This window comes from Vigna umbellata, chromosome 1 (genome assembly GCF_029865625.1).
Source record: "Vigna umbellata cultivar VRB3 chromosome 1, Vumbellata_1.0, whole genome shotgun sequence".
Lineage (NCBI taxonomy): Eukaryota > Viridiplantae > Streptophyta > Magnoliopsida > Fabales > Fabaceae > Vigna > Vigna umbellata.
This window is the reverse complement of record NC_142165.1, coordinates 43,082,371-43,196,693: the sequence shown is the minus strand read 5'-3', so window position 1 is coordinate 43,196,693 and position 114,323 is coordinate 43,082,371. Positions and strand designations below refer to the sequence as shown.

The 114,323-nt window shown below is 31.9% G+C and overlaps 9 protein-coding genes, 1 non-coding gene and 1 pseudogene across 21 annotated transcripts; 4 read left to right on the top strand and 7 right to left on the bottom strand.

The window, feature by feature from the left end:
* Positions 1–14,047: 14,047 nt before the first annotated feature.
* Positions 14,048–16,051, bottom strand: LOC124821566 (BTB/POZ domain-containing protein At5g41330). Its single transcript, XM_047293473.2, has one exon. The coding sequence runs from the start codon at positions 15,715–15,717 to the stop codon at positions 14,341–14,343; it is 1,377 nt and encodes a 458-aa protein (XP_047149429.1). The 5' UTR covers positions 15,718–16,051; the 3' UTR covers positions 14,048–14,340.
* A 4,997-nt stretch (positions 16,052–21,048) lies between these two features.
* LOC148205439 (uncharacterized) lies at positions 21,049–23,712 on the bottom strand. Its single transcript, XM_088103237.1, has 2 exons — positions 23,367–23,712; positions 21,049–22,606 (listed from the first exon to the last, which is right to left on the bottom strand). Exons 1-2 carry the CDS (start codon positions 23,475–23,477, stop codon positions 21,350–21,352), a joined length of 1,368 nt encoding a protein of 455 aa, XP_087959363.1. The 5' UTR covers positions 23,478–23,712; the 3' UTR covers positions 21,049–21,349.
* Positions 23,713–29,286: 5,574 nt separating this feature from the next.
* LOC124821564 (puromycin-sensitive aminopeptidase) lies at positions 29,287–38,834 on the bottom strand. The gene is made up of 32 exons (XM_088103236.1): positions 38,653–38,834; positions 37,830–37,910; positions 37,671–37,715; positions 37,366–37,506; positions 37,201–37,276; positions 36,997–37,073; positions 36,572–36,685; positions 36,370–36,444; positions 36,164–36,271; positions 35,865–36,077; positions 35,689–35,750; positions 35,525–35,552; positions 35,352–35,438; positions 34,975–35,000; positions 34,692–34,755; positions 34,507–34,587; positions 34,291–34,338; positions 34,150–34,168; positions 33,983–33,987; positions 33,873–33,884; positions 33,736–33,792; positions 33,536–33,645; positions 33,379–33,459; positions 33,075–33,258; positions 31,341–31,489; positions 31,116–31,254; positions 30,872–31,018; positions 30,692–30,773; positions 30,441–30,616; positions 29,960–30,187; positions 29,777–29,848; positions 29,287–29,679 (listed from the first exon to the last, which is right to left on the bottom strand). The coding sequence occupies exons 1-32, from the start codon at positions 38,728–38,730 to the stop codon at positions 29,599–29,601; spliced, it is 2,946 nt and encodes a 981-aa protein (XP_087959362.1). The 5' UTR covers positions 38,731–38,834; the 3' UTR covers positions 29,287–29,598.
* Positions 38,835–50,904: 12,070 nt separating this feature from the next.
* LOC124823447 (uncharacterized) lies at positions 50,905–55,354 on the top strand. 4 transcript variants are annotated; one of them, XM_047295648.2, is made up of 3 exons: positions 50,905–51,130; positions 51,436–51,505; positions 52,143–55,354. In XM_047295648.2, exon 3 carries the CDS (start codon positions 52,228–52,230, stop codon positions 55,210–55,212), a length of 2,985 nt encoding a protein of 994 aa, XP_047151604.2. In that variant the 5' UTR covers positions 50,905–51,130; positions 51,436–51,505; positions 52,143–52,227; the 3' UTR covers positions 55,213–55,354. The 4 variants fall into 4 exon arrangements, with proteins under 4 accessions (XP_047151604.2, XP_047151603.2, XP_047151601.2 ...); XM_047295647.2 differs by having other exon boundaries at positions 50,905–51,337; XM_047295645.2 differs by having other exon boundaries at positions 50,905–51,353.
* A 4,162-nt stretch (positions 55,355–59,516) lies between these two features.
* LOC148205438 (uncharacterized) lies at positions 59,517–62,021 on the top strand. Its single transcript, XM_088104514.1, has 2 exons — positions 59,517–60,730; positions 60,947–62,021. Exons 1-2 carry the CDS (start codon positions 59,517–59,519, stop codon positions 62,019–62,021), a joined length of 2,289 nt encoding a protein of 762 aa, XP_087960640.1.
* Positions 62,022–66,682: 4,661 nt separating this feature from the next.
* TRNAT-UGU (transfer RNA threonine (anticodon UGU)) lies at positions 66,683–66,754 on the bottom strand. Its single transcript has one exon. It is a non-coding gene; the product is annotated as a tRNA-Thr (tRNA).
* Positions 66,755–68,814: 2,060 nt separating this feature from the next.
* LOC148205436 (ubiquitin-conjugating enzyme E2 5-like) lies at positions 68,815–71,725 on the bottom strand. The gene is made up of 6 exons (XM_088103234.1): positions 71,529–71,725; positions 71,327–71,406; positions 70,875–70,989; positions 70,669–70,721; positions 70,427–70,555; positions 68,815–69,202 (listed from the first exon to the last, which is right to left on the bottom strand). Exons 1-6 carry the CDS (start codon positions 71,570–71,572, stop codon positions 69,069–69,071), a joined length of 555 nt encoding a protein of 184 aa, XP_087959360.1. The 5' UTR covers positions 71,573–71,725; the 3' UTR covers positions 68,815–69,068.
* A 3,805-nt stretch (positions 71,726–75,530) lies between these two features.
* LOC148205435 (AT-rich interactive domain-containing protein 2-like) lies at positions 75,531–81,743 on the bottom strand. 3 transcript variants are annotated; one of them, XM_088103233.1, is made up of 3 exons: positions 81,470–81,743; positions 80,259–81,340; positions 75,531–76,884 (listed from the first exon to the last, which is right to left on the bottom strand). In XM_088103233.1, exons 2-3 carry the CDS (start codon positions 81,222–81,224, stop codon positions 76,003–76,005), a joined length of 1,848 nt encoding a protein of 615 aa, XP_087959359.1. In that variant the 5' UTR covers positions 81,225–81,340; positions 81,470–81,743; the 3' UTR covers positions 75,531–76,002. The 3 variants fall into 3 exon arrangements, with proteins under 3 accessions (XP_087959359.1, XP_087959357.1, XP_087959358.1); XM_088103231.1 differs by having other exon boundaries at positions 75,531–76,890; positions 81,470–81,742; XM_088103232.1 differs by having other exon boundaries at positions 75,531–76,890; positions 80,259–81,742.
* Positions 81,744–82,999: 1,256 nt separating this feature from the next.
* LOC148205434 (uncharacterized) lies at positions 83,000–86,058 on the top strand (annotated as a pseudogene).
* Positions 86,059–92,295: 6,237 nt separating this feature from the next.
* LOC148205433 (putative E3 ubiquitin-protein ligase RHB1A) lies at positions 92,296–95,224 on the bottom strand. Of its 6 annotated transcripts, XR_015783262.1 has the most exons (6): positions 95,067–95,224; positions 94,301–94,425; positions 93,124–93,556; positions 92,893–93,002; positions 92,690–92,790; positions 92,296–92,595 (listed from the first exon to the last, which is right to left on the bottom strand). XR_015783262.1 is itself a non-coding variant. In XM_088103227.1 (5 exons), exons 2-5 carry the CDS (start codon positions 94,367–94,369, stop codon positions 92,761–92,763), a joined length of 642 nt encoding a protein of 213 aa, XP_087959353.1. In that variant the 5' UTR covers positions 94,370–94,425; positions 95,067–95,224; the 3' UTR covers positions 92,296–92,760. The 6 variants fall into 6 exon arrangements, 5 of the variants coding, with proteins under 5 accessions (XP_087959353.1, XP_087959356.1, XP_087959354.1 ...); XM_088103227.1 differs by having other exon boundaries at positions 92,296–92,790; XM_088103230.1 differs by having other exon boundaries at positions 92,296–92,790; positions 93,124–93,553.
* A 5,414-nt stretch (positions 95,225–100,638) lies between these two features.
* On the top strand, positions 100,639–107,808 carry LOC124839905 (general transcription and DNA repair factor IIH helicase/translocase subunit XPB1-like). Of its 2 annotated transcripts, none has more exons than XM_088103224.1 (20): positions 100,639–100,799; positions 100,887–100,939; positions 101,009–101,078; positions 101,186–101,345; positions 101,453–101,675; positions 101,772–101,828; positions 102,322–102,462; positions 103,423–103,503; positions 103,663–103,750; positions 104,292–104,629; positions 104,712–104,787; positions 104,877–105,070; positions 105,307–105,470; positions 105,558–105,630; positions 105,929–106,042; positions 106,273–106,353; positions 106,480–106,539; positions 107,128–107,211; positions 107,284–107,426; positions 107,551–107,808. In XM_088103224.1, the coding sequence occupies exons 1-20, from the start codon at positions 100,790–100,792 to the stop codon at positions 107,645–107,647; spliced, it is 2,307 nt and encodes a 768-aa protein (XP_087959350.1). In that variant the 5' UTR covers positions 100,639–100,789; the 3' UTR covers positions 107,648–107,808. The 2 variants fall into 2 exon arrangements, with proteins under 2 accessions (XP_087959350.1, XP_047171795.1); XM_047315839.2 differs by having other exon boundaries at positions 101,006–101,078.
* The last annotated feature ends 6,515 nt before the right edge of the window (positions 107,809–114,323 follow it).

Here is a 114,323-nt window from a genome sequence, read left to right as displayed (position 1 = left end):
ATTCATGCTATTAGCTAAAAGCACCATAATTTTAAATAATAATAATAATAATAATAATATCACCTAATAATCCATAAATATAACACATCGCGACATTTACATGTATTAACAAACTTAATTAATTTAACCAATAACGATATATTTATTTGTAATTGTAATAATTTTTAAATTACCTTTAAATAATTAATGCACGGATAGATAATAATAGTGATGAGGGTTTTAATTTTGAAAATTAAATTCGTCAATTTTCATTTTCTATAAGAGAGAAAAAGAGAGAATTTGTAACATTTATTATTTTTTACTGAAATAATTTAAATTATTTTAGTAAAACATATAGTTAGTACAGAGATAATTACAAATAAGTTTTATAAAAAAGGAATACTCTTTAAAAAAAATCCTACTAGTTAAGGACAAAGGAAAATTTATATTTTAATTTGAAAAATAAATCAACATCACACTTGCATAGACATCAAAACATGTAGTCCACATATTAGATTCAAACAATGTGTTACTATTGTTATACCAAAATAAATTAATAAATTGATAGTCTTTCTTGAAGGAAAGTTCTCACCCACTAATTCTATAAAGTGTTGCTTAGCCTTTAATTCTAGCATTTAATGAAGGAAATAAAAGTGAATAATATTGGTTGAGAAAACTATTAATGCATTATTTTGGGTTAACAAAAATGTGGAAGATTGTACCAGTTGTCATGAAGTATATGTGGGCTTTTTTTTTTGTTAAGAAAAATTATGGATACTGAATTAGTGTGGTTAAATGATTGAATTTTTATTTTATTTTTTAAAGATATTAAAAGGATGATATTTTTTACTTAAAAAAATTAAATATTTCATGTGACATAATCCATTATTTTTCGCCTTTACAGAGTCTAAAATTTTAGTTTCCTTGGTCTCACGTGATTGTGTTGAAATTAAGATAACCGACAGAAACATTTATTTGCCCCAAAAAGCACATCTATTACCATGGAATGCTATATTCCGTTAACTCTGGGCACGTGTCTTTTGAACTTTGATTTTTAAAAGAGTGCTTGTTATATTTAAATTTAGTTGAACAAATAAACGCTTTATGCATTATAGATATCTACTTTTTTTAATATAAGTGAAATTTAAACTTCTTGTTGTAAATAATATATTTTTAACTAAATTAATTATAATCACACAAATTTAATATATAATATCTCATTTAAGTAACATAAAATTAATAAAATAAGTTATTTCATAATAATATTAAAAATAGATAATCTAAATTATAAATAATATTAATACAATTATCTAAGGACACAAGAAATATGATATTTATATAATTACATTAAACTAACAAAAGCCTATATAGAAAGTAACCATTTATATTTCTAAAACATCCATAACTCCGATAACTCCAATAGTTGGTTTCTTATTCTTTAGAGATTTTTCTAACCTTCATCATCCTTTGCTTATACCAAATAAGATAATGATGATAAAAGAAAAAAACAAAACCACATAGAAGAATAAATTAATTTGTAAAAAAAAATTATATATATATATATATATATATATATATATATATATATATATATATTTGTTAACTTATATAATGTTTTAAAGTGTATCAAATTTTAGTTAAAAAAAATACTCTAGTATATTATGAATTTTAAGTTATAAGGTGTAACATCCCAAAAATACAGATAAACTATATGATAGAATGATTACATTTAATAATAATCCAGATCAGTCTTAAAATTAAAAAGGGCGCACGGTTATGGCTGAACGACCTTACATAAAGAGTTATAATTAAACTATACAGCAGTACAAGTCTGACCGAACGGTTTACAAAAGGAACTACCAAACGGTCAAATATAATCAAAAGAGAGGGTGATCGAACGACCACCTTACTACGAAAACTAAACTACTAATCGAACATTCTATTGATCGGTCTTAACTTCTACTTCTACCAAATTTTCTTCTTCCAACAGCTCGTCTCCTTCTGCTCACATCCACACGGATGATCATTGCAACGACAAGGACGGACGTACAAAACCAGACAACACAGGAAATACAGGGTAAGCTTATGTAATTTAATTCAAGTATACACATACATTTCGCATATTCAAACACATCAAATACATTTCAACATACGTTTCAAGCAAGGCCTATTAGTAGACTGACTGTCCGAACAATATGAAATCTGTGTAGCTACGACGTTCGTGCACCCGGGTGATGTAGTAACTGGAATGTCCTCATCAGCTGCCACCCCGAGGTTAGTCCTATCTGTCCAAAGTACCCCTAAGGACTAGGATCTCCTGCCGTTCCCACACATGACCTACCCTCCTCTACGTGAGGACAAGTACTCACGGAACATCAGGATGAACCGCCAGCTTAGCATAACCACATTCATACTTTACAAATTCCAATATTCATTCATGAGTCGTTCCTCCCCGGAACGCTCGTTCATAATCCAACACATTTCATTCATATCATATTCTCTTCATCTTTCATTATCAATCATCTTAGTTTCATCTTTGTTTAAAGATTTTCAAGGACACCAGATACCGAACGTTCAATCCTCACTCAGAATGAGGACGAACACTGGGAACGAGACAATGAAGTCTCTAGTTCTAGAATAGGATAAGACCAAGAGGTCACTGTCAGTTTGAGAAAGAAACCGACTACAACTATATATCACAAGAACGACTAGAACGAACGTTATATACCAAGTGAGCCAATTAGATGAACTGACTCTTGAGAGTTCCAACTGAACACCGAAAAGGACCGTGTCAAGTACTAAGGCTCTAAGCCGGAATCAATGGGTGTTGACACTTCAAGACATTCAGAGAATAATACTTAGAAGGATTCACCTTAAGGACCCGAACGCTTATGAAAAATTAGCTTATTTAAGTTTAGCATCACGAAAACTGAATGTCAGTCAATGACTGAGCACGGTGGAGAGAAAAATCTATGGAAGTTGGACGAACGTTATTTTCATCGAAATATATTATAAAAGAAAATAGTACGAGCGCTTGGTGTAAGACCGAGCAATACTCAGTACGAGCGTTTGGTGTAAGATCGAGTACTACTAAACTTATAATAGAAAGATTAATAAATATAATAAGATATTATTCGAATAGTGTTTAAGAATAACTAAAATATACAAATACATATATTTACAAAATTTAAGTTTATCACAGAATACTCAGATACAACTACGCTTGGATGAACACTCAAGCATAGTATCACCACACGAAGACGCTCGTCCTCAACTAGGATTCTTTCCAAATGAAAGGATCCAATTTTAACCAAGGTTACTAGTATTACCGAACGGTCAATGACCGTTCAATGACGAACGTACACTATCAAAGGAAATTTCATATCCAGGACTCATTTATCTTCAACTTATGTCTTAATACATAATTTCATAACTTTATAAATTCATATCATAATCAATTTTCATACTTCATACAATCCATATCATAGTAAATAATCATATTCCATATAAGCAAGCATATCAGCATTCATACATTCAACCACTTAGCAACATGCATTCATTATCAACGAACGTACAAACGAACATACAATTAAATTAGATAAGCTTCCCTTACCTTTAGCGTGAACGATCGTCCTAGAGGCAGAAGTATGGTTTGCCTGACTACAATTTCTTCTACCCTCAACGCTCAACCAACTCTTCAAACTAAAACAAATAACAGAAACCAGGATTGGTTCAAGCAAGATGACAGCATGCAACCAGAACTTAAGTTGCATGTTCTAGAGAACGGACGGCTAAAGACAAGAAAACTTACCAGTTTTAGAACTCGAAACTGTTCGGTTCAATTTGAAGCTTGGGACGCCGGGAGTATTCCTACGGTGCCTGAACGGAGATCAAAGTAAAGAATTGATGAGTTTTAGTAGAGAGAAGGAAGAACTTTTAGAGAGAAGGAGGAGAAATTGAGAAGTTCAGAGTCTGGGAAGAAGGGTGCATGCAGAAGAGAGTGGGACGGAAGTTTCAGAAAATCATTTTCTTCCCACGTCAAAACGAGCGTCCGCTCTTCTGCTGACACCTGCATCCCACTATCTGATTTCTGATCCTCGTTGCTTGACACCTGACGTCCGTTCAGAGGGGTTTTTAGTGCGTTTTAATGATTCTGACCGGAGGATTTTGGGTGCGTTTAACGAGGTCTGACATAAGGTTAAAAAAAATTAAATAATTTCAGATTTTTTTTATTTTTTTATTTTAAATTAAAATAAAAATTATTAAAATACCTCTGTGTTTAAAATATGTCTTTTTTTATAAATAGAAATTTTATTGTTAACTAAAATTTAGTACACTTTAAGAAGTTACATAAATTAGCAAACCATATATATATATATATATATATATATATATATATATATATATATATATATATATATATATCATGGTTCTTATTTGGTAAACTACTTGTCTAATTTTCATCATATTAGAGATCTTACTTTCTCCTGATTGGTCACCGGAGACTCACATTCGACGCTAGCACATATGACTAGTCACAACGTACTCGACCAGGCCAGGACTGCTCTATGATCAAGGATGTGCCAACTCTGGTTTTTAAGTCCCCTCTATCCTACCAACAAAGAAAGGCTTTTAACAAGTTATGATTTAATTATCTAAGTTATTAAAATTGTCCTATTCTAGACATCAAATGCCCAATTATATATATCACCCTTCCCCTCACACTAGCCTTAAACAATAACTGCCCATATATATTGTATCACAGAGCCTTTACTCCAAACCCTCCAACCAGAACAATTTCAACCAAAACAGATTAATTTCAACAGAGACACTTACAAACATAATTGCCACATGTACCAGTTCAACACCAAAGCATAAATTATTTAAGCACAATTCCACATTTTCAGTTATAATTATCCAATAAAAATTACCATCGCAGAACAGCTTCACAAGAACATACTAGTTCAACATTCAACCTGCATATATTTTGTATAAAATAAATTCATACAAAAATAATTAGCTCCCCTTACCTCGAAAGCTTCACAGTTTACTTGACAGGGATGATCTAAATAGTGCTCCTCACAGCAAAATTCAAAGACATCCTATAAATCACCCAATGGTGATAGAATTAGCTTTTTAGGCTAGAAATTACCACAAATTTGAAGTAGAACACTCTTAGTGACATGCATTTAGTAAAATAGCAATGCCCTAGGTGCTAGAAACGGTGGAGAAAAAGAGAATGTGACTTACCTTGGAACAAGAACTCGTTTGATCCGTTACGGAGCCATTGACGCGGTGAACATTTGAGCACCACTTATTCAAAAATTGAACGAGGGTGGTATTTTAGAGAGAAAGCAGAACAATATTTAGAAGATGAGTTTTTTTAGAGAGAAAAGGAAAAAGTTGGCAGAGGGAAAAGCTGACTTAGGAGAAAGATTCTTGCTGAAGTCATGTACCTTTGATCTGATGAGTCTGACTGCCCCACATAAGACCCAAAGACCCCTTTATTAATTTTACAAACCCTTACATTATTAATAAAAATTAAACGTGTTTATATATATAAGTATTGATATATTATTTTTATTCTCGAACATTATTAATTATAAATGCGAATTGAAAATTGAATGAAATCTAATCGAAATAATGAAATCAAAATTATGGGTTTAAATTTCATTTAAATACACAGGTCAAACTAAGTTGTTACTTTTTTTTACTCCACTAAAAATGCTTGACATATATATTTTTTCCAACGTCATTTAAAATCTAAAATAATAGGGATTTATATTTGCCACCTAGAAATGTATAAATATATAAAGCTAACAAGTAAGGAAAATAATAGTGAGAGATTTAACATATTCCTATGTCCTCATCCATCTCAACCCATTATTTATATTCATTTTCAGCTAACACTTCTTATGCATTTTTGTCATATCAAAGGTATTTAGTCTCCCACAATTACTTTCTACAAATATATATATATATATATATATATATATATATATATATATATATATATATATATATATATATCCATGTTTTTTTTCATAATGCATATTCAGTAAACCGTGGTGGGAATGAGAAGATAAGAAAAGGAGGGAGAAAGAGAGCGAGAAGTGATATTCTTTATATTAAGGGAAATTAACTACAAAGAATGAAAAATTTTATAATAGATTTTATTGATGTAATAGGGAATTCTTTAAATTAATTACAAAATGTAATAAGTTACAAATCAAAAATATTATTGAGTTAATTGTTATAAAACTAAATATTAATTAAAATTTAAGATTAATTAATTATAAAGTGATTAATATATAAAACTCAAAATAATATTTAAATTTCATTTGTTGATAACATTTCATAAAGATACATGTATTTAAAGAATAAATATATTTTTAAAATAATTTAATTTGTCTACAGTTCTAATTTATTTTATTAACATTCATTTTACAAGAAAAAAAATACTACTATTAAATTAAGTCCAGTGATTAAAAAAATTAAGATCAATTTAAATTAATAATGAAATATAATACTTTTCCATCATTTTAATTATGTTTGTTCTTATTGTAAGAAAGCTAAAGGTGGAGTGGATAGTGTATTTAAAATATACTTTGGATTATCTTGTTTGGATTATTAGATATGAAATGTCTTATCTTAAAAGTATAATGTTATTGAAATCAAATTATACACTTACACTAGTACAAGAATAAAGGGTTTTGAGCGTATGTTATTTTTGAACGTTTAGAAAAATACTAATGTCATAGCGGGAGACATTAATTGACATTAAAAAGCAAAACAAATTGTTGAATAATGTCGAATATGTTTCGACGTCATTCAATGTCTTTTTGTTGTCATTTTGCGACATTAATCAACTTTGTTTTTTTTAATAAACTGTTATCCATTTTTACAATTTTATCAAACTTGAAAAGAAAAAACTAGTGAATGTAGGACAATTTTAGCATTTTATATATCCAAAACATTCACAATTTATATGAACTATAAATAAAAGTTATCACAAGTTAATGATATAGTTAATAATAGTGTGTATTGATTATTAGCTTGTGATTTTTGGTTTTGATAGGTATAGTGAAATTTTTTGGTTGTAATTTCTTTTTATGATTCCTTAGAACCCTTATTTCAGGGGGAAAAGATCGAGGAGTCCTAATTTTGGGTTTGTGTGAAGTTTAAAACTTATTTGAAAAATCAATTGCGACAGTTTTTTAAATGACCATAATTTTTGCTTTGGTTGATCGATTTGGTAGTATTATAGATGTATTTGGGGTAGAAAAAAATTTTCAATTATGTAGAGCCAATTGTTCCTTCTAGATTTTCAAAAAAGACTATTTTTTATTTTTCGTTAATTTATTTTATTTTTTCCAAACTTTGCAAAAATATTTTACATATTTAGACTTTGAATTTTGGTCTAAAACTTTTTTGTGGGGGCTTTTAATGATATTTTGGTGCTTTGAACATATTTCAAGTTATTTGGAGTTGTTTTAAATATACTCTCAATTTATCCTAAGTTTGGATGTATACTTCGTATGAACAACAAACAAGTTCAACAAAATCAATATCAATTATACCAACAAGTTCAACCTTCTTAAAATTGAAAATTAACCTTGTTGAAGGTGGATTCACCGAAATAAAGTGTTGTCATCAGTGAGGAAGAAAGGAGAACACGCCTATGCTTCAAAGAGTACTTGTGCACGAAACCAATTAGTCAAAAGGAAAGAAAATCATACCTAAAGTAGTTAATCAACGTGCATTTACATTTGTATAAATGAAAGAAAGATTACATACGTTGGTCGTCAAAAGCTTCGTCCAAGAAGGGTTTGAGCACAGAAGAGGGTTTAGAGCAAAGATAAAATGAATGAATTTTTAAGCTCCTGCCCAAATTTTTTATGAATTCACTAATATATAACGTCTAAAAAGTAATATTCTAACGTCTTATAACTTTTTGATGTATGAAACTAAGATATTTGACGTCATACATGAATACATTTTCACCTTAGCGCCAAAGCTTTTTGTGAAAATTATCCAATATGACGTCGAAATTTGAGAATTTTGACGTCTAATGAGCATGAGTCGAAAAAGAATAAATTTTGATGTCTAAATCGAACACCTATTTATAAGAGTGTTACCAGTCATTTTTAACGTTTATATTCTAATATTGAATGTGAGACGTTGAAACCTTATTTTACACTGGTGTTATAATATATAATTAATTTACATGTGATTATCAAACATAATTTCTAATAATAAAAAATAGGTTACAATCTTTAAATTGGTATAATGAAAAAAAGAAATTGCAAATGGAATAGATGAAGCTATGAGCTTATTTGTAAGCTTAAAAGTGAATAAAATAAAGTTAACAAGTTATTTTGGTTGTTGTATGGGGTTAAATCAGAAGTTCATTGTACTAGGAAGACGTAGACAGGGATTATGGAGTTTTGTGAGAATTAAGAAGCTGGAAAAATTAAATATACAGCAACGGTTGCCGATAAAATGGTCATAAGTGGCTATGCAGTGAATGCCCTGTTTGTGATTGTGAATAAAAATCACTACATTTAGTAATAAATTCTTTGCGCTGAATAGCAATGTAGCATTAATGGGAAGGCCAAAATAATGGTGTTTAGGTTGTTATGGACAAGATTGAGAGTTTTCACAGTCTGGGCCCACCCAACCAAACTACTACCTTGTATTTTAGGACGGTGTTTGCTGCATGCCCACATTATTTTCTCAGACACAAAAACTTTGTATATTAGGTTTTAAAATTTTTCATAATACAGTAACCAAACCTAACCATTTAAGTTTGACAATGGATAATGCATTAAAGTACAGTGATGGGAGCAGTTAGAGGGTGAGAGATGCCCAGAAATTGTCGTTTCAGTTTTGAAGAGCGTTTGAATTTTGTTTAGTTGTTTTTTACCTCTCTTTAAAAGTCCACGACATTTGACAATGAAAGAATAAGGAACAATCATGTTACATTATTCTTGTTATACTTAATGTTTTCACTACTCATACAGTAATTCTCAACAACTTCGGATTTATTATTATTATTATTATTGGATAGTTGGACCCAGAAATTACAAGAGCACAATTAGATTAATGTCTTACGGACCCATACACGACTTTGGTGGAGGCTTTAGACAGCAAAGAAAAGCAGAGATGAAAGCCACATGCATTGGTCTCCACTCTCCATAGCTACTACACTCTATGCACTTTACCATTCTTTTTAATCAAATTAATGCTCCCAGATTTTTAATTATTAAAAAACGACTCAAAATAAACACATGCATTTTAAACAAATGCTTAATTTTTCTATTTATAATTCTACTTTTTAAATAAAATAATTGAGATACTTTATAGAATTCTACTTCTACTTTTTAACTATTTTTATTTTAGAGGTCTCCTTCTTTCAATATCTCAGTTAAGTTCAAGGCCGTATCATTTTTGCATGTGCACACCCTTTTCAAAGAAGGATTGAAAAATGTTTTAATTTTATGTAAGTAAATTTAAGACAATGGCAAAGTTCACCTTTAATTAGTCCATATTTTAACGGATAATGATACTTATGTTGCGTACAAACAAAGTCTTACATCGGATAAAATAAGAGATGAATATGAGTTTATATACACATAATATAATATACCTCCATTGATAAGAGGTATTCTGGAGTGATACCATAAGTAAATCCGGGAGGGTTTGGCTCAAAGCAGACAATATTTTATCAGTGTGGGGATATCTATGTGACATGTGTCATTCTGTGATTGATTTATGTTGATGTTGATGATTATTATTATTAATTGTGGAATAATTTTAGACCAATCACAAAATGACACATAAACAATGTTAAAATGTTGTCAAAAAAATGTTATCAAAATATCATTATTCTATTTTAACTATCATCCTCTATTGCACAAGCACTATGTACCATGCTAGCAAGACATAGACCTCGTAAAAGATGCTTCACCTAAATTGAGATTGATTATTCATTCTTTCTATGCCACACAGCTACAAGTGAACACATGAGGATAGATGTTTTCCTAACTCATTAATTTCAACTTACCTTTTTTTAGTTCATTTGTTTCTTTATGTAGCGTATAGCCAAATTAACATTCCAAATTAAATAAAAAAAATTATCCACTAACTTTTTATAAAGAGTTAGTTAAAAATTATATTGAGATGATTGTCAAATCCACAAGAATAAATTTTACCTTATCCTCAAATTCCTAAAAAGAATGAAAGTTAATGTCGTTTTAAATATATAATATTTTTATCTTTTAGTTTAAATGTATTATGGGTTATTACAAGTAACAAAACTCAATTATCATGAAATCAACAAAATACCTTTCCTAAAAGGATATAATTTATGATTACGGTAGAGATATTAGAATAATCAAATTTAATTTTTATGAATAAAATAGGAAATGTTATTAATAATAAAGGTGATAAAAATAGATTTTCTTCTATCGTTTCATCTCTATTAAATAAAGAAGGTTTTTATTTTTGTTTGATCAACAAATGTTAGTTATTAGTATTTTTCTTCTATCGTCTGCAAACATCATATTTGATATCTTAAGATATACATACAAAACATCATAATTGACACATAACCAATATTTAACGTACATAGTCCTTTTAAATATTTTAAACACTGAAATAAAGTGTTTTACATTAAAAATAAAAATAAAATAAACCCAAACTAATCATCAATACTCCCGATGACCCCAATTCATAAAAACTCCAATCAAACTTATAATATTTCACGTATGTAACCAATTCACTATATTGAATTTCCTTACTTTAAAATGATTTGTTAAAAAATAACACTTGTAAACTTTAAAGTATAAACTTTAATCTATACAATTAACACTTCCACTTATTCAAATTACTAAAAAGTTTTTTTTAATTAATTGATATAATATACAGGATAAAACTCCACAAACTAAAAGAAAACGATATAACCAATTATAGGAAAGTGAAAATTTACCTTATCGAACAATCTTAATCTTAATCTATACACAATTTCTCCTGAATCTTGAATTCTAACAGTGAAAAAAGCAATAAACAATTAGTTTTAAAACTTCAAAAATATATAAAAATAATTTAGATTACAAAAATTCACTCTAATAATATCTTAAAAAGTAACATCTTTTACTACTTACTATCGTTTAATGATTTTTTGAACCAATATTATTTTAAGATGATTTATAGAAATCTAAACATGGGTTCACCAAGTGGTTGTGATCATTTTAATAACTCAATTAATAGGCTCTATTTAACATATCCTTAATTTTTGTTTTGAATTTCCTAATTAATATTTTAATTGATCTTAGTTAATAAAGTTCTGATCCGTCAACATTTGTAGCTTTTCAACATCAATTAATAATATTATTTATCACGTCAGTAAAGAATTTCATTACAGTGTCATTTTTTAGTACAACACAATTAGTCTTTTATCTATTTTATGAGTTATAGAAATAAATTTTATAAAAAGAAATAGAATGATTGTTCCGTCATCCCTTAAATGACATGACAATTGCCACTAATCCTTGGTGCAGTGACACAGATATATTAATACACAAAATATCAAGACAAATCAAAATATTCAATATTAAAAATAAAAAAAATAAAAACTTTACTGCGGTTGTTTTAGGAATGACAATAGCCTAACAATTTAACACATTCTCTGTTTGTTGGATATTTTAGAAAACATACGAAAAATCATTATGTAAGAAAGGTAAAAAATTCTCAATGATTACTCAAAATATAATATATTTCTTATGAATCCCTTTTCAGATTATTACACATTTTGTCCCAAAAAATAATTAAAATCATTATATAAGAAAGGTAAAAAATAAAATTGTTTCGTCAAATCTAAAAGTGTAGTATTTAATGTCAATCTCGTACAACCATTTAACAATTCATTTCGGTTTAAAAAAAAATTATTAAGCATGCAAAAATTTACATACAAATATTATCTGTTGTTTCACCTACACTTTTAATTATTTCATCGTATCACTTTCAATTTTCAAAAATAACTTCACATCTCTTATTAAATTTCAAAAGATATTTTTAAATATTTTATCGAATTTCAAAATACGATAAACAAAATGAAAAATCTTATCAAATTTTAAAATTTGATAAAAAAATAAAAAAGTATTTATTGGATTTTTGAAATTTAACGAAGAAAAAGTTTTTTAAAAATCAGTAAAACACAAAAGATGAGGTGTAGGGATTTTTGAATTGCAGGAAGAGTTTGAAAATTAAAAAGAAAAATTGGAAGTGCATTCATCATGGAGGTGAAGAGTAAAACAATCAACATTATCTTATTCTTACCCTTTCTATTGGCACCCTTATTTTATTAAACCTACTCCCATTCTCGGGTTTTGTTTCATCATTCAGAGCCCAAAATTCAATAAAATAAAAGCCCAAATCACTTTTGATAAATAACGCCTAACCATCCCTCTTTAACCTATTTCTCATAAAAAATATATTTCTACATCCTTAAAACTTTTCCATATAATTTTAATATGCACTTTTTTTTGCATCATTTACTGTTCTCTAATTTTGAATATATTAGAAATAAATAATACGAAAGAAATAAAAAGTATTTTTTTTTCTGATGTATACTACAATCAAGAAAAAGTTTTAAACCAATAAGTTTAAATAATTGAGCGCCTGAATAAAGTAATATAAAATTATGTATTTTATTAAAAGTTTTGAAATTAATCCATAATGTGTAGATGCATTAAATGTTAAAAATATTTTTACTTCATATATTACATTGTTTACTACTTAGTATATTCAAACGTGTGCATTCGGACGCGAAATTACTTTGTAGATAGGATAATAGTTTTCGTTAAATACATTTTTTTAGTATGCCTGTTTTTAATATTCTTTCTTTATAATTTTCCATTGTAATTTTAGAAGTCACACATGATAATATTTATGAAGAAATCAGTTTATTTATTTTCTTTATAATTAATTTGTAACCAAAAGTTATTTATCAATCTTTCTCAACGAGACAAAACTTAAACACTATATAAAAGATTGAGATTTTTAAACATTATGATACATACCAACCAGTATTCATTTTCTGTTGTTCCCGTGTTTTTTTTTTTATAGTTTTGATCTTTTTTTTTATCTTATTTCCATTTTTTTCTGGTTTTTATAGGTTTCAGTTATTTCTAGATTATTATTAATTACCGTTTACCAAAAAATATTACATGACATAACTTATTTTATTTTGGCAGAGTTCTAAGACAGTATATATCATTTTTTTGTAAAATTAAGAAAGCTCTTAGTAACATGCAAAATTGATAGGTCATATAAGTAAATTCTAAATTTAAGAAGAGACACTTATTTTATTTTGAATTCAATTATATATTGTTTTACATAATACATGTCTATAAATATTTAAAACAAAATTGAATACTAGATAGTGTTTCAACGAACTTCAATTTTTATGTTTGCTCCTTAAACTTCTATAATGTTTCATCTCTAAAGACTTAATTTCGCGACAAGGATTTTATACCTTCTCTTTTTGCTTATATTTTTTTTCTCCGAAAATATAATAATACACAAAACAATGAACTAATTATTAGTGTTTTTTTGGTGCAAGATTTGAAGTCATATAACTATACACAATTTTTTTCAGCATATATTTTATAGTTCACGTAAATTCCACGAAAAGATATAATTTCAGTCTATTCGATAAAAATCAATTACTATTTCTAATATATATACATATTTCTGTAAATATATCCAATTTTCGTTTTTATAGAATAGTATTAACCAATATTTGGACATGGGTCTTGAAGTGAAAAGACCCAATTCCCTCATTTTATGTTTACAAGGCCATTTCTTTCTGTAGTTCCATAATTTTAGTTTGCATTTCATAAAAGATTATACATTCTAAAATATATATACATTCTAAACTAAAAATATAATATTTTATATTTTGAAATACACACTCTAAAATGTATGACCAAACTATCTTGGAATTGATAGTTTCCTAAACAAAAACTGACCACAGAGAATTAGAGAATATCAAAAGTAAGGCACATGAATCAATCATCGTAGACGGCTCTATTGATATATGTCGCTCACTAAACCAATCTTGAATACTTTACAAAATAGAAATGTCAAACAAACATAGAAATAATTGACACAATTTGTCAAATTGGTAGGTGGTAGGCATCTCACCAAACATGAAGAATGTACAAGGCAGGGTTTATTTACAATATTTTTTCACCAATAAATTAAAAAAAAAAAAAATCTTTCTCTTCTCTTTTGAATGTAACTAGACTAAATTGAATATCGAAGAAAGAAAAGAATAGAAAGAAAGTGGATTGAGCATCAAAATTCCCTGGAAGAACTCTGCCAGACCTCAACACATTGTTGATCCTTTCTGGTCAAGAACATGGTGCTTCCTCCAAAGGCCAAATTTGTGATCTTTGCACCACCCATGTCCCTCATTCTACCCATCAAGTTCTTCTTGAATATCCTTCCACCATTGCCACCACCCATGATAACCTCAGACCAGAGCTCCACGTCACCACCCTTGGTGCAAAACACTTGATTCCCCTGCGTTTCGATTTTCGACCCAATCCCTTCCTTTTTCCCACTGTTCGTAACCTTTCTTTTATCCCCAAGACAAACCCACGCGCTCTCGGTGCTCAAATTCCGCATGTCCACGTAAGAAGCTTCGCCCGAATTCACCCCAACCTTAAAAATTACCGACAACGGATCGCAAACCGCCACGTCAGCGAAACAATCCACCTTCTCAGAAATTTCCCACACAACGTTTCCGGATCGAACATCCCACAACCGTATGTTACCGGAAACGCCGGAGGGACCGCTGTGGGACCCAGAGGCCATCAACAGATTGTAACCCTCAATCCACTGCAACTTCGTCGCGGGAATTGCCGAATCGATGTCTGCGCCGAAGATTTCGTTGTGACCGATCTCGGTGACGGGGGTTAGAGAATGCAAATCGTAAACCATTATGGAATTGGAGTTTCGGCGCGAGGATTCGAAGCTGACGAACATGTTTTCCGAGGAGGATCCGATGGCTTGGACGGTGGACCCGGATTTGGTGACGTTTTCCCAGTTTAGGGTTTCCTTGACGCGGCCGTTCTCGAGGTCCAGGATCTGGAGGCCGGAGAAGTCGTTGGCGCCGGCGGCAACCAGTGTTGGTGAGAGCGCCAGGAGGGAGTCGACGGCTGTGAAGTGGGTGAGGACGGTGGCCTTGCGGCGGAGGGACCAGTCGAAGGAGGTGATCTTGCTGCCGTGCGCGACGTGGAGGGCACCGCAGGCTGCGTCGGCGGCGAGGGCGGAGGGGGAGTCGCGGCCGTTGAGGGGCAATAGGAGGGATTTTTGGAGGTTGAAGGGTTCCAATTGAGAAGGGTTAGAGAGGGAATTGATGAGGAGGCTTTCGATGCCGTAGAATTTGGACTCAATAATTAGGTCTTGGAGATCGAAAGCTTTGGCCTTTGAGGGAAGGTTTCCGGTGCGGAGGAGAGAGAGAAGGAGCGAAAAGATTTCCGGGTCTCTGTCTATGAAGGGCGCGTAGATTCCTGAAGACTCCGCAATTCTGGAGAAGAAGGTTTTGGGACCAGCCGAGGTTAGTGTCTGTTTGGTGGTTTGGAAGAGTTGGCCTCCGACGTCGATGGAAACTATGTTGGAATCGGGCTTGGGGAAGCCAGCTGGTTCAGAACCTGCAAAAGGTGGCATTTTTGTTGCTGTTGTTTTGATGCGAATATCGTAGAATGAAAGAGAGAAGAGGAGTTTGTGGTGTTATTGGAGTTAGGAAATGGAACGAGGATGTTTGGTAGATGGAGAAAAATGAGGGGTTATATATATATATATTATGATGGTTGACACAAGAGAAATGGTGGCTTTTGGTGTGGCTTAAGTATAGGATCGGGTGGGACTCTAGAAGGAGAAATGCCCAAAAGTCTCGGGGTGGGTCAATCAAAGATTGTCCACTCTTCTAGATTTGCATAATTGCATTGCATCATTGCCAACGTGTTTTTCTTACACTTTCTTTTTAGATGAAAACATTATATTATTGCTATCTTTCGCCGCCCAACATGGACCGTTTGGATTTTGACGAGAGACTATAATAAAGGTAATATATTCAGAGAACTGCGGCCAGGATCTTTCTACTCTACTACTGGCCGTTGTTGCACGTTTTTTTAAATTTCAACGGCTGGGTCAAATTTGGTGCCCTTAGGATTTCGACTATTTTTAAGTTTGTTTTACGAAGGAGAGTTTGTTTGACTATTTGACCACCTAACATTATTGATAAACTAATAAATATAATGTTTAAAGATTTTCCATCAAACTAGTTTTAGTCAGCAGATCGAATTTTTACGACCTTATGGCTCGGAGATTAGTAAGAAGATACAGAAACAAAAGATCAACCTTGTTTCCAATATTGGTTAGTCAGTTTAATTTCTAGATATGTTATTTATGTTTGAAAGCAACTGGGTCCTTAGTGAAGAAATGTTTTTTTAATGTATACAAAACTAATAAAAAGACACGTTTAATATAATGTTATGTTTTGATACCTTGCTTCTGTAAAAAAAAGTATCGATACTTTGCTCAGTCTAGGATTGACCTTTTAAATATAAAAATGTATTTGTGATTTTCAAAAAGATAAAAGATGTGATGGTCAGGCGTGCACACCAGAACTAGAAGATGGAAACATCTAGGAAAAAGGTAAGTTTTGTCTGAACTGGACCTGAAGTTGCTCACTTAGGCCTGTGAGGAAGAATGTGCTGGGCCTTTTACTGTTCCTCGTTATACTCCCTTCACAATTCAAATGAACCTAAGTGGTAGTGTATTTGATTTTAATTTTGTGTACAATCAAACCAAATCCAGTTTAAAACAAGGCATATACAACTTTAAATTCAAATTAATATAACTCTTATTATGATGTAAAGTTAGTTGAGTGATATTATTAGAATCAATTAATATATATATATATATATATATATATATATATATATGAGATGTTGTTCGATTTAGAGATTGAAATTTCAATTATGGTTTTATCCTTAAAAGGTATTTCAGAAAGTAAAAAAGTATTATCGGTAGAGGCATAAGAATGATTGGTCATCCTTAGTGGAAGACTTATCTATATATCCAAGTATTGTCTATTTTGGAGTATTGTTTGTCACAGTTTTATTTTTAAAAGACGTCTCGAAAGATGGATAGAGAAAAAAGTATTTAAACTATGCTTGACCTCGATTCTAAACGATGTGAGACTACTGGGTATGGTACAAACAATTTTTTTTAACACCAATCTCATTATAATTTTGGTATTTCAATTAAAAACATCTTAAACTTAGTTTTAAAATCCATTATCCCAATAGTTTGTTAGAAGTTATTTATGTCACATGGTTCACCTAGACTCACTTTGACTTAATTGAAAAAAAAAATAGTATATTTAATTATGGGTTGCCATCCCATTATATAATTTAAAATTAGGCAACTTTTTCATAAGATTTTTAGGATGGGACAAAGTAGGAGACATAGAAATAAAAGTTGTGAGTGTCTTTGATGAGAAAAGAAAAAAAGTCATCAAGGAGTGAAGAAGAAGAGAGAAATAATCATATTTCTTTCTAAAATGTTTTACATAATCATATTCTTAATTTCTTAACTTTGCATCGGATTTCTTTTTGTAACATCCCAAAAATACAGTTTAAAACTATATAATAGAATAATCACATTTAATAATAATACAAATCAGTCTTACACTAAAGAGAACGTACGGTTATGGCCAAATGGCCTTACAAAGAGCTACAAACTTAAACTGTGCAAGATAAGAAATTTTGACCGAACGATTTACAAAAAAAAACATCGGACGATCATACAAAACGAAAGGGAGAAGGTGATCGATCGACCACCTTACAATTAAACTAAACTACTGACCGAACGTCCTACTGTTCGGTCTTCACTTCTACTTCTACCAAATTTTCTTCTTCCAGTGCCTCTTCCAGCAGCTCGTCTCCTTCTGCTCACATCCACACGGATGATCATTGCAACGACAAGGACGGACGTACAAAACCAGACAACATAGGAAAAACACATGGTAAGCTTATGTAATTTAATTCAAGTAAAAACATACATTTCTCACATTCAAACACATAAGATACATTTCAACATACGTTTCAAGCAAGGCCTACTACTAGACTGACTGTCCGGACTGTATGAAATCTGTGTAGCTACGACGTTCGTGCACCCAGGTGATGTAGTAACTGGGATGCCCTCAACAGCTGCCACCCGAGGTTAGTCTTATCTGTCCAAAGTACCCCTAAGGACTAGGACCTTCTGCCGTTCCCACACATGACCTACCCTCCTCTACGTGAGGACGAGTACTCACGCAACATCAGGATGAACCGCTAGCTTAGCATTACCACATTCATACTTTACAAATTCCAATATTCATTCATGAGTCGTTTCTCTCCGGAACGCTCGTTCAAAATCCACAATATTTCATCTATCTCATATTCTCTTCATCTTTCATTATCCATCATTTTAATTTCATCTTTGTTCACCGATTTTAAGAACATCAAATATCGAACGTTCAGTCCTCACTCAGAACGAGGATGAACACTAGGAACGAAATAGAGAAGTCTTCCGTTCCAGAATAGAATAAGACCGAGAGGGTTACTGTCAGATTGAGGAAGAAACCGAGTATAATTATATAATATATGACGAACGTTACTTACAACATGAATCAGTTAAATGAACTGACTCTAGTGAGCTCAAACCAACACTCAAAGAACATATCAAGTACTGAGGCTCTAGGCCGGAACCAATGAATGTAGACACGTCAAGACGTTTAAAGAACCACACTTTAGAAGAATTCACATACATAAACCTAATGCCAGTCAATGACCGAACACGGTAAAGGGAAATTCTACTGAAGTTGGACGAACGCTATTTCATCAAGATAGATAAAACCATAAACGAGTACAAGCGCTTGGTATAAGACCGAGCACTACTCATTTCGAGAGTTGGTGAGACCGAGCACTACTAAACTTATAATAGAAAGATTAATAAATAAACTAAGATACTATTGGAATTGTGTTTAAAATAACTAAAATATACAAATACATATATTTACAAAATTTAAGTTTATCACCAAATACTCAGATGCAACTACGCTTGGCCGAACGCTCAAGCATAGTATTACCACACGAAGGCGCTCGTCCTCAATTAGGATTCTTTCCAAATGAAAGAATCCAATTTTAACCAAGGTTACTAATATTACCGAACGGTCAATGACCGTTCAATGACGAACGTACACTATCATAGGGAAATTCATATCCAGAACTCATTTATCTTCAACTCATTTCTCAATACATAATTTCATAACTTTATAAATTCATATCATAATCAATTTGCATACTTCGTACAATCCATATCATATTAATTAATCATATTCCACATAAACAATCATATCAGCATTCATACTTCATATACATTCAACCACTCAGCAACATACATTCATTATCAACGAACGAGCAACGAACATACAATTAAATTAGATAAGCTTCCCTTACCTCTGAGCGTGAACGAACGTCCTAAAGACAGAATACGTTTTGCGTGACTGAAATTCCTTCTACCCTTACGTTCCACCACTTTTTAAACTAACCAAACAGCCAAAAACCAAAAGTGGTTCAGCCAGGATAACAACATGCAACCGGTACTTCGTTTGCATGTACCAGAGAACGAATGGCTAAGGACAAGGAAACTTACCAGTTTCAGAACTCGAAACTGTTCGGTTCAAATTGAAGCTTGGGTCGCCGAGAGTGCTCCTACAGTGCCTGAACGGAGATCGGAGTAGAGAAATGGTGAGTTTCGGTAGGAAGAAGGAAGAACTTTTTAGAGAGAAGGAGGAGAATTTGAAAGATCAGGGTTTTGGAGAAGAATGTGCATGCAGAGAGTGTGACGCAACTTTCCAAAAACTCAGTTTTGTTTAAAACGGACATCCGCTCAACTACTGACACCTGCATTCCACTATCTGATTTTTGAATCTCATTGCTTGACATCTGGCGTCCGTTCAGAGGGGTTTTGGGTGCGTTTTTAATGGTTATGACACTTTTCAAATAATTTCACCTACAATCATATCATTATTTAATTTTATTTTTCTAATTTATTTGACCAAATTTTTTAGATAAATTATTTTAATCAAATAAATATACATCTCTCAAATTTAATTTTACAAAAAAAACACCCATAATTTCAGTAATATTATTATCATAATTTTCCGATTACCAGAATTAAAATATATTCAAATTATCTTATTTATTATTTTTATTCTTCGAATCTTTTATTCCTAACATATTTATAAATATTAAATTAAATATATTTTTTAATTTCAATGTTACATCGAAATTTCAAATTTATAATAAATTATTTTTAATAAATCAATATACAATTAAAAAAATTTAATAAAGAAACATTTTCTTAAAATTATTTAATTTCTTAAAAGAAAACAGCTACTTAGAATTGGTCTCCCATGAAGCCGAGTTCTAGTTGCAGCAAAATGCACAACACAGATAAATTTCTTCATCAGAATTCGTCTCTCAGAAAAGGAATTCCCTACATGAACAGAGTGAAGTGATCTATTGTGGGAAATAAATTCTCTTGAGGTCCAATGAAGTTAATAAATTTAACAATTAGTCCATTCGAGAGAGTAATATACAAGTCTCAGTTTTGAAGGAAACCAAACAAAGATTCTGTTTATTTTAGGAAACGTGTCTTTTACTCAAGAACATCATAGTCCAAATGAGGGAATCCATCTTCCAATTTTTAATCAGTTCGATCAGAGTTAATCCTGTATTTAACTATGCTGAATTTTTACAATCTGTCTGAAATCTAATAACAATACAAATGTTACCAACATTTGATGACGTTGGAAAGTGAAAGGTCTCTCATGAACATCCACTTTTCAAGGTTCCAGTTAACTAGAAGGTTGAATTCCCACGCACGAATTTTAACCTTGGACCAATGTTTCAAGTTTGGTGTATTCATACAATCCAACAATCATGATCATTAGTCAACTATATTACATATATATAATCGTAGAGGGTACATATGCTAAAAATGTACAGCTATTTCTAACACAAACTTGGTAAAAACTACAACATATATTAAGCAAACTACCATTATTTTTTTCGGGGCCATTAGATTCAAAAAAGAACCCCATCACTGTGTTAGACTTGCAAATCTTAATTTACTATGATTCAATCTAGCATGTGTGTGTGCTGTTGGGTTCTGTCAAGCATATCATGGCACAAAATAAAAAACCAATGCCAAATTCGTGAATCATTGTGTGAGTCTTTAATGGTTAGCTGACACCAGGTTGAATCATTGGGAAAAAGGTCCAATCTTTGGTGGCCCCTCTCTCCTTCCCTGCAACTTTCTCATTAGCCCACCAGTCAGCAACTATATTGGGAGCAAGAGAATCCCCTCCATCTGCTTTATCAAAATTGAATTCTTTAGCACAAGTTAAAGACTGATCCTTCTCGTGAACTCTTGCATCATCTCCACTCAAATTAGTTTCCAGCGGTTGATCACTGTGAGTTTCAGCAAGGACTTGTTTCTCGTTGGACCCGGTTTCTCCAAAATTATCTTCTTTTTCTGCTGCTGTTGGAGAATCGTTTTTCAATTTCGACACGACCTTAGTCCACGCCGATGCTGCTGGGTTGTTTTCCAGAGATTCCAAGACTTTCTGGGCAGATATATCAAATGAAACTCTATGATTTATACTGATCTCATTAACCCGATTGTTGCTTGGACGTGGGGACATTTTGATCTCAGAAACCCAATGATTTGAAAGAAAACCGGGTTGAGCTGTGGACCTTGCAGCATCAGGGGTGAGCGAGCCGGAACCTTGGTTTGACTTCCTGTTTTCATAAGCAGAAAGTTTATCAATGCCGAGAAGCTTGGGAGGGTCTGGTCTTTGGAAATCAAGAATATGGGAGAGAGTGGCATTAATTTCAGAGTCAGGGAGCGGCGATGAGGCGCCGGAGGCAGAGATGGCGGATCTGGGTGATATGAGTTGACCAACTGGACTTCCGGGGTGAAACTGATAGGACTGGAAGTCGTAGTGAGATATTTGGAAGCGGTGAAAGGTGTCGGAATTCCTGTTGTTGGGGTCAAGAAGCTGAGCAAATGGAACCTCCGGCGAAGAAGGGGTGGTCAAGTGGACAGATTCGGGAGGTGGGGTGAAAGGAGCGGTGGATGAAGCCGAGAAAACAGGTGGTGATACTAATTGGGTTTCATGAGCAAAAGGGCCAATGGCAAAGATCGAAGCAGGACCACCAGGAGAGTACATGCTGGCAGAGATACAAGTGTGGGAGATTTTACCAACCGGTGAGTGTGCGGTTGAGGGAGGTTCTGATTGAAAGAAAGATACCGGAGATGACGGAGGGGCGGCGAAGGGGAGTGTTATGCTTGCTGCTTGTGTTGAACTGACAGCTCCGGCAGGATCAGCTCCATTGGTGGCTGTTTCTGGAACAAGGATCGCATGTCCAATGCGCTTTCTGTTTCTTTGATATCCAAAACACCCAATTTTGCTCAACCAGCTTCCCCATCCTTTCTTCTGCAACCAAAAATACCTCAATTAAACGTAAGGAATCAAACAACTCTCATACGTATAAATCAGGGCAAACACCATCAATTGGAAATTCATTCAGTAAATAAAAGTGACAGGATTTCGATCCTCCCAAATAATTTCGGTGTTCATTAATCCCGTTATTGAAAAATACCAAAAGAAAACGAGAAAGCCAAACAATCATACTGAATTTTCAATTCATAACTTATTTTGTTATTTTTATTTTTTTCATTTCTCTAAACTGTGCAAGTAAAAAACTCCGCTTCCAGATAGAAGACTTCCACAATTAAAAACAAAACAAAAACTATTCCAAAGTATCAGTACTAACTCGTCAAGAAAACGACTGATATCAACCAAAAGCATTCACAGTGAGAAAAACCGAGGAGTTCCAACTTCACACGCTTTGGTATTACAGAAGGCAAAGACCAAGCACAGGAAAATCCTAACATTGTTCAATTATTATTATTTTTTCTTCTGCACGACCTTACTCTCTCGAAAACGAAAAGTTTGCTACTTTATTTGCTCGTGCACAAGGGGAAAGGAAAAAAAAAAAGATCTCTTCTTTCGGAAAAAAGATCAATCAATTATAAAATACACTCATCCAAACAGCTTGCCGTTCAACAAAAAACCGAAGCCATAGCAAACCTGAAGAAAAAGGAGCCCAGAGAAGCAGAAGGGTATGGCAAAAAGAATGAAAATGATCGAAAGCGAAAGAAGTGTGAAAAAAAAAAGAGAAAGATGGGAATACCTGGGTAGGAGGTTGAGAAAGGCGGTCGTGGGAAGCAGAGGCTATGGCAAAAGCAGCAGCGTTAATAGTGTCGAAAGTGTTGTCAGCATCAGTCGCACGAATCCCTCTCATGTCTGTCTGTGAGCGATGAGAAAAATGTTGGGGTGAGAAAAGAAGGGCGTTGGAAGCATGAGAGACGAAGGGGTTATGATATGATAGTGGAGAATCAAATCTGAGTTTATGTGTTGTGGTGTGGTGTTGTGTTGAGGCGTGAGTTGCGTTGGCGTGTATTTGTGTCGTGTATGAGTACAACGCTGTTATGAGTTGAGGTCAAACACGGCAATGACTTACTCCTCATGTGATTAACGAAGACCCAGTTCTTGCTTTTTTATTTATGCTTTTTTTTTCCTTTTTTACCAAACTACCCTTCACATTTTCTTATATAATTTTATACATGCAAATAAATTCAATAAGTAATTCAAAAGTATCACCTAATATGGGTTAATTGTAGAAACTGATTTTATTATTTGTTAAATATAAATAAATAATTGGTGTTGTTGATGGAGAGAGAGAGAGAGAGAGAGAGGAGTGGTTGTTTACGTTAGCGGGAGTGCACGTGTGCACACCCATTTTCTGGATGACTTTGGTTTCGTGCGCAGCACCATCCCACTCACCTCTGTGGGCCCAGCTTACCAATGTGGGACCACCATAGCTCGTGTGGGCCCAATCTTCTTCTCCCTTTTCCCTCTTTTACCAGCCCCGCCACCACTTTCAAATTACTTGCACGAATGCTCAATCTCCATTTTTTTATTTATTTATTTATCACTCATTTCACGATGGGATAATATTATTAATTATTCTCCCTCAAATTCAGGCCCTAAACATCTTTATGATCCTAACTCAAATCTTTTCATTCTCTTTTTCTTCGTTAAGCCTTTTTTATATCATCATTAGCGTACCCTTTTAGTCTTTCTTTAATTCTCTCATCAGAAATATGGGGTCAAGTTTTCGGTGGCTATTTTGATACCGATACAAGAGTATTTTTCATCAAAAATAGTTGGGTTGAAGTTAGATAGAGTAGAGCATAATAAATTAGTTTATCTAGGAGACAAATTCTTTAATTTTCTTAAGTTAATATGGGTTATACAAGTGTTAAGAAAAGTTGATATTTTGAAATGATAAGAAATATTTTAGCTGTGAATATGTTGGTGTTTTGTCCTTAGGAAATGCATGAAAAAAAGGTATTTTATGTGAATTTGAGTTGTCTACGAGGTTGAAATTTGGGTGTGTGGTTGAACTAACATGCTTGGAAAATACAAAGCATGAAACAACTCCCCCGTTTTGGAAACTGGGTTTTTAGCTAAAAGGATAATTTCTAGAACTGTAGTCTTTTCACTCCACTCTTGTGTTGCCACGAGTAATGATTTTTTATTTATTTTCTTTTTAATTTTCATCTTTATGTTTGACAAAACCAACGGGAAGAAAAATCAGATCTCTAACGTGTCATGTTTATGAATATTAAATATTAAACTCACATGGATAACAGAAAACTTAAATAATCAATTTATTTGATGTATAAAAAGAAAAAATTAGAGCTTATCCAAAAGAAAAATGCTCGAATTATATAAGTAAATAAAGTGAAATGGTTTGAGAAACAGTGTGGTCACTACTAGGTTTGTAACGAAAAGGCAAAGCTTTGACATGTGATTGCTTTTGTTTTTTGCCTCCCAAAAGTAATCCTAAGCTTTTTAATTATTACCCTATGTCTACATGTTCTGCACTTCGTTTTAGATTTTTTCTTTTTCAAAATAAACTTCATCAAGAGCAAAAAATAAGTAAAATAAACACTTACTTCAAATAGCTAATAATAATGACATATATCTTATCATAAATAATAACAATAATATCAAATTGACAAAATTAGTTACGATTATAGTTAATATAGTAATATTTCTCTAATAAATATATTTTGGGACTAACCTAAGATAATGAGAGTTATTGAATCTTGTTCGATCTCATTCTTTAGCATGTTTATTGGATCTTATTGGATCAGATAGGTACAATTTATTTTTAACAAGACAATATATTTTTTTAATTAGGGAATTGATTAGAGGATAGATATTGTTTTGAAAACAAAAAATCCTACATTTTCAGTACTTTAACACATAAGATCTATAAAATACAAAAATAATTTATCTATACAACAAATATTCACTAACATACAATCAATAATCTTTCATTGTTTCACGTCCCTTCTATCTACACTATCTTCTACTCATATATAACACACAATCATTGTAGATAGATAAACCACAATCAAACACTAAAAAAAGATAAATTAGCGTGATTATAACCAAGTATATAATTTATAAATTATCTCACAGTGAAGATCTCATCAAATTTTAATTTAACCATTTTAATATTTCTCCATTGATTATATTTGTATTTGATTCATGTACATATTTGTTATCTACATTTAAGTAAAAACTCTTTTAATATCTTTGGAAAATTAGTATGATGGGTGAGTTTATATTAGTTAGGAAATAGGCTTATTAAAGATATAATTAATTTATTTTGCATCTTAATTATTTTAGTGAAAATAAAGTCTTTGTTAGCACTTGTATTAGTTAAAAGGGATCGGGTATGCCCTATGTTAAAAAGTTGTTTAAATTATGTAAATATAAATATATATTTAATCATAAACATTATAAAAAATTTATTTACATTTTAATTTTTGCAGTAGGTATGCCCTATATTTAAACTGTTTAAATATTTAATTTATTTGTTTGTTAAATTATATAAGTTAATATTATAATTTTTAATTACTAAATTTATAATAGTATTTAGTAAAATAAATAAACAATTTGATTATATTGTTGTAAAAGAAAAGTAGGTCAAGTCTATTTAGTTTGATGGTAGTCCAATAAATATATAAAATATAAAGAAATAATAAAATATATTTAAGTGAGTCAACTTATTAAATCACCAAGGTGTAATGAATTTAGCTTGATCATAAAAATTTTGATTCATAAAAAGAAATTAGTTAAACAGACTCATTTTTAGTTTAATTAGTTGTAAGTCAACTTATATGAATCAGATTAAACCACTTCAACACTTCTACCATTCTCATGTCAATACTAGTTTTTGTTTTTATATTTTTATTTTAAATTACTAAATTATTTATGATTTATTAAGTAATTTAGCAAACTTATATTAATTTTTTATTATTATTAGTTTGTGTAAATTATTTTAAGACACAATTTTAATCATTTTTATTTATTTTTTATAATTATATGATCTTTATATCACACTAATATTTGATACTCTCATTAGATATTATATAATTATATTTTTCTTCATATAATTTTGATAATAAACATTTATAATATTATATTTTATTTCTTGTAATTTTTATTTTATAAAAGAAAAGTATTTAATTAATATTTGAAATATTGAATAGACGACTATGAACATGGATACAAATATACTCATTCTCAATTCTCAATTATAATAGGGATAAGACAAAAATAACATATTCCATCACTATTAAAACAAAAATGAGAATAAATATTTATTTTAAGAATGAGAATAAAATACTCCTACATTTATCCATCACTACTCTTTTTCTTTTCTTTTGTCTTTTCTTGAAGAAAAAGAAATAGTTAAAGGAAATGAAAGTATTTTACCTTCCTTTTTCATCCTATTACGGGTAAATTATCAGTTCCTATAATTGGATTATAAGACAATACACTATAAGAAGAAAATTGTGAAGGGCTATGTTGCCTAGGTTGTCATGTTTTGATGCCATGAAACATGGTGATTGTCATCTTGCCAGCATGTGATTATAGTCTAAATGTAATTAATTAATTAATTTTTTTTATTGCTTGAATTGGTGTTGGTAGTAGTTGTTGGTATGATATGAGGAAGAAAGGTTGAAAAGAGTGGGGTAGGAATAATAATAAAAGTCATAGATAGATTCTTTTCCCTTTTGCTTGTGTCGTAGGGCAACTGAAATAACAATTAAACTGAAGACTTTTTGAGGCTATAATTAATCTAAGTTTAGATAGCAATCTTGTTAGATAAATGGGGACACCTTTTTCATCATTGGACAGATATCAATTTTATCATTGTGCTACTTAATTTTCTTTATGACCCCACCTTTTTTCTTTGACTTATACAAATCCAAACAATTACAAATACCATTTTCATACAATACAACCATAAACCTTTCCTAGCTAATTTATTATACAATTAAGAAGCCGAAAATATAGTCTCAAATTTTTAATTACGCTTAATTAAGATTACAAAGCAGTTATTCTTCTGTATAATATTAATGCAGAACAACATTCTTGAAAGTGTTTCACAGAGTAAATTTCTTCAAAGAATTGTTTGGATTAAGCTCATTAGCTTTTTTTTAGTAGTGTGTAAACTAGTTAATTTATAGGATTGAGTGAAACAATGACAATTTACATAACGTATTATGTGTTAATTAATGAAATTTGGTGCTAACGATAAATTTATTATTCTCCAATTAACCATATTGATATTTAATTATCCTAGTCTAAGTATTTATTAAGGGTAGAATATTAAAAATATTGATTTTTTTTAGAAATACCAATTTTAATACGGGCAAATTCTAGAAGTAATACAAACTCATCTAACTCGAAGATATATGTAAAAAAATTTATATAAAATAAATAAATTGTATAAATAGTAATATAAACACAATTTGTAACATAGGAAAATACTAAATTGTTTAATATGACCAAAATAGCTCTAATAAATACTGTTAAGTGTCACTATCTTCTCACAATTTTAACAAATTTCAATCTTATCATTTTCTCCATACTTATTCAAAAGTGGTCTTTAAAGCTATATTTAGCATAACATTTATATCTTTATTTAGTAGCTGACAAATTTGTTTAAACTTAGCAGGAATGGTTGATATACAAGGTTCATATAAAGATATTAAATAATATTTTTTTTAAACACTAGATTCTAACTCTGTATTTTTTATTACCTTTAATTATATTAATTTTTTATTTTTACTAAAATAAGTAAATTTTAAATATAAGATAGAAATTGTTAAAATTGATAATGATAGATAATAATTAGTTTTATGGTAATTTTATATTACAATTATTATATTGACTAATACAATAAAAGTATCTTTTTGGGGTAACTATGATATTCATACGAAGTATCTATCCGTATGAAAGTATGATATCCACCTAAGCATACAATACTTTTTATTCTATTTTATCTTTGACTGTAAAAATTAAAAAAAAATGAAATTCATTAGAACTAGAATTATAAATACTTCCAAGATATATATTCAGCAATAAATTCAAATTATATAAAAGTTGACATTAGCATACTATTTTAATATTTTATTTTATCAGCTACTTGGTAATTTTACTAATATAATAAGCTAGTTCAACAAATTTCAATTATTAGCTATCAAATTTCAGTTCTCATCTGACTTGATAGTTTTATCAAATTTTATGTTATGGAGAGTGAGTAAAACTTCAAGAATGACAATTTCTCTAAATGTATGCCAGTAATGGCGACAAATGTCGTAATTTGCTTTCAGCCACCAGTCTTATTTATGGAGAGAAGATACTTAGATGGAGATGTAGATATTAAAAAAACTAACTGTTTTGACTTTCTCACAGTTAAAGTCGATTACAGATATCAGAATGCGACAACGTATACAGCTAACTAATACACTTATGTACACAAACCAAGCATCTATCTTTTATAAATGTTTGTCGTACATCCTATGTACTCAAATTAGGTCTGAAATATAGGATCAGGTTAGAAGGAAGGTACAAATGGTGTTATTGCAGTCGTACATTGGTAAAAAAATAATGCAAAATGCAGTGTTTTTTCAGACTTCCGTTTTTAAAATAGTTTGAAGAAACAAATAACACACAATCAGTCGCACCAATATTTTCTAATAAAATTATCAATATAATCAAAAAGTAAAAAGACGGTATAATCATATCCAAACAATCGTTTTTAAGTACCAAGATCAATTAGTTCACATTTTATTATGGCGTAAAGCACTAAAGTCCTATGAAAATCGATATTAGAGGTCATCCCAAGTTAAGAGGTGCATGCAAAAAGAGAAGCGCCCGTTGTTGCGCCAAAGCTTGCACAGGATAGAGATCGTTGTAACAATTGCTTTCGCCACAAATACACCATAACCGTCTAAAAGATAGCTTGGCTGTTTTCTTCGTGTCAGTCACACTCAAACAGCTAAGCTTTTCGAGGCTATCTCATACACATTCTCCGACAGTCCATTACTAGACACGATATTCTCCAATTGAGCCTGAAAAACGCCATATTTTTTCACCAAAGCTAATACAGAGACAATTCAATAAAAAGAGAAGATGAGCTAATGTGAAAAAATAATAAAAGTTTATTACCTTCGCAAGACTTTGTCTGCTTTCGTCATAACGCTTCCATCTTGAGAAGGCTGACACCATTCTTGAGGCAACCTGCATTCCTCCAAACCAATAAATTGTCAAATACAACATAAGGATCATGAAGCAATAATACACACAAACGAACTAATATGTAACTTAAAAAGAAGGATAATGTGAAATGACCTGAGGATTTAGCTTGTCTAGTAGCAGCACAATTTCTCCCAAAAACTTGTAGCCTGATCCATCCTTCGCGTGAAAGTTCACCGGAGACCCACAGAAACCTCCAATGAGAGAGTACACTTTGTTGGGATTGCGCAGGTCAAATGCTGGGTGGTCTAGCAGTTTCCGCACATTCTCGACATTACCAGGAATATCAGACGATGATTGCAGAGCAAACCATTTGTTCACCACCTGGAAAGGTAAGCAACTTGAGAGACATATGCACACATATAACTTGAGAGATTGTATAGTAGATAGGTAAAAACAGATGTTAATGAAGAAAGCACTATGCCTTTCGCAAATAATGGTTGGTATGAAAATCGTTAGCATCTTAAGTTTAATCCAGCCAGGACGTTAAGGTTTATAACACACATAGGAGATAGCCAACTAATGGAGAAAACAAAAACTTAATTCCAAAAATAGTCATAACGATCGAGATATTTACCAAGAAATCATGCTTCCACTTTCCGTAAAAATCAGCTAGAAAATCATCACGGGTTTTACCGGGTGTCTGGGCTATGGCAACCAAAGCGGCGAATTGTTCAGTCATGTTAGTGGCAGTTTTGTACTCTTGAATTGCAAGCTCGGTGAATTCTTGTTCCTCGAGGCATCCAAGATAAGCTACAAAAAAGAAAATGATCTTGCTGCAATCATCCATGTAACTGTAAACTAGTATGTAGCAAGAGAAATGTATACCAAGAGCAATATTCTTCAGAGCACGCCTGGCCAAGTTTGGGTGATCAAAGACATAATCTTCTGAGCTCCTATTATATAATACCTGTAAAAAGGTAAATAACCATAGCTGTTATTGGGGAGATTCGTAGAATGAAGAAAAATATTTTAAAATTCTAGACTGCTTCAGACAGCAAGTCATACTGTTGTGTGGAACTCTGATCTCAGTTCACTGGCTAGCTGTTTCCTGATGAAAGTACGAACAGCATGAACAGCATCTGGATCTGCAACATCCATCATGTCCATTATTTCTCCTACCCCGGGCAGAGTTATTGCCTTTGCCACAAATTCCTAGATGATAAAAGAGCATAAAGTTCAATTAGTGAAATAATATGACAAAAACCAATCAACAAAGAATATTACAAAGAAAATATTGTGCTAAGCATACTTTGTCCAGACTTAAGTCACATAGAATACGTTTGAACCCAACAACAAAGTTGGGATTCAAAACCAATGGTTTGTTATGTTGAAAATCATCCACCAAGTTAAGCATCAACTTCCGTGCCAAAACTTGTCCAGCTTCCCAACTGAATCATTTGAATCAGCCATTTAACAAATTCCCATCGAGCTATCAAATAAAAAAGAATAAATTGCAACTTCAGAGGAGACAAACCGGTTGAATTCATCAGAATCATTAGCTAGCAGGAAAAACAGGTCGCTCTCAGTGAGATCAGATTCCAGACGAACAGGAGCACTGTATCCCCTTAACAAAGAAGGAACAGGCTTCTCAAATATATCAGTGAATATAAATTCTTCCTCTTTCTACACCAGATACAAATAAAATTATCAGTTAGTCACGAATATCAAAAAGCTTACCCATGCTCCGCATTTCAACAAAAACCTACGGCTACTGGGACATAAGTTATGCAACAATATTAGGTAGATATATCCATTATTACAATTTCAGTGCCATTTTTCTTCAACCCAGTTATTTAACATGTATGCACGTACTATGTAATGAAACAAATGACACTTTTACTTTGTAGTATATCTGTTGTCATAATAACTATATGTTCATAATTTAACTAAACAAGGTAATGGATCCAGAAAACTTCAGTGGAGAAAACGCAGGATAAAAACATTTGTAAATTTTAAAGAATGGAAGAACGATGAGAACGCTACAATTTGGCACGAGGAGGAGATGACTGGACAAATGAATTTGTTCATTAAAAGAGGAAAAAGGTCAGTGCTTGGACTCATTGACTGATTTGACTCACTTTTGGGAAAAAATTGTTAGCTTGAAATATATTTTCATAAGCCTTTTTAGGGTAGCAAAAAAAACTGATAATATAGATACAGAAAATTTTGAAAAATGTGGAGTCCATCAAAGACTATAAAGTAGAAAATATTTCCGGTGACGTAAACCAAGCCACAACTTCCATCCCCAACATTCCCATCCTAAAACAGTTTGCAATGGGTAGGATTTCCAGGGAAACTCCACTGAAAATTGCTTTAATATTTCAGTTCTGGACGGAATAAACCTACATATTCTGAAATTAAAAAAATTCTGACAGGTGTAAAATTAAGAATAATGCAAATCATTAGAACTTCCTCAACCTTAAAGAAGTTCAAGATTGTAGTAACCAATGAAGTCACCTTCAAACAGTACTTATTTCCCTTGAAGAGAGGAAAGAGAAGAAGGGTGGCAATTGCAATTGTATATTATCCACCTGCTACAGAGTACATGTCAAAAACCTGCCTGACAGGTATAGTTACCTTAAAACCACAGTTTGGCCAGTGTGATTGGAAACCAGCCAGGTAACCAGTCCATGAACTCAGAAAAATACGGATGATTTTGAGAACCAGCCAACCAGTTCTGAGAACAAGTTGGAACGTTTTTGAGATGATTTTTAATTTAATATCATATGTTTTAAACATAAAGAAAAACGACTTAATTTTCTTTCAATTTTTAATTTAATATATGTTTTGAAGAAGATTACAACTAGGTATAAATTACTATATCAATTTTATAAAATTAATTTACTTTTACTCATTTATATTAATCTGTCATTTTATTTTGTATTCTACATGTAAACTGGGTTATTATAACTGGCCATTGATGTATTTTATTAAAATTTAAACTTAACTATCATGATATATTTCATTTGGAGTTTTATATATACTTTGAATCTTAAGACTGCATAATGATGTTTTATTTAGATTTTGTTGTTACAAATTTCTTGTACTCATTTAATATTATTTCAATGACTATTTAATTAATACTGATTCTACCACTGTTAAATCATTAATCCTTGGACCAGTGTCTAAACTAGTTTCGTGCAGGTCTGGTTTTAAAAAATGACTTACAAAGTTCAAATAAACACGAGACAGAAGTTATAAATATAACCTTGGTGACTCTAAGGACTGTAGTGCAGACTGGTTGAACATTGTTTGAAACAGATTGCAGAGTCCCGTTGTGATAAAGATTTAAAAGAGGAAGGTCCTTGCCGGTGGAATCAAGCAAACCCACTGCAACAGGAATGAACATGGGTTCCTTAACCGCTTGTCCTGGAGTAGGTGGTATCTCTTGGCTGCAAAAATGTCCTCATCAAACATACTAAAGACAACCACAAATAAAATCCAAGGCTGGTATACCTTTAAATCACTCAATCAAAAAGGAGAAACCAAAAGTTGAAGTTTTGTTTGTGTACCTAATCTTCAAAGAAAAAGTATGTGCTTCTGAATTATAAGAAGTGCTTACTTTGACAACAGGGGTCCCAGCTTGAGAATACCTGAACATTTGCTCGTAAGTTAATACAAACTAGTATAAGATAGCAGTGAGGAAAAAATGATGCCATAAATACACACCATAACGAGAAATTTGCAAAATCAGCATCATTTGCATCCCGCATGGCAAAGAAAAAATCTTCACATGTTACAGCATGACCATCATGTCTCTTGAAATAAAGATCCATGCCCTGAAATATGCGGAGTTTGTAAGAGTTGAACTTTAAATTAAGACATAGCAGGTAACACGGTTGATATAGGCATTAGATAAACATTCTTACTTTTCGGAACCCTTGACTTCCTAATAAGGTTTTGTACATTCTGACAACTTCAGCCCCCTGTTACATAGGATCATAAGAACAAAATGCCACACAGAAGGATGTAGAGGGACTAAAAACTGTAGTGATTATGGTCAAACCTTTTCATAGACCTGCAGAAAAGAACGACACCATTATAAACAATTCAATAGCTTAATAAGAAAAAAAAAATAGAGACAAAAAAGTGTCAACCAAAGAATCTGAAACATACCGTAACTATATTTTGACATAGACAATAGGGCCACATCAGAAATTAGTCCACATGTGTTGGCAAAATGATAGATAAATCAGTAGAGCACAACAAATTATTACATAATATAGTAAAATTTTCAAATACGATATTGTCTCAATTATTTAAGTTCTGAAAATATGGCATGCCTGTGTAGAAGTTGTCCATCTGTCAACATAGAGAAAAAAAAAATATGAACACATACTTAAAAGCACGTATAGTAAGGGGAATGAGGGCAAAATATATTTTTGGAGACAAAAGATGAGGGGAAATGATTTCCATATTCTAACCTTGATATAAGAATGTGGTCGCACTGGATGGGCCATGGGACCGGCATCCTGAAAAATTAGTTAAAAATATCAGAATACATACTACACCTGACATCATGGTATTTAACATTAAAAGAATAGTAAATAAGATAAATTATATAGATAAAATGAGAGGAACAGTCAGAAAAACGTCGCTGTAGAACTCAGAAATAATCATACACAAAAGGAAAAAGTAACCTGTGGAAACTGGTAATTTCTAAGATTAGAAACATCAGCAATTCGCTTTACAGTTCGACTTCCCATATCAGATGAAAATTCCTGCCAATTATCAATACATTGCATTGAGAAAAAAAAAATCTAACAGAAGAAAAGCATTGCATTGTCTAAATCGAAACATGGGAAACTGGGGAATGGAGGCTTGCCTGATCCCGAAAAACAGTGAGACCTTCTTTCAGGCTAAGCTGGAACCAGTCTCGACAAGTCACTCTGATATTATTAAATGAAATGCTTAATTCAAGTGTTACACACCCATGGCAATGAAAAGAAATAAACATATAATAGACAAATGTGCTGAAAAAACCCAGGATTACAATAAATTGAAATAGAACTTAGCAGGAAAAAGTTTTGGGACATTCTATGAATGGGAATAAAAAGAGCATAAAAATAACAAGAAAGGATAACAAGATCTATAGTGGATAACACCACCTGTTGCCAGTCCAGTTGTGGAAATACTGCAAAATAGACAGCAGATAAGCTCCAGTCATAATTAAGAAATATTCTATAGTCACAATTACAAGATAAACTATGCACACAATTAATAAAATTAGTTTTAGAAAAGTAACTCTTCAAAAATTATAATATCTAATAGTTTTAGAAATAAGCTCTAGTCACAATTAAGAAATAAGCTCTGGACACCATCAAGAAAATTACATTTGGAAAAGTAACTCTTCAAAAATTATAATATCTAATAGTTTTAGAAATAAGCTCTAGTCACAATTAAGAAATAAGCTCTGGACACCATCAAGAAAATTATATTTGGAAAAGTAACTCTTCAAAAATTATAATATCTAATAGTTACAAACCTCATGTCCAATAACCCCCAATATTGCAGCATAATCTGCATCAGTAGCAGTCTCTGGAGAGGCCAATACAAGCTTTGAATTGAAAATCTGATGATAAGAAGAAAAAAATTATGTAAATGTCAGAAGAGAACACAGATGACCAACAAAGAAAAGCTGACAAGTAGGGGTCTAACATTCAAGCTCTTGTTCTCCATTGCTCCCCTGTCCAACACAAAACAAGTATACCATATTACTTTTCTGCACTCTAACATTTCATGCTATCTCATCTTATCTCATTATATACAATGTAGGCAGGGTCACATCATTGAAATCTTAAAAACTGGTAGATGGAAATTACATGTTAAAATCTGGGACAGCAACAACATTGAAGAGATCCAGGTCATATTCAAGTCCAAAAACCTGTTCAGAAAGCATATGACAAGACAGAAAAATTCTTCAGTATTCCAAACAATGTATATTGTGACCATAAGTAGACCATCTGATTAAATGATTTAAAACTAAACAAGGACATACATCTTCATCCCACTTCATAGCTGCTTTCAGAGCATACATAGCATGTGCAGTCTTAGGGACATCTTCTTTAGGTGTCCATATCCTAAGGACCACATTCCGCCCTGAACGGGTAGTAAATATGTCATCTCTGCTCTCTAATTGTCCGGCAACTAAGGCAAACAGGTAACAAGGTTTCTTGAAGGGGTCCACCCAAACAGTGTAATGCCTCCCGCCCTGCCGTGTAGCATAAATATTGTCCATAAACAGTATACTAACAGTCTAGATAGCCTCCACAGCTATGCATTACAAGATAACATTACCTCTAGGTCACCATGCTCAACCAGGTTTCCATTAGACAACAACACTGGATACAGCGATTTATCAGCCTCAATTCGAACGGTATATTTTGCCATTATGTCAGGTCGATCCTGTTGGAAGGTAGAATCCATTAGTTTCATGTGAAAAACTTAATTTTATGAGTTAATATACAAACAGTTTATCATATTGATTGCCTTAAGATGACAACCTGATAAAATGTAATTTTACGGAAACCTTCAGCCTCACATTGAGTACAGAAATTCCCAGATGATTTGTAAAGTCCCTACAGGAAATCAAATTCATAGTCAACACAGCTTCCTCCCCTCAAGCCCCAAATTATGGTGATAAAAGAGGAAAAATAGCAATGAAATAAAGAAATAAACCATACAACAAGGAGAATTTTCATTAACCTCTAATGATGTATTTTTCTGTGGACAGATCTTAGTGACAATTTCAAGATCATATTTACCACTAGGAGGTGATAGGATTGTGAGATGCCGTGCATCCAAATGATAATCTTCCTCCTACAGATGAATGAAACAGAATTATTAACAAAGTTACAAGAGTAACACAACAATCTAAACCCAACCCATAACATAACTACCAATACAAAATGTTTCTGAAAGTAAAAACTATGGTTTTGACTAGGAAGCACAAATATAAAGTTTTTCCGGAAGTGAAAAACAACTAAGGTTTTAACAAGGAAGCATAAATGTGACGTTCATTACACAAAATTAAAATCAGCTGTAATCATATGAATTTCAGTGTCTGAAAAACTTGCAAGATGGCATTGAAAGTCAGCAGGTGATTGTGTACACACACACACAACATATACCTTCAAAGCCTTTCCATTCAGCTGAACTGAAACTAAAGATACATCTTCTCCATCTAAAACTAGAGGGGAGGAAGAACCTGGTGCACAAAATAGAGCAATTAGGAGTGAGTTAAATAAATATGAAAACTGGTAAATTACTTGGACAGAATAACTCGGTAGATTCAACAAGATACAAGTTCGTCACAAGGAAACATAATTATCTACCTTCAATGCGAGGATACACAGATATTTTAGAACTAACTATTGTCTTCTCCTCTCCCAAGGAAAATTCTAGATCCACCTGTAATAGTTACATGCAACACATGAACAAAGGAATCAATAAAATTTTAAAAGTAGCAACAACATGAATGAAAACTCCTGTAAACTTACATTGTCAAAGTAGTAATCAGGCCTCTTATAATCCTTTAAGAATATTTCCTTTGGTGTCTCCATATTAGATTCTTCAACTTGCTTTGGTAAATCCTCTGTGGCAACAGCACAAATTAGCCTCTTACTTACTTGCTTGACCCTCTGAAACAGAATAAGAACAAACAAGATCAGGTAACCAAATAAGCAGATTGTACATCAACGTTGAGTCCGAAAGAATCCATAGACATACGGTAAAAACAAACATCTTTAAAAATGCAACTAAATAAACTACAAAAGAAGGAAGTTCCAACACAAATTAAACTTACTGGTAATGAAGTATATAATGGGGAATACTTCTTTTGGAAATTAACCTGCAAAATCCATGTCAACAGTATTACATTCACATGAAACATTAAATGAGAGCATTATTTTTTTTTAAAGATACTTTTCATAGTGTATGGAGCTGCAAAAAGAAGGAAAGAAACCTCCGAAGCAACGCAATGCTTGTAACGGATGCTCCTTTTTGCTGTATTCTGAAAATAACCAACACCGCAATTAAGCTGAAGCTGCAAAGAAGGTGGTAATAATCATCATAATCCACAGAGGAGTAAGCAATATTGCAACATTCAACGTGTTATTCTCAATTGAAATTTTTTAAAAAATAAAACACAGACAAGAAATCTCCATACAGGGAGAATTTATCAAGTAAGAAAGTCATTAAGAAGAACAGTAAGAGCAAAATCAGATAAGACAACCTTCGTGTATAGTCAAAATTTAAAGTATTTTAATTTTTACATAACTTCTTAAAAAACTAACATGACTTAATTTGTTTAACCCATTTGTAATAAGATATGATTATTTATATTCACTTAGCATTTGATACGTGCAGGTACACTAGAAGCTATAACTCGAGTTCAGAAACTACTCAACATCAAATCCAACTTTCAAAAATGCAGGCTAAAAAAGACATCATGTCATTCAGGGATTGGAGTAATGAAAAAAGTGAACAAGTGTAGGAAATAAACAAAGCACGCACGAAAAAAAAAAAGTTTGCGTAACAACTGCCATACGTATAACAAAGAGTCTTCTATATTGAGTTAAAAATAATAATAATAATAATAATAATAATAATAATAATAATGATAATACGACAGGAGAAACAACACAAGTTCCTACGACCAAAAATCCATTTCTCTGAAAGATTTTCGTTATTCCAGAAACAAGAATTGCACATGGAGGCATGGTGGTGACGGATACGTAGAATCAGAACAAAAAACAAAGTTAAAAGGTGTATGTATGGATAATCACAGGAGCAGGGGAGATCAAACCCAGTAGAGTGTTCCTCGAAAGAGACAATCTCTTCGATGGCAGAACCAACCGTGCCATTTATCGCGAACCCCTAATTGAGAGTTATGAATTTCCACAAAAACAAAAACAAAAAAGACAACCCTTTTAAACCCTAGATCACCGTGATTTCTCGTTCTTATAAGCGGATGGGGATAAGAAGGGGTGATTTTGAATTATGGACATCAGAATTCAAAAACAAAAATAACAAAACCACGTAAAGTGATTGGATAAACTGATGCGAAATATCTTGAGTAAATAAAAATAAATAAATAAATAAATAAATATGGCTCAATTGCAGAAACGATGATGTTTGAGCTTCACCTCACCAGTTCTGCGATGAAAGTGCAATGAACGACGAAGAAACAAGATCGATGGAACAAGAATAAATAGAGAACGGAAGATATTGAAGTAATTATTTATTATTTTTATTCGAATTTAATTAATTAATTGAAAACTTAATCGTATCAAATGTAATTAGAATATATACTCGATGGATAAGCTCTGAGAAGAAGTAAAGTATAGATTTATTTACATTATAATGTTAATTGGTGTTGCTTCGCTTTCATTGGTTACCATTTTTTTACTAGTAAAATAATTTTTAACAGTGTTTGTTTTTCTCTTAAATTAAATAGTATGCTGATTTCCTTAATAATGTTAATTAATAGTATGCTGTTGTATTATTATTTTTTTCAAACTTGTATTGATATTGTATATTGTATATTGTATTAACTTAATGAGCTTGTGAAACGGTTGATATGCTGTTGTTATTCTAATTTATAATAATAATATACAGTTGTTATTGTGAGTTTTTTTCGAAACTTTTTTGTAAATTTAAATTTAATCATTGTGAATAACGTAACTTGCTTCCGTTTTGTTCGCAATGTTAAACTGAATTTCATTCAGGATTTTATTATTATTTTATATCCATACTATTTATTCTTGTGAACATATTGTTGGTGCTGCGTTTTTTTAAACATGCAAATTAGAAAAAAAAAACAAAAACTAATATTTTGTAAACAAGATTATTAAATTGTAAATAAAAATATTTACATAATTTTAACAAATAATATTATTTTTTTATAGAAGGAAACAGTAGACAGTTTTAACCAAAAGTAATATTTTTATTTTATTTATCTAACTAAAAAATATATTTTTATTTATTTTGAGTTCTGTCGCATACTTTTTTTTGTACTTTATTTTCAGGAAAAATAATTTTCTCTTGTGTTTGTTTGTTTGTATATTAATAAAATTATCTTTAAATGATTAAATATATTAAATAATACGTGTGCATAATTGATGTTTACGTGTTAAGTCATTGGCGTTTAGTTTTGTTTTTTTCATTTCTTGTTGTCCATTAAAAAGCTTTATTAAGATTAACCTCGTGGTCGTACTTTGAAACCGGGTTTTTTCTTCGTGTAACTTTAAGCTTTATATTAAAATGCCGATAATAAAAAACATAATTCTTAAAACTATTATTTTATTTTATTTTATTTTTGTAAAAATAACTTTTAAAATTACTTGTTCTGGAAATCTTTCAAAATAAGTTTTTCAAAAAATTTATAGCATTATTTTCATAAAAAAAAACTTATAAAATAAGATTTATAGAATGGGTTTTTGAAACATATAAAAATAATTTTGGTTTGAACCTTTTAAATTAAAATTTTTAGAACAAGATTTTCAAAATACATGTGATACCTTCTTGCATGAGTTTTTTAAAATAAAATTTCAACTTCAAATTTCTAGATTGCTGAATCCGATATATATACTTTCAGATTTGATAATGCATTTTGAATTATCAAATCTGAATTTAAATTTAAAAAACCCAAACACTAAACACTCCCAACCGCCACACCTTATTGGAGAACTACGAAAGTCATAAAACAAAGTTATACATCTTCTTATAATTCTTCTTTATTTTAATAATATTTCATAAGGACAAAAGTGGAATTTTAAAGTTAGGGGATGCATGAAGACAAAAGGTGGGTGCAGGAAGAAATGTCCCAATATGTATCATAATAGCCCAATAGTCCTCAGCTTTGCAACATGCATTGCAATAAAAGGGAAAGAATGTTGCTCCCTCCACCACCACAGTCTTCTCCCTCCACCTCCCCTTTACTATTTTGTCCCTCAGTAAAATTTTATTTTTAGAATTATTGTTTTTTAATTTTACTCATTTATAACATATTTCACTGATAAACTACGTAGTTCCTTGTATGAGTAAAATATTTTTCTGCAAAGCTCAGTGATCGTGAAAAGAATTATCAAGCAATCTTCCTCTTGCTTTCGGTGCAGTACGTGGTGCAGTGCGTTTGTGGTGTAATGTGCTTGTGGTGGTTCCTCTTCAGGTACGTAGTCATAATCCTTCCAATAATCCTAAACCCTAAACCCTAAACCCTTCCAATAATCCTTCCAATAATCTTTCCAATAATCCTTTAACCCTAAAACGTAAAATGAAAACGAAGCCTAAACGGATGACATCCTTCAACGGATGACATCCTTCAACGGATGTCAACATCCGTTTAAGGCAAAACGGATGTCGACATCCGTTTCGCCTTAAACGGATGTTGACATCCGTTGAAGGATGTCATCCGTTTAAGCTTTGTTTTAATTTTATGTTTCTGTTATTATTTTATTAGATATTTTAATATTTTGATTTATTATTTTTGAATATCTTTTTAATGTATTTTAATAATGTATATTTATATTAGTTTATATTTAAATATTAAAATATTAAAATAATAAAATAATAAAAATAAAAAATTTTAACTTTAAGAATATAATTGGAATTAAAGATAATTGGGGAGGTAGAGGGAGAAGGCTGTGGAGGTGGAGGAAGCAACACCAAAGAGAAAAGAAGGAAAAAAAATCCGAGGAACTCCATGACTGGTATAGAACAGAATTATAGATTATATTAAAAAATAATAATTTTCAAAGTTTTTCTTTCTGAGATGATAAAATAAATAAAAACAAATCCTGAAAATGCACTGTCAAACAAAAATAACGAGACTTTCTCATTTTAAAATGCTTGTGCAGATTTAAAATAATTCAATGACACAAAAGTTCAAAGCAAAATATAAAATGATTGCATTAAGAATTAAGCAAAGTTATTTAGTAAAAAGTAAACATAATTTATTTGAATTTGATTTTTCTAATATAAACTAGCGTGTTATATTAACAGTTGTTTCTTGATAATTGATATAAGTGGTAATACTTATAAATTTCTTAAAATAAGGTTTTGTTTTTGAGTCCATCCAAAGAAAGAAATGTTATATAACAGTAATTTAATTTTATCACAATGTAGATGTGTTAAAACACAAACTCCATCAAGAAAAACTACATGTTGTATAAGGCCCAAAACATATGTAAGTGTCCATATTTATTTCGACATCTTCATTAAAAAACGGGTTTTATCTCTATAAAACATTAATGATGTTCCCTTTACTTTGTGTTACTTTCACCTGTTGACGAAAAAAGTTGTAAGACTAACTTTTTTAGTTTCATAACGTGAATTCAGCAGTGATTCGCGCTTATGTGTCACAAAAGATGTGAAATGGTTTTTCTTGGCTTTTTCAATAGTTCTTTTCCTCGTTAACTCAATTCTTTATGAACATATTTCATTGTATGGCCATTAACACAAAAAGTATGTTGACTCAATGTATGAAACACTCCCAACAAACATGTCCCATCATATCTTTGACCCCAACATTGTTTGGTCAACGTCCAAGTCAAATTATGATATTATTAAGCTTCAAAACCTATAATGATTGATAAAATATAAATCATATTTTGGACGAGTCTCTTTGTAAGGTTTTTTAGAAAAATAAAATCATATTCTAATTTTCATAAATTAAAATTATTTATTTATATATTAATTAATTTGTAAAAAATTCCTCATATTAATAACACTTCCTTCAAAATGTTATGAAACTTTTAATATAAAATATGACATATATAGGTATATAAATATAAAACAATATATATACGTAACTAAATAGTAATATCTCAAAATCACTTATTAAAAAATTCATCCATTATATATAGAGAGAGAGAGTTTATGTTGGTCTTTAAAACCATCCTGTGCTTGCACACTCATTAATGCATGACTTCTAACAATCCAATACAATTAATATATAAAAAAGGATTGGTAAGTGATCTAAAATTTCAAACGTAATAATTAATATTATAATTATAAAAAAAAAATTATCACTTTATATAAGATTAAACGTTATGGTAACTATTCGCAAGACAAGTTTATCAAATATTAACATTTGATTTAAGTATTTATTCACTCAAAGGGTTGCTTAGAAGTAATTATGGTAATTCCTTATCCATATTGTGACAAATAACATTGCATCAAATAATCTTCATATTAATTAATCTCATGCAACTTTTAGGCACTCATATATGTTATCATCATTTTTTCACATCACATACCAAATATATTCCAAATGCCGACACATTACACTATATGTAAACCACGAATCTAAAAATACTAACACAGTATCATCCATGATATAAATTTGCAAAATATAAATCAAGTAGTTAGAATAATTTCAATTCTAATTTTAATATGCTGCTGATTATCTAAAACAACCACTCTTGAAATATATTACACTCAAACGGTAAAATAAACTTATTTTTTTCCTTTTCATGCAAATACAACAACGTATAATTCTACTAATAAGAACAGTTAAGATATTAAGCATAACTATTAAATTTATTTACATATTATATAAACTTTCAATATTTCTAAAAATAGAATTTAAAAAGTATTCTTCAGAATGAAAGTATTTACAGATAGGACTGGATCAAAATATATGTTTATATATATATATATATATATATATATATATATATAATATGGAAAAACTAAAGTTTTAAAGTATCTACTAACAATCTCTCTATTGTTTACTATTCTTATATGTATCATTTTTTACTCTACGTATCATACAGTTAAAAAATTATAGATTAAACAAAAAAAACAGGATAAGTTAGTGTAATTGTAATAATTCATAGTAATAAAAGTTTATCATATCATAATGAAATTAATTTTCATTAATACAATAATAAAATATTTTTAATTAACAATTAAATGTTTACAAGACAATATCCACAATGACCTATTGACACTTAATTCTATATTTATAAGACAAGTGTATTAAGTAGAATCATAAATTGTACATCCGTAATGTGAATACTTAGTATATTTTTTGTAATACTACCTAGGATCTACTCTCCCAAATAATTCAGACATGTGTCCTCATCACTATAACAAGATTAATTCACTATGACTTGTTAGAATGATACTCTTTCATACCAAAACTTACTATAGTCTCACAACTAGATATATTTCTTTATGTGAGTTGGATTCTATAACAAACTTTAGAATCATCATTTAATACACCCTTAAACTCAATATCAGCATGATACTTCCTCCTTGGAAATTTCTACACATACATGCATGCATCGTACTTTTCATATTATTTCATTCATTTATATCAATAAATCAACACATTAAACATGATTAAGATAATCTAAATTGTGTAAATTATCTAATTCAAAGAGCAACACCTGATCAAACCTCCTTGGCACCCATTCCCTTGAGTCTTTAGAGCTCCCTATAATTTAATTTTAGATGGCCCTCAGCGACCTCCATTGGACATAACAACCACTCCTCTAAAGCTTATTTTCAAGTGAGCGTCCAACCCAAAGTAACACAATCGCCCTAGACAATTAAAACTCATTGTCAAGTGAGTGCCTAACGATCTACATTCTAACCATTAGAACTTACTTCACTTTTTTGCTTTACGCTTAACGATTATATGACATTGTCTAACCCATATTAGTAAATCTGATTATGATTTAACTAGAATATGTTATCCAATTTGCCTATCCAAGTAATTCAACCCCTTTCTTAGTTCAAAATGTGTTATTTTAATTCAAAACAGACCTCAGGTAGAGTAAATTGGACAATCCTAATCCTATTGTAACCAATAAGTTTCAGAGATACAATTTCCACTTAATGTAAAAATTCAATTCAATATATTAATAGTTTTAAGTAATGCAAAAATTCTTAACTCAAGACTACTCATAGTTTTAGTTTTCGCATAATAATCTAATTATTTACACAAACATCGTATAACAAATTTAAACATATCACAATCATCATAACTAAATAAAGATTAACTTTAGATTATTTTTTATTCATGTATTTCAAAATACTAAACCAACTAAAAAATAGAAAAAAAATTAATCTACTCTATTTTATATTGTTTTTTACACACACGTGTAAATTTAAAATTTTGTTTAACTTATCTATAAATCAGTTTTGATTTATAAAAAATTATGAAAAAAGAATTAAGTTTAAGAGAAAATAACTGTAACTAAATAGTGCATTTATTTATAATAACTAAAGTCTGAAAAAGCATGTCCAAACAATTCTGAGAAAATATGTTATTATGTTATCATCATGTAAATCAATCAATCTTAATATTTTATTTTATTGAATAAATATATTCATACTTAATAAATGTTGTATATATACATTGAAAAATGGGTAATTACAAAAATAAAAGATAAACTACATTTAGCACATAACTGAACTGGTATGACAGTACCATTAGTATTTTAAACTGGTTTTCATTTTGAAAAGCAATGAAGATGATTGATGTTGTGAAGAAGATGATTTGGTTTGAGTGTGTTGGGTCCATTAATGATGAAATTGTGCCCTTCCTTTCTGGCACACATAAAAGATTGTGGGGACACAGCTTTTGATGCTAAGAATTTGAAGTGCCCTAAAATTCAAACTATTTTTGTCTTTTAGTTAGCAGAATGTGTCTGAATGGGAGCCGTTAAAACGACAAAGTTTTGTTAATGGTCTCACATGGGGGCATATGCTTCCCATCGCCATCCCTTAAAAAGAGCGTTTTGGAGTGATGTTGAAATGCCCTAATCAAATTTGCTGTAAGTCAATACCACACTGTCCTTTTCTGCTGCTCCGATCATTCACCTATTTTCTTAATTCTTCTCACACATATTTATGTTTAAAAATTATTTTGTATATATTGAAAGTAAAGAAACAAATGACATTGTTAATTAATTTTTTATTTTATATTTTCAAGCAATTAAATATGTGTACTTTTTATTTAATAAAAATATAAATAATAATTATCGGAAATGTTTCCCCGTTAAATACAGAAGTAAATCTTGACAATTTTTTTGATACACATATTCAAAAAGTAACTATATATTTTATAGAACTCACTTATTCAAAATATTTAAAATATACCTGGTCTTGAATGGGCTAACTTATTTCCTTACCCATCTTATTTTTTCAATGTTTTCAGCTATTTATGAAATAATTACCACATCACTTTATTTGAAAGTTTTTATCAACTAATACTTATTGATGCAGTATAAATAAAGTACATTTTCATATAAATCAAAATTAATTTATTTACAAGTTTAAAATTCTTTGAAGAAAATGAAAAGAACTTCCATGAAGTATTGATAAATTAAAGTTAATTCATGGGAAAAAAAAATCTTATTTAACTTTTTTATACGTATTTATTGAGATACTGATCTAAGCCCAGACTTTAGGTAACCTTTTACTTATAACTTATATAAAAGAAAAAGTTTAATTCGAATTCTTATTCTATTGTAAACTTGTACACAAATACTTATGCAATAAACATTAATTCATCAATTAAATTAGCCTTAAATTAATTTATTATTTAAACAAGTCTTAAATCTATGATGCTTTTGGAAAGAACAAACAGCCAGCAAAAAAGAAGTACATATAATTTCTAAATCATTTTTCCCTAAAATTAAAAGGTGGCAAGTGAACATTGTTTTTGTTGAGTTAAGAATAAGATACACTATTTCGTATTTGTCCTTTCCAAACAGTTTTTTTATACCAACAACTACATGAATTAATTGACACAAATATGCTTTAGCTTAATTAATAATTTCAAGTTTACATGTTTAGTATGTGATTAATTAAATATCTAAAATAATTTTATCATCTACAGTTGTTCTATTTAATTGGAGCAGAATTAGTTCTTATAGAATATCACATGTAGTATCTAAAAATAACTAATTCTGTATTTTCCAATACTTGTATTCTTTTGGGTGTATTCTCGAAATTGGTATGCACTTAGGAATTCCCAATAACATATTAAAAGATCAACTATTTTTCAGATTAATACTAAGTTTTACTTAATAATTAAAAATATAATGAAAAGAGGGTGCTATTAACATTAATTTTATAAAAGGGAAATTCATCAACTATATATTTTTATATTTTTCCTATAGTTCTAATTAGGTTATATAAAATTAGTTTCCCTTTTTGTGATACATTAGCATTTGTACCCGTACGATATTTTTAAAAATTAAAATATATTTATTATATTAATGTGACTTTTATAAAAATGTAATTATAATTTAATATAAATGTTTTGTTTTATATAATTAAATAATAATATTTTGATTTATTTATGATGAGAAATGTATTTGAATTATATATATATATATATATATATATATATATATATATAATAAAATGTATAGTATATAATTGTTTTAAATAATATATTGTGATTGAGTTAACGAGAATAAAGAATACATATTCAATTTTAAATGAAACATTGGTTAGTGACGTGTACTTTAATGTAAATAGTAGATTATGTGAGAATATAAATGATTGACACTATAAAAATATTCAGTTTTTGTAAAAATATAAGTTATATAAAAATACAAATGATAAATTATGAAAAAAAAATTCTTATTTATTAGAAAAATATCGTATACTTTTTTTTATATCAATTTCTATATCAATTATAATTAGAATCAATATAAATTTTATTTTTATTTATTATGAAAATGTTAACTTCATATATTATAGTTATCATACTTCTTATACCTAGTTGGTATAAATAATCGTTATAAATAATATATTTTGCACTGGTGTATAAATAATCATTCTAATTCTATGTATACTAATGTTCTTATGTGGAAAATCTATTAATATACAGTGATAAAAATCATATTACATTAATAATAATCAGAATATGCATTAACTAGAATCACTTGTTTACATACAAAATTAACTATAATAATACTCATTAATTATAAGAATAATTAATTAACCTTTAGACAATTTTAAAATGTTTTATAATAATAAACTTCAATTATTCATAATTTAGTATCATATTATCGGTAATTGAAATAAAAATATTAATAACTTAGTCAAATAATTTTAAAATTTTGCTTTCTTTGATTACTAACAAAATTGATCTTTGATTTCAAATAAATAAATATCTTTAATTATTATAAATCATACATAACATTTTTCTTAATTTTAAATAAAATTAGGATACATTATTTACATAATAAAATTAAAACACTAATTGTAATTCAGGTAAGAAGATAGTTTTCCAATTCAAATCTTTTATCTGCCATTCATATCAATAAAGATATTTAGATTTTCATATCTGGGTTGGATCAATTTTCAATTTGCATGATAGAAAATTATTTTTCCAACATAACTTTTATTGCATCCAATCCACATTAACAAGTGTCAATTCTCGAATTGCTTTCAATCCACATATTCAGGTCCCAAGAGAAAATACTTTTCAATTTACAATGATAAATTAATACGTAATAAAAATGCAGCTAAACAGCATTCATATTCAATTCATTCAATATAGACATAGTTTATCATAAGCAACTTACCATTTCAATTTGAAATCAAATTGCTTGGGAAATATAAAATTCCTAAATCTCATCATTAAGATTCTACTAATTTGGCTTGACTTGGGTAAAACATAATTTGGAAAAAAACATCATATAAGGAGAATCATAAATCTAACAACACATATTATAATATCACATGTAAATTAATTTGTAGTTTTTCTGCATTCTTAGTCTATTCTATTCTAGAAAACTATAGGATTTTAATATTTACAATTCTCACAACATAATCATAATAGAATACTGACCTTCATCCATGAGAGATCCTATAAGATGCATTGTTCAATCTTTCTATTCTCCAACCCCTGTCTCTCAATATATCTTTTTGTCTTTTTTTCTTTTTTCATACTTTCATTATGTGTAACTGTGAAAGAACTTTGTGTCTAGAGAAGAATCCTAATCCCTTTTATAAACCAGCTTCAATCTTTTTATTTTATGTTTATTTTATTTTATTATAATTTTTCATGATAACTAATAGATTCTTAAATCTTATTAAATCACATTTGAACTTATCATATATTTTAAATGAGTAAAATAATATAATTAATTTTTTAATTAATTTAAAAAAACAAATAAACATGTTGAATCCTTTAATTTGTAAGATGTTTTTTTTTTCACATCTATTGAAAACATTGAGAGGTTTGGTTATTCATCTCTGATTATTTATAGATAAAAAAATTAAAAAAACTGATAATATATATAGGAAAACAACTTTTTTTTTATAAAATTAATTATTGATAGTTTTAATTAGAAGACTTGAAATATATCAACACTTTAAGCTATATTTGATTTGAATATAATACTATCAAACCGTATTGGAGGAATGCAGTGAATTAAAAACAATAACATATTTTAAATTTTGAAAACACTAAAATTTTGCATATAAAAGAACATTAAACATAGAAAATCCAAACTCGGAATACCTAATAAAAAGAAAGGCTAAGGGTCAACTTAATTTGTTGTCATATATATATATATATATAGACACACACGCAGGAGTGTGATTTATTTTAAAAAATTCTTATATTTTATATTTGATTATCTCTATCTTTTATCACTTATAATGTATCCATGTCAATTTAACATATATTTTCAAACCAAAAAAACAATTCATTTTTATGGGTTATGATTGTTAACAGGTCTGTTCTTAACTCATTTTTACCATTTTGATGTCATTTTCAATCTAACAAAGTCCTTTTAGTTAGTATGTTGTTACTTTTCCAGGATATGACTCAATTCTTAAAAAGATCTTAGATTACTTATTAAAGAAGTTCATAGAAAAAACATCACTACCATTTTAAATAGAGGTTTTTAAGATAAAAGGACCATAATCAAATATGATACATTATTAGATAGTAGTGGACCAATACTTAAGTTTGGACCTGTCTTTTTATGACACATTCAAAACATTAACCATTTATTTTTAAATTTAAAACGTCGAATAATTATTACTCAGAGATTGACTGGTACCTAACAAATTTCTCCCTCGTGAAACTCATAACAAAACAAATGCGAGAGTTCCTTGCAAGTGTTAGAACATATTAAGTAGTTTTCTTTTAACCTTTTCAAAAAGATGATAACTTTATTTATAATGTTAAATATTTATCATGATATTCCTATAGAAATAGATAAGTACAGAAAATTAAAATTGTTTACTATATTTTTATATTTATTACATTTTATATTGTGTTTTTAACTTTTGTCTATGTTAAACAAAAACCTTATAATTTTTGTCAAATTGAACAAAAATTGAACAAAACTCCACTGAAAAGATACAATATATATGTATTGAGTTTAACTAGAATTTGACATAATTTTTTATCTAATATTTTAAAATAATGAATTAATGAATTTTTAATTTTATATAATATTTTGTTTTCTATTTTTATCTAATATAAAATTCTAATAATATGATGGATTTTGTATACAATATATAAGATCATCGAGGAAATTATGTAACTGTAAAATTGTGGTGACAAATTTCATAACCCATATACATACATGTATATAATGTATGTTTTATGACAACTTTAAAGAAAAGAAAATGGGGTATCTTGAATCCTATTAACAACATAGTAGGCTTGAAAAGACAACCTTGATTTATATTATCATTAAAAGGCTTCTTTTAAGAAGGAAAAAAAATGGAGATGCAATGCATCACAAGATGAATTGGGTATGGTGTAAGATCAGTGAGAGAAGAATGTAACTTCAGTCTCAGTCACAAATTTCACTACCAATCTCTTGTGATACTTTCCATTCTGAATTGAGGGATTTAAGAATCAACCATAAAACGATTCCTTAAGTTAGAATTTCAACACGTCACAAAACCCAGCAAAGTACAAAAGACCACGTTTGTTCTGGATTATCTTAATCAAAGCTAACTTTAAAAGCATCCACCGAAAAACACAAATATATATATAAAAAAAAAAAGAACAAACCAAAACCAAGAAGAGCTTAAAAAATGCGAATCCAAATGCCGAAATCATAGTAGGCATCTGCAAGATTTAACAGTAGTATAAATGGGCGTGGAGCCTACTTCGATTCCACCACACCCAAGTCAGATCCATAGCATTCTTCACTCTTGACACCCCATTCTGAACCTTGCAGGCTCAATAAAAACGCTACCGTAGCCAAAGATTCACAAGTCAAACCACTGTCACACAACCCACATCCAAAGATAACACTCCTTGTAAGGACTTAGCCGCAGTTTCTGCACCCATCAATACCTGCTGATAAAGTTGCCGCTTTTTGCCTTCATTTCTTTCAGTTTATCTCCTTTTCATCTCTTTCTCAAATGGGTGTCTGAGTCTGACACCATAGTTTCTTTCTCACTTCACTCATTACCAATTACTCAGCTATATGTTTTCTTCCTTTTTTTGGCTTCTCTTGTAATGATGTGTGTTTTAATTTTCGTAAGTTTGCTTCAGTTTTATCTTCTTACTCCTACAGTGCTTGGAAATTTGAATGCTTGGATCGTTTTGTTGACCTTTGCAGAGAAAAGAGATTGGTTGGTTTGGAAGGGAAACAGTGAATGTATGACACGGTGTTTCAGTTTCTCTGCCTAGTAAGTATTCAGATCTGAACCACATGAATGTAGTTTTGTCAATTAATTATTTTGATACCTGGATGTCCTTGTGATTTAATTTATTTTTCTTCTCAATGATTCTTCCTTCCCTTGTTTTTAAATTTGGTTGGTGAATTACTAAACAACGAATTATGAGTTTTCTTCAAGTGAGTTGAGTTTTTGCATTTCTGATTTTGGATCCTATTGTATGTGTAACAACAGCAATAAATGTCCCAAATTGGTGCTACTTTTCCTTACATGTTCAGGGTCAACATCATTTTTGTAAAGTAAATATTCTTTTTAGGTTGACCATCATGCTTCCTACCACTGGTAATTACTGTTTGTGATTTGACCAATTTATCTTTTTTTTTTCCTTTTTGGAAATTTTGAGATCTATAGAAGTGTAACATAGATGATGGTGGGACGGTTAACTTTTTCTTAAAAGTCTCGGACTTTGTCTGCCCTTCACCCTTTCTTTACTTTGTTCTTTTATATTACTAATTTCTGCTTTGTAGCACCAGAAGCATACAGTGCAGGACATTCGTTTTTGCTTTTTTCTGCAATATTGGAACACTGAATGATTGGAAATTTAGAATGCAGCTTCTGACTGATTAACTCTTTTCCTCAAACTTCACAGTTCATCTTCCAACAATTTTTATGTGCACGGGACATGGTGTCTTCCATAATCGGAAAACATTCACGAACCATCTGTAACATCAAGGATGGATATCCAAGAAGAGAGCTCCACCACAGTCGGACCCTTGACAACACCAAGTTTAAGGAACATGTCGTCCTCATCTTCAGCTTTTTTTTCAGCTAATCAGTCACCATTTTTCTCTCCAAGATCATCATCGTGCCAATTATCAGAGTCTTTGCAACCCGATGCTCCCAGTGACAGAATTCATCTAGATGTTGCTGCCCCCAGTAGCAGTTCAGGGATTCCAGAACCGAAGTCTCTAGTGAACGTTGGATGCACCTTCTCTGAAGTGGCTGCATCTCCAGCGGGCTGTAATGCAGGTGATTTACAGAAACTTGACCGCATATCTTCCTCAGTGGGCATCTCTAGTTGCACTGTGTCAGGTCACTTCCATCCCTATGATGATAATTATTCTGGACAGAAAGACAAGAGAAGTAAGAAAGGCAGAAACAAAAGAATATCTTCAACAGCAGGTTCTAGATCAGTTTCTTCTTATAGATTAAAGAGTTGTGATGTCTATATAGGATTACATGGTCGTAAACCTCCTCTAATAAGATTTGCCAATTGGCTGCGTGTCGAGTTGGAAATTCAAGGCATAAGTTGTTTTGTATCAGATAGAGCTGGATATAGGAACTCTTGTAAGCTAAGCATTGCAGAAAAAGCTATGGACGTGGCTTCTTATGGGATAGTAATTATAACAAGGAAGTCTTTCAAGGATCCGTACACAATTGAGGAACTGCAATTTTTCTCTGGCAAGAAGAACTTGGTCCCTATATATTTTGATCTGAGTCCAGCTGATTGTCTTGTGAGGGATATAATTGAGAAGAGGGGTGAGCTGTGGGAAAAACATGGAGGGGAGCTTTGGCTTTTGTATGGAGGGTTGGAGCAGGAGTGGAAAGATGTTGTTCATGGCCTCTCACGTGTTGAAGAACGGAAGTTGGAAGCTCAGGATGGAAACTGGAGAGATTGCATACTTAGGACTGTCACATTATTAGCAATGAAGTTAGGAAGAAGAAGTGCTGCTGAGCATTTAACAAAATGGAGGGAGAAAGTGAAAGAAGAGGAGTTACCTTTCACTCGGAATGAGAACTTCATTGGTAGGAAGAAAGAGCTTTCTCAACTGGAGTTTATGCTTTTTGGGGATGTTACTGGAGATTCAAGGCAAGACTATATTGATCTTAAGGCCAGACCCAAAAGAAGGCATTTGACTATTTGTCGCAGCAAGAGTAATGTGCAAGAGGAAAGGCATGTGGGAAATGGAAGCAGGGAGGAAAAAACACCAGTTCTGTGGAAGGAGTCAGAAAAAGAGATTGAAATGCAAAACATTGAGTTTTCTCACAGGCGATCAAGGCTCAAACGAGGTGGAAAGTATACTAGGCGGAAAAAAGGAATGAGGATATTATATGGGAAAGGCATTGCCTGCATATCAGGAGATTCAGGAATTGGTAAAACAGAACTTATTCTTGAGTTTGCTTACAGGTTTCACCAGAGATACAAGATGGTGCTATGGATAGGAGGGGAGAGCAGGTATATTAGGCAAAACTATCTTAACCTCAGGTCCTTTTTAGAAGTTGATGCGAGTGTTGAGAATAGTTTGGAGAAAACTAGGATAAAAGGATTTGAAGAACAGGAAGAAGCTGCTGTTTCTGGAATTCGCAAAGAGCTAATGCGAAACATTCCATATCTTGTGATCATTGATAATTTGGAAAGCGAAAAGGATTGGTGGGATCACAAACTTGTGATGGATCTTCTCCCTCGTTTTGGTGGAGAGACCCATGTAATTATATCAACTTGCCTTCCTCGTGTGATGAACTTGGAACCTCTGAAGCTTTCATACTTGTCTGGAGTTGAGGCAATGTCTCTAATGCTGGGAAGTGGCAAGGAGTATCCAGTTGCAGAGGTTGATGCTCTTAGAACAATTGAGGAAAAGCTTGGAAGGTTGACTTTAGGCCTGGCCATTGTCAGTGGAATTTTGTCTGAGTTACCTATAACACCAAGCAGGCTCTTAGATACCATAAACAGAATGCCCTTGAAGGACATGTCTTGGTGTAATAAAAAAGCTCACTCATTCCGGCAGAACACTTTCCTCCTGCAACTCCTTGATGTTTGTTTCTCAATATTTGATCATGCAGACGGCGCGAGGAGCTTGGCAACCAGAATGGTACTGGTAAGCGGATGGTTTGCACCTTGTGCAGTTTCAGTTTCCTTATTGGCACTTGCTGCTCAGAAGATACCAGAAAAGCAAAAGGGGACTTGTTTCTGGAGAAAATTACTGCAATCCTTAACATGTGGGTTCACATCCTCACACACCAAAAAATCAGAACTAGAAGCATGTTCTCTGCTGCTAAGATTCAATATTGCAAGGAGTAGTACTAAGCAAGGACATATACATTTCAATGAAATGATCAAACTATATGCTCGGAAGAGAGAAGTTACCGGGTCTGCACAAGCAATGGTTCAGGCTGTTATGAATCAAGGGTCAATATCTGAAAGCATAGAGCATTTATGGGCTGCATGTTTTCTGCTATTTGCATTTGGTCACAATCCTGCGGCTGTTGAAGTAGAGGTTTCAGAGCTGTTATGTCTTGTTAAAAAGGTGCTTCTGCCTCTTGCAATTCACACTTTCATAACCTACTCCAGATGCAGTGCTGCTCTAGAGCTTCTGCACCTTTGCACCAATGCGTTGGAGGCTGCAGACCAAGCATTGGTTACCCCAGTTGACAAGTGGTTCGACAAATCGCTGTGCTGGAGGTCCATCCAGACTAATGCTCAGTTGAATCCTTGCCTTTGGCAAGAGTTGGCTCTGTGTAGAGCCACTGTGCTTGAGACCAGGGGCAAGCTAATGCTCAGAGGTGCACAATTTGACATAGGGGATGATCTAATCAGGAAGGCTGTTTTCATCAGGACTTCAATCTGTGGTGAAGATCATCCAGATACCATATCTGCTCGTGAAACATTAAGCAAACTCACTAGACTAATTGCAAATGTCCAAATTCGAGCTTCCGCATAAACTTTATTCTGCATCTTGTAAGCAAACTCTAGAATCATACACTAGATTTTTAGAATAAAACTACTTCTGTATACTCTTTCATCGTACCTTCTACAGCATATTTTAAAAGTCTAATACGAGATACAATTTCATTTAAGAATTATTCCTCCTTCTTCACTTGGTTTTTTCTTCACATCTTTAGATTGCATCTCCACTTCACATCTTTAGATTGCATCTTCACTCGGTGTTAAGAAGTGAATTTAACTCTAACTCAACACCATAAAACTAATTTATAAGACGATGTTTGCACTCACTTGTATATTGGTGTTATCTGTAATCGATATAACTTCCAACACTTGGTTAATTACCCTTCTGGAGATACTTTTGCAAACTAATTTTCCTTTTCCTACTGTTGCGTTGCACTAATGCCACACTTGATTAGTTGTGTTTGTGTTGTAAAAGTCTTAGCTTGAGCCATCAATAAGCAGCTTCTGCCAGTAGAAGGAGTTTCTCAGCATTTCACTTTTTATCACCTGCACGATCTCAACAAATTTCACAATGTGTTGTGTAATTTACTCTATAGTCTGTCTTTTTTTCAACAGTTCTGATGCAGCGTTTGCTACATATGATATCTTGCTTATTATTAACATTGTGGTCTTTGATTAGTCCCTATTGTTATTAAGTATAAATATAAATTTATTCTCTCAAATATAATCTGTTTTTAGTTATGCAGAAATATTTATTAATTTTAAATCTATTATGTGAGACCCTTAATAATTAGCATAAATTAATTCTGACACCTCCACATTTAGCACGCACCACAACCAATAATCATTACCTCTAAACTCACTCCCAATTCTGATTTCATCTCTGCTGTACACTGACAAACGCACCATGTCACACACTCAGTGCATTAAAAACGCACCAAACGCTGCATGCAGGAGCACCACGTGTCACGTTGGAAGTTTCCAATTCAGAGTTTGGTGTGCAGGTGTCAGCTTGGGAAACGTTCGTTCAAACAAACATTATTTTATCAAACAAAACTGGATTTTCAGAAAACCCTCTCACCTGCACCACGCACTCTTCGTCTTCCTCTGAACCCAAACCTCCATTTTCTCCATCTTCTCTCTAAAGCTTCCAACTTCTCTCTACTGTTAATCTTACGTTACTTCTCCAAACCCGTTTTCAGCACCGTAGGAACATTCATCCAGCTGTGGTCTTCCTTTTGGACCGAACAGAACTGGAATCCAACTGGTAAGTTCCTCTCTTTAGTAGCTGTCCATTAGGGTTTCTTGCGAAACCATGCTCTCGGTTTATGCATGGACTGTATCTGAATAAATTCTGGTTGTGGGTGTTTAGATCAAGTGGTTAGATTGAGTGGAAGGAACTTAAGGGGCTGTTGCGTATAGAAGAACTGTAGTTGAACGTGTGGAAATCATATTTTAGGGCGTACACTGCTATCCAGGTAAGGGAAGCTTATAATTTTAATTGATACTTGCATGTTGTGTAAACTGATTTGCATGTGATAGAAGCATTATGTTTGAGCTGTATGGAGGACCACTGTTATGGATTATGATTCTGATTTTTGATTTATCTGTCATGAACGAGCACTGTTGACTGTATTATATATGTTTGGGTGGTTTGAAACTGCATGTTGGTTTGATTCGTATGAGTGATGGATGAATATTATAATGTATGAGTTATTAATGGGTTGATTGTTGAATGGGAATTAATCTGGAAGTAGAATTTATAAAGTTTAAAGATTTGAGAATTGTTTGAATTATAAAGTATATGTTGAGATGTTGAAATTTGGAAATTCGTTAAGCTTGAGAAATCTGAAAACCTAAATTATTCCCTTGATAATTGACGCTCGTCACTATACGGTCTTAGACCGTTCGGTTTTTCTTTAAAATAACTTAGAATAGAATTCATTCATTTGGAAAGAATTCTGCTCGAGAGCGAGCGTCCCCAGTTGATGGTCTGAGCGTTCGTCTAGCTCAACAGTATTTAAATATTTAAAACTTTATGAATAAGTAACGCTCGGTCTTATATCGAAGCGCTCGTCCTAAATAGCGTTCGGCCTTATGTTGAACGTTCGTCTTTGATAGCGTTCGTCCTTATGTCGAGCGTTCGTCCTTTATATTGTTCGGCCTTATGTCGAGCGATTCGTCATTCATAGCGTTCGGCCTTATGTCGAGCGTCCGTTCTTAATAATGCGCTCGGTCTTATCACGAGCGTCCATTCTAAATCTCGCTTGGTCTCATACCTCGCGTTCGTACTAATTGAATAATTATTTGATAAAATAGCGTTCGTTCTAAAGTATTAGACATTCATTCTCCGTACGTCCGTTAAATCTCTGGCCTTAGTTTTCATTATGCAACCATCTTCAAATATGATTCTAAGTATTCGTGACAATCCATTGTGTATTAAATCTGGTTCATATTTTTATCACAAATATTTTCTAAGTACCAGTACACTTCAAGTCGAGTCAGTTCATCTAACTGGCCAAATAGAAAATTACGTTTGTTGTATATTTCCCTGAGTATCCAGTAACTTTATTTGGACGTTCGTCCTACTTCTTCAATGGATTGAGCGTTCGTCATTTTTGACTCCTGAACCTAATGATGTAAAAGATGATGGAATATGATAAGTTAAAGTGTGAACACTATGAGATCTGAATTTATGATGTTGGATTTTGGACGAGCGTTCCAGGGAGGAACGTCTCATATATATATATATATATATATATTGAAAGATTGAATTGGTAAAGTATGACTATGGATAGCTAATGCTGGCTTGGTCCATCCTGATATTCCGTGATGCTCATCTTCACGTAGAAGGGAGTAGTCATGTGTGGGAATGGCAGGAGGTTCTATTCCTTAGGGGTACTTTGGATAGAGCTAACCTCGAGTGGCAGCTGTTGAGGGTATCCCAGTTACTACATCACTCGGGTGCAAGGACGCCTGTAGCTACACGGTTCATACAGTCCGGACGGTCGTCTATTATACTTATAAATTACTATGATGAATTGTGTTAAATTGTATGTTGTGCGTGTGCATTGAAATGTTGAATGAGTATGTTGGATGTATGAATTAAATATTATAAGCTTACCCTTTTCGTTTTCCTTGTGTTGTCAATTGTCCATGTACGTTCGTCCTGTCTTGCAATGATCATCCGTTGTGGATGTGAGCAGATGGTGGTGCATCTCTTGAAGAGATACTGGAAGAAGAAAATTTGGATGACGCAAATCTGGTTGAGGTGGAAGTCAAGGCCGAGCCTTAGAGCGCTCATTAGATTTGTGCTGTAAATGGTAGAATAGTTGTACGTACGGTTAAATGTTTTGTAAAACCGTTCGTCCTGTTTATCTCTGATTTCTATTTTGAACGTACGTTCTTTTGTACTGATGCCGTTAGGCTTTTAAACGCTGAGTTTAATGCAAAGACTGTTTATGTTACTGTTAATTGTAATTAATTCTCAATTATGGTAATTACTGTATTTTGGGATGTTACATTAGTGGTATCAGAGCAGTTTTGTTCTATTAAGGGACAATGTAGGGTTATGAGTTCATTGTGTTTTTGCTGGGTGCCTATTGCATGTTTAATGAGTTATTATTGTTTTAACTCTTGGACATAACTAACGCTCGTTTGTTTTTCTCTGTATCCAGAGAACAAATGGCACCTAGGCTACCTCCTCCTCCCCAACCGAATGAGTCCGATATGTCCAGCAATACTAGGTTGTTGGAAACCGTGGTTGAAAGGCTGCATCAACAGAACACAACGTTGCTGGAGCAGAACGCCACTCTGATGCAGCAAAACCAAGCTGCTATGCAAGGTTTGGAGGCCTCGCGTGTCAATTCTGAAAACACGCAAAGGCAGTTGATGGAAATCTTGGCTGCAACTAGAGGTGCGCCTGGAGCATCTTCTTCAAACGCTGCTCAACCTGCTGCCGAGTGGAGTTTGGAGAGCTTCCTGCAGCATCACCCAGCTAAGTTCAGTGGAAAGTGCCTCCCTGATGAGGCTGATCAGTGGCTGGGAGATATTGAGAGAATTTTCAACGCCAAACGCTGCCCAGATGTGAACAGGTTGGCGTACGCTGAGTATTTGTTGACTGGTGAGGCGAACCACTGGTGGACGAGCGTGAAAGCTCTCTTGACAGACGCTCAAACTCCTATTACTTGGGAAGTGTTTAGGAGTAAATTCTATGAAGAATATTTTCCTGATAGCGTCCGGTTTGCAAAAGAGGTGGAGTTTCTTCAACTGGTCCAAGGCGGGATGTCTATTTCTGAATATACGAACAAGTTCAAACACTTGGTTCGTTTCAACACGATGGCCACAAACGAAGAATGGCAGTGCCGTAAGTTTGAAAACGGACTGCGGAGTGACTTGAAGGTTTTGATCTCCAGCTTGTGTATACGGACGTTTCCTGCCATGGTGGAAAGGGCCAAGGTTTTAGAGAAGAACATGGCAGAAGCGGAAAGGCACAAGAAGCAACAGCAAGTGAGTAGAGGACCTATAGTTTCCAGGGGCAATGTTACTTCAAGAAGAGCCCCGTACGCTCGTCCAAACCACCCATCTAATGCGAGCGGTTCTCAAGCTTTAGTTCCTGCTGGACGAGCTGGTCAGTATGAAAATGTTACGTGTTTCCAGTGTGGAGGACCACACTACCGTTCGTCCTGTCCTCAATTGGTGGGAGTGAAGCACTGTAATCGTTGTGGGCGAAACGGACACTTGGATAATGAGTGTAACATGGGTGGACGAGCAGTGATGAGACCACCAAACGCTGGCAGAAATCAACCTAGAGGAGGACGAGCCCAAGCAGCAGGACGAGTGTATGCCATAACGGGTGCAGAGGCAGCCAACTCAGGTACACTCATCATCAGTACATGCCTTGTGTTTGGTACATCTTGCTGCGTGTTATTTGATTCGGGAGCAACGCATTCCTTCATCTCGAAGGCGTGCGTTTGCAAGCTGGGATTAGAAGTGAGTGAGATGCCGTTCGATCTGGTGGTGTCAACACCAGCGGCTGGAGAGGTTAGGACGTCCACTATGTGCGTCCGGTGTCCTATAGAATTGGAAGGGCGTAAGTACAAAGTTAATCTCATCTGCCTACCTCTTCAAGGGTTGGAGGTGATTCTAGGAATGGATTGGTTGGCTACCAATCACATCCTCATAGATTGTGGGAAAAAAGAGTTGGTGTTTCCGGATGAAGAAGAAGAAGAATTTTCAGTAACGCTCAGTCAATTAAAGGAGGATATAATGGAAGGAGCAAGCTGTTTCCTGATCATGACACATGAAGATCAGGAGTTCGGAGAATTAGGAAAAGAACGAACGTCCAGGGAAGGCGGTATTGAACGAACGGTCGTGGACGAGTTTCCAGACGTCTTTCCGGAAGAGATCCCTGGACTGCCTCCTGTTCGGGAAGTTGAATTCACCATAGATTTGGTGACGACAGCAGCACCTATCTCGGTTCAACCGTACCGAATGGCGCCTGCAGAGTTGGCCGAATTGAAGAAACAAATTGAAGAACTCTTGGACAAGCAGTTTATTAGACCGAGCGTGTCACCATGGGGAGCGCCTGTACTATTAGTGAAGAAGAAGGATGGCAGCTCTCGGTTGTGCATAGATTACAGGCAGTTAAATAAGCTGACCATCAAGAACAAATACCCATTGCCGAGGATAGATGACTTGCTAGATCAACTGCATGGGGCTGCAGTATTTTCAAAGATTGATTTGAGATCCGGATATCATCAAATCAGAGTTAAGGAGGATGATATTCATAAGACAGCGTTCAGGTCTCGGTATGGGCATTATGAATACGTGGTGATGCCATTTGGAGTGACGAACGCTCCAGCCGTGTTCATGGAATATATGAATCGCATCTTCAGGCCTTATTTGGATAAGTTTGTAGTCATCTTCATAGATGATATTCTCATCTATTCCAAGACAGAAGACGAGCATGAGGAACATCTTAGACTTGTACTTGGAGTATTACGTGAGAAGGAATTATATGCAAAGCTGTCCAAGTGCGAATTCTGGATGAAGGAGGTGCAGTTTTTGGGACATGTGGTGTCGGCTGGAGGCATCTCAGTAGATCCAGCTAAAGTGCGAGCGGTGTTGGATTGGAAGAGTCCGCGTACGGTCACTGAGGTTCGTAGCTTTGTGGGACTCGCGGGCTACTATAGGCGTTTTATTGAAGGATTTGCTAAGATAGTAGCCCCGCTAACTCAGTTGACTAGGAAGGATCAACCGTTCGCCTGGACTGATCTGTGTGAGGAGCGTTTTCAGGAGCTGAAAGTGAAATTAACGAGCGCTCCGGTATTAATCATTCCAGACACGTCCAAGCCCTTTGAAGTATACTGTGACGCATCTCATCAAGGGCTTGGCTGTGTGCTTATGCAAGAGAGACGAGCGGTAGCGTACGCGTCTCGCCAACTGAAGGTTCACGAGAGAAATTATCCAACGCACGACCTGGAATTGGCAGCGGTCGTTTTCGCACTGAAGATTTGGAGGCACTACTTGTACGGGTCTACATTCCAAGTCTTCAGTGATCACAAGAGCCTCAAGTATCTATTTGATCAAAAGGAGCTGAACATGAGGCAGAGGCGTTGGTTGGAATTTTTGAAGGACTATGAATTTGAGTTGCTCTATCATCCTGGAAAGGCTAATGTTGTGGCGGACGCTCTAAGCAGGAAGGCAGTACATGTGTCGGTGATGATGGTGAAAGAGCTCGGTTTGGTAGAGAGTTTTAGAGATCTAAGGTTGCAGTTTGAGTTGGAACCGAACAGTATTAAGTGCTGTAACCTTAGAATATCTAGCAATATCTTTGATTGAATTAGAATGAAGCAACGAGAGGATGAAGAGTTGGTGAAGATTCTAAGCGCGCTCGGTTCGGATCAGGCCAAACATTTCAATACAGGAACGGACGGCCTACTGCGTTACATGGGTAGGACGTGCGTTCCCAATGATGGCGAGTTGAAGCGGATTATACTGGAGGAAGCACATCACAGTCGTCTTAGCATACACCCCGGTATGACTAAGATGTATCAAGATCTTAGAAGCTCGTTCTGGTGGCCTGGAATGAAGAGTGATGTCGCTCGCTTTGTGGCTTCTTGCTTAACTTGTCAGCGTGCTAAAGCCGAGCACCAACGACCAGGTGGATTGCTTCAACAATTGGAGATTCCTGAATGGAAGTGGGACAGCATCTCCATGGACTTTGTGACTCATCTACCACGCACGGTCAGGAATCATGATTCAATCTGGGTGATCGTGGATAGATTAACTAAGAGCGCCCACTTCTTAGCCGTGAACTTGAAGATGTCAATGACAAATTTGGCTAAGTTGTACATCAAGGAGATCGTTCGTCTTCATGGAGTGCCTTCAAGCATAATTTCTGACCGAGACACGAGATTCACATCTCGGTTTTGGCAATCGTTACAAGGCGAGTTGGGAAGCAAACTGCAGATGAGTTCAGCGTATCATCCTCAAACGGACGGTCAGTCCGAACGTACCATCCAGACGCTGGAAGATTTACTGAGGACGTGCGTCCTAGATCACTTGGGCGCCTGGGATGAAATACTGCCGCTAGTGGAATTTACTTACAACAACAGCTTTCAAACTAGCATTGGGATGGCGCCGTTTGAAGCTCTCTATGGGAGGAAATGCCGAACGCCACTTTGCTGGTTCCAAGAGGGAGAGAACGTGCTAACTGGACCTGAGCTCATCCAGCAAACGACTGACAAAGTTAAGTTGATCCAGGAAAGATTGAAGACGTCCCTGAGCAGACAGAAATCATATGCGGATAGGAGAAGAAGACCTTTGGAGTTTGCTACAGGAGATCACGTATTTTTGAGACTTAACCCAATCACTGGAGTAGGCAGAGTCGTTCGTCCAAAGAAGCTATCTCCCAAGTTCATAGGGCCGTACCAGATTTTGAAGAAGATTGGACCAGTAGCTTATGAACTCGCGTTGCCCCCTCAACTAGCAAATCTTCATCCTGTTTTCCACGTATCCCAACTCAGAAAGTACATAGCTAATCCCTCTCATGTCTTAGAACTGGAAGACATTCAACTACAACCGAACCGAACGCTGGAGTTGCAACCAGTCCGCATTGAAGACGTTCGCACCAAGCTACACAAGAGAAAAGACGTTCGTTTAGTGAAGGTAGTGTGGGATGCCGAGACTGGTGATTCAACGTGGGAAGTGGAGAGCGCCATGAAGGACTTGTATCCACACTTATTCACGGGTAAGTTCTAAATTTTCGAGGACGAAAATTTTTGTAGTTAGGGAGAATGTGAGACCCTTAATAATTAGCATAAATTAATTCTGACACCTCCACATTTAGCACGCACCACAACCAATAATCATTACCTCTAAACTCACTCCCAATTCTGATTTCATCTCTGCTGTACACTGACAAACGCACCATGTCACACACTCAGTGCATTAAAAACGCACCAAACGCTGCATGCAGGAGCACCACGTGTCACGTTGGAAGTTTCCAATTCAGAGTTTGGTGTGCAGGTGTCAGCTTGGGAAACGTTCGTTCAAACGAACATTATTTTATCAAACAAAACTGGATTTTCAGAAAACCCTCTCACCTGCACCACGCACTCTTCGTCTTCCTCTGAACCCAAACCTCCATTTTCTCCATCTTCTCTCTAAAGCTTCCAACTTCTCTCTACTGTTAATCTTACGTTACTTCTCCAAACCCGTTTTCAGCACCGTAGGAACATTCATCCAGCTGTGGTCTTCCTTTTGGACCGAACAGAACTGGAATCCAACTGGTAAGTTCCTCTCTTTAGTAGCTGTCCATTAGGGTTTCTTGCGAAACCATGCTCTCGGTTTATGCATGGACTGTATCTGAATAAATTCTGGTTGTGGGTGTTTAGATCAAGTGGTTAGATTGAGTGGAAGGAACTTAAGGGGCTGTTGCGTATAGAAGAACTGTAGTTGAACGTGTGGAAATCATATTTTAGGGCGTACACTGCTATCCAGGTAAGGGAAGCTTATAATTTTAATTGATACTTGCATGTTGTGTAAACTGATTTGCATGTGATAGAAGCATTATGTTTGAGCTGTATGGAGGACCACTGTTATGGATTATGATTCTGATTTTTGATTTATCTGTCATGAACGAGCACTGTTGACTGTATTATATATGTTTGGGTGGTTTGAAACTGCATGTTGGTTTGATTCGTATGAGTGATGGATGAATATTATAATGTATGAGTTATTAATGGGTTGATTGTTGAATGGGAATTAATCTGGAAGTAGAATTTATAAAGTTTAAAGATTTGAGAATTGTTTGAATTATAAAGTATATGTTGAGATGTTGAAATTTGGAAATTCGTTAAGCTTGAGAAATCTGAAAACCTAAATTATTCCCTTGATAATTGACGCTCGTCACTGTACGGTCTTAGACCGTTCGGTTTTTCTTTAAAATAACTTAGAATAGAATTCATTCATTTGGAAAGAATTCTGCTCGAGAGCGAGCGTCCCCAGTTGATGGTCTGAGCGTTCGTCTAGCTCAACAGTATTTAAATATTTAAAACTTTATGAATAAGTAACGCTCGGTCTTATACCGAAGCGCTCGTCCTAAATAGCGTTCGGCCTTATGTTGAACGTTCGTCTTTGATAGCGTTCGTCCTTATGTCGAGCGTTCGTCCTTTATATTGTTCGGCCTTATGTCGAGCGATTCGTCATTCATAGCGTTCGGCCTTATGTCGAGCGTCCGTTCTTAATAATGCGTTCGGTCTTATCACGAGCGTCCATTCTAAATCTCGCTTGGTCTCATACCTCGCGTTCGTACTAATTGAATAATTATTTGATAAAATAGCGTTCGTTCTAAAGTATTAGACATTCATTCTCCGTACGTCCGTTAAATCTCTGGCCTTAGTTTTCATTATGCAACCATCTTCAAATATGATTCTAAGTATTCGTGACAATCCATTGTGTATTAAATCTGGTTCATATTTTTATCACAAATATTTTCTAAGTACCAGTACACTTCAAGTCGAGTCAGTTCATCTAACTGGCCAAATAGAAAATTACGATTGTTGTATATTTTCCTGAGTATCCAGTAACTTTATTTGGACGTTCGTCCTACTTCTTCAATGGATTGAGCGTTCGTCATTTTTGACTCCTGAACCTAATGATGTAAAAGATGATGGAATATGATAAGTTAAAGTGTGAACACTATGAGATCTGAATTTATGATGTTGGATTTTGGACGAGCGTTCCAGGGAGGAACGTCTCATATATATATATATATATATATATATATATATATTGAAAGATTGAATTGGTAAAGTATGACTATGGATAGCTAATGCTGGCTTGGTCCATCCTGATATTCCGTGATGCTCATCTTCACGTAGAAGGGAGTAGTCATGTGTGGGAATGGCAGGAGGTTCTATTCCTTAGGGGTACTTTGGATAGAGCTAACCTCGAGTGGCAGCTGTTGAGGGTATCCCAGTTACTACATCACTCGGGTGCAAGGACGCCTGTAGCTACACGGTTCATACAGTCCGGACGGTCGTCTATTATACTTATAAATTACTATGATGAATTGTGTTAAATTGTATGTTGTGCGTGTGCATTGAAATGTTGAATGAGTATGTTGGATGTATGAATTAAATATTATAAGCTTACCCTTTTCGTTTTCCTTGTGTTGTCAATTGTCCATGTACGTTCGTCCTGTCTTGCAATGATCATCCGTTGTGGATGTGAGCAGATGGTGGTGCATCTCTTGAAGAGATACTGGAAGAAGAAAATTTGGATGACGCAAATCTGGTTAAGGTGGAAGTCAAGGCCGAGCCTTAGAGCGCTCATTAGATTTGTGCTGTAAATGGTAGAATAGTTGTACGTACGGTTAAATGTTTTGTAAAACCGTTCGTCCTGTTTATCTCTGATTTCTATTTTGAACGTACGTTCTTTTGTACTGATGCCGTTAGGCTTTTAAACGCTGAGTTTAATGCAAAGACTGTTTATGTTACTGTTAATTGTAATTAATTCTCAATTATGGTAATTACTGTATTTTGGGATGTTACATATTACATTTTCTAATCGTTGTGTTTCGGTTCTTAACTCTACTTAACTAGGATTAATTTAATGCAAAAAAATTAAATATTAATTAATTTAATAATATAATAAATAATTATTCAAATTAAGATAGTAAAGTTTTTTGGATACGTAATTTAATCAAGTAATACATGTCTTATTTGAAATAAAAAGATAGCTATATTTTATTTTTTCAACAAATAATTTACTTTTAACATTTTACATTTTTTTTAATTTCAAAAATCATAATTTATTTCATATACTATCATATTTTTGGTATTATAATTTTGAATAATTGTAAAATATATTTTTTCTAGTATCTAATAAACAAATAAATATATTAAGATTGTATGTATTGGCACAAATTATTCTTCAGTGAGGATTCAAAACATATTTGAAAACAAAACCAAGAAAAATATATATATAATAAAAACTGCCCTCACGCAGGATCGAACTACGGACCTTCAGTTTACAAGACTGACGCTCTACCACTGAGCTATAAGGGCCAGCTGTTATTATATGCTTAATTTTGATTATTAATCGTTACTTTACATGTGTATAAAAATAAATACCAACATGAAGTAAATGGAAAGTAGCGGACATAATAATAACTAGAGGGAGACATGAATTGATTAAATTAAGAAGGAATGAATAAAATTAACTTTTATATAGATAAATGAAAACATGAAAGCAAAAAGTAAAAAGATATTTTATTATTAAAAATAAAAAAATAAAAGAATATATATATATATATATATATATATATATATATATATTAAGAAAATGAAAAATATATAATAAAAAAATTTCCAAAGGAAAAATGAGGAGTGGAGATTAAATTGAAGGTTTAATAGGTTCGGAGGTCCCTATATTTGTGGGTTCGTTTCAATTGAGTCCTCCAATTTTGAAAGTGATCAATTTGGTCCCTAATTTAACAAAATTGAGTCAATAATACCCTTTCCGTTAAATGCAATGGACGGCATTAACGTTTTAAACATGTGGTATGTTGAAGCATCCTTCAAATAAAACTGTGTAACCTGCAAATAAAAGGATGCCTCAACATACCACATGTTTAAAACGTTAATGCCGTCCATTGCATTTAACGGAAAGGGTATTATTGACTCAATTTTGTTAAATTAGGGACCAAATTGATCACTTTCAAAATTGGAGGACCCAATTGAAACGAACCCACAAATATAAGGACCTCCGAACCTATTAAACCTAAATTGAAAGAAAAATAAATTTCATAGTTGAACTTTATCACATTATATTACGGGTGTTGCTCCCTCTACCACCACAGCCTTCTCCCTCCACCTCCCCTTTACTATTTTGTCCCTCAGTAAAATTTTATTTTTAGAATTATTGTTTTTTAATTTTACTCATTTATAACATATTTCACTGATAAACTACGTAGTTCCTTGTATGAGTAAAATATTTTTCTGCAAAGCTCAGTGATCGTGAAAAGAATTATCAAGCAATCTTCCTCTTGCTTTCGGTGCAGTACGTGGTGTAGTGCGTTTGTGGTGTAATGTGCTTGTGGTGGTTCCTCTCCAGGTACGTAATCATAATCCTTCCAATAATCCTAAACCCTAAACCCTTCCAATAATCCTTCCAATAATCTTTCCAATAATCCTTTAACCCTAAAACGTAAAATGAAAACGAAGCCTAAACGGATGACATCCTTCAACGGATGTCATCCGTTTAAGCTTTGTTTTAATTTTATGTTTCTGTTATTATTTTATTAGATATTTTAATATTTTGATTTATTATTTTTGAATATCTTTTTAATGTATTTTAATAATGTATATTTATATTAGTTTATATTTAAATATTAAAATATTAAAATAATAAAATAATAAAAATAAAAAATTTTAACTTTAAGGATATAATTGGAATTAAAGATAATTGGGGAGGTGGAGGGAGAAGGCTGTGGAGGTGGAGGGAGCAACACCCTTATATTACTCTTTATTTATTACCTAAATGATTTATTTTTCATATAGCTTATTTGGTATTTCCTTAAAATTGGAACAGATATCAGGGTGACTTCAAAGTCAATAAATGACAAATTTAAATCAATTTTAACTAGCGTAAGCATGTAGATAGCTGTTGGTGTATATTTTAATATTAATATGGATTGAAACAGAATTAAATGTAGTGAATACATATTTGAATGCAGAATTCATGTCATTATTCTAAGCATTTATTTGAAATCAAAGTCTAAATTGAGATTCTTCAAATTCCAAATTAAAATACCAGACATTCATTGGTAGGATTGCAACGATAATTGTTAATTATTATTCTTTGTAACACAAAATTGTTTGAAATTATTGCTTGAATGCAGCTTGCATGTAAAATATAAATATCAATTACTTTGAGACAAATTGTAACATTCAAATATCTAAGTAAGTCTTAAGTGGAAAAATGTATTTCTTTGGGAATATATTGACGAATTTACATGTTAGTTTAGATATGTATATATACATTTTTTTTTTTATAGAATTTTTTATACTGTCCCTCTATTTTCGATCTTGGAACATCCTTAAATATTAAGAAACGAAGTTCAAGATCTCAGAAGCAATAGATGCATTCATAGCAGAAGCAGCTTAAACTTCAGAAATTGAATTTTCTAGTCACATAACTGAATACCTTAAACACCTAAATCATAAACCAATTTACACACAACCACCATGGAACAGATAGAAAGGTGTGAAGTTTTCCTTCAACCATAAGAACTTTGTCTCTTTAACCTATTCTTGGACTCGATATAAAATCATATGATATCATGTACAATCAAATAAGACAGGCATTATATGTAAAAATCTAAGGATCTGGTTGCCCGACAATGCCATCATCATCACTAGAGGCATAACCATCTTCACTCAGCTCATCCTCGCTAGAATCTTTCTCCTCTACAGCTCCAATGTCTTCTGGCTTCGCATATTTCTCACAATATTCTGTTCATTGCCTCAAAAAATGAAAATTGTAAACAAAAGCACTTGCTTAGAATATAATAACATATTCACATATGGTAGACATTAAAATGTTTCCCTTGTCAGTCTTTAAACTACTGTCTCACATGAAATCCTAGAATTAAATACACTGGAATATCTAGATTTCTGTGACCATGATACAATATCTAGATACTCACATAAGTGCGATTTTCTTCAATGATCAAAAAATGCCAAGGACAACGAATATATAATGGTATACCAATTTGACATACCAAATTAGAAAGTAAAGTTTAAAAGGATGACAAAACAAAAACATTGGTTCAACATTTTATAAGGAAATAATCACCATTTTTGTAATTTTTTTTCAGAATATTTATTATAATAAGCAATTATTTCTCGCTATACCAAACCTGGCCGGAGATATAGGATCTAAGATTCAATTGATACAAACAATAATAGAAGTTGTATGACAGTAAATTGGAAAGTACTTTCTTTGATCAGTAACTCAGCTTGAAAATGGTCGAGTATGTTAAATACTTTATATTAGCTCAGTTACAAGCAAACTATTCAACATTATACCATGAAATCATGAGGCCTATATTACCATTTGAGTATTGGAATTCAAAAACTCTTCTTTTACACACTCAATATACACTTTTTATTATCATTACAGAGTAGGATTGATCAATGCCAAAGCAAATATCAGAATAGGATGCAAGCAGGTAATGATACTGAGATCTTCAAATTCCCTAGAAGCAAAAAGAAAAAATGATGCCAAAGCTTCCAAACTGCAAGCTTTGATTAGCATATTAAAGATAAGTGACTAGCTGCTGGAATGCTCATTGGCAAGTGAGAACATATTCTAAAACTGTTGGGGAGCATTGACACTTGTGCTTTAAATCGAACAAATCCTTTGGCACAAAAGGAGATTTCAATTGTTGTACTTAATAATGATATTACTAAACATTTGCAATTGTTGTGGTAAGGATTTGTGTTCAATATCAGTTTGTGCCAAAAATGACAGATTCTTTAGTACAAACTTGAATCTTCAAAGCTTTTTATTAACTATTAACCACTTAATGATTTTTCACTCCAATTCAAATTCGATAAAAATAAAGATGCCTGTAGTTATTGTTAACAATAATGCAGGAACCCTCTTACTATTAACATGAATTACCTACGCATGACAGAAGCATTACAGATTTATACAACAGAAAGGATTACCACCTTTGACTCTTTGTTCATATGTAGCATGATCTCGGATCATCAAGGCAGCAGCATCACCATTTAATGGATCTGATGCATTGGGATACAGAAGAAGTTGAGGAAGAAACACCTCAAACACATTAACAAGGTCTGAAAAGAAATAAGGAAAATCACCAAATTTTAAGTAGTGGCAGTAACAAAGCAAGGCAGAATCAAATGCATAGCAAGTATGCATATAATAAAATTCTTGAAACATTGCTTACCAAACATGGGACTCCAAGTCTGGTTAATAACATCTAAGCATACAGAACCAGACCTAAGCATTAGAGGAAACTGTATAAATTAGCTACTGAGTTTTGCAATGTGTTTGTGCAACAGCCAATAGACTTTCCATTGAGTTCAGTGGTGCTGCTTAAATAAGATATAAACTATGATTTAATGAAGTTATGGTTGCAGTGGAACAACTTACAATTCATCAACATTAGGATGAAAAATTTTATTGACAAAGCCAATAGATGGAGACTTATAAGGATAAGCATCAGGTAGCTCCACCCTTACCTTCCACACACCAACCTCATACAGACCTGCACATGATTCCCATTAAAGTGAAAAAAAAAACAGAGAAAATTAAAACAACAATTCACTTCCACCTTTGAAGTTAAACATAGATCCTAGTGCAATTAATCCTCATTGAATAAAATAGCCAAACAATGAATCAACCACATTAGTCTAAGCTATTGACTGCTGATCCAAACACTTCACATTGAATTCAAAGACAGTCGGTGAAGGAAGAAATTTCAATTTCAATGGAGACAAAGTTGGGCCAAAAAAAAAAGATAATCTCAATAATCAGACGAGGAACTGAACAACAAAATAAAAAATAAAAAGTAAAATAACAAAACAAAGGATGCAAAAATTTACTATCTTTAGGTCCGTGGAATTCCACAAAGAATTCTTGCATGCCATCGTTGATCATCTCCACCTTGTAGTCCCTCATCATCCTGATGACCTGATCCATGTCAATCAAACACACCCCAAATGGAAAAAGACAAGAAATTTATGCAAAAAGAACAGTTTCTGAAATTAAAAAAATAAAAATAAAAACTTTGAAAATATAACAGACAATTTCATCAGGTCCATGTCCCTGCGTTTGCTAGGGGAAGACATTGTTTCTCTCTGCGTTTGACTCTTGTTGTTTGTGCGATTCTGCTGCTGCGAAGCTCTGTGGAATCAAAGGTACACATACAAGAAGAAAGGCTGAAACTGTTTACTTCATGTTCCACAAATAAAAAAAAGGCTCAAACCCAAACAAACAAACAAAAAAAAACTGAAAGTTTGAGTTATTTGAAAGTAATGTGAAGAAAAACAAAAAAAACACCGGATTGATTTTATATTTTGATAAATTACTGGTTTAAACTATATAATTCAATCAATTTTATTTTTCAAATCTCCACCCTTAAAAATATATTTTTAAACTTTTTTATACCTGACCTAAAATTTAAAATAATATGGTTAAAAAAGAAGAATTAAGATGATATGAATATTACCTGAATGTACTCATTCTTAAGCATAAAGATCAAGATAATATAACTTGCACAACTATAAAAACTAATAATTAAACCTTATTAAAAAAATTATAAATCAATGACAACATTATAGAGATATCCTTTCAATGTGCTTATGAGGTAGGTGCCTTTCAATTTGACCATTCAATTAACAGAACTTTATTGTGTGCATGAATGACAACATTCATGACACTTTTGAGCTTTATTTGAAGTTTCCTGACAATTTTGTTGATCATATATTCATATTAATACAAATTAAAAATAATAAAAGGTAAAGAAAAAGTACCTACACCAGTAAATATATAAGTGAGAAAGGATTATTAGTTAGCTATGATTATAAATTTTTTTTTTCATAATCTAGAAAAAAAATGCACGGTGTGTCATTGTGTTCTATTAAAAAAAAATAGAAAAAACATATCATTCATAAAAAAATATTATTATAGTTTTATAATTTTTTTATAACTTTGTAAAGTGTTATTTTTTTAATATTAATTTGTTTTTCTTAACTAATTAAGTTAATTTAACATTTTGACTATCTTTAGTTTAGAATGAATTATAACCTCATTTTAACCAGATTCTTTATAATGGCATATTTTTGGATATTTTTTAGTGTTAATTAGTGAAGTTTAAAAAAAATTCTCTCTCTTAATTTCTTAACACTAAGTATAAATACAAAGATTTCTTCTTCCCTTTCTTCAATTGTTTGATATATGAAAATAATAATAATAAATACAGTTGAATTAAATATTAAAATGATTTAAACTAAAATGAAATTTCTTAAAAATTAAAATATTATTTAGAACATTCAAAGTTCATGAAAAATTAAAAAATACAAATAAAATAAAAAATAGTTTAAAACATTAATATTTTATATTATTTATTTCAAAGATGAAAGAAACATTAATATTAGAAATATAATTATAATAGAGTAATTCGTAGTTAATAATTATTTTAATTAGATTTAAAATATTAATTAATTAATTAAACTTTTGAAATATATATATATATATATAGGGTTTGCTAACGCGCGTACACCTGTTTTTCAGTTGGTACATTTTAGCAATGTGTACCGGATTTTAATAGACAAAAATACCCTTATATATTATGGATTCTAAGTTTTAAGGTTAAGGGTATTTTAATAATTTTCATTCTCAAAACTTAAAAAAAAAAAAGAAATCCCCCAAACCCTTACTCACCTCTCTCATTCCTCTAAACCTTTTCTCTGTCATCCCTACTGTAGCCCCCAATTGAAAAAATCAAAAACACTTGCCCTTAAACAATCTTACAAAAAAATGATTTTATAATGAGTTTTCATCTTATAATTTTTGTCTTATCTAATTTTATCCAATTTTCACAAGCATAAAGGAATTGGTAATTTGACTTCGAAAAAATCAGAAATACTCGCTGTTAAACAATTTCTTACAAAAAATGATTTTATAATGAGTTTTTATTTTATAATTTTTGTCTTTATCTAATTTTATCTAATTTTCACAAGCATAATGACATCAAAGGAATTGGTAATTGGCCTGGAAAAAATCAGAAACACTCGTTCTTAAACAATTTCTTACAAAAAATGACTTTATAATGAGTTTTCATTTTATAATTTTTGTCGTATATAATTTTATCTAATTTTTGGCCTGGAGGATTTTTTTAGAGATGTTGATTCAACATATGCAGATGATGAAATTAGAGAGGTTAGTGAAGATGGTGAAATTGAAGAGATCTTGAATGAACATTTGCCTGAAGGTGAATATGTCAATGACTCAACTCTTTACAAAGGCAAATTGTTTAAAGGCAAGTGTTTCTGATTTTTTCAATTGGAGCTATAGTAGGAATGACAGAGAAAAGGTTGGAGTGAGAGAGATGAAAGAGAAAGGATTGAGAGGAATGAGAGAGGTGAGTAAGGTTTCGAGGGTTTCTTTTTTTTTTCAGTTTTGAGAATAAAAATTATTAAAATACCCTTAACCTTAAAACTTAGAATCCATGATATATAAGGGTATTTTTGTCTACTAAAATCCGGTACACATTACTAAAATGTACCAACTGAAAAACAGGCGTACGCTCGCAAACCTATATATATATATATATATATATATATATATATATATATATATATATATATATTCAAGATTTTATTTAAATAGCTGTCAATTTATATGCATTTAATTTATAATTTTAACTAATATTTTTTTGGTATAATACATCATTTGGTCCCTATTTTTAGGGGTTTGTTTCAAAGTAATTCTACTTTTTTAAAAAGTTCAGTAAGACCCCATATTTCATTAAAAAAATGTTAGGTGCAAATGTCACATCGTCATCACCATCTCCAAACAAACCCTAATTTCTCTCCAAGAAACCCTAATCGCCGCACCATCCAGCGTTGTCACCGCCATCTTCGTCGGCAACTGTCATTTCCAACACATCACGCGCCACCACCAAAGCGTCTTCTCCCTTCTGTTGCACCTCCATCACTTTCGCATCTCACCTTCGTTCTCGCGCCACCACCCAACACGATCCCTTACTATGCCGCGACCACCAATCTTCACCCTCGCACCAGGAAAATCGTCGTCGCGCTAACAGTACTGCCGTCCAATCTCCACCACAGAATCGTCCACCACTAACCACCAGCCAAATCACCAGCTGTTGCAGATCATGAATCGCCACTCTTCTCCACCACCAATCGCGCCGCTGCTTGCCTCCACTTGCAACCACAATCAGACCTGCAAGAAAACCGTGGAGACCTAGGGTTTCTCACGTTCTCGTCGCATAGCTTTGGTGGTGGCGTGTGATGCGTTGGAGAGGACGACTGCCGGCGATGATGGCGGTGACAACGCTGGATGGTGCGGCGGCTAGGGTTTCTTGGAGAGAAATTAGGGTTTGTATGGAGATGGTAATGATAACGTGACAGAGAATTTTTTTTAAATTAAAAAATCATTTAAGTCCACCTATTAATGTGTGTCACGTGCTTATGAGATGCCACAGTGGCATTTGCACCGTTATGCTTTTAACGACTTGAGCGAAAAGGACCGAATTGAACATTTTTTAACAAAATATGGGGTCTTACTGAACTTTTTTAAAAGGTAGATTACTTTGAACCAAACCCCTAAAAGTAAGGACCAAACGATGTATTAAACCTATTTTTTAATACACTTTTAATTTTTTTCAATATTTGCTAGGACTAATAATAACATGAATTGAGACAAATTTCATTTCATATTAAAAATATAAATTGTAGTTCAAAAGAATAATTATTTAAGAGAAGGCGAAAAACATGATTTTGTCTAATCCATAAAAGAAGGAGAAAGACATTATGGAGGTAGTTCTATTTCTTTTGAAAAGAAAAGACTCACTTGTTCTAACCAGACAACAAAACAAGGAAACAAGACCACGAAATACAAACCAAAAATGCACAATGAATAGCCAAAAGCAATCAAACACAAAATCATGTAGCCACCTATTTTTAGTCCTAAGGAAAAAAAAAAGAAACAGTCCCCTTAGTTTTGTAACATTTTGTGTAAATTATAAGGAAAATTAGAGAAAAATAAATTCACATTCACCCATACTTCAAACAAAAGGTTGTTCCATTAGAAAAAAATGTCTCAAATAAAAAATATAATTTCAATTTACAAAATAATGACGAGAAATATAACATTGAAAACACTACCTCTGGCTAAACAAAACTGAGTTTACAGCATTAACAGTGCAGCCTCCCAGAAGCATCATGTTAAACTGGTATTCCAACCAACAAATACAATCATCTCCAACAAGATTAATATCGGTCTCAGCAAGTTCTTCATTATGAGTAGAAAAAATGACTCGAACACATGTCCGGATTTGCTTCCAAGTTCCAAAACTAAAAACTCCACAATCTGGTTCTTTTCTCTCAATCTACCTCCCTATAGTGTACAAAAAAATTGCTAGTATGAGAAATGCATTCACCAGTGATCATGGAGGAAGAGTTTTATACAAGTTTGTCTCATACAAGTCTGACTCAGGAAAAAAAACTTTCTCGAGCCACTACACTAATCTTGTCTAATCAAAATTAATGTACTGCTCGCTCAGAGAACACTCCACAAAATCATCATCACCAAGACCCTCGATAGCTTCCATTCCAAAACCTTTGCTCAAACAGCCAAACTCTACTTCATCATCGCTGTCAATATTCTCAGGGGTCACCCGGTTCTGATAGGTTCTTAGTTGAATGATAAACACATTGAAGTAATAGCTCACCAAGTGTCTTCTTGTCTTGTTTGGAAAGTATTTGAATCCATTGTTCCAAAAATATTTAATTTTAGAGGGAACATTTGATCTCATGATATCCTTAAATCTCTTTTCTTCTACAGTTGTCCATTGAAGTGAAACTTCCTCACCCATTCGATCAAATCCCCAATGGTAAAATTCAGAGCCCAATTCAAGCTTCAATTTCATCCTATTTTCAGCTATATGTAATCTAACACACACAACAGAACCTGGATAATCGCAGCTACACTTCTCTTGTCTTCCCCTTCCAAGATCTGTTTCAGTAGCAGGTTCTGTGTCATGTTTCAAAGACCATAGTCGTGTTCCCAGCCATTTAGAGTCACTATCAGAAGCTACACCAGTCCATTCAGGGATTTCAGCTTGAAAACGAGGACCTACAGATACTTGCTTTTTAATAGACTCTTCCCCAGATGATTCATCCATTGCCTTTGCAGTCAATACATCTTTAGTTTCAGTTGTTTTCTCATGAGGACAATTTTCTTCTGCCACCTTATTATGTGAACCTGCCAATGTATTTCGATTGTGAGAACATGGATTGCAGCAAGAGCATGACCGAGATTTAACAGACGAAGGCAGCCTTTCACTGCATCTCGATTTTCCTGTAGCACGGCAATTAAGGGCAACATGATCCTCGAACATGGCAGGTTGTATCTTCTGTTTCTGCAAAACGTATAATTAATTGAACATACTATTTCCACATAGCCTGAAAAGGAATTTCTCACTAAGATCTTGTCTTCTAGCAGAAGCATGTGTTACTAATTTAATACCTAAGTAATATAAATTAGAGTGATTGCTTGAAGAGTTTAAGATTGATGTTATGAGAAATTATAAGAATTAGATGGGATCTCACTAGGAAATGTCAGTCACATGGATCAAATGCCATTATGTTGTATCATACATCATGTATATAGATGAACAAATGGTGGTGTGGCGCAACCTTATAGCAAAAGCCATGGCAGACAAATTAAAGATATATAAGTGCAAACATCCGCTGTAGAAAAGTCTATTCAAACGGGGAGAGAAAAGAAGTACAAAATAATTAAAAATATTAGGTGGTAGTACAAATATTAAAAAGGATAATTAAATATTAAACAAAAAAAAAGTAAAAAAGGAATACAGAATCAACAGAATAAAAGGTAATAAAAGAAAATAGAGTTCAAAACCAGAAATAAACAGAATAGAGAATAATTAAAAATAGAAACATAAATAAAATAATTAAGTATAACCAAGGAAACAGAATTGAAAAGGGTGGCAGTATAATACTAAAAAATAATAACTAAAAAGAAGTATAAATACTAAAAAGAATAGTTAAAGAAAAGAAAAATAATAATAATAATAAAATGGAGCAGAAAAATATTTAACAAGGAGAGCATAATATCATTTGACTTGAGCGAGATTTTGAGATCAAAGAAAATGTCAGATGAGTGGAGGAGGAGGACTTTCTTTCCTATATATAAGAATAAAGGAGATATTCAGAATTGTGTTTACCATAAAGGGATAAAACTTAAAGAGTCATTGATAGAAACCCACAACAAAAATAAAGAAAATAGAAGAATTTGTATTGAGAACAAGGAAATCAAAGGAAAATCCTCAGTACAATTTATGGTCGAGATGTACTTGAAGCTGGGCTTCTTACAAGACGAAAATAGAAATTAGAAGAACAGAAACTTAGTATCCAATTCTGAGAAGAACCAGCTCCTTACTTAGAGAACCCCCAGAACCCACTATGATGGCCTACTGTAGAAGTTATTCATCTTCTACAAGATGGATGGAAATTACTGAAGCAAATAAAGACACATCACATACAGTTTTTAGTAACTTGGGAAAGGTATACATCAAAGTGTCAAGAGAAGTACTGGAGAAGGTTTTGGGAAAGAAAGGTGTTTACTGACTATGAATTATTATGGGATAGGGTAACTTCTAATGGGGCACTCTTAAAGCCACTAAGGACTTCCTGCTGAGTATAGATTCATATCATGATTCAACCTTGAGTCCTTGTATGTTTAATCTAGTATTGAATGTGCTTTCTCAGGATGCACAAAAGGTTAAATCTAAATGCATGTTTTTTGAAAATGAAGTTTTGGTTAAGGAATCAAGGGAAGAGGTTAACTCTAAACACGGGCTTTGGAGATAGACATTGGAATCTAAGGGTTTCTTCTTTCAGGTTAGATTATCTAGAATCAATATTATAAAATGATGATGGAAAAATTGATAAAAGTTGTCACACATAGGGTACAAACTGGGTGATTCAAATAGAAAAAGGTGTTGAAACTTACTTTTGACTGCAAATTACCTACCAAGCTCAAAAAGAAATATTATTGTACTACTATATGACAAGTTACATTCTATGGTACTGAATGTCACACTTTAAAGGGATAACAAGAGAGAGAAAAAATGAAAGAAACCGAACTGAGTTTATTATGATGAACATGAGATGAGACCACAAGCCACGTAAAAAAGGACAAAATATGGAATGATTGTATATGAGATAGGTATGTCATTTCATAACGCCTGCTATACATTTATAACCAGTTTATTTGACAGTAGACTGTAACTAGTAATTTAACCAAATCATCAAAGTATCAATAGCTTACAACCTGTCTGTAAGTTATTAAACATTTAAACAAAATAACCCATCAACAAACTAAAATCAGCATCATACAAGAAATAAACAGATTTGAAGGCAGCAACCTAACATCTATTAACCCAAAGAATGATACCAGTAGATAAAACATAGCAAGTATTAACGCATAACACAATAGGCACATTCAGAGCAAGAGGCTCACAAAAGTAAAATAGTCAGAAGAAACAAACTTTAATCAAGAAATTCAAAATGCCATCTATATAGAAGGTCAATGATTAACCCAGCCTTCCTTCATTATTTGTAATTTATTAAGAAAATATCCCTTTTATTGTAATGTGAACTCTGTAGGTAAAAAACCGCCTATGGCAGTTGGCAAAAAATCCAGCATGCCATTCCTCCATGGCAGTCATTGTGCCACCATTTAACAGCATTAGTGTCTGTAAAGTTAAATGGGTTAAAAAATAATATAGGTTACCCATTTATACTTGATTAAAAGTAAGCTTGCATATGGGAAAACTAAGCTTGTAAAACAGATTTGATTCAAAGTTGTGGATATGGGTAATGTGTGAAATCGACTTCCACATCATTAACGGCAAGTTCTTATAGCACATGGTCCACAGCATTGTAAGGATTGAAAAGTGGCTGGTGTATACAACCATATGAGAAAAAAGATCTATGTCATGATCTGAAACCATGATAACTGGATCACATGAAATGAAAGCATGCTTACCATAATGCTAAAGCTTACTCTCTTTGGAGCAAACTCAATAACGCAATTAAAGTTCTTTAAGGAAACTTCATAACACAATCTTTTTTCTGACTTGATTAAAACTGAAAAATAGTTAATCATTTAAAAATTTCAGCTCACATGAATGTTTATTTCTTTTCATAAGAATTGTTGAAAAATTAAAAGCATAAAAATAGTTGAATTGTGTGAATCATATGGGTGATACGAAATTACATATATTCGTTCATGTTTCGGAAGATACAAAATCAATTAAGATCTTTCTTGAGATACAAATAGATAGATAGCCAAAATGTATCTAATTGTAAAATTTGATTTGCGAATCACAAGATTCTGATAAAAATTATCAGAAGTATTAAGTTCATGCATATACATCATTTACAGATTTTCTAAAATTATCAATATGACTAGATCGACTCTAATGAGGTTGTGAGTCGAGTTTGTAAAGGCACTAGGAGTTTATGCAACTTCACTTGCAAGCTAAGATTTGGTGGGTATGCACAGTTAATATAGGAAACAAACTAATGCAATGAGATCAAATAATTATTACCTTGGAAGAACTAAGCATGCTGTAATGCCTAACAGATAAAATAAAATGATAATCACACATTCAAGCAAAGGATGCTGATATGCTTCAGGATATGAAATGACAAGCAAAAATTCTATGGATAAGCTAATATTGAGCATTGAAGTTTATACCTGCAAAGAAGACAACCCACTGTTTGGTTCATGATTTCTTAGTGACAGAACCTCTCTTGCCTTAAGAAATTGACCAAAAAAGCCCCGGCCTTTATGCTCCTTCCACTTTGATGGTTTTGGTATCGGTCGAGTTAAAGGATCAAGAGGATGTTTTGCAATATTCTTCATCCAGTTTAGCATGCCGGAGAATGCATCCCGCTTGCGTTTGAGAAGGTTACATTCCTTGTCAGCACATTCTGCACCCAAGGTTGCAGGATTGTCCTTAATTCCATTACTGAATTTTTCATTATCGTCACCTTCAATGTGTTGGACATCCTCGGATTTATTATTTTGATCTTTGGTGTCCAATAGATTATTACCATTCTTGTGGTTAACCAAATCAGTGTTTTTCTTTTTTTTATTTGATTTTGACTTGAAAAGTTCATCATCGGCTTTCTTCTTTGGATTTAGACATAACAGGCCTTTGAACTCTTTCTCTATATCCAAGGGCAACCAGTCCAAACCCCAATCACACCCATTATTCCCATTTTTTAAAATCTTCTCTTCAAAAATTTTCTTCAGCCACCTTTCAAAATCATTCAGATACTTATCGTACACTAACTTCACTGGCGAGTAAACTTCAAGGTTCAAACCCAATCCCTTGGTCACCGAACCCCACAATCCATTTTTCGACACCTCAGCATATCCACCCCTTTCCTTCACAAGGGAGAAGAGTTTATACAAATCGAGCTGTTGTCCATCAACCAAAACCAGCAAAGGCCGAGCACCAGCTTGGGGACAATTATCCTTCAGATAAAGAGGGTAAAGTTGATAGAACAGGCATTTTTGTGTAAGTTTACCATGAGGAGCACCATTATCAACATGGCCATCTCCAGGACAACAACCATTTCCAGGAAATTCACCAGCTGTTTCAACTCCAAGGGAATCTAAAGAAGGCCCATTTGAGAATGTTGACCATTCTTCCATGAACTTCGATTCCCTACTTCAATGCTTGATATCTCAAGGCTAACAATCAAAGGTATGGAAAATACACAAAAACGATCCTAGGTTGCCATCTTCTAAGCTTTGATCACACAACCAGACTACAATTAACATAAGTATAAGCTTGTTAAGAGAGAGCAATTACAGAAACTGGTTATAAGTTGATCTGGATGCACAAAATCAGGAAAAATATGAGAATGGGTGTAACCATTTCTGGTTGACGGATTCACCTGGTGATCAAGTCTTTGGCTGGCTGTTGAGGGCATCCCATAATCATATGAAAGGCAAAGGCGAGAGACAAGATCAAAGTTGAAACCTGAAACCTGAGAATATGGAGCATTGATCAGTGGTAAAAAACTGGAGAAGCTGCAGAAGAAACCCACCATAGAAGGACGGAGCTTTGAGAAGCTGATGACAATGACCAAGGGGCAAATTAGAGAAATAAAAGGCCCCTCTTATCTCAGAGTGTTTGCCTTACCTTCCTCCTCTTTGAAATCTAGGAGAAACTTGTATATAAAATAACACATCTATCACAAATGCTAACATTAATATATCTAGGGTTTGTGAATTTTGTGTAGCATTAATATATCTAGGGTTTGTGAATTTTGTGAGGCATGAGCCCAGTGTACTAAAATTATGTCAGAGTCGAGTTGGGTTTATCTGAGCCCAATCCATTAAGATGAGTCCAGTCTACTAAAATTATGTCAGAGTCGAGTTGGGTTTATCTGAGCCCAATCCATTAAGATGAGTCCAGTCTACTAAAATTATGTCAGAGTCGAGTTGAGTTTATTTGAGCCCAACCCATTAAGATGAGTCCAGTCTACTAAAATTATGTCAGAGTCGAGTTGAGTTTATTTGAGCCCAACTCATTAAGATGAGTCCAGTCTACTAAAATTATGTCAAAGTCAAGTTGGGTTTATCTGAGTCCAACCCACTAAAATTATACCAGAGTTGAGTTAGGTTTATTCGAGTCCATCCCATTAAAATTATATTAGATTCAAGTATGTTTTGATAAATATTTATTAATTGGGTGTTGCTCCCTCCACCACCCAGGTGCTTCTGCACCACTCCATTATTTTCTTTTATTCCAAAAATACTCTACATCTCCCCACTATTATATTTTATTTCAAAAATACCCTACACCTACCCACTATCCTCAACCATCTTTCTCCTTTTCTCTTCTCTCTGCATTAATGGAGCATTCATATGGTTTAGATTTAAACTTGTGATATATTGCAAAATATAAAATTCAGAGGAAACTTCAATTTTAGTCCTTCTACCACTTCCACTTTATAAACTTAAAAGTTAGATGCAAATACAAAATAATAAACATAATAATATTAATAGTAAATAATATATTATTGTTATTATATACTAACTTTATAATGACGAAAGAACTAAATAAATTATAAATCTTTAACAAATAATTTTTCTTTTATATTTTAAGTATTTAATAATATTTTTATATTATTTATCTAATAAATTAAATACTTTATTCAAGTTATTTGAGTCAAACATGTCGGTAAGTTAAAACATAATATAATGTTAAAAATTATAGATATTAAATGTAAAAAAAACACATATATATAAACATTTTTCTAGAAATTTAGAACAAAATTTTACCATTTATTAAGTAATTTGAAGAAAAAAAATATATTGAACAGTAAAAATAAGATTGAATCAAACTTATTTAAGGGAAAGTGTAAATAAAATTTTGCAATATTACAAGTTTAAATCTGAGTCATGTCAATGCTTCATTAATGTGGAGAGAGAAAGAGAAAGATGGTTGAATATAGTGGGGAGGTGTATGGTATTTTTGAAATAAAAGAAAATAGTGGGAAGGTATAGAGTATTTTTGGAATAAAAGAAAATAGTGGGGAAGTGCATGAGCCCAGTGTACTAAAATTATGTCAGAGTCGAGTTGGGTTTATCTGAGCCCAATTCATTAAGATGAGTCCAGTCTACTAAAATTATGTCAGAGTCGAGTTGAGTTTATCTGAGCCCAACCCATTAAGATGAGTCCAGTCTACTAAAATTATGTCAGAGTCATGTTGGGTTTATCTGAGTCCAACCCACTAAAATTATACCAGAGTCGAGTTAGGTTTATTCGAGTCCATCCCATTAAAATTATATTAGAGTCAAGTATGCTTTGATAAATATTTATTAATTTAATGTGAGTTAGAGTCTCAGTCTGACTCATTATTTGTATGGTTGAGTGAGACTTATTATTTATTATATTGAATTGAATGGTCAGATTCATTATTTATTATATTTGATTAAATATTAATTAATTTAAATACACATTATTGAGTTGAATATTTAGATGTGTTTGATTCATATTATTGTAGCATAGAGTCTCAGTATAATTCATTATTTATTTGGTTGGGTCGGACTAAGTATTTATTATAATGAGTCACATTTATTACTTATTAAGTTATTGAATTGAGTATTGAAATTTTAATATTAATTCTTAATATCAACATATATTTTATAATTTATTGTTTTTTTTATATGAAAAAAGTCACATATAAAATACCATTTAAGATTGTTTTTAAAAATTTTATGTGGGTCAAAGTCTCACTGACTCATTATTTCTATGGTTGAGTCAGATTTATTATTTATTGGCTTAATACCAATTTTGGTCCCAATTTTTTTCAGTTTTATTCGAAATGGTCCTAATTTTTTTTTCTGTTCAATGTTGTCCTAAATAATGTAATTTATGTTCAATTTAGTCCTTTTTATATACGGCGTTTAAATCGTTAATTGTGCACTGTCCAGCTATGCAATAAATGACACATCACCCTTGACAGGTCATCATCATCTCCTACCTTCAGAAACCCTAATTTCCCCTACACAGAAACCCTAGCCACCACCTAACCCTAACCGCCGCCGCCACGATCACGGACAACCACCATCTTCGTACCTCCATCATCTTCTCCGTTTAGCAACCACCCAAAAACACCACCCATGGCCACCTACCAGCACCTTCATTGGCGCCACCCGTGCATCCAACCACAACCACCACGAAACCCATTATTACGAATCAAATGAACCCAAAACGAAAAAACAAATTCATGGAAAAACAGAGAAGAACCCTCGTCCCCAATAAGAAGAACCCTCATTCCAAGTTTAGAAATCCTAACATTCCCAATCTGAACCCTCATTCCCCACTTCGAAAAAGCCAAAACTCAAATCTGCAGGGAAGAACAAAATCCCTAACCACTCGCAAAATAGAGAAGAACCAAGAATTCCCCAAATCAATTTTGAAACGAAAATCATATATTCTAATGTACAAAAACCAAATAACACAACAAAAACCCCCAAATCGAAACCCTCAATCGCGAGTCTTATTATCGCGAAATCGCCTGAGAACGGTGGGCTTCTTACATCGCGACTATGTCGGAGATTGAACCTTCGCGGAGGCGCCGCCGCTGCAACCCTCACCGCGCCTCGGGAAAGGAGTTCGCTCTCGTTTCTGCGAAACTCCGACAGACCCACTATGGTCAATTGGACCATCGTAAGCTTCGGTTTTCCTCTAGTAGCGGAGGCGTAAGGAAGCATTTCCCCCTTTCATTCAAAAACCCTAATTTTTTTGGGTGGGGAAGGGGTTGCCACGTGGCAAGACATGTCAGCAGTTAAATGACATGACATTCACTTATTGCACAGTTGAACAGTGTATCGTTAACGATTTAAACGCCGTATGCAAAAATGACTAAATTGAACATAAATTACATTCTTTAGGACACCATTGAACAAAAAAAAATTAGGACCATTTCGAGTAAAGCTGACAAAAGTTGGGACCAAAATTGGTATTAAGTCTTATTTATTATATTAAATTAAATGAATCAAAATCATTATTTATTAAATTTGATTAAATATAATTAATTTAAATACATATTGAGTTGAATATTTAAACGTGCTTGATTCATGTTACGTGTATAAGAGAGTTTCAATATAATTTATTATTGGTAAAATGTCTTCGGAGGTCCCTATTTCTACGGATTCGTATCAATTGGGTCCTCGTATTCTCAAAGTTCTCAATTGGGTCTCTGTTTTGGTAAAATTGACTCAATAAAGCCCTTGTCGTTAATTGCTGTGGACAACGTTAACTTTCTTGCGAGGTGGCATGCTGAAGTATCTTTTATGTGTAATGTGGCACAGATGTGGTTACTACGTGGATATTTATAAAATTTTAAATTATAAAATTTAAGAAAATCAGATGTTCCTTGTCGTTGTTGTAATGGAAGAACAACAACAACCAACCCTACCCAAAACGACGACGTCGCTTTCCTCTCTTCCTCAACCTAAATCGTCGCTCTTTCAATCTCTTCCACAACCAAAATCGCCGCCTTCTCTCTTTCAATCTCTTTCTCAACCCAAATCATCATCTTCTTCTCTCTTTCAATCTCTTTCTCCGCCCAAAAAACCTTCCCTCGCCACTTCCAGTGAAACCGCCAACCCTCAACCTAAGCCTTAAATCCCAGAACCACAACCCAAACGCGTCGTGTAATTCACGCCCCCAATCATCCCTCTTCAAACCCTACCGAACTCCTCGACAACGACGACGACGAAGAAGAAGAAGAAGAACGGGAGAGAAGAAAGTAAAGGTCACTGTCCTCCGCCAACCTCCTCGGTGAAATCCTTCCTTGCTAGTATTCTGATGCCAAGGAACGATGCCACTCTCGGTGTTCAAGTGATTTTCGGTTCTGGTCGAAGATCCATCATCGAAATCGAATCACCGACATTAGAAACGGCGTCGAATTCTGGCAGTACGAGCAGTCTAAGCGTGGTTCAGAGTGTAGGGGATTATAAAATTTAAGAAAGTTCCTCTCAACGAGCAAAAGCGTCGTTGTCGACGCCATCCTCGACAGCGTCTCCATGCCACCACCCACCGCAAAACCCTCGAGAAGGCTGGGTTATACTCAATTCTTTGATTTGGAATGAATGATTATGATATGATTTTTTCTTCGCCTCAACTTTCCAATCTATCGAGCGATTCGGCTTTTTACTTTCCCATAAGGTTTCTTTGCCATATTTGGATTTCGATCAGGGTTTCTTTGCCATATTTGGATTTCGATCATCTACTAGATTGAGTTTCTCTGCATTCAATTTTGATGCTGACTTCGTTGCATTCTTTTTCTCTGTTTAATTTTGAGCATGTTTTTGTTTTACCACATTCACTGAATGAATTTGGGTTTTATTTTATTTTTAATTTTAGATGCTAATCAAATAACTGTTAATTTTTTGTACGATGCATTCTAGATTTCTGCAAGGGGGCGGTCATAGCGACGACAGGGAGAGGAAGGGACCGGTCATGTTATAGTTACTCATCTTCATCTTTCTCCTTTTCTTTTTTATTTTATTTTATCCGACCACGACCACTGTAAGTTTGACGAAGAAATTATCTGGCGACTGGAAGAGGAAAGGAGAAGAAGAAAGAAAAAAAATTGGGGATACTGGAATCCATGGCACGAAAGAGAGTGAGAGAGGCAACAAATATTATATTTAAAATTTAAAATAAATCTACTCTTAAAATAAATCCACATAATCACTTCTTACTCTGCCACGTATTTATTCAATGCTAGATCAGCATGCCACCTCGTAAGAAAGTTAACGTCGTCCACAACAAATAATGGCAAGGGCTTTATTGAGTCAATTTTACCAAAATAGGGAACCAATTGAGAATTTTGAGAATACGAGGACCCAATTGATACGAATTCGCAGAAATAGGAACCTCCGAAGATATTTTACCTGTATTATTTGTTGTGTATAAAAATGTTTCAATATAATTTATTATTTGTTTGGTTGAGTTAGACTAAGTATTTATTATAATGAAACAGATCTATTACTTATTGACTCATTGAATTAAATATTGAAATTTTAGTATTAATTCTTAATATCAATATATATTTTATAATATATTGCTTTTTTTCATATGAAAAAAAAAGTCACACATAAAATATCATTTAAGATTTTTTTTTTTAAATTTTAGCCTTTGAAAAAGTTTGACATTGAAGGAGATATCTTTAATAGGATGTAGCATCATGGGAGCCACTATCCCTTGCCCATTGAGTTTAAAAAAAATACAAATTCATTATTTTGCTTTCATTTTTCATATATGATGTTGTATTTCAAAATAAATATATACAATTGTCTCTTATTTTATTAAAAGTAAAATATTACTTTCGTGTATATATATATATATATATATATATATATATATATATATATATATATATATATATATATATATATATTATCGTAATTGAAAATGATAAACATGAGTAACTATTTTTTAGGAGTTGAAGTTGTTCAATCCAATAAAGGAATTTTTATATCCAACAAAAGTATATTACTAGTTTGGTGAAAGAAATAGATAAAATGACCTCCAAACTAGTAAGAATACCAGTTGATCCAAGTGTAAAAAGTGAAGACTTATTTATTTATCTTATACTAGACTTGATATTATTTTTATTGTGAGTTTAGTAAGTTAGTTTATGCATCAAGCAAACAAAACTCATACAAGTTGTTCTTAGAATTATCCGATATTTGAAAGAAACACTGAGAAAGGGAAATTTGTTTAGAAGAAACAAGATTGTCAGCTTGAACTATATACCGATGTTGATTATGCAAGATCAATTGTTGATAGAAGATCAACTACTGGTTATTTCACTTTGCCTATGGAAAACTCGGTAATTTGGAAGAGTAAAAGCAAAGTATGGTAGTCAAGTTTAATGCTGAAGCAGAATTTCAAAAGCAATGAATCAAGGGATATGTGAGTTATTATGGCTAAAAATTATACTGAAAAACTTGAAGATAAAATGGGATGGAACTATGAATCTATATTGTGATAACAAATTTGTAATCAGCATAGCTCATAATTTAGTACATTATGATTAAACTAAACATATTGAAAAGGATAAACATTTTACTAAAGAGAAGCTTGACAATGACTTGATTTGCACGCTATGTTAATTTTTAAAGATAACTAGTAATATACTTACAAAAGGAATTAACAAAAGTAATTTTGAAATAATTACATCCAATATTCTTATTAATTATAATTATGCATTTATTAAGATTTAATTTGATATATTTTATTTTCATTTCTAAAATTGTCTTATAGGATTTTGAAATTGTTTGAATATATATATATATATATATATATATATATATATATATATATATATATAATCGTTCTTTTGTTCTTAAGATTTTCACTTTTTTCTTCTTTATAAAATTTGATATAGCACTTTAAATTTATGCAACTTTTTCATAATCTTAAATAGATTAATCTTAGTTTATTTTTTCTACATTCAATCATTCATTCTTCTTCTTTCTTTTCTTACTTTCGAATTATGCAATTTAATTTTCTACTTTTTTTTTATCTTATTTGGCTTTTCAATTTTTTAGGTTATTTTTCTAGTGTGATTCTTGACTCAATTGGTTGAAATTTAGTTCTCTATGCTTTTGAATGTTCATATTTAAGTGTTTTTAATATGTTATTTATTCAGTGTAACTCTTTTAATCACATCATGAATTGAATGAAAGATTAAGTAGTTTTTTTTTTCTTAGAATTAAATTTGTGATTGTAGTTTGAATTGAATATGGTACATCAAATTTAATTAGTTATTTGAAATTTGAATATATGTTCGTGACAAAACTTTACAATTTCAAGTTTATCTTTTATAATGGAATTTGGCTAAATTCACTCTTAAATAAATCCTCACTTAAGTGATTTTTATATACGACACTGGTCTTAGTAGATACTAAGAAATTAGACACTCAAATGGCACTATTCATTACCAATACTAAAAATTATCAAGTCAATAGTCACTCATATTCTAATCTTAATGTTTTATCATTAGTCTACTCACATGTTAGTCTTAATACATTATTATTAGTTCACTTACGAACTAGTTTTTCGAAGTTAAGAATAATACACAATAAATGATAGTTTAAGAAAAACATAAAATAAAGTATTTTAGAAACTTTATCAACCCACATAATAATTGAAACGTTTCATTAATAAAATGAATAGAAAGCAAGATATAAAGGCAAACCATAAAGGGTTGCCTTATTAGGAGATTACACCATCAATTTTTCATTATTGTTAAAGTTAATTAGACATATGTCTAATCCCATACACCTGTTTTGACCATGGTGTTTAAGTTGGATAAGAGATTTCATAAATGAGTTTATAACAATATCAAGTGTTGGAGTTATATTTTCAAGTATCCTTTATCAATAATCCTTAAATTGGATGGAATTGTCTAAATATATGTTTGGATCAGTAATAAGATCTTAATTCCTTAGTATGTGCAATTTCTCCATTGTTGTCGACAGGGATCAATTGGATCCCGTGTTAGAAAATCGCAAAAACCTAAAAAAATGAATTTTTTTATCCAAACAACATTATTTTGATACACTAGAAACAACAATTTATTCGACAATTATTCTTATTTTGAGTAATTATAACTTAAAATTTCACCATTCAAACAAAACACAAAATCAAGAATAAACTATTATCTCCTTTATTAGTTTGCATTTGATCCAATACCTATAAATAAGAACTTTAAAATTCATATGAAACAAATGTTTTACCTCATCACAAGTAGAAATGAAGAAAAATATTATAATAGGCTTAATTGGTCTCCAAATTTAAGGTTAGTGTCTAGTTGGTACTCGCTTTTAAAAATGTCTTAATTGCATCCTCGTATGGTATAATTGACAAAAATAGAGTTAACTTAAAGAAGACAGCATTTTTTTTTTCTCTCGTGTGGTCCTTTGACTATGCTAAGAAAAATAGATCTTTTATGTCATGACAAATCCTTGCACTTTGTCTACCTTTATTTTCGTACAAAGTGAAAAAATAATAATAATAAATACTTATACAAATATATAATAGGACTTCTTTCACGTGTGTACTTTGTTTTTTTTTTACAAAGTAACTTTTTAGAATAACTATTTCTTTTTACTGAAAATATAGACACCTATTAATTTTCTTGAAACTTTTTCATTTGTTTTTTATTTTTTAATATTTTAGACTATAATTTTGTAATCACTTCATTTAACTTTTAAAGAAATATTTTTATTTTAATAAACTTGTATTAAAATATTGAGTTTTTAAAAAAATTTAATAATACAAATGCACCACAAAGCAGGTTTTCACTAAAAATAAATAATTAATAATATATATTTCTTTGTATCATAGTATATATATATATATATATATATATATATATATATGAATTTTTTCTTATTCTTTAATATTTTATGATTTTTTATTAGTCATTATACGACTAAAGTATTCCATTGTTTTAGTTAATCTATTAAAAAAACATATAAATTCATATATGTGTTATAACAACTATTTACAATAAAATTATAGAAATTATGTATATTTAATTTGATATTAATAATAATAATAATTTTATTATTTTTAATTATTATAAAAAATTTGAACAGTAATAAATGTGTTTTCATAAGTAAATAATAATAGAGATTCAAATTTAAAATATCTCAATGTTATATTATTTTAATTAGATATATATTATAAATCTATACCTATATATATATATATATATATATATATATATATATATATATATATATATAAAGTGAATTTATTTTATCGTCATTAATTTTTAATTTTATGCTTTAAATATATTGTTTTTAAATTAAAATAAGCATATATATATAGAAGACAATGACTTCTACATCCAAAGTATATTTTTTTATACTAAATTTATCTCTTCTAATGATATAATTTTACCATATACTTTATATAAATTAAATTTCGTGTTTAATTTTCATTTTGTAATGTTATTTATGAGAATGTTAGAATTTTTTATTCTTTGTGCTTTCTTTTTTTCTCCTCAAAATCATAATAAAGTAAATTCAAATTGGCCACAAATTAAAATTGAAATTGAAAATTTTATAAACACGTAGTTATTAGGTTGTTGTCACCACTTGGCAGACAAATTTTGACTCTCAAGATTTATCATTATGGTGTGAAACTATTTTATATGTTTTTTTTTTTCAAAAAATGTAAGTACATCAAGTTACAGAACAAATGACCAAAGGAGAGAAAAAAAAGTGGCAAACTTTTTTTACTAAATCACCACCAAGTTAACTCCATTTCTGACAATTTAAAAAGAGACTTGAGTGATCCAATTATATTACATGAGAACATTTTTAAAAGCGGATACCAACTAAACACTAACCAAACAATTAAGCCATTATAATAATTTAACAAGACTTAACCACTTGAATTTTATATATTCAAAAATTACCAAAATTAGTCATTAAATGTGTGTCACCTTGGATATCTTAATATATTCTTATACCAAACTTATAATGCGTACAAAAAATATAATTATATTGAGTATACTACTTTCAATTATTCAGTTCAATGAGAAAACTAGTTTTCCTCTCATTATTCTCTTAAATAATGAACTCAATGATAAGAGTATGATTTCTTTTGTCCTTTCAATCTATTATATATGCATAATCCTATGAATACGTTCTCGTAATAATAGATCTCAATATTAAATATAGATTTAAAAGAAGTTTCATACGCCTAATATATAATTGATTTTTGTTGAATATCCTATAAGCTTTTTATTTAAATCCTTAAATTAAATATTTATTTATATTTAGGCTTAAATAAATTTATTTTTTTTTTCAATTAAATACCCTACAACATTTTATATTTTTGAGTATTCAATATTTTTTCATTGTTGGTCAGAGCTCTTATAATTTTTTCTTTCCGTGTCAATGTAATAACTGGTCATTGCGTAAGACCAAAATGTTGGCAACACCTGTAATATCATGACAGCACATTTATAACCAAGTCAACACACTAAAACTACTTTCAATTATTCTTAAAAAAAAATTGTATCCTTCAGTATTTTTATCATAAAAAAGAGAGTATATTTTGCATCATATGATCACGGATCACGTATCATATGTTAATGGGGGTAATAGAGTTATTCAACACTAATACATGGAATAACTAACATAGACGTTGAGAGTAGAAATGACTCAAGCAATATATAAAACTTGAACAAAAGATTGAGTATTAAAAACAATCCAAAAAGACCAGGAACTTATTTAAGCCTAAAATATACAATGTGAAGTAACACCTCAAACGAAGAACTAGTATTCCCACCTTTATAAAAGATCAAAGAGAGAGAGCATCCTACCATTCTTTGACAATGTAACAAAAGTTTTACAATCAACAAGAGAAATCATATTGGCTGCTGTTTTCGGATGTAACATCCAGATATCACTTTGAAACATGCTAATTCATAAAACTATGAAAGAGAGAATATTTCCTTCAATTTCCTGTATGCTGCAACGCAGGGGACAGTGAGTAAAAAATGGAATAATCCAGAAAACAAAGAAAACGAAACAATCCAAATACAGCCATCAATTCAGGTTGCTACCATATTAAAGTCATGACTTTGTAATCTCGCTTCTCACACACACTATATTTGAACTCCTAAGTTGACATGTATTATTCAATGGGAGGGTTGAAAACCAAATCCTGCATTAGAAAAAGACAGAATTGTTCAAAGTATCATATTCATTAGGACATATTCGAAATGATGTGAAGATAGAAGAGAGATTGAGAATTATTGGGAGAAACCTGATCGCACACAGGGCAAGTTTCACTTCTTTCCATCCATTCCAGAATGCATGCAAGGTGAAAATGATGGTCACAATTTGTTGCGAGTTTTGGATTCTCTGCATCATATTCTGCTAGGATAACAGGATATACATCCGTCATCAGTAAACATAATAACTGTCACATAATAAATTACCTGATTAATACCATCAGCTAGAAATATTATTAAAAAAGGAGCTAAGAGAACATCACCTTCTAAACAAATTGGGCATGTATCCTCCTCTTCTACTAAAATTACAGGTTTTCCAGGCTTTGCAAGTTCAATTTCAGAACCCTTAGCAGAATCTATCTCTAGATCAGCCTGAACTTTGCATTCTGATTCCTTCAGCTCTTCCATCTTAACTGGGGTCCCATGATTGTCTCCAGATACTGGTTCTTGAATTGCACTAGAATCTGTAGAAAGCAAGGGTGCATTATGCTTGTCACTACGAATTTCTTGAGCTGCAGGTGGAGTTTGAGTGGTACCAAACGTAACATTGAAAGGGATAGGAGCAGGAGGAGGTCTATAAGTATCAGGAGATGACGTATCTAGATTAGTATCAACCAAGAGTCGCCCAGAGAAAGAAGAAGCGGCACCCTGGTGAGATGATAGAGGAACATGCTCCTCTGGTGCTCTTGGATACTGCTGAGATAGAAAATGCAGAAAATGAAGCAATTTTATAACATTTTGAGATCACAATCATAGATAGTAAACAACGGAAAGCAATCATAAACTCAGTTACTTGAAACAGCCTTCAAAATCTCATTGACAAAGCATTAAAAAGCTGCACCTTATATGATTGATATTTTTTATCATGAGCAAAAATGTTCATTTTGGTCCTCTAAGAATTAGGCGTTGCGTTAATAAGTTGAATGATTCATCCTTCCTTTATGATCGCATCATAGTAGTCTATAAAGGTTATTATGACACTAAATTGGGTCCTCAAAGTGACATCATATCAGTTAGTTCCCCAAAAGACGAAACTGATGGCATTCAGCTATCACTGGAGGATCAATTATATGTTTCTTTATAATAAACGGAAGACTGTATGTTGATCAACTTCACTTATTATCAGTTTCCTTTCTTACACGAATAGACTTCATTGAGAACATTCTTAAGCCTTCCCTCAGTAGGTGGCAAACCAAGTTACAAGCATCTTCCGTGCCAAATCTGTCTATCACACAATCTATGTCTTTCCCTCCTTTTCGGTTTTGTTGAAGAGAAATAAAGCACTGAATATAAGTGGAAAATTTTCTAACCACAAAACAGTGAAATCGATGCATGTCCCGCAACAATAAATCAAACCCTCCTCAGAAAAGCAAAGTTAGGCAAAAGCTAAAAATAAAATAAAGTAAAAGCACAAAATTCAATTATGAAAAGCACACTGACATAATAGTAGGCAGGTGGAGCGCTCAACACAGTCTCCTTAGAAGAACAACAGCAGCAGCAACCGCCCATCACGCCTTATCTCCAGCATCCAAAAGTAATTATAGCTACTGAGTGCATCATTTCACCTTATACATGCAAAACCCCTTCAGATGATTAATTAATACAAAGACCATGATTCTACATTTAAAACCACACACACACACAGGGTGGATAATTCAACTTCATCACCATATGCATGTACAATCCCTCCACATAGTTAATTATCATAAGAACAGGACTTCTCACTAATCCACACACGCAAGCAATCACGAGAGTCAGCAACCCATTCAGTTATCGCAAATTCACGATCGTGCGTGGAAATCACTCTACCTCAGCGAAAGAGACTAATTATACCTAACTCTCCGAAACGCAATCAAATTCATCAAGACCTATTACCAAATTTTAAATAGAAAGTAAATACTGAGGAAAACGATCAGAACTGGCCGCGATTGATTTGAAACTTGAAAACAGAGATTGATAGAAAAGCGAAACAGATAAACAGATAAATCTCAGGAGAAAGTTCAACGAATTCATTTTGAAGCAGTCATCAAGTATCAACAGAATATAAAGAAAAGGGGAAAACACGATAAATCAGTTACAGCAAACAAAAATTAAAAACGACACAGTATCCAATAGCTGAGCTGATAAGCATGGAAAAGGAGGGGATATGAGCAAGTAATGAGTCCGAAATCAGCAGAAAGATAGGAGTGGCGAGCGAGAATGGAACCTTGAGATTGAGAATTGAGAAATCGAAATTCAGCAACAGAAGACGAGAAAGAAAAAAGAAGAAGAAGAAGAAGAAGAAACTGCGCGAGTGATTGCTTTCGTTGGTATTTGACACGATGATGTGTTGGTGTGTGTGCGCAAGTGCCGAGCAGGTTTACGTGTACGAGAAAAGAATTGCACGGAAAAATTGAAAATTCCCCCCACTTACCCCTTTGTTAGCTTTCGTCATTCCTCCTCGCATCTCAACCGTTCACTTCCTCTTGTTTCTACTAATCAAACGCCCAGATTTGATTTTCTTTCGTTTTATGACCCGTGGTTCTTTATCGATAAAGATGAGATAAATAAAGAATATGTGGCTCCATCATGGAAAATGAGGATCATCCACCCGATATTGTATGTTTCTATTCCTGATAATACAAACTTAATAAATATGATTACTTTAATCTTCACAGCGATTATGAATCCATCAAACCTCTTTCTACGTATAATTATTGGATGTGTTAAGAGATTATTAAAAAACAATACAACTTAACTGTATTTTGGAAGTGACTAATATTAAGCTCCCTTTTAAACAATTAATATTTATAAACTTAGTTACCTAAATATCTAAATCAACGCGTATAATTATTGGATACGCAATAGTCAAATAAAGGATGACTATTCTTCTATTAATTAATTTTCATCTTTTGACGATGATATTATACAAATTATTCAAGAGACACTCTGCGCTCATAGAATTAGTTTACATTTGATTTTTATGTTTTTAATTTAATTTATAATTAATAATAGTACAGAAAGTTGTCCAATCATTTTAATTTCCGTGTGTTAGTTTGAGACTTGTCCGAATTCAACTATTCAAAAACTAAAATAATGGTTTAACAATAATATTTTGACAATATTTTAACATCATTTATGATTGGTACAAAATTACTCTACAATCAATAATAATAATCATAAACACCATAGACCAAACACAAAATAACAATGTTAAAATGTTGTCAGTATCATTATCCAAAATAACGTGTATGTTAATTAAAGAAGTTAACTAATGTAATTTAATTTTAGTAATTTCATCTAAAACAAACTCCATTTAAAAATAATATTCTTCTTAAAAGTAACCTTTTCTTAGAACTTAATATAAAATAAAATAATATCATTAAACAAAAGAAAATAATCAAAATTTATTTATATTTTCTTAAATCAAATTCTTTCATCCTGCACTTTTTTTTATCTCTCATATTTAACATTTATATTTGAATTTAATGATTAGGCATTGGTAGTAGAAAATATTTCAAAGAAAAATTATGGGTTGGATTAGACTGAACCTGCAATAAAAAATTATATATAAAAACTTTTTATACTGTTAGTGGATTCTTTAAATTTTATTTTAATAATAGTTTTTATAAAATTGTAACATAATTTGATCTTACGTACAATAACACACAAAAAAGTTGTCACGGTAAATCATCATACGTTGGTCAAAACGTAATTTAGCCTATTTTGAACTTTCAGGATTGTAGAATTTTGCAATTTTAATAATTGATTAATGTGAATAGTACATTATATGAATGCTAATATTAATTACTTACATTTAAATGAAAATAATGTATCTAACCTAATTAGTAAATATATTAGAATATATTTAACTGTAAAAAGTGTATTAAAATGGGTTAAATATGACGTATAACACAAAAAGACAAATTATCTTTTCTTTCTCTGTCTAAAAAGAAAAAAAGAACGTAAAAGAAAAAAAAGTTTCATATTTAATTAAAAAAAGTCATAAAATTAATTTTTCGTATGTATCCATAAATACCTTGATGTTATATCCTTTTCTGCATTTTTTTTGGGTACTGATTCACACAGTTTTCTTCTTTTATGTAAACTATTTTAATGCTCATTTACTTAAATTAAAATAAAACAATGCTCAAAAAATTCAGAAACTAAAAAACAAGTTAAATCACTATTAAAACAACGAACAAAAAACGTGGATAAAATATCTTCAGGGGGCGTTTTTTTTTCTTTTTTTTAAGATATATTTTGCCCTTTGTTAAAATTAATATATTTAATATTATTATTATTATAGAGTTGTTTAGGTAACATTTTAAAATATACTAAATTTCAGTTGATAAAAATAATTTCATATATTATTCTAATTTAGTACGTTTTAAGAGGTTAATATATATATATATATATATATATATATATATATAATATTGTTAATAAAAATGATTTTGTGGATTAGTTTAAATTAATTTAAAAAAAGTATGTTGATGAAATAACTTCCAATTTAAAAAAAAAAACGTTTTAAAATTAACTATAAACTTCCAATTTAACTGAAAAAAATAAAGGAAACAATTAATAAAACATCAATGTGGCTACAAAAATTTCATAGATTTCAACTCATTTATTGCATTACATTGTGTCCAAGAGGAATGAAGTATCCAGAACCATGGCCTCCATGACCAGCGGATGAAGGAGTCCCTGAGGCCGCAGAATTCCCTTCAAGCTCAGTGGCACCGCGGAATAAACTCCACCTCGAACCAATGTACCCCTACGTCCCCTCCTCTCCGGCCGCCTCCAACGTGTGGTCGCACCGCGGTCCCGACCCATCCTACTTCTTCTCTAAAATGGCATTCACCACTGAGTAAGTTGGCGCCAGCCTTGGACCTACCACCGGACTGTGCTGCACCTCACCCATTGTCACCGGTGACGACGGCTACTGTTACGACGGCGACTAAGCCGAAAATCCACTTGCCACTAGTCACCCAAAGAACTGGAAACCGGTTCTGGTTTTAGGAGGAGCTAATTCTGGAAGAGAAATTAGAAAAATTGGTTCTGGTTGTAGGGAATCTGGTTGCAGTGGGAACCTATTCCAGATGCCATTCTTTTATTTCATGCAAGGAGAGACCAGTTAAGAGAGTCACTGCCTCATTGCTCTTACTCACCTCCAAGTTGTTGCAATTATCGAACATAATGGTCACTCTTATATTTGTCTTTTAACCGTAAATAAATCATTCAATACGAACACATAATTAGTCTAAGAATAAAAAATTATCATCCATAATTTTGATATTGGAATATTACATTCTCAACTGTGATATAAGTGATGTAAGAACGCTTAATATGAGTTGGCTTCTGTTTAGATTTAATTTAAATCCAATAAAATAGGTTGGATCAAAAATATATATTCATTTTAATTAGATAATATATATTTGATTTTTTTTTCAATTTAATTTAAATTTAATTAAATGTATACTGAGTATACTTTATTATTTAAATCAAGTTTTTTAAAATATCTAATATATTTAACAATTATGTCCATTAGATATATGTTTGTCTCGTTTTGGATTTAAGTTGATTTGTGTTAATTTAAAATTGACTTAAGTTAATCTGGGTTAGGAGTGTTTGACTTGACTTGAAACTTAATTTCACTTGGGTTTAAGTTAACTTGGCTCAACCTAGAGTTGCGTTGACTCGATTTGACTTTGGACATGTTATAGCTTGAAGTCAACTCAACTTTAGGTTGGGCGTGACTCAAACCCACTTTTAATTGGAATTGACTTGACTTGACATTCATCTAAGGTCGACTAGGCTTGATTTGTGTTCGTTGATGACTCGAGTCGACCTTCAATCGAGATTACTTGGCTCTTCTTATTCGAGGTCGTCTCAGGTTGACCTCCATTCGGAGTCGACTCGTGCTAACTTTTTATTAAGACGAACTCGACTTGAACTTCGTTTAGGACCATCTTGGACCAACCTTGTTTGGAGTAGACTCGAGTAACCTTTATTTGGGATAGACTCGAGTGACTTTTATTTAGGATAGACTCAGGTCAACTTTCAATGGACCGACTCAGGTTTAACCTTTGTCCAATCCTAATTACAATTAACCTTTGTATAGGAAAGATTAGGATCAACCTTTAGTTGGAGCCGATGGAGTCAATCTTCGGCTAAGACTGACATGAACTTCAACAATGTTCGATGTAGCCGAACTTCAATAATAGTAGCCTTGATTAACTTTCGGTTGATGTTGTTCACCTTCAGTCAGGGTCTCTCCTAGGTCGACTTTTGATCAGAGTTGCCTAGACCAAACTTCTATCTAGATTTACGCTTAAATATAAAAATTAAATTACTAATTATTTATTTTTTAATCTATGCTTGATATTATTTTTAATAACTTATTCATACGAGTGTTAAATTTGAATAGGAAAATTTAAAATATCTTGAAATTGTTAAAGTCAATAGAATCTTAAATTTAAATAAGAAAAAGAAACACTTGCTAAGGACAATGGTCAAAAGATTTTTTTGTCCAAATTATAATTAAAACGTAAAATAAGAAGATTTGGGAAGAACCCAACCCACGAGCATATATATATTTTGAATGTTATGATCTGACATATCATATGGTTATTGCTAGAAATTATGGTGAGTCAGATGTATGCTCTTTTGAGTTATGAGCACACCTTTCTTCATGATGGAAAGCAATCCTCTTGCAACCACGTCATTTTGAATCCTCGTGGCGTTATTTGATTTTCTTCCACTTTTTTTTCTTCTCTTTTCTCGCATCTTTTTAGTGTCTTTTAAGATTTGAGCTTTCTTTTCAAGATTGGTTTTTTCAATGAATTAAGCCTTTTCTTTTTGAAAAAAAAAATGCATTGCAAGTATATCCAAGCTCAATATGTACTAACAAAAAATAGAAAATATAGAAGGAACATCCATGAAAATTATGGCCTGGTAAGCAAAATTTGTAATATTCTTACTCTAAATCATATATAAATTATCTAAAATGCAATAAGTTGAGAATTACATTTTAGTCCTTTTTTTAATCTCAAAAAGAGGACGAGGATATGATATATTCCCATGAGAATATAAGTTATTGTCCACGATAACTACTTACTTCAATTATATTTGTATTTTTTTTTAAATTGAGTAAATTTTAATTTTTAAATTTTTAAATGGTGAATAAACATATTTATAGAAATACTATATTATCTATAATTATATATAGAAGATACACTTTTTTTTTCTTTTTTGTTTTTTCAATTTTACCCTTTTAATTACTATTTTTTAAATTTAAATAATTATTCATAATAAAAAACTTTTTTCAGTTTTATCATTTTAATAATAATTTTTTAAAATTGAAATAATTACTCAATAAAAGTTTTTTTTCATTTTATTAACTAATTTTTTAAATTTAAATAATTAATCATAATAAAAAATTATTTACATAACATTATTTATAATATTTTTTATTTTAATAACTAAAATTTGTTTTATCTATAGTTATATTTATAATTATGTATACATTTTATTTTTCCAAATTTAATTTTTTAATTACTATTTTTAAAATTTAAATAATTTATAAATATTTAAAAGATTTGAACAGGCTATAGTCTATATATAGTCTATGTTTAAGCTAGTAGTATATAAAGTGAATCAAACTATTCGAACGAGTGAAATTGGTTGGTTACACAGAACTGTTTAGAAGTGAGACAAGTAACTAACTGAAGTTTTGGGCCGGCCCAAAACTGTTGGGGAGCACGAGACCTGCACCGTCTTCTCCATCGCTGTTTTTATTAGCGGTAACGAAGCAATTGATGTGAAACAAGCAGATTCGGTTCTCTTTCATTCTCGTTCTCGATCATTGCAGTGTTTCACAGAAAGAAAACCTTTTAACAAAGAACAACCAAACAATAATTTCATACCCTAACACAATCCATCGGAATAATGGGATACGGTACTTCACCATTCATACAAATTTTATAATCCATATGAGATCAAATATATGTAATAATAATAATCTCTTCTAGTTTGAAATTCACAGGTGAAAAAGGAGGAAAACCTCCGTTCAAAAAGTTCAAGGGCTCTTCTAAATTCGTTAGTTCATCTTCGATTTTTTTTTTCTGTTTGTGTTAAATTTCGCGTTCCTAACGCTCTTTGCAGCAGGATGATCCTCGAAAAGGATTTGTTGAAGATGACGATGTATATGGCGGCGATGATGCATACGACGACGACGGTAACGTTAATTTATGTTTAAAAGAGTTACTTATCCGTAGGGTTAGTGCCTGAGCGTTTTTTTGGGATTGTTATGTGATATTAAATCGAGGTCTGCGTCTGAAACAGAAGGGAAAACCAAGGATTTTAGCAAATTAGAGCTGAAACAGGATCACACCAATCGCCCTCTGTGGGCTTGCGGCAATGGCCGCATATTCCTCGAGACTTTTTCGCCTTTGTACAAGCAAGCTTATGATTTTCTCATCGCCATCGCTGAGCCTGTTTGCAGGTAAAAATTGTTAGTACGAGAAGGAGAAATTCAAGTTTAATGTCATATTCAGTTGACGGAACAGCAATACTTACGTGTTTGATATGTGGGTTTTTGATCGATAATAGGCCGGAGTCTATGCACGAGTACAATCTTACTCCACATTCGCTGTATGCGGCTGTTTCTGTTGGTCTGGAAACTGAAACAGTTATAAGTGTTTTGAACAAGTTATCCAAGACCAAACTTCCCAAAGAGATGATTAAATTTATACATGATTCTACTGCAAATTATGGCAAGGTGAAACTTGTGCTCAAGAAGAATCGCTACTTTATTGAATCTCCATTTCCAGAGGTATAAGCATGATGCTTTCATTTTTTTCTGCCATATTCTTGAGTTCCTTTTGTAAGTGGTAAGATCTCATGTGGTCCATCGTACCATATTTGGCAGGTATTGAAGACATTGCTCAAGGATGACACTATATCTCGAGCAAGGATTATTTCAGAGGTTTGTGGTACATTCTTTTTTTCTTTGTGTGTGGGGGCTAGAGCTTGTTTGGGGTGGCTTTGGTTGACCTTGTTGTTTAATATCCTGATAAATATAATTGGATTGTTCCTTACATTAACCTTGGTGATGGGTACATAAATATGTGTGTTCCCGGTGCATGATCCTTATATATTCCCATATTCTTGGCTGATTTTACCCTGCCTGTTACTACATTCAATATTTCCGTGTATTAGTGAGGCACAATTGGATTGACCTTCTTTTTACTGTCTGGTTCTAATTTTGATACTGGTAGTGCATACTTCAGACATTCTACTAAAATGCTGTCGTGTCACATTGAATTGGTTGCTCCTACGTCTTTTCTTCTTTTTGTAGATTTTTGTGAAAATTATAATTTTGTCTGTGAATTTCTTTTTCTGACATTACCAATATTAGTGTGTTCTTGCTTTGTCCATTCCAATTGCTAACCTTTCCCAAATTTCTTTTTTTTTACCAGAATGTAAATGGAGATGGATTTACAATAAGCAAAGCAGCAGGTGAAATTGAAGGTACTCATGATGAATTGCTAAACGAAGCAGAAGTGGCAGCGGCTGCAGAAGAGAAAGAAACACATTCATTTGAAATTGATCCTTCTCAGGTAGTATAGCTGTGAGCTTTTGGACAAGATTGCAGGATTTTTCTCAACACTGTTGCTCTGGATCTGTTTGTTTTTTCTTTTTATGTTCAGAAGTACAAAACCTCTTAATAGTACCTTTTTTGTTGGACTGATGTCAATTATATTTTTATTTCAGACACTGCAACGAAACTTTGTCTAGCTGCATTTTATAGTTTTTACTTTTATTTTTAAACTTCTGTGTCGATACGAATTGGAATACCATAACATTTAGATAAACTTAAGCATTTTTATATGTTTAACGAATCAATCTCTTGAGATTGTGAATTTTATTTTATGTTTAGTTTAGATTAATTTTTCATGTATTATAGCTACGCTATGTTCTGTGATTTTTGAAAATTTTCATATTTCCTTGTTCATCCTGTATCACATCTGTGTCATGTGTTTCAAAAATTAAACAAAATGTGTGTTTTTTACATATCCATGCTATTTAGATTTTACATTATATTCCCGAGGCAGACCTCAATTGTATCAATGATTTGTTATTTTTGGAAGATTGATGCCAGCTGAGGTCGTACACATTTCAGAGAAATAAAATGGATGTTTAAGAAAATATAAAATGAATAAATACATATATTACAATTAGAACTAGATATATGTACTTTTTAGTGCTACATTCTTACTTTAGATTTAGCTCTGGCACTGTTTGGAGTGCTTTTTGTTGCCAGTGATAACTGTTAATTCTTATTGCAGTTAGTAGTGCATGGTTTGTATTGTAGAAGTGTCCAATACTTTAACAGCAGTGCCAAAACATTCCATTAGTTTCACTACAAGAAGCCTCTAAGAAAATTTAAATTTGTGGAAAGATATGACAGCTACTTCCAGGAATAAGACTAGATTGCTATTATAAGTCAGAAAAATAGTGTAACTGGATTTGTTTTGTATCAAACTGTTCTATTAAAATTTTCTCTGATTTATATACAGGTTGAAAATGTAAAGCAACGTTGCTTGCCAAATGCATTAAATTATCCCATGTTGGAGGAGTATGACTTCAGAAACGATACGGTGAGTAATGCTTTATATACCTGTGGTAGCAGTTTGGCTAAAAACCATTGTGGATTATAATGAATATATTTACTGACGTGTTAAAATCTTTTAAAATTTTCGTCATGGAGTTTAAACTCTGTGTGTGACGCATGGGATATAACTCTTTCATTGTTGCAGGTGAACCCAGACCTTGACATGGAACTAAAGCCTCAAGCACAACCACGGCCTTATCAAGAGAAGAGTCTCAGTAAAATGTTTGGAAATGGTAAGATCTTGACAACATTTGCAAGGACACATGTCACGAACTGTTCACTTTTCCCATGCTAAATTTAAGAATGGCCATCAGCTATTATTTTTAATTTAGTCAAATTTACTTGGATTATTTGTATGGACATCTAAAAATACCATTCTAGGTTTTCATATTTTCTAGACTATAATTTTCAACTTCATTTTAAAACCAGTGTGGTGTTAAGGAAAGTTGAAGTTTTAGTCGAAGAAAATATGTGGACTTCAGATCATGTTTTAGAAGAGTGCAACATTTGGTCAATGATTCTTTTTCACTTGGAAGCCATTAGAAACGGGATGGCTACTGTTTTTTCTCTTTTAATGACTAGGGTACTTGATGTGCTAGTAGCATAAATTACATTTAAAAGATCATGTTAAAGATAAGAATTAGAGTAACTTATCTCTTGCATAGTTAAGTGTCAACCTTTCTTAGTGACTTCAGAACATTAATGTATGGTATGAGTAATTGTACATTGAAACATAAATTATTTCTGAGTGCAATTTATCGTCTACTACTCCAGGCAGAGCAAGGTCTGGTATAATAGTTCTACCTTGTGGAGCTGGAAAGTCCCTAGTTGGTGTTTCTGCAGCTTGCCGTATAAAAAAGAGCTGTCTTTGTTTGGCAACAAATGCTGTTTCCGTAGATCAATGGGCTTTTCAATTTAAACTTTGGTCAACTATCCGAGAAGAAAACATATGCCGATTCACATCTGATAGCAAAGAGAGATTCCGTGGTAATGCTGGAGTTGTCGTGACAACATATAATATGGTTGCTTTTGGTGGTAAACGGTCTGAAGAATCTGAAAAGATCATTGAAGAAATACGAAACAGAGAATGGGGATTGCTGCTCATGGATGAGGTAGTTACGCAACTTCAAGGTTATATACTCCTTGCCTGATGGGGATTGTCCCTTATGCATTATATCTTGACATGATTAACAGGTGCATGTGGTTCCTGCCCATATGTTTCGAAAAGTCATTAGTATCACTAAATCTCACTGTAAACTTGGGCTCACAGGTATGCTGTTTTGCATTGTTTTGTGATTGCTTTGATCATGAACATAACTTTTTCTACTAAAAGAGAGGTCATGACTGTTGAAATTGCAGCTACACTTGTCAGAGAGGACGAAAGGATTACAGATCTGAACTTCCTGATTGGTCCCAAGCTGTATGAGGCAAATTGGTTAGATCTAGTAAAAGGTGGATTCATTGCAAATGTACAGTGTGCTGAAGTATGGTGTCCAATGACAAAAGAGTTTTTTGCCGAGTATTTGAAGAAAGAGAACTCCAAGAAGAGGCAGGCAAGTCCACTTGAAACACTGTAGATCTTTGCAATATTAAATTTATGGGTGATTATGTAATAAAGGTTATGCAGAAAATTTGGATTATTTCTTCACTAGAGTGCATGTTCTATGAAAGTGGTTTTGAATTTTTATTATTTGAGGTGAAAGATATTTTCATGACAAATTTTACTCAATTTATTCTTAGTTTACTTGCTTGAATTCACTATCTTGATTGATGATCTTTACATCTACAGGCACTTTATGTGATGAATCCTAATAAGTTCCGAGCGTGTGAGTTTCTCATAAATTACCATGAAAGGGCACGTGGTGATAAAATTATAGTCTTTGCTGATAATCTGTTTGCTCTCACCGAGTATGCCATGAAGCTCCGCAAGCCAATGATCTATGGTGCTACAAGGTGCGAAGGACATACATTTATTTATTGGAAGCTGTAATTAGGGTTCGGCTGTTTTTGAACCTTATATTTGATATGCCTTGTGTATAGCCATGTAGAGAGGACAAAAATTTTACAAGCATTCAAAACTAGCAAAGATGTAAATACCATATTTCTTTCGAAGGTACGTGTTCCTTACTTTTATTTTGTGGCTTATTTGTTTTACTATTATTCAATATGTCAAATAATATATTGGTTTGGCATCTTGATCCACGAATATAAACGTTTGAATGGGTGTATCCATTTTGTTGGGTTACATAGCATTTTGCAATACGCAGAGCTAGTACGTTATATTGCTGTCTGCTATGCTGCTTCCCCTAGTTCCTGTTGATATTATTAAAATCGTGTGATATTCCCTATTAACGTCTTAAAGAATGGGATAGTTGGTATTCTAATCCTCGCATGCTTTCTTATGTTCTCAGGTGGGTGATAACTCAATCGATATTCCTGAAGCAAATGTGATAATTCAGATCTCTTCACATGCTGGTTCAAGGAGACAAGAAGCCCAGCGTCTTGGTCGTATTCTTAGGGCAAAGGTCAGTTTCCAAATGTTTCAACATGTATTATTGTTTCTGAGCTGCGTCTTTAAGTATGATATCTCATTGATGTCTGTTTACCAGCCCTACATATTGAACTTTAAAGTTCAAATGATGACTGAGTGGTTGTGGAAATTGCAAATTCTCTACTGCATGATTTTTTAGTGTCTGTCAGTAGTGCTTGTGCTTACGGGGTCGTCTGACATTCAAAATAATGAATTAAATGCCAGGGAAAGCTCCAGGATAGGATGGCTGGGGGTAAGGAGGAGTATAATGCCTTTTTTTATTCCCTTGTCTCAACTGATACCCAGGTATTCATATTTCCTATGCCAAGTCATTATTCATTCATCGAGTCCTGCATTCATTGAAAAGTAAGACTTGAACTATTATACTGGATATTTATGGTGTAATGTGCTTTGGTGTGCTTGTGTTTGCAGGAGATGTATTACTCAACTAAGAGGCAACAATTTTTAATTGATCAGGGTTACAGTTTTAAGGTATTTTAGGTTAACTCCATGCTGCATTTATAGTTATTTTTCCTTGAGACACCGTTTGTTCTTCTGTATTTAAATTTTGTGTTCGATGGGATGGGTGGTTTGCTGTATTGGAAAAAGTTAGAACGAGCCGAATCTCCTTGTGATAATGTTTTTGTTCTTTTTTATTAATACAATTTCAACCGGTTGCTCCTTTGCTGTGATGTTCTTTCGCTACAAAAATCTCGTGTCCTTAAAATTTACTATAAAGCAGTTGTCAAGCATTAAAGCACTTGTGGATGATTCTAAGCTTTCGTGTGGTGTATGTTGTCCTTCCTATATTACCTTGGTTTTTGTGCACACGAAGTACTCTAGAAACACATAATGTAGAAAAAACTGACTCATATTTAGACTCGATCTCAGTCTAAATACATTGTCATCTCCCTATCTTCTCTTTCCAAATCTCTCATAATTGCCTTGAACTGAATCATTTAGTGAACTTATTGCCACATCTGTCCCGATGCCAATCTTGACAATTTGTAATTTGTCAGCCTCCATAACTTCATCGTCAATATTTCAATCTATGTATGCTTATCCGATGATACTTGACAGGTAATTACAAGCTTGCCTCCTGCTGATGAAGGACCTAGTTTGAGCTATTATCATATTGAGGATCAATTGGCGCTTCTTGGAAAGGTTTTTTATGTTCCCTTTTTACTTAGAATTAAGTTGTTAATTGGAAAATAACTAATCTGCATCTATTATCAGGTTTTGAGTGCTGGTGATGATGCAGTTGGATTAGAACAACTGGAAGAAGATTCAGATGAAATAGCTCTTCACAATGCTCGCCGTTCTCATGGATCCATGAGTGCAATGTCAGGCGCAAAAGGGATGGTTTATATGGAATACAGGTAGGTTACCCTTTGTTTGCCTGAAACAATATAGTATGCTGCTGTGTGTAAATTTATCTGGAGCTCTAGGAAGTCTTTTTAAGATCTTAAGAACCTTGATATGTTAACTTTATTCGCCGTGCAGTACTGGGCGTAACAAAGGCCAAGGACAGATCAAGAGCAAGCCAAAAGATCCAGCCAAGAGACACTTCTTATTTAAAAGAAGATATGGCGGACCGTAAATGCTGCACCTGCTCTATATAAACGACTAACAATGTGTCGTCTTTTTAAGTACTATATCAATATAATCAAATACGCAGGATTTTCAGCCTTGCTATATGTAATATTGATTGCCTTTTTCGTCAAAAATATATGCATAGAAATCATTTGATGCTTTGAAGAAGTCATAGTGCATATATTCCAATGTTCACCGTTCTTATCTATGTTAACAAGAGAGAAATTGAGATGACGTTTGTTTAGACCATAATAGAAGTATTTCATTAAGAAAAAAGTAATTATAAATATTCATATATTAACTCAATGCAAAAATAAAATCAATATAATTAATCATTTACTATATTTTTAAGATTCTCACATATCCATAATACTCTGTTACCCTCAGAACTTCTATATGTACTAGTTTATCATGAGAATTAGTAAAGCTCGTATATTTTTTTCTGTGATGTTTTGTTTGATAAAGTGTAAAATAACTCTAGTATGTTTCGTCCTTCTACGAAATATTAAGTTTTAAGCAATATGTATAACAACCTAATTATCATTACTTTCCTAAATTTTAGTTCCTGAAACAATTGTTTGAGTCACATAAGCTCCATAGCTATAGCTCAATTGATGAATAAATTTGCGTTGTCCTATTTTTTTATTTAAATACATGATATTGAATTTTAAAAAAATATATATTTTTTTTATACAAGAAATTATTTTTTTTGAAAAATTTAATTTATTTATATTAATATTTTAAAGTTTAATTTTATTTGAATTATATTTTAAAATTATTATTTTTAAACTAATTTGATATTTTAAAAATTTATTTTTAAATTATTTTATTTAAAATTAAAATGTAAAATATAAAAAAAAAATATTCAAGATATCTATTAAATACTTACACATATAGAAAAATCCGTAAATAATTTTTAGTTGTTTATTTCTTGCGCGTGTGTTGTAGTATTGGCCAAAATCAAATCACAATAACTCATTTTCTTACTTTTAAAAGTGGATCATAATACATTTCATTGTTTAAGCTATGACCATAGAACTTTGTTTACTGAGAATCTACTTATTTAGCCACCTTTAAAAGTAAATAATAAATTTCATCTTTTTTTAAGGGTTTAATTGCTTCCTTTGTCCCCAGTTTGGTTGAATTGTGTCAAATTCATCCTCATTTTTAAAAAAGTTTCATTGTCGTCCTCACGTGGTATAAAAGTGTCAATTGAATCCAAACATAGAAAAAATTTGTGTCAAAGTAGTCATTTTTCCTATATCTCTGTGTCTTCCTTTCATATGTCACTTCTCTGGAGCTATGAAAAGCCTTAAATTGGATAAGGTAAAATGAATATCTGTACTTGATTGTATGAAAGGAAGACATAGATATATAGGAAAAATGACTACTTTGACACAAATTTTTTCTATGTTTGGATTCAATTGACACTTTTACACCACGTGAGGACGACAATGAAACTTTTACACCACGTGAGGATGACAATGAAACTTTTTAAAAAATGAGGATGAATTTGACACAATTCAATCAAACTGGGGACAAAGGAAGCAATTAAACCTTTTTTAAGCTATCATAATAGAACTTTGTTTATAGAAGAAAATCTATTTATTTACTTAATTGTTTTGGACCTATTTAAAAAAACCCCACATGTATATCTATAAAGAAAGGAAAACTAAGGAAAAATAGACGTATTTGTTTAAGATTACATTAAATATTCAATATTTATTTTTCATATGCTTTTTCAGAAGTGAACATGGAAATTTATAATAGACCATAAATATAAGCATCTTTGTTTTCAACTCAAAGTGGTATAAATACCCTCTAGTATTGAGAGTTGGATTTATTCTATTGTTAAATTTTAAAATATTTTTAAAATGTGTTTAGTGAAATCAACAAACTAATTACTAATTTATTTACCCAGTTTATAAATTACTTTAACCAACACAAAAATATATAATAAAGTACTCGAAGTAGATTATTTTAAAATTTATGTTACGAATTATTTTAACTAATTTATAGTTTGTAAGTTATTTACTTTTGTTTTATTACTATTTCTTTATATTTTAATATACTTTTTTATTATTTTGTATTATTATGTACTCTTAGTTTTATAAAAAAAATTAATTATTATGTTATATTTAATATTTATTGAATTACATGTTAATTTTTTTATGAAGTTCAAATTAAAAAATAAAGTCAACATTGCAAATTAAAGTAACTAAAGATATGAAAACTTACATAATAAAAATCATAAAAAAGAAATTTATTGAAACAGTAATCTAAATTAATAAATAAAAATAATAATTTAAGAAAATAAATAAAAATTTATATTTGATTAAAACACATTAGATTAACTAATTTAAATGAAAAAAATTATTCAAATAAAAAGAAAACATATACAAATCTTAAAATGTAAATAGAAACATTAAAATTTGTAATAAGATTTTAATTACTTCAAAGCATAAAATTACAATTATATAATAACATATTTCTATCTCAAAAACAGAAAGTTTATTTATATGTAATCAAACTTATATAAAACAAAACATTTTTAGACCAATAAATTAATTTATCATCTCATAACTTAGTTTAAGTAAACCATGAGATATCTTTAGTTTGTTGTTAGATGGACAGCCATCAAAACCGTATTAACTACTAACAAAGGCTTTTAAAATTTTAAACTCAACCTAAGCTACATTACTACATTTAATTGATTTCAATTATTAACTAACTAATTGTGATTATATTAAGGACGAAGAGAATAGTAAAAAATAGTGGCGACTTTTAAAATGTCATTATTTTATTATTTAAAATCCTTATATTATAAATATAAATTTTATTAACTGGATTTTATTTTATAAAAAATGATTGTATCTCTAAAACTTTTTACTAAAACATTTTATTTACATTTTCTTTAGATCTTTAACCTTATTCTTCGTATGTTTAAATATCAGAAATCGTATAAATCTTTACATAGAGTTCCACATATCCAATCGATTAAAATTCAAAATATAATAAGTTAATTTTTTTTCTTCATTTTGAGTTAGTATACTGATTTGAATTATATATAATTCTCTTATAATAATGCATGTAACTCAAAATAGCTTAAGATGAGTTTTTATTTGTTTGTAATTTATGAAAATGTATTATGATCTTTGATAGGATTTTCTTTATATAATTAGAACATTACGTTAAGACTAGAGTTTGTAAGAGGAATCTTTCTTAATTGATAAAAAAGATTAGTTTATATTTTAAAAATTTAACTTAAATTTTATAATGAAATTATAGATCTTATATACTTATGTTTATATACGTTTTTTTATTAAATATATAATGCTAATTTATTGGATTGTTAAAATATGTACTTAAGTAACATTTATTACCTTTTTCATCACTTAAAAGTATGTATATATATTTTATTATCTAAGTTATCTTGAAGGATCATAAGTGCAATAAAATAATGACAATATCGTACTATAATATATTCCCCCATTACCAACTAGTACAACTGCACAAAATTCTGTATCAGTGGCACATGAAAATATATAAAATTAATAATTTAATTTATTTTATTTTTGTGTTGCATTCAAATTGATGAAGTTGTAGTAAGAAAAGTTGGTCCACAGCCGCAGTTAAACATCACTAATGTGTCACTGTCACCTATTTGTTCAATCAATATAGACGGTGGATAAATAATTTTATTTTTTAAACCAGTGGTCAGAGACTGTGCATAAAAAAAAAAATATCTATTAAGAAAAATTAACTTTTGCATATATTGTGAAAATTGCTTTAATTTTTATACCTTGAGAAACACTTTTTTTAAATAAATAAATATAAGATTAATCAGGTCATTGTGTGACTTTCAATTTATTATTAAATAAATAAACATCTTATTCCATATATGAATTGTAAAATGTATGAGTATAGCTATTTTGTACAGCTAGTTGTTATTAAGTTGTAATTTTAGTGCCACCAAATTACAATATTCAGGGATCAATTAGCATGTTTTTGCCCATTTCCCTCTTTTTTAGTAAGAATCAAATTGATAGCATCTTACATCTTGTAGTTTTGTGAATGAGTAATTTTGATTGTATTAATTGCATATATAGTTTTCCAATGAATGCAAAATTAACAATTCCAATCCGTTAATAATATTCATTCCATTCAATTTAATTGATAACAAAATAATAAATGGTGTCTAAGAAAGTGATAACAGTGTCAATTATAAATTTGAATATTTTATTAAGTGTTTTTGTGTTATTTCGTTAATGTGACTTTAAAATAGTGATTTTAATATTTTAAAATATATTAAAAGAAATTAATATACTAAAATGAGTATATTTTAAATAGACCGTGACTAGTGCAAAAACAGCCTATAATGTCGTACGTTTAACGTCTAATTAGTGAATAGTCAACGTTAAAGTGATCGGTTACACTTTTGTAAATAAATGTAATTATTAGACGTCGTTTATAATTGTAATTCGACATAAAAGGATATAAAACGTCGGATGTCCCAGTGTTAAACATTAAATGGTTGGTGAATTTAATAAAAATTTGAGTGGGAGATTGAAAATTCATTCACTTTATCTTATCTCAGTGTGCGAGACCCTCTTCTCTTCTCAAACTTTTCTCGAACGAAGTTTGACGACCATGCACATTCTGCTTTCTCTTTAACGGGTGACGACACTTTATTCCGACGAACCCACCTATTGTTGAATTTGTTTGTTGTTTTTTTTGTTGAACTTGTTTGTTGTTGTTGTTTGATTGAACTTGTTTGTTGTTGGTTATTGTTATTTGTTGTTGATACTACACTACTCGTTTATAGTTGATGCTTTATAAAATACCAAAAACTCAAATTTGTTGTTTTTTTGCATTTTAGGTCTCGTAAAATTGTAAAAAAAGATCACAATTAATTAAAAAAACAAAAAAAATTATTAACGTCTAATATTAATTAAATTCGACGTCAATTTAATCTCCTGATATAACGTCGGTCTCGAATTCGACATGAAAAGCCTAAAATATTCCACGTTAGAAACTGGTTTTGTACTTATGAACACACGAAATGCAATAAAAAAATCTTAACCGTTCAGCTCTTCTTTTATCGGCTATGTTAATTGTTAAGATTCACGTCATAACAAACTTTAACATACGTCTTAATACTTTTTTAATAAGATAATTAATGATAGATCAAAATTAGTTAGTTTTAGTAAATTAAAAGTTATACATATAATTGAAAAAGTAAATAGTATTTATATTTCAAGTCCGTGAAATTTATACGAATCATTATTTATATAAGAAATTGTCTTTTTTAAAATTTGTGTTAAGTTAGGATTGTTTTTAAAAGACGTTTCAGAGAGTGAAAGGAGTAAAGTGTATTTAAATCATCTTATGTAAGAGTGTTGAATGATAAAATGGTACAGAAATAAAAAAGAAAATTAAAAGTGAAATTAAGTGTAAAAAAATATTTAATGAGAGGTCTGGAACACGTAGGTTATAGGTTTTGAAAGGAAAGTATAGTCGAAGGTTGCGTTTTGTGAATACTTTAGACGTTGGTAAAGGAATCTTGTGAAGAGCTAGGGTTAGGGAGATTTAGCATTTGACTACTTTTTTTTTCGGACATTCTCTATGCTTTAACCTTTGCCTTAATGCAAAATTAATTTGTAATTGAATCTCATTCCATAACAATAAAAACCACTCATTACAACCCAAGCATGTTCAACACCAACAATTAGTGCTCAACCTTCCTTCATTATCATTTTTCCAATTCAAAAGGGTAAAGTGACCAATGTCAAATTTTTTATGTAATAATTTTTTTAAAAAATAATAATGTTATAAATAAGTTGAACACTAATTACACTCATTTAATCAAAGGTTCATTAAAAAAGTTATTATAAATACAAAATACATTTAATTCATTCATTTTACACATTTATTATTATACCTAAATTATTTACCTTTCAAAGTTGAAACAACTTGATTAGGACAAAAGAGAGAAAGAGAACATTGGATAACATTAAAAAATTGGTATTGTACGTAAGATGATTGATGTACAAAAATACCAGTTTTCCAATCATAAGTAAGAGGGAGAATATATGTTTGTATGTTTTGTAACACATGTACACCAATTGGCTTCTAAACTATCACTTTCCAGAGTTCAGCACACAGACAAACTTTAAATACAATTTTTGTATTCACTTCTGATATTAATATTTACTGCTTTTGTTGAATTTGTGTCTTTCAAATATTGTTTTTTTTTTTCGTTCGTAATAAATAAAACTAGAAAATTTAAAATATATAAGTTCATCTTTGTAACAAATTAAACAGTGCTTCATTTAAATCGACAACATATTAATAATTAGATACTTTTTTTAAAAGAATTTTGACCTTTTTTGAATTTAAATTCATTTTAGTAACTGCGAATGAAAATATTATTTTGAAATTATCCATTTTTAAATTTTATCTATAATTTGTATACTAAAATGCTATTTATCCAAAATGATAATATGATGTACGTTAAGCTATATGAAAAATATTTTTCTACATTATATGTACTATTATATTTACTGTTCTTAACATATTTGGAGTGTTTTTGACGTGAAGTATGAGATTTTCCAGAGTTGAATTTTTATATTTTTTTAATTTCAATGAAAAAAAAAATCCACCTAAAAAATTCTATCCAAAAT

What these genes read in the sequence shown, in the direction of transcription:
- LOC124821566 (XM_047293473.2), bottom strand. Translation starts at nt 15,717, where the DNA reads ATGCCACCTTTTGCAGGTTCTGAACCAGCTGGCTTCCCCAAGCCCGAT.
- LOC148205439 (XM_088103237.1), bottom strand. Translation starts at nt 23,477, where the DNA reads ATGAGAGGGATTCGTGCGACTGATGCTGACAACACTTTCGACACTATT. An exon ending in TTTCTCAACCTCCTACCCAG is followed by an intron (nt 22,607 to 23,366) that starts GTATTCCCATCT and finishes TTTTGGTTGCAG; the next exon opens with AAGAAAGGATGGGGAAGCTG.
- LOC124821564 (XM_088103236.1), bottom strand. Translation starts at nt 38,730, where the DNA reads ATGGCACGGTTGGTTCTGCCATCGAAGAGATTGTCTCTTTCGAGGAAC. An exon ending in CTGATTACTACTTTGACAAT is followed by an intron (nt 37,277 to 37,365) that starts GTAAGTTTACAG and finishes TAACTATTACAG; the next exon opens with GTGGATCTAGAATTTTCCTT. An exon ending in CAGTCCTTAGAGTCACCAAG is followed by an intron (nt 31,490 to 33,074) that starts GTTATATTTATA and finishes TATCTGGTGTAG; the next exon opens with AAAGAGGAAGAATTTATATT.
- LOC124823447 (XM_047295648.2), top strand. Translation starts at nt 52,228, where the DNA reads ATGGATATCCAAGAAGAGAGCTCCACCACAGTCGGACCCTTGACAACA.
- LOC148205438 (XM_088104514.1), top strand. Translation starts at nt 59,517, where the DNA reads ATGGCCACAAACGAAGAATGGCAGTGCCGTAAGTTTGAAAACGGACTG. An exon ending in GAAGAACTCTTGGACAAGCA is followed by an intron (nt 60,731 to 60,946) that starts GTTTATTAGACC and finishes TCATCAAATCAG; the next exon opens with AGTTAAGGAGGATGATATTC.
- LOC148205436 (XM_088103234.1), bottom strand. Translation starts at nt 71,572, where the DNA reads ATGTCTTCCCCTAGCAAACGCAGGGACATGGACCTGATGAAATT. An exon ending in GACATGGACCTGATGAAATT is followed by an intron (nt 71,407 to 71,528) that starts GTCTGTTATATT and finishes TCAGGTCATCAG; the next exon opens with GATGATGAGGGACTACAAGG. An exon ending in GACTTGGAGTCCCATGTTTG is followed by an intron (nt 70,556 to 70,668) that starts GTAAGCAATGTT and finishes ATTTCTTTTCAG; the next exon opens with ACCTTGTTAATGTGTTTGAG.
- LOC148205435 (XM_088103232.1), bottom strand. Translation starts at nt 81,224, where the DNA reads ATGGAAGAATGGTCAACATTCTCAAATGGGCCTTCTTTAGATTCCCTT. An exon ending in GTGGGTTGTCTTCTTTGCAG is followed by an intron (nt 76,891 to 80,258) that starts GTATAAACTTCA and finishes TACGTTTTGCAG; the next exon opens with AAACAGAAGATACAACCTGC.
- LOC148205433 (XM_088103225.1), bottom strand. Translation starts at nt 94,369, where the DNA reads ATGGGCGGTTGCTGCTGCTGTTGTTCTTCTAAGGAGACTGTGTTGAGC. An exon ending in CTCCACCTGCCTACTATTAT is followed by an intron (nt 93,554 to 94,300) that starts GTCAGTGTGCTT and finishes CTATCTCAGCAG; the next exon opens with TATCCAAGAGCACCAGAGGA. An exon ending in ATGCCCAATTTGTTTAGAAG is followed by an intron (nt 93,003 to 93,123) that starts GTGATGTTCTCT and finishes TTATCCTAGCAG; the next exon opens with AATATGATGCAGAGAATCCA.
- LOC124839905 (XM_047315839.2), top strand. An exon ending in TGATGCATACGACGACGACG is followed by an intron (nt 101,079 to 101,185) that starts GTAACGTTAATT and finishes CGTCTGAAACAG; the next exon opens with AAGGGAAAACCAAGGATTTT. An exon ending in TTGTCTCAACTGATACCCAG is followed by an intron (nt 106,354 to 106,479) that starts GTATTCATATTT and finishes TTGTGTTTGCAG; the next exon opens with GAGATGTATTACTCAACTAA.